At 45.0% G+C, this 144,179-nt stretch overlaps 1 pseudogene across 1 annotated transcript; it reads right to left on the bottom strand.

The window, feature by feature from the left end:
- Positions 1 to 93,976: 93,976 nt before the first annotated feature.
- On the bottom strand, positions 93,977 to 143,861 carry LOC148142190 (uncharacterized; annotated as a pseudogene). Its single transcript, XR_015752192.1, has 6 exons — positions 143,819 to 143,861; positions 141,447 to 141,636; positions 112,481 to 112,592; positions 109,391 to 109,480; positions 99,860 to 100,055; positions 93,977 to 95,307 (listed from the first exon to the last, which is right to left on the bottom strand). The product of XR_015752192.1 is annotated as an uncharacterized LOC148142190 (transcript).
- Between the last annotated feature and the right edge of the window lie 318 nt (positions 143,862 to 144,179).

Here is a 144,179-nt window from a genome sequence, read left to right as displayed (position 1 = left end):
AAAGCAGGGATGTACCTCTGAGGCTCTATAAGGCTCTGGTTAGACCACATTTGGAGTATTGTGCTCAGCTTTGGATGTACTGGCTGTGGACCGTGTTCAGAGGAGATTCATGACAATGGTCCCAAGAATGAAAAGCTTATCATGCGAGGAACGTTTGAGGACTCTGAGTTTATACTTGATGGAGTTTAGAAGGATGAGGGTAGATGTAATTGAAACATACAAAATACTGAATAGCTGGACAGAATAGATGTTGGGAAGATGTTTTCATTGGTAGGAGAGACTAGGACCCAAAGAAATAGCCTTAGAGTAAAGGGAAGACTTTTAAGAATGGAGATAAGGAGAAACTTTTCAGTCAGAGAGTGGGGAATCAATGGAATTCACTGACACGTAAGGCTGTGGAGACCAGATCATTGAATGTATTTAAGACTGAGATAGATAGGTTCTTGAGTATCAAGGAGATGAATAGTTAAGGGGAGAAAGTGGGAGAATGGGGTTGAGAAACTTACCAGCCATGATTGAATGGGGCAGCACACTCAATGGGCTGAATGGCTAAATTTCGGCTCCAATGTCTTACAGTCTTATGGTCTGGGATTTTTACCAGATATACCCCAGAGTGAGATCTGTTCTTATCTCAGCCATGACTAAGGCAGTCATGGTTACACTGGCACCACTTCCCACCTTTTCCTCCACTACATTGATGACTGCTTTGGCGCCACCTCGTGCTCCCTCGAAGTGGTTGAACAGTTCATCAACTTCACCAACACATTTCCCTCTGACCTTAAATTCACCTGGATTACCTCAGACACCTCCCTCCCCTTCCGGGACCTCTCAATCTCCATCAACGGTGACCAACTCAACACTGACATTTTTTACAGGCCCACCAACTCCCACAGCTACCTGGATTACACCTCCTCCCAACCTGCCTCCTGCAAAAATACTATCCCTTATTCCCAATTCCTCTGCCTCCGCCACATCTGCTCCCAGGAGGACCAGTTCCACCACAGAACACACCAGATGGCCTCCTTCTCCAAAGACTGCAATTTCCCCTCCCACATGGTTGATAATGCCCTCCAGGTTATCTCCTCCACTTCCCACACCTCCACCCTCCAATCCCACCCCTCCAACCACCACAGGAACAGAACCCACCTGGTTCTCACCTTCCACCCCACCTACCACCGTATACATCAGATCATCCTCTGCCATTTCTGCCACCTACAAACGGACCCCACCACCAGGGATATATTTCCCTCCCCAACCCTATCCGCTTTCCATCAAGATCATTCCCTCCATGATTACCTCATCAAGTCCACCCCCCCCAACAACCCACCGTCCCCTCCTGGCACCTTCCCCTGCCACTGCACGAATTGCAAAACCTGCGCCCACACCTCCTCCCTCACCTCCATCCAAAGCCCCAAAGGAGCCTTCCACATCCATCAAAGTTTCACCTGCACTTTCACACATGTCATGTGTTGTATCCGTTGCTCCCAATACGGTTTCCTCTACATTGGGAAGACTGGACGTCTCTTTGCACAGCGCTTTAGGGAACATCTCCGGGACACCCGCACCAATCAACCCCACCGCCCCGTGGCCGAACATTTCAACTCCCCCTCCCACTCTGCCGAGGACATGCAGGTCCTGGGCCTCCTCCACTGCCACTCCCTCACCACCCAACGCCTGGAGGAAGAACGCCTCATCATCCATTTCAGGATCCCCAAGCACACAGCATCAATGTGGATTTCACCAGTTTCCTCATTTCCCCTTCCCCCACCTTACCCCAGTTCCAACCTTCCAGCTCAGCACCGCCCTCATGACCTGTCCCACCTGTCCAACTTCTTTTTCACCTATCTGCACCACCCTCCTCTCTGACCTATCTCCATGACCCTGATCTCCATCCACCTATTGCACTCTGAGCTTCCTTCTCCCCAGCCCCAGCCCCAGCCCCACCTCCTCCCATTTATCTCTCCACTCCTGAGACTCCCAGTCTCATTCCTGATGAAGGGCTTCTGCCCAAAAGTCGGTTTTCCTACTTCCCAGATGCTGCCTGACCTGCTGTGCTTTTCCAGCACCACACTCTTGTCTCTGAGGAATTCCCCAGGAATTCTGCACCGTTCCAAATCCATCACAAACTGCAACACCCTCAAGCTCCAGGAGCAGAGCAAAACCCAAATCTCACTCCTCACGTACCCTCAGAGAACACAAAGCCTGGGCACAACCAATTTTGCAGCTGAACACATAGTAGGCTTTTTGGGTCAATGTAGATCTTGCTGTCATCTACAACACAGCTTTCTTCCCCATTTCTTACATCCATCTGAAAGAATCTTCGCCTCCTGTACAAGCCATGTGCTGGGCTCTCAAACATACACAGAAAAGCAGAGCTTGCATGTCCAACAGGCCATTCACACCTTCAGCACATCCTGAGGCTAATTTGTGTGGAGCAAGCACTCATTTACTATTGCATTAACCGTACTTGTTCAGGATGAAATGCTGACTCCTTCATGTTTACAAAATCAGATTTTCAGGCACAAGTCATTTTGTGATAGTTTAATTGCCAAGTTTTGATTTTGTTATAATTTAGTTCTCACTGAAACCTGAACTCCATTTTCAATGTGTTTTGGTATAATTCATTTTAAAAATGAAAATTTTCCCTGATTGCAGATTTTAAAATGTGCTGCACACAGCATGCGTGAATGAATTCAAAGTTACTTGATTATACCTAAAGGAGTGAGTTCATTGTTTTATTGAGTCCTGGTTGTTTACACAGATGGATGTTGTTTCTCTCACACATTATGAGCTCCGTATGTGCAATTGCTGAAGGATTACTTCATGAAGTAACGTGTCCTGAAAGAATCCTTCTCATCTCGATCTCAAAATGTGGATCTTAACATAGAACAGAATGACCAGTGTTTTTAATTGTTTTTTTAAATTTCCAGTAGTCTCATTGGGAATTTAGAATCGTGGGAGTGGAGGTTAGGGGCAGTTGAATCCCTCCTGCAGAATGTGGGAGATAAGGGTCACCACTGGTGTCCCTGCTGACTTCATCTGCAGGAAGTGCACCCAACTCCAGCTCCTCGGAAACCATGTTAGGGAACTGGAGGTGGAACAGAATGAATTTCGGATCATTTGGGAGACAGACGGGTTTATTGAGAGGGGTTACAGGGAGGTAGTCACACCTCAGGTACAAGAAAGAAGCAGATGGGCTACAGTGAGGGGACAGAAAAGGAACTGGCAGGCAGTGCAGGGATCCTCTGTGGCTGTTCCTCTCAACATCAAGTATACCCATTTTGATTATTGTTGGGGGGGACGACTTACCAGGGATAAGCAATGGGGCACAGCTCGCTGGCATAGAGTCTGTTCCTATTGCTCAAAAGGGAAGCGGGGGAGATGAGCAGAGCATTAGTCGTTGGGGTCTCCATAGTTAGGGGGACAGGTAGGAGGTTCTGTGGGAACGAAAGAGACTCACGGTTGGTGTGTTGCCTCCCAGGGTCCAGGGTTCGTGATGTCTCTGATCATTTCTTCAGGATCCTTGAGGGGGAGGGGGAGCAGCACCAAGTTGTGTTCCATATAGGCACCAACAACGTAGGTGGGAAGAGAGATGGAGATTTGAGGCAGAATTTCAGGGAGCTAGGGTGGAAGCTTAGAGCTAGAACAAATAGAGTTGTTATCTCTGGTGTGTTGCCCGTGCCACATGCTAGCAAGGCGAGGAATAGGGAGAGAGAGGAGTTGAACATGTGCCTACAGGCATGGTGCAGAAGGGAAGGTTTTGGATTTCTGGATAATTGGGGCTCTTTCTGGAGTAGGAAGGACCTCTATAAACAGGATAGTCTATACCTGAACCAGAGGGGTACCAATATCCTGGGGGGACGTATCTTAAAGCTCTTTAGGATGGTTTAAATTAATTCAACAGGAGGATGAGAACCTAAATTATAGTTCCAGTATACAGGAGGTTGAGAGTAGAGATGTCAGAAATAAGATTTCAAGATTGCAAAAGGGCACTGGCAAACAGCAAGTTGGTTTGAAATGTGTCTACTTCAATGCCAGAAGCATCCGGAATAAGGTGAGTGAAATTCCAGCATAGGTTGGTACCAGAGACTTTGATGGTGTGGCCATTTTGGAAACATGGATAGAGCAGGGGTAGGAATGGTTGTTGCAGCTTCCAGGAATTAGATGTTTTCAGTAAGAACAGAGAAGATGGTAAAAGAGGGGGAGGTGTGGCACTGTTAGTCAAGGACAGTATTACGGTGGCAGAAACGATATTTGAGGACTTGTGTACTGAGGTAGTATGAGGTTAGAAACAGAAAAGCAGAGATCACCCTGTTGGGAGTTTTCTGTAGGCCTCTGAATAATTCCAGTGACGTAGAGGAGAGGATAGCAAAGATGATTCTCGATAAGAGCGAGAGTGACAGGGTAGTTGTTATGGGGGCCTTTAACTTTCCAAATATTGGCTGAGAATACTATAGTGTGGTGCTGGAAAAACACAGCAGGCCAGGCAGCATCCGAGGAGCAGGAGAATCAATGTTTCGGGCATATGCCCGAAACGTCGATTCTTCTGCTCATCGGACGCTGCCTGGCCTACTGTGTTTTTCCAGCACCACATTTTTCAACTCTGGTCTCCAGCATCTGCAGTCCTCACTTTCTCCTCCCTGAGAATACTATAGTTCAAGTACTTTAGATAGGTCAGTTTTTGTCCAATGTGTGCAGGAGGGTTTCCTGACACAGTATGTAGACAGGCCAACAAGGGGTGAGGCCACATTGGAGTTGGTATTGGGTAATGAACCCAGCTAGGTGTTAGATTTGGAGGTAGGTTAGCACTTTGGTGATAGCGACCACAATTCAGTTATGTTTACTTTAGCAATGGAAAGAAACAGGTATATACTGCAGACCAAGAGTTATAGCTGGGGGGAAAGGCAATTATGATGTGATTCGGCAAGATATAGGGAAGGGGATGGGGAAGGAAATGGGCAGAATTGAAATGTGGAGCTTATTCAAGAAACAGCTATTGCGTGTCCGTGACAAGTATGCACCTGTCAGGCAGGGAGAGAGTGGTCGAGCAAGGGGGCGTGATTTACTAAAGAAGTTGAATCTCATGTCAAGTGGAAAAAGGCGGCTTATGTGAGGATGAGATGTGAAGGCTCAGTTAGGGCACTTGAGAGTTACAAGTTAGCCAGAAGAGACCTAAAGGGAGAGCTAAGAAGAACCAGGACGGGACAGGAGAAGTCATTGGCATATAGGATCAAGGAAAACTCTTAGGCATTCTTTCAGTATATCAGGAATAAAAAAATGTCTAGAGTAAAATTAGGGCCAATTAAGGATAATAATGGGAAGTTGCATGTGGAGTCCAAGAAGATAGGGGAAGTGCTAAAGGAATTTTTTTTTGTCAGCATTCACACTGGAAAAGACAATGTTGTTGAGAGTACTGAGATAGAGACTATTAGATGAGGTGGGATTGAAGTTCGCAAAGAGGAGGTGTTAGCAATTCTGGAAAGTGTAAAAATAGGTAAGTTCCCTTTGCCGGATGGGATTTATCCGAGGATTCTCTGAGAAGCCACGGATGAGATTGCAGAGCCTTTGGCTTTGATCTTTATGTTGTCATTGTCTGCAGGAACAGTGCTAGAAAACTGGAGGATAGCAAATGTTGTTCCCTTGTCCAAAAAGGGGAGTAGAGACAACCCTGGAAATTATAGACCTGTGTGCCTTACTTCGGTTGTGGGCAAAGTGTTGGGAAAGGTTATAAGAGATAGGATTTATAATCATCTAGAGAGGAATAAGTTGATTAGGGATAGTCAACACGGTTTTGTGAAGTGTAGGTTGTGCCTCACAAAACTTATTGAGTTCTTTGAGATGGTGACCAAACAGGTGGATGAGGGTAAAGCGGTTGATGTGGTGTTTATGGATTTCAGTAAGGCATTTGATAAGGTTCCCCATGGTAGGCTATTGTACAAAATACAGAGGCATGGGATTGAGGGTGATATAGTGGTTTGGATCAGAAATTGGCTAGTTGAAAGAAGACAGAGGGTGGAAGTTGATGGGAAATGTTCATCCTGGGGTTCAGTGACTAGTGGTCTACTGCACAGATCTGTTTTGGGTCCACTACTGTTTGACATTTTTATTAATGACCTGGATGAGGGCTTAGGAGGATGGGTTAATAAATTTTCAGATGATGCTAAGGTCGGTGGAGTTGTGGATAGTGATGAAGGATGTTGCAGGTTACAGAGAGACATAGATAAGCTGCAGAGCTGGGCTAAGAGGTGGCAAATGGAATTTAATGCAGAAAAGTGTGAGGTGATTCACTTTGGAAGGAGCAACTGGAATAAAGAGTTCTGGGCTAATGGTAAGATTCTTGGTAGTGTAGATGAGCAGAGAGATCTCAGTGTCCATGTACATAGATCCTTGAAAGTTGCCACCCAGGTTGATAGAGTTGTTAAGAAGGCATATGGTGAATTAGCTTTTATTGGTAGAGGGATTGAGTTTCGGAATCATGAGATCATGTTGCATCTGTACAGGACTCCGGTGCGACTGCACTTGGAGTATTGTGTACAGTTCTGGTCACTGCATTATAGGAAGAATGTGGAAGCTTTGGAAAGGGTTCAGAGGAGATTTACCAGGATGTTGCCTGGTAAGAGGAAAGGCTGAGGAACTTGATGCTGTTTTTGTTAGAGAGAAGAAGGTTGAGAGGTGACTTAATTGAGACAAGTAAGATAATCAGAGGGTTAGATAGAGTGGACAGTGAGTCTTTTTCCTTGGATGGTGATGGCTAGCACGGGGGGACATAGCTTTAAATTGAGGGGTGATAGATATAGGACAGATGTCAGAGGTAGTTTCTTTACTCAGAGAGTAGTAGGGGTATGGAACACACTGCCTGCAACAGTAGTAGACTGGCCAACTTTAAAGGTTTTTCAAATGGTCATTGGATAGACATGTGGATGAAAATGGAATAATGTAGGTTAGATGGGCTTCAGATTGGTTTTACAGGTCAGCGTAACATCGAGGGCCAAAGGGCCTGTACTGCACTGTGATGTTCTATGTTCCATGTCTAAAACCCCTACAGTGCAGAAAGTGAACATTCGGCCCATCAGGTCAACACAAACCCTCTGAAGGGCATCCTATCCTATCCCCATAAACCTGCATTTCTCTTGGTCAATCAACCTAACCTGCCTATCTCAGGCAGGAAACCAGACCACCCAGCACTAACCCACACAGACACCAGAGAATGTGCAAACTCCACACAGACAGTCAGCCAGGGCTGGAATGGAACCCATGCCACTGGTGCTGTGAGGCGGCAGTGCTAACCACTGAGCCACCGTGCCACCCTTTGCCATGGACCTTCTGCCAAAGTAATGGTGGATAATGCTGAAAACTTCACAGAAACATAACCCGTTTGAGTTTAACACTCAGGTGTGGGCTACAGATATTCCCTACTTAGGCTCAAAGGATCTCAAAGCAGGGTAACTATGTGCTGTGGTTTCTTCAGGCCAGGACTCCAGTGAAACATTAGACCAGAAACGGACCAACTTATACTTGATTTTAACTCATTCACAGGATGTGAGAGAGGATTTATTGCCCATCTCTAACTGCCCAGAGGACAGTTCAAAGTCAATCACATTGATGTGGTTCTGGATTCACATGTAGACCAGACCAGGTAAGGACATCAATTTCCATTGCGAAAGGATATTAATGAATCAGATGGTTTTGTCTGAGAGTCGACAGCTATCATCAAACTCTTAATTCCAGATTTTTATTGGAATTATTTAAATTGCAAAATTTGCCATTTGGCAGGATTTGGACACGGGTCCTCACAACGTTACCTGGGTCTCAGAATGAATACTCTTACAGTGAAGCACCAGGGCGCTTTCTCCACAACCCACACTGATTCTATCAGAGACTGTTGGGTCAAGAGAAGGTTACAGCTGAAACTTCATCTCAAGAGCCCATCATCGCTTGAAGGTTTGACTTGAAGCGAATGTTGCTGATTTCAAGGGACTAACAAATGGCATTAGTACCAAGACAGAATAACACACGTCACACTGCAAAAGCAAACTTTTCAAGGATGCAACTAACAAGAGTTGACAAGTGATAGCCAGTGAATGTGATTTATTTGGACTTCTAGATTTTCGATAAGGTCCCACACAAGAGATTAGTATGTAAAGCTAAGGGATTGAGGATACTGTGCTGACATGGATATGAAACTGGTTGACAGGCAGGAAACAAAGCTTAGCAAGTGGAAGGCAGTGACTAACAGGGGACCACAAAGATCATTATTAAGACCCCAGCTATTCACAACATACGTTCATGACTTAGATGAGGGAAGTAAATGGGATATCTCCAAGTTTCCAGACGACAGAAAGCTGGGTAGGAGGGTGAGCTGTGAGGAGGATGCAGAGATACTGCAGCATAATTTGGACAGGCTGAGTGAGTGGGCACTTACACAGTGGATGAGTATAACGTGTATAAATGTGAGGTTATCCACTTCAGCAACAAGAAGAGGAATACAAATTATTATCTAAATGATGATAGATTGGATAGGGGAAAGTGCAACAAGAACTGGGTGTCCTTGTAAACCAGTCGCTGAAAGTAAGCATTGTAGGTGCAGCAGATGGTGAAGAAGGCAAATGATATGTTGGTCTTCATAGTGAGAAGATTCAGGTAAAGGAGCAGGGTTATCTTGCTGCAGTTATACAGGGCCTTGGGGAGGCCACTCCTAGAGTTGCATGTGTAATCTTGGTCTCCTTATCTGAGCAAGGATGTTCTGGCTAGGGAGGAAGTGTAAGAAAAATTCCTGGGATGGTAGGATTGATGTAGGAAGCGAATCAGTTAGGATTATATTCACTGGGGTTTCGAGAATAAGGAGGGATTTCATAAAAGCCTGTAAAATCCTAACATACTAGAAAGGGTTAATACAGGAAGAACACTCCTAATATTCTGTGAGTCAAGACCCAGGGATCACAGTCCAAACATATATGGTAGGCCATTCAGGACTGAGATGAAGAGAAATTTCTTTACCTAGAGCACGGTGAGCCATGGAATTTGCTACCACAGAAAACAGTTGAGGCCAAACATTTGATGTTTCCAAGAAGAAGTTAAATACAGCTCTTTGAGGTAAAGGGATCAAAGGGAATGGGGAGAAAGCAAGAACCGCATACAGAGTTGGATGATCATGATCAGATTGAATAGTGGAGCCGGTTGGAAGGACTGAATGGCCTACTCCTGCTCAAATTTTCGATGTTTCTATCTTTCATCACCAATGTGAGGAAGGAACAACTTGAGCAATGACATTGATCCATGCTCTCCAATGATCATCAACCACTACTCACCTTACCCCTTTCACTTGCCACATCTCAATCTGCAAGTCGTTTGTCCAATCATTCAGCGTCATATTCAAGGGGCCATGGCTATTACCTCCAAGTCACTGAATTTCCCATTAGTCAACCAGCTTCCAAATTTACATTGGGTTAAGTAGGATACATATTATATTCAGGTTGGAAGATGGAATATTCACTGACAATTGCACAATGTTCAGTGTCATTTACGACTCCTCAGGTACTGAAGCAGTCCATGTTCAAAAACAGCAAGATTTGAACAATGTCCAGGCTTGACAGCTGAATGTAACATTCATGCCACACGAATACTAGCCATTGCTCCTTGACAGTCAATGATATCATCATCACTGAATCCTCCACTATCAACGTCCTGGTGGCCACCATTAGCCATAAACTGAACTGGCCTAGTCAGATAAATACAGTGGCTACAATGGTGCTGAAGACTGTGCAATCATCAGCGAATATTTCCACTTCTAACCTTATGATGGAGTCAAAGTCATTGATGAAGCAGCTGAAGATGGTTGGGTCCAGGACATTACCCTGAGGAACTCCTGCAGCGATGTCCTGGAGCTGAGATGACTGATCTCCCACAACCTCAATCATCTTCCTATGTGTCAGATATGACTCCAACCAGTGGAGAGATTGCCCCCTGGTTTCAGTTTTGATAGGACTCTTTGATGTTACACTCAGTCAAACGCAGCCTTAATGACAAGGGCTGTCACTCTCCCCTCCCCTCTGGAATTCAGCTCTTTTGTCCATGCTTGAACTAAGGCTGTAATGAGGTCAGGAGCTGCGTGGCCCTGGCAGAACCCGAACTGGGCGTCACTGAGCAGGTTATAGCTGAGCATGTGCTGCTTGATAGTACTTTTGATGACACCTTCCATCAGGAGAAAGTGAGGACTGCAGATGCTAGAAATCAGAGTCGAGAGTGCGGTGCTAGAAAAGCACAGCAGGTCAGGCAGCATCCGAGGAGCAGGGGAATCAACTTATCATGCAAAACTCCTGATGAAAAAGTGTGTCTTGCTTGAAACGTCAATTCTCCTGCTCCTTGGATTCTGCCTGACCTGCTTTGCTTTTCCAGCACCACACTCTCGACACCTCCCATCACTTTACTGATGATCGAGAGTCGATTGATGGGGCACTAATAAGCTGGTTTAGATTTGTCCAGCTTTTTTGTGTACAGGACATACCTGGGCAATTTTCCACGTTGTTGGGTAGATGCCAGTGTTGTAACTGTACTGGAACCGAGACTGTACTGTCTCAGGGAGTGGCAAGTTCTGAATAGCAATGAAGTCTTCATTACTATTGTTGGAATCTTGTCAGGACCCATTGACTCTGCAGTGTCCAATGCCTCCAACTATTTCTTGATATCACATGAAGTGAATTGAATTGGCTGGAGACTGGTATCTGTGTTGCTGGGGACCGCTGGAGCAGGCAGAGATGGATCATCTACTTGACCCTTCTGGCTGAAGATTGCTACAAGTGCTTTAGCCTTACCTCTTGCATTGATGTGCTGGGCTCTTCCATCATTGAGGTTGGGAGTATGTGTGGAGCCTCCTCTTCCAGTGAGTTGTTTAATTGTCCACCAACATTTTCAATTGGATGTGGCAGGTCTGCAGAGCTTAGATCTGATCTGTTAGCCGTGGGATCCCTCAGCTCTGTCGATCACTTGCTGCCATCACTGTTTGGTACGCACACAGTCCTGTTTGGTGGCTTCACCAGGTTGACAAATCATTTTCGGGTATGCCTGGTGCTACTCATGGCATGCCCCCTGCACTCTCCATTGAACCAGGTTGATCGTGTGGCTTGAAGGTAATGGTTGAGTGGGGGATATGCCGAGCCATGAGGTTACGGACTGTACCGGAGTACAGTTCTGTTGCTGTTGATGGCCCTCAGTGCTTCATGGATGCTCTGTGAAAAGTCTATCCCATTTAGCATGGTGACAGTGCCACACAACACGATGGAGGGCATTCTCAATGTGAAGACTGGACTTCATCTCCACAAAGGCTGTGCGACAGTTGCTCTTACCCATACAGTCATGGACAGATGCTTCTGCAGCCAGCAGATTGGTAAGAATCCCTCTTGCTGGTTCCGTCACCACCTGCCGCAGACCCACTCTAAAAGCTATGTCCTTTGAAATGCAGACAGCTCAATCTGAGTACTGCTGCTGAAATCCCCCACCCAGAGGACAGTTTGTGCCCTTGTCACCCTCAGTGCTTTCTCTAAGTATTGTTCAACGTAGAGGAGTACCGAGTCATCAGCTGAAGGAGGACAGTATGTGGCAAGAGACTTCATTGCTGTGAGACTTCATGGGGTCTGCAATCAATGTTGAAGACTCCCAGGGCACCTTCCTCCTGACTGTGTACTAGTGTGCTGTCACCTCTGCTTGGTCTGTCCTGCCAGTGGGACAGGACATATCCAGGGATGGTGATGGTGGTGTCTGGGACATTCTCTGTCAGGTATGATTCCATGAGTGTGACTATGTCTGGCTGTTGCTTGACCAGTCAGTGAGACAGCTCTCCCAATTTTGGCACTAACCCCAGATGTTAGTGAAGAGGACTTTGCAGGCTCAACAGGACTGTTTATGCCATCGTGTTTTCCAGAGCCGAGGTCAATGCTAGATGATCCATACAGTTTCATTTCCTTGAGACTTTGTAGCAGTTGATACTCTGAATAGCTTGCTAAGCCATTGCAGAGGACAGTTCAGAGTCAACCACATTGCTGCAGGCCTAGATTCATACGTAGGCCAGACCTGGTGAGGATGGCAGATTTCCTTTCCTGAAGGAAATGAGTGAACCAGGTGGGTTTTTACCAACAACCATCAGTCATCAGTACATTCCTAATGCTAGATCTTTTTTATTGAATTCAAATTCCACCACCTCCATGGTGGGATTTGAACCCAGGTGCCCAGAACATTACCTGGATCTCTTAATTAAGTGGTAACACCACAAGGTCATAGCCTCCCCCTCAGTTTTATAAATAAATTTCCTCCCAAAATGTATTTTGGAGCCACATGTTTTGCAGATGTGAGGAAAAGCTAGACAGCTTTTGTTCAGGTCTGACAAACCACATCTGTTCCAGATTTTGGTGGCTTGGTGCATTCAGCCGACTGTAGCAGTAGTGTTGGCTGTTCCTAATATAAGTAATTGTTGTTGCTAACCACAATGCTTCATGCTGGCATCCAGCTTCAAGAAATGTCTCAATGCTATGGTCCTTTTCCTCTTCCAAAAGATCTTTCCTGAAACCTTTAATCAGTGTAGATACAATATCAAACTTGATGAGCCTCTCTGAGAATTCTTCTTTCGGGAAATCACAGCAATACCTTGTGACAAACTCAGCAATACGCTCTTGAGGTCTCTATGTGTTTGACATGCTTTGGAATTAATCCTAATGTTAATTCCTACCTGGGGTTATTTTTTGAGTACCTTCCCACTCTTTTCTGAATCTTTCTGGTCTGCTTGATGATGACAAATAAGATTTTCAGAGATCTGTTTTTAGGATCATTTATCACGAGCAAATTAAACTTTTCACATGTTGCTTAAATAGCTGTAATTCAGTAAAGATATCATTAGCAGTCCAATCCAGAAATGTTTCTCTTCCACTCCTCATTGAATGTCTTTTTTTCTTCTATTTTATTCATGTAGCATGGAAGGCTTGCTTATTTCTTTCTTGAACTTATATTCCGTACTTTCTTTTTATTTGTTTCACTCATTTGCTTTTGTTTCACTTTATTTAACTCTGTCCTTTATTGGCTTTTCATGGATTGGGGTTGTGTCTTTAACAAACACAGATCTGTAGCACCAGGCTTCAGTCACTGAAATAAAACAAAGAACTGTGCATGCTGGGGATCTGAAACAAAAACAGAAAGTGCTGGAGAAACTCAGCAGATCTGACAGCATCAGATCTGATTAAGAGACACCAGACTCGAAACGTCAACTCTGCTTTCTTCCCTGCCTGTGTTACGGTTCAGCCACTAGATGGTTTTTGTTTCCAATAAGGAGTGACAAAGTCATTTGGGCTTTCTTGAGCTTCAACGCTGAATTGGAAACCAAATGTTAAAACCAACCAACCTCTGCACTTGTAAACAGACCTAGTTTAGAAATCTTACTTTGTGTGTTTTTGAAACTGTATGTTATAGGATCAAAGAGTCATACAGCATGGAAACAGACCCTTCAGTCCAACCAATCCATGCTGACCATAATCCCAAACTAAACTATTCCCACCTGCCTGCACTTGGCCCATACCCCTCTAAATATTTCTTGTTCATGTACTTACCTAAATGTCTTTTAAATGTTGCCAAATCCACCAGTTCACCTGGAAGTTCATTCCATACACAAGCCTTTCTCAGAGCAAAAATATTGCCCCTAATGTCTTTTTTAAATGTTTCTCCTCTGCTAGTCTTGAAATCCCCCACACTAGGGAAAGGACACCTACCACTCACCTTATATGTACCCCTCATTATTTTATAAACCTCTATAAGGTCAGCTTTCAACCTTCCATGTTGCAATGAAAGAAGTCCCAGTATTTCCAGCCTTTCCTTCAAACTCAAACCCTCCATTCCCAGCAACATCCTGGTAAATCTGTTCTGAACTCTCTCCAACTTAATAATATCCTTCCTAAAACATTGCCTGAACAGGCTGGTTTTAAAAAAAATATCTCAACCTGGTATTTGCTTAATCCCATTCCAATTGTGAAGTGCACAGGTGGAAGAGTGTGTCTGGTGTGCAAAGTTTCATCTGTACTCCTAACTAGATGAGGAAAAAAAATCAAATCCTCTGCAGGGTTTCCCTGAATGTCTTGAAATGAAAAGACTGAGTTTTTTGGGCGGCACGGTGGCACAGTGGTTAGCACTGCTGCCTCACAGCGCCTGAGACCCGGGTTCAATTCCCGCCTCAGGCGACTGACTGTGTGGAGTTTGCACGTTCTCCCCGTGTCTGTGTGGGTTTCCTCCGGGTGCTCCGGTTTCCTCCCATAGTCCAAAGATGTGCAGGTCAGGTGAATTGACCATGCTAGATTGCCCATAGTGTTAGGTAAAGGATAAATGTAGGGGTATGGGTGGGTTGCGCTTCGGCGGGTCAGTGTGGACTTGTTGGGCCGAAGGGCCTGTTTCCACACTGTAATGTAATCTAATCTAATCTAAGAACTGGACATAGTATTCCAGAAGAGGCCTCACCAATGTCCTGTACAACCTTAACATAACGTTCCAACTCCAACACTCAAAGGACTGAACAATGAAAGCAAGCATGCCACAAGCCTTCTTAACCACCCTGACCATATGTGATGGAAACTTCAAAGAATTATTTACCTGTTCCCCCCCCCCCCCCCCCCCGCCGGTCTCTCTGTTCTACAATACTGCTGTTGTCCAGGAGGGCTCTGCATTTAAGCTGAGAGTACCTTTTGACTGCCACTTTTTAACGTATGAGAAGCCTTTTGACAATTCTCTTATTTTTAAATAGAAAATCAAGTTGTTGATTTGATTTTGGTTTCCCCAAGAAGACAGGGCTCTGATAAAACTCAGTCTTGAAGCAGAACATAGGCAGGTCTGCCTCCTAATTCTTTAATCTGCAGATCCCCTCTCACTGAAAATGGTTCTGTTGGTTTACTGAATGCTTTGAAGTTCCGAGCTGTCATCGAGTTGATCTTGTGTGAGGTTGTTGCCAAATGTGTGCCCCAAAAATTTAAACTCAATTTTAAGCAGCCATTGCTACTTATCATAAAGTGTCATTGTGATATGGGCTTAGCCTCAGTTTGTACTTGATAAGGCAATACTTGTGTTAGATTCTGGATCATAAGAATCAGGCATAGGTAACTCCACTGAAATTTAAATGGTTCACATTTATTACAGATTCTAGTACATGCATATATGACAGTCACAATCGACTTCAGAGTCTGGGCTAATATCAGTAGCATGCTTCCAACAGCATGTTATGCTTCATGTGGTCCCTGTTGAGATGGAGTCTGAGACCTTCATACAGACAGGTCATATGCTATGATAAATATTTCCTAATCAACCTCTTCAAAGATGTCGTTACCCACCACTGGAGCAGGTGGGACTTGAACCTAGCTCAGAGGGAGGAACATTACCACTGCATCTCAAGCAGCTCTGTAAACAACGATATGGTGATGATATTATGCGCATGTCTCTTTAAGGTTTGCTGCTTATTAACTGTGAGGCATAACACAAGATTGTTTCTACATGTCTGTTACCCTGGTCCTCCTGGGTGCTGCCAGTGGAGTATTAGTCATACTGCAGTACCCCTACCAGATGGTACCCACGGCTGCCACTATGCTTCCATCTTGGATGGAGTGAATGTGGAAGACTTTGCATGGGGTGCTAATCAGGAAGGCTGCTTTGCCAGTGATGCGATTGGGGAGTTGTTGGCTGGTGTTGGAAGGATTGAGGAGCAAGCAAAGTAATTAATGGTAGGGAGGGTTTTGTAAGGTGGAAGTGGAGGGGATCTCAGGAAGAGTGTGTGGGGCTGTCGGTAGTAACAGGGAGAATGTGGATGCCAGTAGGTATCCATTCCCAATTCCTTTGGTCCTTCCATCAGGCACTACGTCTTTCAGGGACAGGAGCTTCCAGCTCATAGCCTGCACAGGTTTATGTTCCCCTAGCCTTATGGGAAAGGCATGTGGGTTAATGCTGGCTGAATGAAACCCTGATGTAGTCATTAAAAGCCCAGTGAAGGATCTCCATTATTGGGGATTGGGGTGGGGAGGGGGATGGGTTGGCGAAGTCTGACCATACGCTTTCCTGCCTCGGACCTAATCGAGGTGGTGGCAGGTAGAAGGCAATGGCTCCACCCTCGTGAATAAGTTCCCTTCCCATCTGAAAACTTGCCCACAGGTGGAAACTTGCTCTTCAGGTAGAATCTCTTCCACTTCCATATTACAGACAGGGACGGTATTTATTCAACCAATTTGGTGGGGTAGGGAGGGATGTGATATGCAGCTGGGATCCTGGCTCCATCCTACCTCTGTCCCAAATGGCTCAAGATGAGTATCCTTCCCGCCCCACTGTCAGTTGACACCGTAGAGTGTGCGGGCATTAATCGGCCAGTGGCTTCTCAGTTGTTAGACTGACTTTTCAAGTAGGAGGTAATAACGGTCCCTCACTGGCTCTCCAATGTGCGGGCCCCACCACCATCACTTCCTCAAGATACGGCCTCTCCAAACCCATTCAATCAAACCCTTCCATAGATTTTAAAGAACTTTATCTTGACGCCCCTTCAGCCTTCTCTTACAAGGGAAAAGAGATCCAGTCTGTTCATGCTCTCCTGATTGTTTTGCCCATGCTTTTTTGGCATTACCCCAGTAGATCATTTTTGCACCCACTCCAGTGCCTCCTACCTTTGTTTTAAAATATGATGGCCAAATGAGTTGGCATTTCTTTATTCATTCACAGATGGCGTAGGCATCGCTGACTGGCCAGCATTTTTGCCCATGCCTAATCAGTCTTGAGAAGGTGCTGGTGAGCTGCTCTCCTAAACCACTGCAGTCCCTCAGCTGTGCTTGACCTGCAATGTCCTCAGGAAGGGAATTCCAGAATCTTGACCCAGTGCCAGTTAAAGAACAGCAATATATTTCCAAGTCAGGACGGTGAGTGGCTTAGAGGGAAACATGAAAGTATTCCCAAGTTCCCAAGAGAGCTAACCACAATGCCATCACATGTAGTCAAGACGAGGTGAGTCCGATAGATTCCCTTCCCTGAACGACATCAGTGAACCAGATGAGTTTTTTTCCCCAACAATTATCAATAATCTCATGGTCATCAGTAGATTCGTAATTCCAATATACTTTCTATTGAATTCAATTTTAAAAATCCAACATGCTACGCAAACAAAAGTATTTGTTTCAATAGAGTATTTACAATTCAAGTATGGCCTTAGACCCAGTTAAGGAAAGAGGATGGTCATAGAATACCTACAGTGTGGAAGCAGGCCATTCGGCCCATAGAGTCCATAGCCACCCTCTGAAGACCATGCCACCCACGTCCATCCCATTCCTGTAACACCACATTTCCATGCCTAATCCACCAAACAAGCATGTTTTTGGCCTGTGGGAGAAAATCAGACCACCTGGAGGAAACTCACAAACTCACAGGAAGAATGTTCAAACTCCCCCAGGTCCTCACCTTCCACCCCACTAATCTCCAGATACAGCGCATTACCTGCTGCCACGTCCGCCACCTACAATCAGACCCCACTACCAGAGATATGTTTCCCTTCCCACCCCTATCTGCATTCTGCAGGGACCATTCCCTCCGTGACTCCCTCATCAGGTCCATGCCCGACACCAACCCACTCTCCACTCGCAACACCTTCTCTTGCCGCCAAAAGACGTGTAAAACCTGTGCCCACACCTCTCCCCTCAACTCCTTCCAAGGCCCCAAAAGATGTTTTCATGTCCAGCAGAGAGTTTCTTGCACATCCAAACACTTCGTCTACTGTGTCCGTTGCTCTCGATGTAGCCTCCTCTAAATTGGGGAACATCTCTGGGACACATGCACCAAACAATCCCAATGCTCCGTGGCCAAACACTTCAACTCCCCCTTCCACTCTGCCAAGGACATGCAGGTACTGGGCTTCCTCCGCCGCCAAACCCAAACCACCCAACAGTTGGATGGGGAACGCCTCATCTTCCACCTTGGGACCATCCAACCACACAGCATCAACATTGACTTCACTAGTTTCCAAATCTCCCCTCCCCCACTTCATTCCAGATCCAACCCTTCAACTTGGCACCACTCTTTTGACCTATCCTAACTGTCCATCTTTCTTCTCACCTATCCGCTCCACCATCCCATCATAATCACCCTCACCTGCATCTACCCATCACCTTCCCAGCTACCTACCACACCCACATTTATCTTTCAGCCCCCTTACCCCCCACCCACACATTCCTGATAAAGAGCTTATGCCCGAAATGTTAATACTCCTGCTCCTCGGATACCACCAGACCTGCTGTGCTTTTCCAGCGCCACCATTTTTGACTCCACACAGACGGTCACCCAAGGCTGGAATTGAACCCAGGTCTCTGGTGCTGTGAGGCAGCAGTGCTAACCACTGAGCCACCGTGCTGGCAAACTATTTCAACCACAAGCCATTGATGGTTAGCACACTTGTTGGTCACTGGATTGTGCTGGCTGGAAGCAGTTTGATCCAGGTCAGCTCAGAGGACAACAAAGGAAGTGACATAAGGTATAAATCCTTAACTGGTGGAAGAGTAATGAGGTAATACTGATGGTGTCCTTGGGCCGGAGCTTATAATGAAAAGACACAGGCTTGGCAGATGACCCAGAACCAACGGGAATTAAGTACCACAGTTCAAGATATAAGGAAAAAGGATAAAAATAAAGGATTTTGGGTGTGCCGGCAGCAAAATCTCTGGAGATCAACTTTCACCAATGTTGAGGACCCTACACTTGGAAATATAGAGACTACACTGAGGAACTGAGGGATTGCCTAGTCAGTGCAAACACCTATTCTTAAGTATTAACTTTTATTTTTTGTGACTGTTCAGGGGATGTTTGATAAACGGTGGTTAGCATTGCTGCCTCACAGCGCCAGGGGCTCGGGTTCAATTCCAGCCTCGGGCCAACTATCTGGGTGAAGTTTGCACTTTCTCCCCGTGTCTGTGTGGGTTTCCTCCGGGAGCTCCGGTTTCTTCCCATAGTCCAAAGATGTGCAGGTCAGGTGAACTGGGCATTCTAAATCGCCTATAGTGTTCAGGGATGTGTAGGTTAGCTGCATTAGTTAGAGGAAATGTAGGGTTGTAGGGTAAAGGAATTGGTCTGGGTGAGATACTCTTTGGTGTGGACTTGCTGGGCTGAATTGTCTGTTTCCACGCTGCAAGGATTCTATGGTAAGCCTGGTGGGTGTGATGCATAGATATTAGTTTTGTATGAATTGCATGCCTGCCTTTAACCCTTTCTTAATTGAATGGCATGAATTGCATGCTTGTTTTAATTAGACTAATAAAGTTGGTTGTTAATTGATACAGATTCAACTCTCTTTGTCTTTGTGCTGAGTCAATAGCTGTTGTGGTCGGTGGTAACTGGGCAACAACCTCGATACATCCAACATTGGGCAGCTTTGGTACAATACCAGTAGTTGCCTGGTGCATTTCCTGTACATATTCTATCATGGTGTTATACTGCTTCAGCTGTAAATGAAACCCCTGGCGATTGGAAGAGTCTCCTGTGAGTTCCTTTGTGCTCTGTAACCATACCAATGGCTTCTGGTCAGTTTCCATTGCAGGCTGAGTGAGTAATTCCATTTCAGTGACAGCACTCTGTTATCCCATACAGTGAATCCAATTGAGGTGACCTGGTGGTATCGTGCAGAATCTGGAATGACAACTCATAAACCTATGGATGGTCATCCACTGATACCCCAATGGTATATAATGCATGAGGACCTTGGATATGAAGACATGAACTTGTCTTTGATTTGGTCAAATGATGGTGGCTGATGAACTGTCCAACACCACACCTGACCTGGTTATAGAAGTTGCCTGATATGTTCACAGACTTAGCTGAATGAGGTAAAACTTTCCCCACTTGGTTGACCATTCCCATAACCCATTACAGTTCTGTAACATCCTCATAACACAAAGGATGGGAATTCAAGCAGGTGAAGCAGTGGTCACGTCCATACCTCTGGGTCAGGAAACCCAGGTTCAAGTAATACCCTCTCTGGAATTGGGCCACTAAAATCATGAAAAGATTTACTGTATATTGGTAATATTTGAGTAGGTGCTCAGAAGACTTGGAGCCAGGAAAGAACAGGGCCACCCAGCTGGTCAGTAATAGAGAGGTGTTGTGGGAAGATGATGTGGGTGAACATGTCACTGGCTACAAGTTGAGTGAGAAGGACAAGGGACAAGAGGATTACACAGAGGTTCACCCACTGAGAATTACAAACAGCCCAACGTTGTTTCTTAGCTCTTTTTAATGCCTTGCTGCTACACTGGGATGACAGTCAGTACTACAAGAATGACTACTGTCAGTGCTTTGTAAAGATTCATTGTTGCCATCTGATGTATGACGTGGCCCCCTCTGGACACCTATTCTAACTACTGGCTAGTTTCACTGCAAAGTCTTCTCCCCCGGGCTCCTGCATTATTTGAGGTTTCTGGCAATCTCTCTGAGAGGGTAAGTCTACATTGTCATGGCTAGATTGAAAACAGCAGTAATAGTAACGTGGCGAGGGAGTAGAAGATTCTCCTACAGATATTTAAATACTCGCAGTTAACATTATCACATGAATAACAATATCTAAAATTCATTCTCGAATTAAAAGGCAAATCAATGGGAATGTCTATAATGAAAACATTGACGTTTGAGCTTGCCTTCCTGTATAATATCTCGCTGACACCAAACTGACTGCTGGAATGATCAGAACAAGCAACAAACTGGCTGCAAGTCGAAGACACACAGATACTGCCCAAGTCAGTCATCATTTCCAAATACACACACAGGATAGGAAGATGGAAACCTTGTTCAAACGTCAGGGCCATCACAGCCTGAACTATGCACTATTTGCCAGACATTGCATAGAAGTTGCAAGAATTTTGTCAGGTTCAATTGCAGTAAGTGCCTGGATTCACATCTTCTGCATTGCTGACTGGCCGGAGCATGTTTGCAGTAAATCTATCCTGCTGCAATATTTTAAATAGCACGGTCACCTAGGAACATAGGAACAGGAGGAGGCCACTCAGCCCCTCGAGCCTGTTCCACCATTGAACGGAGATCATAGCTGATCTGTGGCCTAACTCCATATACCTGCCTTTGAACCATATTTGTTAAAAAATTTATTTAAGAGAAGTTTATCTCAGATTTAAAATTATCAACTGATCCAGAAACTGCTCTTTGTGGAAGAAAATTCCAAAATATCTACCACCCTTTGTGTGTAGAAGTGCTACTGAATCTCTCCTGAATGGTATGGTCCTAATTCTCAGACTATGCCCCTAGTTCTAGAATCCCTCAACCAGTGGAAATAGTTTATCTTCATCTACCCTGTCATTTTATGTTAATATCTTGAAGACATCAATCAGATCACTCCTTCCGTCTTTTAAATTCTAGAAAAAACAGGCGTAGTTTGTGTAAAATCTCCTCATAACTTAACCCCTGAAGTCCAGATCCCATTCTTGTAAACCTGCGTTATATTCCCTCCAAGGCCAATCTGTCCTTCCTGAAGAGTGGTGCCCGGATCTGCTCACAGTATTCCAGTGAGGTTCAACCAGAATTCTAAATAACTGCAGTATAACCTCTACATCCAGTCCCCCTGACAAAGACTAACATTCCGTTAGCTTTCTTGATTATTTTCTGCACCTGTCCTTGATATTTTAAAGATCTATGCACCTGCAGCCCCGGATTTCTTTAGACAGCCACTGTATTTAACTTCATACCATCTAAAAAGCATCCTGATCTATCCATTTTCAGTCCAAAATAGATAACATCACACTTACTTACATGGAACTCCATCTTCCAGTTTGGCCCATTCACTGAATCCATCAATATCCCATTCTAATGTTATACTGTCATCTACACTGTCTACAATGTCACCTAACTTTATGAGCTCAGCAAATCTGGCTATATAACTTTCCATACCATAACCACAGTATGATTGGTGAACTCTGAGTCAGTGATGACTGGCTGTGATGGTTGGGTCAATGACGTACTCATGGCCTGTCCATCTGGACATGCTCTAAAAGATTCACCAAGGGCAGTGGGATCTCCATATGTTTGCACTCATCAGTGAAGACGGCACTATAAGAATGCAACTCAGGGTCACTGATATCGCTGGCACAGTTCCTTCTGCCCTCTAGTGTTTGCACAGTGTAAGGCACCATCTGTTATGCCTGTATCAATTTGACCAGCGAGTGAGGGGAACCTCTGAGTCTGAGCCCTGATCAGGAGCTGCCAATAGTTTTCAGAGGTGACCCCTCCGAGGTTAGAATCACACATCACTGTCGTATCACTTTAACACTCATGTTAAATTCTACAAGCTTCAGGTTAGACTGGATTACTGGACAGTTAATCCCTACACTGGACAGTTCCCTTGTGTCCAGTTAATCCCTGCACAGGACAGTTCCTCATGTGTAGTTAATCCCTGCAGTAGACAGTTCCCTTGTGTCCAGTTAATCCCTGCACAGGATAGTTCCCTTGTGTCCAGTTAATCCCTGCACTGGACAGTTCCCTTATGTGTAGTTAATCCCTGCAGTGGACAGTTCCCTTGTTCCAGTTAATCCCTGCACTGGACAGTTCCTCATGTGTAGTTAATCCCTGCAGTGGACAGTTCCCTTGTGTCCAGTTAATCCCTGCACTGGACAGTTCCCTTGTTCCAGTTAATCCCTGCAGTGGACAGTTCCCTTGTGTCCAGTTAATCCCTGCAGTGGACAGTTCCCTTGTTCCAGTTAATCCCTGCAGTGGACAGTTCCTCATGTGTAGTTAATCCCTGCAGAAGACAGTTCCCTTGTGTCCAGTTAATCCTTCCATACAGATTTATCTGAACGAAAGTAGCCGTCAATGAACATAGACCACTTCGTTCAGTGAGACTAATGGGGACAGCTCCTGGCTTGTATATTCACTTGTACTGCAATGTCCCGTTAAGAAACCCATTTAGTACTGGGTCCCCACACCGAGGGATTTGGCTCATTACAGGCTCTCTTTCCACCCACAATGAGCAGGTTATGGATGAACTATTCCTCATCATCTATCTAATTGGATTTATATCTCACCCTTCATGACACAACACACTTTGCAGGAGCCACGTGGGAGATATTCATAAAATCAAACACAAAGCTGGTCCTCGAGAGAAGTTTTAAAGACTGTTTTAAAGAAAGAGATGTTAGAGAGATAGAGAGGCTCAGGCAGGAAACTCCAGAGTTTACTGAAGGCATGGTCACTGACTAACGTCAGAGTTGTTGAAGTGGCCCAAGTTGGGGGAGTGTAGCTAGCTCAGAATGCTGTGTGGGTGGAGGAGATATCAGAGGCAAGGAGTTAGAAACCAGCCAGGTTTGACCTTCACACGCAGTGGCTGATTCTGAGGCGATGAGGGGTGAAGGGTCACGAGATAATTTCCATTTTGGTAACTAAGAGGGGGCCAAAGAATTGGGCTGGACCCTTTAGAAAAGCACAGATGATTGATGACTTCATCCAGATTTATACAATGATAAAGGCAGTAGATTGTGCTTGAATTAATTTTGAGTAAATAGATGAGGATGACTACGAGGTCACAATTTTAAATTGCATGAGGCCAGATCCAGTTTAAAATCTTCTCCCAGAGAATAGTAGCTCACCAATCTGGCTGGCCTGTTAGAGAGGCTGGTGCTGATTGATTTGGGTCTGCTTTTAGGTGGAGTGGAGAGTACCTCTTACCTCCTGCACACACTTCATGACCAGAATAATCTGCACCCATTTTGATCAGCTATGGAAATTCTGAAGATCTTTTTCCATGAATTGTCCTGGCTTTTAATTCCGTCTCTCTCAGGAGATTTCCAGTGCGTCCGGGGAGGTTTTGTCCTTCTCTCTCTCTGTCACCTCCTCCAGCCCCGTGACCCTAACCCTATCAGACTCCGCCAAACCTCCAGCATTTGTGGGTCCCCAGTTTTCGGCATCTCACTGGTGCCAGTGCCTTCAGTTTCTGAAAATCTGAAACTCTGTGCCATTCACTCTCCCACTCTCACACATTCCTCCATTTAAGAGCTGGCCTCTTTGGTGAAGCTTTTGTTCATCTGGCCTAACATTTATATGCATTTTTTCTTATTCATTCACGGGATGAGGATGTCACCAGGCCAGCATTTATTTCCCATCCCTGATTGCCCAGAGGGCATTTAAGAGTCAAACACATTGCTGTGGGTCTGGAGTCACATGTAGGCCAGACCAGGTAAAGGTGGCATTTTTCTTCCCTAAAGGACATTAGTGAGTCAGATGGGATTGAAAATGGTTTCATGATCATCATTAGACTCTTAATTCCAGATTTTTATTGAATTTGAATTCACCTGGGTCCCCGAAACATTACCTAGATCCCTGGATTAATAGCCTACCAGTGATACCATTTGGTCATTGCCTGTCCTAATGTGAAGTGAATTATCTGATGATGGTAAAGGTGCTCTATGAATGCAAGTTATTGTTGTTGATGCACAAGGTAGTGAGTGTAGGTTGGCTGCACCAGTCTTTCTTCAAGGGGTTGATGTGTATCAGTACGTATAGTATGTGCATCGGTCAAGTGCAGTTCTGAGATGCACAGACTCGGGTGGTTCCAACTCTCAGCCCTGACATGCCAAGGGATACAAACATGCTGGGCTTCTGTGAGGGCAATTAGAGGTTATACTGATCAGTCAAAGTTCACAATATCCATGCAGCCGCCAACAAACCGGGTACGGGCATGGAATAAGGCAGGGCTGGTGTTGTTAGCCAATAGAACAAATGAGGGGGAGGGTAAGTGATGTTGAGAGTGAAAGCCCTCATAGAGGAATAGTCTACTGAGCCAGTGTTTTACTCCAAGAATTAGTTACTTTGGCATCAAGCAAGGACAGACATCTTCTGGAAAGGATTTAACTAGCCCAGGAAGGTCAACTTCTCCAAAAAATGTAATTAAAATGATACCGTGCCAAGCTATGTTCATGTAAATCTGACTTGTATTGTGACCAGTAAGTAACCTCGCAGTAATTGGTGCTGGACAGTGTCCACACTCTCACTGTGATAAATAGGATCATCAAGAGTGAAATGATGGTATGTTGACTCTCCCTGCTCAGTACAGACAAGCATCAATCACCCTGACAGCAGATTACAGTCAAAGCAGAATGAATGGCTGGAAAACAAACTGCTTCGCTGAATGGACACAAGGGATGTAGGTGTCGCACTGACCCACTGATTGGTCATGAATAAGCTCCAAACACAGGCCTGTACTCCCATCTACTGCTCACTGCATGTAACTGCAACAGAGGAGTCTGAAGCTGAGGATAGTGAGAGTCAAGATGCAGGAGTGGCTGTTAAACTTATGCATAATGTCTTTAATCTGACTCCACTGATTTTTGCTTTGAATTAGTGAGTATTTGACCACCTATATCCATCCTTCTCCAGAGCCGTTAGGTTAACAATCAGATTTTAACCAGCGTCTCATTTTATCAATATCCCCGTTGATAACCAGGGCTCCCTCAAGTTCATGAAGGAGCAGAGATTGGCATTTCATGTGACTCATTGAAATTCAGGTACATGCAGCACGAGTACAAACTGGGAGAAGTTAATTTCCTCACTATTGGCAGTGATGGAGGATAAACCTAAAAATTGGAAGTTTTCGGGTAATCTGAAGTTAAAATGTTAAATAGGATCAGAATTGCCTTGCTATAAAAAACTGTGACTCTATGTTGATGTTTTTTTTTGAAACTGTGGACTGAAATAAAAAATAACTGGTCTCGAACCTGGGGTTTTGTAAGGATGGCTATATGTTTTGAAGTTAAGGAATATGATTCTTATTGTGAACGGTGTTGGTGTTACTGTGGGTTCCAGTGACATGCAGACAAACTGCAGCCAAAGGGTTGTTTCGAAGTGAAGCTGATTGGTTTGTGCATCAGGGACCAATTATCAATGTCAAAGGTCCCCTGCTCGTTAACAAATAGTGATTAGATTAGATTCCATTCCCTACAGTGTGGAAACAGGCCTTTACCATTTCCCCAGAACACCAGATTGAATCTTACCAGAAATTAGTTCAGTGTTATTACTGTCATTTTGCACAGAGGTTTTCACTCTGTGGGGCCGAGCAAATTTTCAAGTGAAAACTTAAGGATAGGAGTGTCAGACATCTTGTTTGCTCTGAGCACTGTCGCTGAGAGAGCTGGATCAGTGTTAAGGATTTTCCACGTGTAAATAAAGGGTGTATTGGTGATGGGAAAAAACAAAGAAACAAAAATGGAAACAGGCCCTTCAGCCCAACAAGTCCACACCGGTCCTCTGAAGTGTAACCCACCCAGTCCCGTTTCCCTCTGACTAATGCACCTAACACTATGGGCAATGTAACATGGCCAATTTATCTAACTTGCACATCTTTGGATTGTGGGAGGAAACACGGGGAGAATGTGCAAACTCCACACAGACAGTCGCCTGAGGCTAGAATCAAACCTGGGACCCTGGTACTGTGAGGCAGCAGTGCTAACCACTGAGCCACCATGCCACCCCAGTGTAAATAGTATTACAATGCAGTGGTGAACCGCTCTGGTAATTAAAGGAAACACCCAGAAAAGCTGACCTTGTCTCATAATCTGCTAAAGTATGGGTGACAGAGAACCAACAAATTCCATTACTTAAAGAAAATAAGATCAATTTATCTTTTAACTCTAAAATGTGAACATTAAACAACAAAGATTCACAATTCTAAGCCCCCCCCCCTTCTCTTAACTGCTTGTTACCTGCCTCCAACTCTATAACCATATACTGTTCCAATAAAACATTTATTAAAATGGGCGGCACGGTGGCACAGTGGTTAGCACTGCTGCCTCACAGCGCCAGAGACCCGGGTTCAATTCCCGACTCAGGCGACTGACTGTGTGGAGTTTGCACGTTCTCCCCGTGTCTGCGTGGGTTTCCTCCGGGTGCTCCGGTTTCCTCCCACAATCCAAAAAATGTGCGGGTCAGGTGAATTGGCCATGCTAAATTGCCCGTAGTGTTAGGTTAAAGGGGTAAATGTAGGGGTATGGGTGGGTTGCGCTTCGGCGGGTCGGTGTGGACTTGTTGGGCCGAAGGGCCTGTTTCCACACTGTAAGTAATCTAATCTAATCTAAAAAATCACACCAATTTAATTTCAAAACCACACAGCCATTGTCATCTTCTGGATCTTTCTTCCTCCAGCTGAGGATCTCCCTGGGTTGTCTTCTTTCTTTTCACTGTGAGTATGTTTCATTTGAAAAGGTACCTTTGATGGACAGTGTGTCCTAATGTCTTGGAGAACAAGGTGTTAACTCTCCACGTGTTTCTGTCTCAACAGCAGTTGTTCTCTGACCAATTTCCAAAAGGTCTGCATTTAACACCCCACCTCACCCCCACCCCCAACATCGGATCAGTTCATTGGTTTAATGTTGGCAAAACAATAAATTCAAACTAGATTGGGTTTTAGTATCCTGGGGCATAATTTAAACTGATTGGTTAAATTCTAAATTGTCAGGAAAATAGCAACCAAAACTCAGGTATCCATTTCACAGCTAAATGTTACATATTTTCAATTATCCAGTATGCTCTGGCACTACCATCTAGTCATATACACAGGTGCTTATAAGCTCTCAGTTCAAAACAGCATTGTCTCTCTCTTAAAGGTACAGTACTGTCCTTCAACTTCATAACAATAGTGATTGGTTGAATAAAAACTGAAAGAATTGTGGATGCTATAAATCAGAAACAAAAACGGAAGTTGCTGGAAGAGCTCAGCAGGTCTAGCCACGTCTGTGGAGAGAAATCAAAGCTTAACATTAAAAGTGGCCCTTCATCACAACTGGGTTCTAAGGAAAAGTCACCAAGACCCAAAACATTGACTCTGATTTCTCTTCTCAGATGCTGGCAGATCTGCTGAGGTTTTCCAGCAACTTGTGTTTTCGATAGTGATTGGTTCGTGGTCAGACCGGGAAAGAAGCCTGATCAGCAACAGCCAAAAACTCTCTCTCTTCATTCTCTGCAGTAAGCCACTTCGAACTTTAAGAAAATCAGCTTGAACAGATACTGAAGACAATGACTTCGAATTAAATAAGTCACAGACTCTTCCAATGGACACATTTAGAAAAAGGCAAGTTAAAGAGAATCCTTCAGATCAACAAGAAAAAAACCCAACAGCCCAGGCAGCACTGCTATCTCACAGCCCCAGGTTTGATTCCAGCCTCGGGCTGTGTGGAGTTTGCACATTGTCCCCGTGTCTGCGTGGGTTTCCTCCTGGTGCTCGGGTTTCCTCCCACAGTCCAAAGATACGCAGATTAGGTGGATTGGACGTGCTAATGCAAGGATAGGGTCTGGATGGGGATGCTTTGCAGAGAGTTGATGGGCCAGATGCTCTGCTCCCACACTGTAGGGATCCTTGGAAACAAAGACATGGGAACCTTTTTTTTTCTGCTTTGGCTTTCCTGCTTATGTTCTTTAGTCTGTGTGAATGTGTGCGCATGGAAGGGGTAATCAAGTGTTAATTTAGAAAGATTACTTAATTTGGTGTCATGATCTTGCCTGCAGCTAGCATGTAATAAAGCGTAATATTAAATGATTTCTCATTAAGTACAAAGAAAAGAGTCTGTCCCAGCATGGACCATCCTCAGCACTGACCACTAGCACAGACCAACCCCATAAGTGACCATCTCATCGCTGACCATCTGACAAATACAGTTTGCAGTTTTGGCCACTTTATACAAATGAAGGTCTACAAACAGTGGACACAGTTCATAGAGGTTCACTGGGATTGATTCCAGCAATGAGCAAATTGCCTCGAGAAGGACACATTTGGGGAGAATGGGCTTGTTTCCATCAGGATGTAGAGCTGTTTAAGTAAATGACATCAAGAAAGGCATTGACAAGGTGAGCATGGAAAGGATGCTTCCCCTTGTGGGTCTGTCCAGACTAGGAGACAGAACGGAGGTTACTATATTGTTTTATCTCGGGGTTGTGTAAGTTTGGAACTCACAGTCTCAGAAGACAGTGGAGTCAGGGACATTTAATATTATTAGCACAGAGATAGGCAAACTGTGGTTAGGCAAACATTTATCCAGGGGAGATGGGAGTTGGGAAATTCAAAATGCAATGATCTCATTGAGGAGTGGAACAGGCTCAATGAGCTAAGGGGTCTTCTCCTCCAAATGATTTGCATGTTCCTAAGTTCCTATTTACCCATCACTGACCGTCCCCATCACTGACCATCCCCATTACCAACCACCCCTATCACTGACCATCCCCATCACTGTCCGTCCCCATCACTGACCATCCCCATCACTGTCCGTCCCCATCACTGACCGTCCCCATCAATGACCATCCCCTCATTGACCATCCCCAACACTGACCATCCCAATTACTGACCATCCCCATCACTGACCATCACCATCACTGTCCTTCCCCTTCACTGACCATCCCCACCATCCCAATCACTGACCGTCCCCATCAGGCCATCCCCATTACAGATTGTCCCCATCACTGACCATTCCGATCACTGTCCATCTCTGTCACTGACCAGCCCCATCACTGACATCCCCATTACTGACCGTCCCCATTACTGACTGTCCCCATTACTGACTGTCCCCATTACTGACCATCTCCCTCACTGACCGTGCCCATCACTGACCGTCTCCATCACTGACCATTACCCTCACAGCCCCATCATTGACCATCTCCATCACTGACCATCCCCATCAGTGACTGTCTCCGTCACTGACTGTCCCCCTCACTGACCATCTCCATCACTGACCATCCCCATCAGTGACTGTCTCCGTCACTGACTGTCCCCATCACTGACCGCCGCCATCACTGACCATCTCCATCACTGACCATCCCCTTCACTGACCATACACATCACTGACGGTCTCCATCACTGACCATCCCAAACACTGACTGTCTCCATCACTGACCATCCCCATCACTGGCCTTCCCAATCACCGACAGAACCCATCACTGACCATCCAAATCACTGACTGTCCACTTCACTGACCGGCCCCATCACTCACTAGCCCCATCACTGACTGTCCCCATCGCTTGCCACTCCAAGACTGACCGTTCACATCACTGACTGTCTCAATCACTGACCATCCCCATCTCTAACCATCTCCATCACTGATCGCCTCCATCATTGACCGTCTCCATCACTGACGGTCTCCATCACTGACCATCCCAAACACTGACCGTCCCCATCGCTGACCATTCCAATCACTGACTTCCACTTCACTGACAGGCCCTATCACTGACCGACCCCATCGCTGACTGTCCCCATCGCTTGCCACCCCAAGACGGACCGTCCACATCACTGACTGTCCCCATCACTGACCATGCCCATCATTGACCATCGCCATGACTGACCGTCTCCATCACTGATCATCCACATCACTGTCCACCTCCATCACCAAACATCCCCAACACTAACCATCCACATCACTGACCATCCCCATCACTGACCAACCCCATCACTGACCACCCCAATCACTGACCATACACATCACTGACCATCTCCATCACTGACCATCCCCATCACTGACCATCCCAATCACTGACCATACACATCACTGACCATCTCCATCACTGACTGTCCCCATCACTCACCGCCCCCATCACAGACCATCTCAATCACTGACCATCCAAATCACTGACCGTCTCCATCACTGACCGTCCCCATCACTGACCATCCAAATCACTGACTGTCCAGTTCACTGACCGGCCCCATCACTCACTAGCCCCATCATTGACTGTCCCCATCGCTTGCCACTCCAAGACTGACCGTTCACATCACTGACTGTCTCAATCACTGACCATCCCCATCTCTAACCATCTCCATCACTGATCGCCTCCATCATTGACCGTCTCCATCACTGACCATCCCCATCACTGACCATCTCTATCACTGACCGTCCCCATCACTGAATGTCCCCATAACTGACCATCCCCATCACTGACCATCTCAATCACTGACCATCGCCATCACTGACCATCTCCATCACTGACCGTCCCCATCACTGACCGTCTCCATCACTGACCATCCCCATCACTGACCATCCCCATCACCGACCATCCCCATCACTGACCATCACCATCACTGACCATCTCCATCACTGACCGTCCCCATCACTGAACGTCCCCATCACTGACCGTCTCCATCACTTACCATCCCAATCACAGACCGTCCCCATCACTGACCACCTTCATCACTGACCATCCCATTCACTGACCATCCCCATCACTGACCGTGCCCATCACTGACCATGCCCATCACTGACCGTCCCCATCACTGACCATTACCCTCACAGACTCTCTCCATCACTGATCAGCCCCATCACTGACCATCTCCATCACTGACCATCCCCATCAGTGATTGTCTCCGTCACTGACCGCCACCATCACTGACCACCTCCATCACTGACCATCCACTTCACTGACCATCCCCATCACTGACTGTCTCCATCACTGACGATCTCCATCACTGACCATCACCATCACTGACCATCCCCATCACATACTGTCCCCATCACTCACTGTCCCCATCATTGTCCTTCACCATCACTGACCAACCACAACACTGACCGTCCCCATCACTGACCTTCTCTATCACTGACCTTCTCTATCACTGACCGTCCCAATCACTGACCATCCCCATCACTGACCATCCCCATCATTGACCATCCCCATCACTGATTGTCCCCATCACTGACCGTCCCCATCACTGACCGTCCCCATCACTGATTGTCCCCATTACTGACCATCCCCATCACTGACTGTCCCCATCACTGACCGACCCATCACAGATCATCCCCATCACTGACCATCCCCATCACTGACTGTCTGCATCACTGACCATCCCCATCACTGACTGTCCCCACCACTGACCATCCCCATCACTGACCATCCCCATCACTGGCCATCCCCATCACTGACCATCCCCATCACTGACAGTCTGGATCACTGACCGTCCCCATCACTGACTGTCTCCATCACTGACCGTCCCGATCACTGACCGTCCCCATCACTGACTGTCTCCATCACTGACCGTCCCGATCACTGACCGTCCCCATCACTGGCCATCCCTATCACTGACCATCCCCATCACTGACAGTCTGGATCACTGACCGTCCCCATCACTGACCATCTCCATCACTGACCATCCCCATCAGTGACTGTCTCCATCACTGACTTTCCCCATCACTGACCGCCACCATCACTGACCATCTCCATCACTGACCATCCACTTCACTGAACATCCCCATCACTGACCGTCTCCATCACTGACGATCTCCATCACTGACCATCGCCATCACTGACCAACCCCATCACAGACTGTCCCCATCACTCACTGTCCCCATCATTGTCCTTCTCCATCACTGACCAACCCCAACACTGACCCGTCCCCATCACTGACCTTCTCTATCACTGACCTTCTCTATCACTGACTGTCCCAATCACTGACCATCCCCATCACTGACCATCCCCATCATTGACCATCCCCATCACTGACCGACCCCATCACTGATGGTCCCCATCACTGATTGTCCCCATTACTGACCATCCCCATCACTGACTGTCCCCATCACTGACCGACCCATCACAGATCATCCCCATCACTGACCATCCCCATCATTGACCATTACCCTTACTGACCGTCCCCATCACTCACCGGCCCCATCACTGACTATCTGCACCACTGACCATCCCCATCACTGACTGTCCCCACCACTGACCAGCCCCATCACTGACCGTCTCCATCACCGACCATCCCCATCACTGACCGTCTCCATCACTGACCATCCCCATCACTGACTGTCCCATCACTCAACGTCCACATCACTGACTGTCTCCATCACTGACCATCCCCATCACTGTCCTTTTCCATCACTGACCATCCCCAACACTAACCGTCCACATCACTGACCCTCTCTATCACTGACCGTCCCTATCACTGACCGTCCCTATCACTGACCGTCCCCAACACTCATTGTCCCCATTACTGACAATCCCCATCACTGACCATCCCCATCACTGACCGACCCATCACGGATCATCCCCATCACTGACCATTACCCTCACTGACAGTCCCAATCACTCACCGGCCCCATCACTGACCATCCCCATAACTGACCATCCCCATTCAGTGACCATCCCCATTACTGACCATCCCCATCAGTGACCATCCCCATTATTGACCGTCTCCATCACTGACCATCCCCATTACTGACAGTCTCCATCACTGACAGTCTCCATCACTGATCGTCTCCATCACTGATCGTCTCCATCACTGACCATCCCCATCACTCACCGTCTCCATCACTGACCGTCCCCATCACTGATCGTCTCCATCACTGACCATCCCCATCACTGGCCTTCCCAATCACCGACAGAACCCATCACTGACCATCCAAATCACTGACTGTCCACTTCACTGACCGGCCCCATCACTCACTAGCCCCATCACTGACTGTCCCCATCGCTTGCCACTCCAAGACTGACCGTTCACATCACTGACTGTCTCAATCACTGACCATCCCCATCTCTAACCATCTCCATCACTGATCGCCTCCATCATTGACCGTCTCCATCACTGACGGTCTCCATCACTGACCATCCCAAACACTGACCGTCCCCATCGCTGACCATTCCAATCACTGACTTCCACTTCACTGACAGGCCCTATCACTGACCGACCCCATCGCTGACTGTCCCCATCGCTTGCCACCCCAAGACGGACCGTCCACATCACTGACTGTCCCCATCACTGACCATGCCCATCATTGACCATCGCCATGACTGACCGTCTCCATCACTGATCATCCACATCACTGTCCACCTCCATCACCAAACATCCCCAACACTAACCATCCACATCACTGACCATCCCCATCACTGACCAACCCCATCACTGACCACCCCAATCACTGACCATACACATCACTGACCATCTCCATCACTGACCATCCCCATCACTGACCATCCCAATCACTGACCATACACATCACTGACCATCTCCATCACTGACTGTCCCCATCACTCACCGCCCCCATCACAGACCATCTCAATCACTGACCATCCAAATCACTGACCGTCTCCATCACTGACCGTCCCCATCACTGACCATCCAAATCACTGACTGTCCAGTTCACTGACCGGCCCCATCACTCACTAGCCCCATCATTGACTGTCCCCATCGCTTGCCACTCCAAGACTGACCGTTCACATCACTGACTGTCTCAATCACTGACCATCCCCATCTCTAACCATCTCCATCACTGATCGCCTCCATCATTGACCGTCTCCATCACTGACCATCCCCATCACTGACCATCTCTATCACTGACCGTCCCCATCACTGAATGTCCCCATAACTGACCATCCCCATCACTGACCATCTCAATCACTGACCATCGCCATCACTGACCATCTCCATCACTGACCGTCCCCATCACTGACCGTCTCCATCACTGACCATCCCCATCACTGACCATCCCCATCACCGACCATCCCCATCACTGACCATCACCATCACTGACCATCTCCATCACTGACCGTCCCCATCACTGAACGTCCCCATCACTGACCGTCTCCATCACTTACCATCCCAATCACAGACCGTCCCCATCACTGACCACCTTCATCACTGACCATCCCATTCACTGACCATCCCCATCACTGACCGTGCCCATCACTGACCATGCCCATCACTGACCGTCCCCATCACTGACCATTACCCTCACAGACTCTCTCCATCACTGATCAGCCCCATCACTGACCATCTCCATCACTGACCATCCCCATCAGTGATTGTCTCCGTCACTGACCGCCACCATCACTGACCACCTCCATCACTGACCATCCACTTCACTGACCATCCCCATCACTGACTGTCTCCATCACTGACGATCTCCATCACTGACCATCACCATCACTGACCATCCCCATCACATACTGTCCCCATCACTCACTGTCCCCATCATTGTCCTTCACCATCACTGACCAACCACAACACTGACCGTCCCCATCACTGACCTTCTCTATCACTGACCTTCTCTATCACTGACCGTCCCAATCACTGACCATCCCCATCACTGACCATCCCCATCATTGACCATCCCCATCACTGATTGTCCCCATCACTGACCGTCCCCATCACTGACCGTCCCCATCACTGATTGTCCCCATTACTGACCATCCCCATCACTGACTGTCCCCATCACTGACCGACCCATCACAGATCATCCCCATCACTGACCATCCCCATCACTGACTGTCTGCATCACTGACCATCCCCATCACTGACTGTCCCCACCACTGACCATCCCCATCACTGACCATCCCCATCACTGGCCATCCCCATCACTGACCATCCCCATCACTGACAGTCTGGATCACTGACCGTCCCCATCACTGACTGTCTCCATCACTGACCGTCCCGATCACTGACCGTCCCCATCACTGACTGTCTCCATCACTGACCGTCCCGATCACTGACCGTCCCCATCACTGGCCATCCCTATCACTGACCATCCCCATCACTGACAGTCTGGATCACTGACCGTCCCCATCACTGACCATCTCCATCACTGACCATCCCCATCAGTGACTGTCTCCATCACTGACTTTCCCCATCACTGACCGCCACCATCACTGACCATCTCCATCACTGACCATCCACTTCACTGAACATCCCCATCACTGACCGTCTCCATCACTGACGATCTCCATCACTGACCATCGCCATCACTGACCAACCCCATCACAGACTGTCCCCATCACTCACTGTCCCCATCATTGTCCTTCTCCATCACTGACCAACCCCAACACTGACCCGTCCCCATCACTGACCTTCTCTATCACTGACCTTCTCTATCACTGACTGTCCCAATCACTGACCATCCCCATCACTGACCATCCCCATCATTGACCATCCCCATCACTGACCGACCCCATCACTGATGGTCCCCATCACTGATTGTCCCCATTACTGACCATCCCCATCACTGACTGTCCCCATCACTGACCGACCCATCACAGATCATCCCCATCACTGACCATCCCCATCATTGACCATTACCCTTACTGACCGTCCCCATCACTCACCGGCCCCATCACTGACTATCTGCACCACTGACCATCCCCATCACTGACTGTCCCCACCACTGACCAGCCCCATCACTGACCGTCTCCATCACCGACCATCCCCATCACTGACCGTCTCCATCACTGACCATCCCCATCACTGACTGTCCCATCACTCAACGTCCACATCACTGACTGTCTCCATCACTGACCATCCCCATCACTGTCCTTTTCCATCACTGACCATCCCCAACACTAACCGTCCACATCACTGACCCTCTCTATCACTGACCGTCCCTATCACTGACCGTCCCTATCACTGACCGTCCCCAACACTCATTGTCCCCATTACTGACAATCCCCATCACTGACCATCCCCATCACTGACCGACCCATCACGGATCATCCCCATCACTGACCATTACCCTCACTGACAGTCCCAATCACTCACCGGCCCCATCACTGACCATCCCCATAACTGACCATCCCCATTCAGTGACCATCCCCATTACTGACCATCCCCATCAGTGACCATCCCCATTATTGACCGTCTCCATCACTGACCATCCCCATTACTGACAGTCTCCATCACTGACAGTCTCCATCACTGATCGTCTCCATCACTGATCGTCTCCATCACTGACCATCCCCATCACTCACCGTCTCCATCACTGACCGTCCCCATCACTGATCGTCTCCATCACTGACCGTCCCCATCACTGACCGTCCCCATCACAGACCGTCCCCATCACTGACCACCTTCACCTCTGACCATCCCATTCACTGACCATCCCCCTCACTGACTGTGCCCATCACTGACCGTGCCCATCACTGACCATTGATATCACTGACCGTTCTCCTCCTCACTGACCGTGCCAATCACTGACCATCCCCATCACTGACCATTACCCTCACTGACTCTCTCCATCACTGAACAGCCCCATCACTGACCATACACCTCACTGACCATTGCCCTCACTGACTCTCTCCATCACTGATCAGCCCCATCACTGACCATCTCCATCACTGACCGTCCCCATCAGTGACTGTCTCCGTCACTGACTTTCCCTATCACTGACCGCCGCCATCACTGACGATCTCCATCACTGACCATCCACTTCACTGACCATCCCCATCACTGACCGTCTCCATCACTGACCGTCTCCATCACTGACCAACCCAAACACTGACCGTCTCCATCATTGACCGTCCCCATCATTGACCATCCCCATCACTGACTATCTCCATTACTGACTGTCCCCATTGCTGACCATCCCAATCACTGACTATCCCCATCACTAACCATCTCCAACACTGACCATCCCCATCAGTGACTGTCTCCATCACTGACTTTCCCCATCACTGACCGCCGCCATTACTGACCATCTCCATCACTGACCAACCCAAACACTGACTGTCCCCATCACTGACCGTCCCCATCACTGACCATCTCCATCACTGACTGTCCCCATCGCTGACCATCCCAATCACTGACAGTCCCCATCACTGACCATCTCCATCAGTGACTGTCCCATCACTGACCATCGCCATCACTGACCATCCCCATCACTGACTGTCCCATCACTCACTTTCGCCATCACTGACTGTCTCCATCACTGACCATCCTCATCACTGTCTCCATCACTGACTATCCCCAACACTAACCGTCCACATCACTGACCTCTATCACTGACCGTCCCTATCACTGACCGTCCGCATCACTGATTGTCCCCATTGCTGACAATCCCCCATCACAGACCGTCCCCATTACTGACCGGCCCATCACGGATCATCCCCATCACTGACCATCCCCATCACTGACCATTACCCTCATTGACCGTCCCCATCACTGACCGTCCCCATCACAGACCGTCCCCATCACTGAGCGTCCCCATCGCTGACTGTCTCCATCACTGACTGTCCCCATCACTGACCATCCCCATCACTGACTGTCCCCATTACTCACCAGCCCCATCACTGACCATCTCCATCACCGACTGTCTCCATCACCGACCATCCCAATCACTGACCGTCCCCATCACTGAGTGTTCCCATCACTGACCATCTCCATCACTGACCGTCTCCATCACTGACCGTCTCCATCACTGACTGTTTCCATCAATGACGGGTCCCCATCATTGACCATCTCCATCAGTGACCATCCCCATTACTGACCGTCTCCATCACTGACCATCCCCATCAATGACGGTCTCCATCACTGACCATCTCCATCATTGACCATCTCCATCACTGACCATCCCTATCACTGACCATCCCCATCACTGACCATCCCCATCACTGACTGTCCCCATCACTGACTGCCCGTATCACTGACTATCTCCATCACTGACCATCCCCATCACTAACCATCCCCATCACTGACCATACCCATCACTGACCGTCCCCATCACTGACCGTCTCCATCACTGACTGTCCCATCACTGACTGTCCCCATCACGGACCGTCCCCATCATTGACCATCTCCATCACTGACCATGCCCATCACTGACCATTTCCATCACTGACCGGCCCATCACTGACAGTCCCCATCACTGATAGTCCCCATCACTGACCGTCACCATCACTGAGTGTTCCCATCACTGACTGTCTCCATTACTGACCTTGTCTATCACTGACTGTCTCCATCACTGACCATCCACATCACTGAGCGTCCCCATCACTGACCTTCCCCATCATCACCATCCCCATCACTGGTTGTCCACATTACTGACCATCCCTATCACTGAGCGTCACTATCACTGACCGTCCCCATCAGTGACCATCCCCATTACTAACCGTCTCCATCACTGACCGTCCCCATCACTGACTGTCCCCATCTCTGACTGCCCCCATCTCTGACCATCTCCATCACTGACCATCCCCATCACTAACCATCCCCATCACTGACCAGACCTATCACTAACCATACCCATCACAGTGATGGGGACTGATGGGGACGGTCAGTGATAGGGAGGCTCAGTGATGGGCCAGTCAGTGATGGGGACGGTCAATGATGTGGACAGTCAGTGATGGGGACAGTCAGTGATGGTGATGGTCAGTGATCGTCTCCATCACTGACCATGCCTATCACTGACCGTCCCCATCACTGACCGGCCCTATCACTGACCGTCTCCATCACTGACTGTCCCCATCACTGACCATCCCCATCACTCACCGTCCCCATTACTGACCATCTCCATCACTGACCGTCCCCATCACTGACCATCTCCATCACTGACCGGCACCATCACTGACCGTCCCCATCACTGACCGGCACCATCACTGACCGTCCCCATCACTGACTCTCCCCCATCTCTGACCGTCCCCATCACTGACCGTCTCCATTACTGACCTTCTCTATCACTGACCATCCCCATCACTCACTGTCCCCATCACTGACTGTCCCCATCACTGACCGTCCCCATCACTGACCATCCCCATCACTGTCCATCCCCATCACTGAACGTCCCCATCACTGACAGTCTCCATCACTGACCCTCCCCATCATGATCATCCCAACCACTGACTGTCCACTTTACTGACCGTCCACATCACTGACCCTCTCTATCACTGACCGTCCCTATCACTGACCGTCCCTATCACTGACCGTCCCCAACACTCATTGTCCCCATTACTGACAATCCCCATCACTGACCATCCCCATCACTGACCGACCCATCACGGATCATCCCCATCACTGACCATTACCCTCACTGACAGTCCCAATCACTCACCGGCCCCATCACTGACCATCCCCATAACTGACCATCCCCATTCAGTGACCATCCCCATTACTGACCGTCCCCATCAGTGACCATCCCCAATATTGACCGTCTCCATCACTGACCATCCCCATTACTGACAGTCTCCATCACTGACAGTCTCCATCACTGATCGTCTCCATCACTGATCGTCTCCATCACTGACCATCCCCATCACTCACCGTCTCCATCACTGACCGTCCCCATCACTCATCGTCCCCATCACTGACTGACTCCATCACTGACCCTCCCCATCATGATCATCCCAACCACTGACTGTCCACTTTACTGACCGTCCACATCACTGACCCTCTCTATCACTGACCGTCCCTATCACTGACCGTCCCTATCACTGACCGTCCCCAACACTCATTGTCCCCATTACTGACAATCCCCATCACTGACCATCCCCATCACTGACCGACCCATCACGGATCATCCCCATCACTGACCATTACCCTCACTGACAGTCCCAATCACTCACCGGCCCCATCACTGACCATCCCCATAACTGACCATCCCCATTCAGTGACCATCCCCATTACTGACCGTCCCCATCAGTGACCATCCCCAATATTGACCGTCTCCATCACTGACCATCCCCATTACTGACAGTCTCCATCACTGACAGTCTCCATCACTGATCGTCTCCATCACTGATCGTCTCCATCACTGATCGTCCCCATCACTCACCGTCTCCATCACTGACCGTCCCCATCACTCATCGTCCCCATCACTGACTGACTCCATCACTGACCCTCCCCATCATGATCATCCCAACCACTGACTGTCCACTTTACTGACCGTCCACATCACTGACCCTCTCTATCACTGACCGTCCCTATCACTGACCGTCCCTATCACTGACCGTCCCCAACACTCATTGTCCCCATTACTGACAATCCCCATCACTGACCATCCCCATCACTGACCGACCCATCACGGATCATCCCCATCACTGACCATTACCCTCACTGACAGTCCCAATCACTCACCGGCCCCATCACTGACCATCCCCATAACTGACCATCCCCATTCAGTGACCATCCCCATTACTGACCGTCCCCATCAGTGACCATCCCCAATATTGACCGTCTCCATCACTGACCATCCCCATTACTGACAGTCTCCATCACTGACAGTCTCCATCACTGATCGTCTCCATCACTGATCGTCTCCATCACTGACCATCCCCATCACTCACCGTCTCCATCACTGACCGTCCCCATCACTCATCGTCCCCATCACTGACTGACTCCATCACTGACCGTCCCCATCACAGACCGTCCCCATCACTGACCACCTTCACCTCTGACCATCCCATTCACTGACCATCCCCCTCACTGACTGTGCCCATCACTGACCGTGCCCATCACTGACAGTCTCCATCACTGACCCTCCCCATCATGATCATCCCAACCACTGACTGTCCACTTTACTGACCGTCCACATCACTGACCCTCTCTATCATTGACCGTCCCTATCACTGACCGTCCCTATCACTGACCGTCCCCAACACTCATTGTCCCCATTACTGACAATCCCCATCACTGACCATCCCCATCACTGACTGTCTCCATCACTGACCGTCCCGATTACTGACCGTCCTCATCACTGGCCAACCCTATCACTGACCATCCCCATCACTGACAGTCTGCATCACTGACCGTCCCCATCACTGTCCATCCCCATCACTGAACGTCCCCATCACTGACAGTCTCCATCACTGACCGTCCCCATCATGACCATCCCAACCACTGACTGTCCACTTTACTGACCGGCCGCATCACTCACCAGCCCCATCGCTGACTGTCCCCATCACTGACCGTTCCCATCACTGACCAACCCCATCACTCACCAGCCCCATCACTGACTGTCCCTATTACTGACCCTCCCCATCACTAACCGTTCCCATCACTGACTGTGTCCATTACTGACCATTTCTATCACTGACGATCTCCATCACTGACCATCCCCATTGCTGACCATCTCCATCACTGACCATCCCCAACACTGACCGTCCACATCACTGACCATCCCCATCACTGACAGTCCCCATCACTGACTGTCCCCTTCACTGACCGTCCCCATCACTGACAGTACCCATCACTGACCGTCCCCATCACTCACCGTCCCCATAACTGACAGTCTCCATCATTGACCGTCCCCATCACTCACTGTCCTCATCACTGACTGTACCCAAAACTGTCCATCCCTATCACTGATTGTCCACATTACTGACCATCCCCATCACTGACTGTCCCCATCACTGAGCGTCCCCATCACTCACCCGTCCCCATCACTAATTGTCCACATTACTGACCATGCCCATCACTGACCATCACCATCACTGACTGTCCCCATCACTGACTGTCCCCATCATTGATTGTCCCCATTACTGACCGTCCCCATCACTGACCATCCCCCATCACTGACCGCCCCATCACTGACTGTCCCCATCACTCACCGTCCCCATCACTCACCGTCCCCATCACTGATTGTCCCCTTTACTGACTGTCCTCATCACTGACCGTCCCCATCACTGACCGTCTCCATCACTGACTGTCCCCATCACTGACCATCTCCATCACTGACTGTCCCCATCACTGACCATACCCATCACTCACCGACCCAATCACAGACGATATCCAACACTGACCATCCCCATCACTCACCATCTCCAACACTGACCGTCCCCATCATTGACTGTCTCCATCACTGACCATCTCCATCACTGACCGTCTCCATCACTGACTGTCCCCATCACTGACTGTCCCCATCACTGACCATACCCATCACTACTGTCCCCATCACTGACCATCCCCATCACTCACCGTCCCCATCACTGACCATCTCCATCACTGACCATCCCCATCACTCACCGTCTCCATCACTGACCATCCCCAACACTGACCATCCCTATCACTGACCGTCCCCATCACTGAGTGTCCCCATCACTGACTGTCCCCATCACTGACCGTCACTATCACTGACTGTCCCCTTCACTGACTGTCCCCATCACTGACCGTCCCCATCACTGACCGTCCCCAACACTGATTGTCCCCATCACTGACCGTCACTATCACTGACTGTCCCCTTCACTGACTGTCCCCATCACTGACTGTCCCCATCACTGACCGTCCCCATCACTGACCGTCCCCAACACTGATTGTCCCCATCACTGACTGTTCCCATCACTGACCATCTCCATCACTGACTGTCCCCATCACTGACCGTCCCCATCACTCACCGTCCCCATCACTGACCATCTCCATCACTGACCATCCCCATCATTCACCGTCTCCATCACTGACCATCCCCATCACTGGCCGTCTCCATCACTGATCGTCTCCATCACTGACCATGCTTTTCACTGACCATCCACATCACTGACCATCCCCATCATTCACCGTCTCCATCACTGACCATCCCCATCACTGGCCGTCTCCATCACTGATCGTCTCCATCACTGACCATGCTTTTCACTGACCATCCACATCACTGACCATCCCCATCATTCACCGTCTCCATCACTGACCATCCCCATCACTGACTGTCCCCATCACTGATCGTCTCCATCACTGACCATGCCTATCACTGACCGTCCACATCACTGACTGTCCCTATCACTGACCGTCTCCATCACTGTTGTCCCCATCACTGACCATCTCCATCACTGACCATCCCCATCACTGACCATCTCCATCACTGACCGGCACCATCACTGACCGTCCCCATCACTGACCGTCCCCATCTCTCACTGTCCCCATCACTGACCGTCCCCATCACTGACTGTCCCCATCTCTGACTGCCCCCATCTCTGACCATCTCCATCACTGACCATCCCCATCACTAACCATCCCCATCACTGACCAGACCTATCACTAACCATACCCATCACAGTGATGGGGACTGATGGGGACGGTCAGTGATAGGGAGGCTCAGTGATGGGCCAGTCAGTGATGGGGACGGTCAATGATGGGGACAGTCAGTGATGGGGACAGTCAGTGATGGTGATGGTCAGTGATCGTCTCCATCACTGACCATGCCTATCACTGACCGTCCCCATCACTGACCGGCCCTATCACTGACCGTCTCCATCACTGACTGTCCCCAACACTGACCATCCCCATCACTCACCGTCCCCATTACTGACCATCTCCATCACTGACCGTCCCCATCACTGACCATCTCCATCACTGACCGGCACCATCACTGACCGTCCCTATCACTGACCGGCACCATCACTGACCGTCCCCATCACTGACTCTCCCCCATCACTGACCGTCCCCATCACTGACCGTCTCCATTACTGACCTTCTCTATCACTGACCATCCCCATCACTCACTGTCCCCATCACTGACTGTCCCCATCACTGACCGTCCCCATCACTGACCGTCCCCATCACTCAATGTCCCCATCACTGACTGTCCCCCTCACTGACCGTCCCCATCACTCACTGTCCCCATCAATGATCATCCCCATCCACTGATCGTCCCCATCAATGACCGTCCCCGTCACTGACCGTCCCCATCACTATTTGTCCCCTACACTGACCATCCCCATCACTGACCATCTCCATCACTGACCATCCCCATCACTGACCATCTCCATCACTGACCATCCCCAATACTGACTGTCCCCATCACTTACTGGCCCCATCACTGAGCGTCCCCATCACTGACTGTCTCCATCACTGACCGTCCAGATCACTGACCGTCCCCATCACTGGCCATCCCTATCACTGACCATCCCCATCACTGAATGTCCCCATCACTGACCATCCCCATCACTGTCCATCCCCATCACTGAACGTCCCCATCACTGACAGTCTCCATCACTGACCCTCCCCATCATGATCATCCCAAACACTGACTGTCCACTTTACTGACCGGCCGCATCACTCACCAGCCCCATCGCTGACTGTCCCCATCACTGACCGTTCCCATCACTGACCAACCCCATCACTCACCAGCCCCATCACTGACTGTCCCTATTACTGACCCTCCCCATCACTAACCGTTCCCATCACTGACTGTGTCCATTACTGACCATTTCTATCACTGACGATCTCCATCACTGACCATCCCCATCACTGACCATCTCCATCACTGACCATCCCCAACACTGACCGTCCACATCACTGACCATCCCCATCACTGACAGTCCCCATCACTGACTGTCCCCTTCACTGACCGTCCCCATCACTGACAGTACCCATCACTGACCGTCCCCATCACTCACCGTCCCCATAACTGACAGTCTCCATCATTGACCGTCCCCATCACTCACTGTCCTCATCACTGACTGTACCCAAAACTGTCCATCCCTATCACTGATTGTCCACATTACTGACCATCCCCATCACTGACTGTCCCCATCACTGAGCGTCCCCATCACTGACCGTCCCCATCACTCACCCGTCCCCATCACTAATTGTCCACATTACTGACCATGCCCATCACTGACCATCACCATCACTGACTGTCCCCATCACTGACTGTCCCCATCATTGATTGTCCCCATTACTGACCGTCCCCATCACTGACCATCCCCCATCACTGACCGCCCCATCACTGACTGTCCCCATCACTCACCGTCCCCATCACTCACCGTCCCCATCACTCACCGTCCCCATCACTGATTGTCCCCTTTACTGACTGTCCTCATCACTGACCGTCCCCATCACTGACCGTCTCCATCACTGACTGTCCCCATCACTGACCATCTCCATCACTGACTGTCCCCATCACTGACCATACCCATCACTCACCGACCCAATCACAGACGATATCCAACACTGACCATCCCCATCACTCACCATCTCCAACACTGACCGTCCCCATCATTGACTGTCTCCATCACTGACCATCTCCATCACTGACCGTCTCCATCACTGACTGTCCCCATCACTGACCATACCCATCACTACTGTCCCCATCACTGACCATCCCCATCACTCACCGTCCCCATCACTGACCATCTCCATCACTGACCATCCCCATCACTCACCGTCTCCATCACTGACCATCCCCAACACTGACCATCCCTATCACTGACCGTCCCCATCACTGAGTGTCCCCATCACTGACTGTCCCCATCACTGACCGTCAGTATCACTGACTGTCCCCTTCACTGACTGTCCCCATCACTGACCGTCCCCATCACTGACCGTCCCCATCACTGACTGTCCCCATCACTGACCGTCCCCACCACTGACCGTCCCCATCACTCACCGTCCCCATCACTCACTGTCCCCATCACTGACCATCTCCATCACTGACCATCCCCATCATTCACCGTCTCCATCACTGACCATCCCCATCACTGGCCGTCTCCATCACTGATCGTCTCCATCACTGACCATGCTTTTCACTGACCATCCACATCACTGACCATCCCCATCATTCACCGTCTCCATCACTGACCATCCCCATCACTGACTGTCCCCATCACTGATCGTCTCCATCACTGACCATGCCTATCACTGACCGTCCACATCACTGACTGTCCCTATCACTGACCGTCTCCATCACTGTTGTCCCCATCACTGACCATCTCCATCACTGACCATCCCCATCACTAACCATCTCCATCACTGACCGGCACCATCACTGACCGTCCCCATCACTGACCGTCCCCATCTCTGACTGTCCCCATCACTGACCGTCCCCATCACTGACTGTCCCCATCTCTGACTGCCCCCATCTCTGACCATCTCCATCACTGACCATCCCCATCACTAACCATCCCCATCACTGACCAGACCTATCACTAACCATACCCATCACAGTGATGGGGACTGATGGGGACGGTCAGTGATAGGGAGGCTCAGTGATGGGCCAGTCAGTGATGGGGACGGTCAATGATGGGGACAGTCAGTGATAGGGACAGTCAGTGATGGTGATGGTCAGTGATCGTCTCCATCACTGACCATGCCTATCACTGACCGTCCCCATCACTGACCGGCCCTATCACTGACCGTCTCCATCACTGACTGTCCCCATCACTGACCATCCCCATCACTCACCGTCCCCATTACTGACCATCTCCATCACTGACCGTCCCCATCACTGACCATCTCCATCACTGACCGGCACCATCACTGACCATCCCCATCACTGACCGGCACCATCACTGACCGTCCCCATCACTGACTCTCCCCCATCACTGACCGTCCCCATCACTGACCGTCTCCATTACTGACCTTCTCTATCACTGACCATCCCCATCACTCACTGTCCCCATCACTGACTATCCCCATCACTGACCGTCCCCATCACTGACCGTCCCCATCACTCAATGTCCCCATCACTGACTGTCCCCATCACTGACCGTCCCCATCACTCACTGTCCCCATCAATGATCATCCCCATCCACTGATCGTCCCCATCAATGACCGTCCCCGTCACTGACCATCCCCATCACTATTTGTCCCCTACACTGACCATCCCCATCACTGACCATCTCCATCACTGACCATCCCCATCACTGACCATCTCCATCACTGACCATCCCCAATACTGACTGTCCCCATCACTTACTGGCCCCATCACTGAGCGTCCCCATCACTGACTGTCTCCATGACTGACCGTCCAGATCACTGACCGTCCCCATCACTGGCCATCCCCATCACTGAACGTCCCCATCACTGACAGTCTCCATCACAGACCCTCCCCATCATGATCATCCCAACCACTGACTGTCCACTTTACTGACCGGCCGCATCACTCACCAGCCCCATCGCTGACTGTCCCCATCACTGACCGTTCCCATCACTGACCAACCCCATCACTCACCAGCCCCATCACTGACTGTCCCTATTACTGACCCTCCCCATCACTAACCGTTCCCATCACTGACTGTGTCCATTACTGACCATTTCTATCACTGACGATCTCCATCACTGACCATCCCCATCACTGACCATCTCCATCACTGACCATCCCCAACACTGACCGTCCACATCACTGACCATCCCCATCACTGACAGTCCTCATCACTGACTGTCCCCTTCACTGACCGTCCCCATCACGACAGTACCCATCACTGACCGTCCCCATCACTCACCGTCCCCATAACTGACAGTCTCCATCATTGACCGTCCCCATCACTCACTGTCCTCATCACTGACTGTACCCAAAACTGTCCATCCCTATCACTGATTGAGCACATTACTGACCATCCCCATCACTGACTGTCCCCATCACTGAGCGTCCCCATCACTGACCGTCCCCATCACTCACCCGTCCCCATCACTAATTGTCCACATTACTGACCATCACCATTATTGACCATCACCATCACTGACTGTCCCCATCACTGACTGACCCCATCATTGATTGTCCCCATTACTGACCGTCCCCATCACTGACCATCCCCCATCACTGACCGCCCCATCACTGACTGTCCCCATCACTCACCGTCCCCATCACTCACCGTCCCCATCACTCACCGTCCCCATCACTGATTGTCCCCTTTACTGACTGTCCTCATCACTGACCGTCCCCATCACTGACCGTCTCCATCACTGACCGTCCCCATCTCTGACTGTCCCCATCACTGACCGTCCCCATCACTCACCGTCCCCATAACTGACCGTCCCCATCACTGACCGTCCCCATCACTCACCGTCACCATAACTGACCGTCCCCATCACTGTCCATCCCCATCACTGATTGTGCCCATCACTGACTGTCTCCATTACTGACCATCCCCATCAATGATCATCCCCATCCACTGATCGTCTCCATCAATGACCGTCTCTGTCACTGACCGTCCCCATCACTATTTGTCCCCTACACTGACCGTCCCCATCACTGACCATCTCCATCACTGACCATCCCCAATACTGACTGTCCCCATCACTGACTGGCCCCATCACTGAGCGTCCCCATCACTGACTGTCCCCATCACTGACCGTCCCGATTACTGACCGTCCTCATCACTGGCCAACCCTATCACTGACCATCCCCATCACTGACAGTCTGCATCACTGACCGTCCCCATCACTGTCCATCCCCATCACTGAACGTCCCCATCACTGACAGTCTCCTCCTTTTGGGGGGAGGTTTGCTAGTGCTCTTGGGGGGGGTTTAAACTAACTCGGCAGGGGCATGGGAACCCAGATTGTAGCTTCAGGGTGCAGGGCCTGGAGTGTAGGGAGGTGAGGAACATGGCATCAATTTCCAAGGAGGGTGCCTGTAAACAGGGAAGTGGCTTGAAGTGTGTATACTTCAATGCAAGAAGTATACGAAATAAGGTAGGTGAACTTGCAGCGTTGGTTGGTACCTGGGACTTCGATGTTGTGGCTATTACGGAGACATGGCTAGAACAGGGACAGGATTGGCTGTTGCAGGTTCCGGGATTTAAATGTTTTAGTAGGGTCAGAGGTGGGGGTAAAAGAGGGGGAGGTGTGGCATTGCTTGTCAAAGATAGTATTACAGCGGTGGAAAGGACAATGGATGAGGACTTGCCATCTGAAGTAGTTTGGGCTGAGGTTAGGAATAGGAAAGGTGAGGTCACCCTGTTAGGAGTCTTTTACAGGCCTCCTAATAGTCCTAGAATCATTGAAGAAAGGATTGGGAAGGTGATTCAGGAGATGAGTGACAGTAATAGGGTGGTTGTTATGGGGGACTTTAACTTTCCTGATATTGATTGGGAAAGCTATAGCTCAAGTTCGTTAGATGGGTCAGTGTTTGTTCAATGTGTGCAGGAGAGTTTCCTGACACAATATGTAGACAGGCCAACAAGAGGTGAGGCCATACTGGATTTGGTTCTGGGTAACGAACCAGGCCAGGTGTTAGAATTAGAGGTAGGTGAGCACTTTGGGGATAGTGACCATAATTCGGTGATTTTTACACTCGTGATGGAGAGGGATAAGTGTGTACTACAGGGCAAGAATTATAGCTGGGGTAAGGGAAATTATGATGCGGTGAGGCATGACTTAGGATGTGTGGCTTGGAAAAGTAGACTCCAAGGCAAGAGTGTAAATGATATGTGGAACTTGTTCAAGGGGCAACTATTGAGTGTCCTTGATAATTATGTACCTGTCAGACAGGAAGGAAAGGGTCGTGCGAGGGAGCCGTGGTTTAATAAGGAATTGGAATCCCTTGTTAAATGGAAGAGGGCGGCCTATCTCAAGATGAGACGTGAAGGTTCAATTGGGGCGATTGAGAGTTATAGGGTAGCCAGGAAGGACCTGAAGAGAGAGCTAAAAGCAGCAAGGAGGGGACATGAAAGGTCCTTAGTCGATAGGATTAGGGAAAACCCTAAGGCTTTCTATAGGTATGTTAGGAATAAAAGAATGACTAGGGTAGGAATAGGTCCAGTCAAGGATAGTAGGGGGAAGTTGCGTGTGGAGGCGGAAGAGATTGGGGAGACACTGAATGAATACTTTTCTTCAGTATTTACTCAGGAACAGGGCATTGTTGTCGATGAGAATACTGAGTCACAAATAAGTAGAATGGATGGCTTTGAGGTATGTAGAGAAGAGGTGTTGGAAATCCTGGAAAAGGTGAAAATAGATAAGTCCCCTGGGCCTGATGGCATTTATCCTAGGATTCTCTGGGAAGCAAGGGAGGAGATTGCAGAGCCATTGGCCTTGATTTTTATGTCCTCTTTGTCTACAGGAGTAGTCCCAGAAGACTGGAGGATAGCAAATGTGGTTCCCTTGTTCAAAAAGGGGAGTAGGGATAGCCCTAGTAACTATAGGCCGGTGAGTCTCACTTCTGTTGTGGGCAAAGTCTTAGAGAGAATTGTAAGGGATAGGATTTATGCACATCTGGATAGGAATAATGTGATCAAGGATAGTCAGCATGGTTTTGTGAAGGGCAAGTCGTGCCTCACAAACCTTATTGAATTCTTTGAAAAGGTGACGAAGGAGGTTGATGAGGGGAAAGCGGTAGATGTGGTATATATGGATTTTAGTAAGGCGTTTGATAAGGTTCCCCATGGTAGGCTACTGCAGAAAATACGGAGATATGGCATTGAGGGTGAGTTGGAGGTTTGGATTAGGAATTGGCTGGATGGAAGAAGACAGAGGGTAGTAGTTGATGGCAAAGTTTCTTCATGGAGTGCCGTCACTAGCGGTGTTCCGCAAGGATCTGTTTTGGGACCATTGCTGTTTGTCATTTTTATAAATGACCTGGAAGAGGGGTTAGAAGGTTGGGTGAGCAAGTTTGCGGATGATACGAAAGTCGGAGGAGTTGTTGACAGTGAGGAAGCATGTGGCAGGTTACAGCAGGATATAGAGAAGCTGCAGAGCTGGGCAGAAAGGTGGCAGATGGAATTCAATGTAGCTAAGTGCGAGGTGATTCACTTTGGGAAGAATAACAAAAAGATGGGGTACTGGGCTAATGGTCGGATACTTGGTAGTGTGGATGAGCAGAGGGATCTTGGTGTCCATGTACACAGATCTCTGAAAGTTGCCACCCAGGTAAATAGTGCGGTGAGGAAGGCATATGGCGTACTGGCTTTTATTGGTAGAGGAATTGAGTTCCGGAGTCCTGAGGTCATGATGCAGTTGTATAAGACTCTGGTACGGCCGCATCTGGAATATTGTGTGCAGTTTTGGTCGCCATACTATAGGAAGGATGTGGAGGCATTGGAACGGGTGCAGAGGAGGTTTACCAGGATGTTGCCTGGTATGGAAGGAAAATCGTATGAGGAAAGACTGAGGCACTTGGGGCTGTTTTCACTAGAGAAAAGAAGGTTTAGGGGTGACTTGATTGAGGTGTACAAGATGATTAGGGGGTTAGATAGGGTCGACAGTATGAACCTTTTCCCGCGTATTGAGTCGGGTATTACAAGGGGGCATAGCTTTAAATTAAGGGGGGGTAGATATAGGACTGATGTTAGGGGTAGGTTCTTCACTCAGCGAGTCGTTAGTTCATGGAATGCCCTGCCAGTAACAGTGGTGGACTCTCCCTCTTTATGGGCATTTAAGAGGGCATTGGATAGGTATATGGAGGATAGTGGGTTAGTGTAGTTTAGGTGGGCTTGGATCGGCGCAACATCGAGGGCCCAAGGGCCTGTACTGCGCTGTATTCTTCTATGTTCTATGTTCTATGTTCTATCACTGACCGTCCCCATCATGACCATCCCAACCACTGACTGTCCACTTTACTGACCGGCCGCATCACTCACCAGCCCCATCGCTGACTGTCCCCATCACTGACCGTTCCCATCACTGACCAACCCCATCACTCACCAGCCCCATCACTGACTGTCCCTATTACTGACCCTCCCCATCACTAACCGTTCCCATCACTGACTGTGTCCATTACTGACCATTTCTATCACCAACGATCTCCATCACTGACCATCCCCATCACTGACCATCTCCATCACTGACCATCCCCATCACTGACCATCCCCATCACTGACAGTCCCCATCACTGACAGTCCCCATCACTGACTGTCCCCATTTCTGACTCTCCCCATCACTGACCGTCCCCATCACTCACCGTCCCCATAACTGACAGTCTCCATCATTGACCGTCCCCATCACTCACCGTCCTCATCACTGACGGTACCCAAAACTGTCCGTCCCCATCACTGATTGTCCACATTACTGACCATCCCCATCACTCACTGTCCCCATCACTGAGTGTCCCCATCACTGACCGTCCCCATCACTCACCGTCCCCATCACTGATTGTCCACATTACTGACCATGCCAATCACTGACCATCACCATCACTGACTGTACCCATCACTGACTGTCCCCATCATTGATTGTCCCCATTACTGACCATCCCCATCACTGACCATCCCCCATCACAGGAGAAAGTGAGGTCTGCAGATGCTGGAGATCAGAGCTGGAAATGTGTTGCTGGAAAAGCGCAGCAGGTCAGGCAGCATTCAGGGAACAGGAGAATCGACGTTTCGGGCATAAGCCCTGAAGAAGGTTCCTGAAGAAGGGCTTATGCCCGAAATGTCGATTCTCCTGTTCCCTGGATGCTGCCTGACCTGCTGCGCTTTTCCAGCAACACATTTCCAGCATCCCCCATCACACACCATCCCCATCACTGACTGTCCCCATCACTCACCGTCCCCATCACTCACCGTCCCCCTCACTGATTGTCCCCATTACTGACCATCCCCATCACTGACCATCTCCATCACTGACCTTCTCCATCACTGACTGTCCCCATCACTGACCATCTCCATCACTGACTGTCCCCATCACTGACCATACCCATCACTCACCGCCCCCATCACTGACGATCTCCAACACTGACCATCCCCATCACTCACCGTCTCCAACAATGACTGTCCCCATCATTGACCGTCTCCATCACTGATCATCCCTATCACTGACCGTCCCCATCACTGACTCTCCCCATCACTGATCGTCTCCATCACTGACCATGCCTATCACTGACCGTCCCTGTCACTGACCGGCCCTATCACTGTCCGTCTCCATCACTGACAGTCCCCATCACTGACCATCCCCATCACTCACCGTCCCATCACTGACCATCTACATCACTGACCGTCCCCATCACTGACCGTCCCCATCACTGACCATCTCCATCACTGACCGGCACCATCACTGACCATCTCCATCACTGACCGCCCCGTCACTGACCGGCCCCATCACTGACCGGCCCTATCACAGACTCTTCCCCATCACTGACCGGACCTATCACTGACCGGCCCTATCACTGACCGGCCCTTTCACTGACCGGCCCCATCACTGACCGGCCCCATCACTGTGTCTCCCCCTATCACTGACCGGCCTCATCACTGTCCGGCTCCATCACTGACCATCTCCATCACTGACCGGCCCTATCACTGTGTCTCCCCCCATCACTGACCAGCCCCATCACTGACCGGCCCTATCACTGACCGGCCCGATCACTGACTCTCCCCCATCACTGACCGGCCCAATCACTGACCGGTCCCATCGCTGACCGGCACCATCACTGACCGGCTCTATCACTGACCGGCCCCATCACTGACCGTCCCCATCACTGACCATCCCCCATCACTGACCGTCCACATCACTGACTGTCCCCATCACTGACCGTCCCCATCACTGACCGTCCCCATCACTGATTGTCCCCATTACTGACCGTCCCCATCACTGACCATCTCCATCACTGACCATCTCCATCACTGACCGTCTCCATCACTGACTGTCCCCATCACTGACCATCTCATCACTGACTGTCCCCATCACTGACCATACCCATCACTGACGATCTCCAACACTGACCATCCCCATCACTCACCGCCCCCATCACTGACGATCTCCAACACTGACCATCCCCATCATTCACCGTCTCCAACACTGACTGTCCCCATCACTGACTGTCCCCATCACTGACCATACCCATCACTGACTGTCCCCATCACTGACCATCTCCATCACTGACCGGCACCATCACTGACCGTCCCCATCACTGACCAGCACCATCACTGACCGTCCCCATCACTGACTCTCCCCCATCACTGACCATCCCCATCACTGACTGGCCCTATCACTGACCGGCCCTATCACTGACTCTCCCCCATCACTGACCATCTCCATCACTGACCGACCTTATCACTGTGTCTCCCCCTATCACTGATCCGCCCCATCACTGACCAGCCCCATCACTGACCATCTCCATCACTGACCGGCCCTATCACTGTGTCTCCCCCCATCACTGACCGGCCCCATCACTGACCGGCCCCATCACTGACCATCTCCATCACTGACCGGCCCTATCACTGTGTCTCCCCCTATCACTGACCGGCCCCATCACTGACCGGCTCCATCACTGACCATCTTCATCACTGACCGTCCCCATCACTCACCGTCCCCATAACTGACAGTCTCCATCATTGACCGTCCCCATCACTCACCGTCCTCATCACTGACGGTACCCAAAACTGTCCGTCCCCATCACTGATTGTCCACATTACTGACCATCCCCATCACTCACTGTCCCCATCACTGAGTGTCCCCATCACTGACCGTCCCCATCACTCACCGTCCCCATCACTGATTGTCCACATTACTGACCATGCCAATCACTGACCATCACCATCACTGACTGTACCCATCACTGACTGTCCCCATCATTGATTGTCCCCATTACTGACCATCCCCATCACTGACCATCCCCCATCACAGGAGAAAGTGAGGTCTGCAGATGCTGGAGATCAGAGCTGGAAATGTGTTGCTGGAAAAGCGCAGCAGGTCAGGCAGCATTCAGGGAACAGGAGAATCGACGTTTCGGGCATAAGCCCTGAAGAAGGTTCCTGAAGAAGGGCTTATGCCCGAAATGTCGATTCTCCTGTTCCCTGGATGCTGCCTGACCTGCTGCGCTTTTCCAGCAACACATTTCCAGCATCCCCCATCACACACCATCCCCATCACTGACTGTCCCCATCACTCACCGTCCCCATCACTCACCGTCCCCCTCACTGATTGTCCCCATTACTGACCATCCCCATCACTGACCATCTCCATCACTGACCTTCTCCATCACTGACTGTCCCCATCACTGACCATCTCCATCACTGACTGTCCCCATCACTGACCATACCCATCACTCACCGCCCCCATCACTGACGATCTCCAACACTGACCATCCCCATCACTCACCGTCTCCAACACTGACTGTCCCCATCATTGACCGTCTCCATCACTGATCATCCCTATCACTGACCGTCCCCATCACTGACTCTCCCCATCACTGATCGTCTCCATCACTGACCATGCCTATCACTGACCGTCCCTGTCACTGACCGGCCCTATCACTGTCCGTCTCCATCACTGACAGTCCCCATCACTGACCATCCCCATCACTCACCGTCCCATCACTGACCATCTACATCACTGACCATCCCCATCACTGACCGTCCCCATCACTGACCATCTCCATCACTGACCGGCACCATCACTGACCATCTCCATCACTGACCGTCCCCGTCACTGACCGGCCCCATCACTGACCGGCCCTATCACAGACTCTTCCCCATCACTGACCGGACCTATCACTGACCGGCCCTATCACTGACCGGCCCCATCACTGACCGGCCCCATCACTGACCATCTCCACCACTGACCGGCCCTATCACTGTGTCTCCCCCTATCACTGACCGGCCTCATCACTGACCGGCTCCATCACTGACCATCTCCATCACTGACCGGCCCTATCACTGTGTCTCCCCCCATCACTGACCAGCCCCATCACTGACCGGCCCTATCACTGACCGGCCCGATCACTGACTCTCCCCCATCACTGACCGGCCCAATCACTGACCGGTCCCATCGCTGACCGGCACCATCACTGACCGGCTCTATCACTGACCGGCCCCATCACTGACCGTCCCCATCACTGACCATCCCCCATCACTGACCGTCCACATCACTGACTGTCCCCATCACTGACCGTCCCCATCACTGACCGTCCCCATCACTGATTGTCCCCATTACTGACCGTCCCCATCACTGACCATCTCCATCACTGACCATCTCCATCACTGACCGTCTCCATCACTGACTGTCCCCATCACTGACTGTCCCCATCACTGACCATACCCATCACTGACGATCTCCAACACTGACCATCCCCATCACTCACCGCCCCCATCACTGACGATCTCCAACACTGACCATCCCCATCATTCACCGTCTCCAACACTGACTGTCCCCATCACTGACTGTCCCCATCACTTACCATACCCATCACTGACTGTCCCCATCACTGACCATCTCCATCACTGACCGGCACCATCACTGACCGTCCCCATCACTGACCGTCCCCATCACTGACCGTCCCCATCACTGACTCTCCCCCATCACTGACCATCCCCATCACTGACTGGCCCTATCACTGACCGGTCCTATCACTGACTCTCCCCCATCACTGACCATCTCCATCACTGACCGGCCTTATCACTGTGTCTCCCCCTATCACTGATCCGCCCCATCACTGACCAGCCCCATCACTGACCATCTCCATCACTGACCGGCCCTATCACTGTGTCTCCCCCCATCACTGACCGGCCCCATCACTGACCGGCCCCATCACTGACCATCTCCATCACTGACCGGCCCTATCACTGTGTCTCCCCCTATCACTGACCGGCCCCATCACTGACCGGCTCCATCACTGACCATCTTCATCACTGACCGGCCCTATCACTGTGTCTCCCCCTATCACTGACCAGCCCCATCACTGACCGGCCCTATCACTGACCGGCCCGATCATTGACTCTCCCCCATCACTGACCGGCCCAATCACTGACCGGTCCCATCACTGACCGGCACCATCACTGACCGGCCCTATCACTGACCGGCCCCATCACTGACCGTCCCCATCACTGACCATCCCCCATCACTGACCGTCCACATCACTGACTGTCCCCATCACTGACCGTCCCCATCACTAACCGTCCCCATCACTGACCGTCCCCATCACTGATTGTCCCCATTACTGACCGTCCCCATCACTGACCATCTCCAACACTGACCATCCCCATCACTCACCGTCTCCAACACTGACTGTCCCCATCACTGACTGTCCCCATCACTGACCATACCCATCACTGACTGTCCCCATCACTGACTGTCCACATCACTGACTGTCCCCATCACTGACCATACCCATCACTCACCGCCCCCATCACTGACGATCTCGAACACTGACCATCCCCATCGCCCATCATTTGTGGGCGGCACGGTGGCACAGTGGTTAGCACTGCAGCCTCACAGTGCCAGAGACCCGGGTTCAATTCCCGCCTCAGGCGACTGACTGTGTGGAGTTTGCACATTCTCCCCGTGACTGCGTGGGTTTCCTCCGGGTGCTCCGGTTTCCTCCCACAATCCAAAAATGTGCAGGTTAGGTGAATTGGCCATGCTAAATTGCCCGTAGTGTTAGGTAAGTGGTAAATGTAGGAGAATGGGTCTGGGTGGGTTACGCTTCGGCGGGTCGGTGTGGACTTGTTGGGCCGAAGGGCCTGTTTCCACACTGTAGGTAATCTAATTCAAAAACTCACCGTCTCCAACACTGACTGTCCCCATCACTGACCATCCCCCATCACTGACCGCCCCATCACTGACCGCCCCATCACTGACTGTCCCCATCACTCACCGTCCCCATCACTCACCGTCCCCATCACTCACCGTCCCCATCACTGATTGTCCCCTTTACTGACTGTCCTCATCACTGACCGTCCCCATCACTGACCGTCTCCATCACTGACCGTCCCCATCTCTGACTGTCCCCATCACTGACCGTCCCCATCACTCACCGTCCCCATAACTGACCGTCCCCATCACTGACCGTCCCCATCACTCACCGTCCCCATAACTGACCGTCCCCATCACTGTCCATCCCCATCACTGATTGTGCCCATCACTGACTGTCTCCATTACTGACCATCCCCATCAATGATCATCCCCATCCACTGATCGTCTCCATCAATGACCGTCTCCGTCACTGACCGTCCCCATCACTATTTGTCCCCTACACTGACCGTCCCCATCACTGACCATCTCCATCACTGACCATCCCCAATACTGACTGTCCCCATCACTGACTGGCCCCATCACTGAGCGTCCCCATCACTGACCATCTCCATCACTGACCGGCCCTATCACTGACTCTCCCCCATCACTGACCATCTCCATCACTGACCGGCCCTATCACTGTGTCTCCCCCTATCACTGATCGGCCCCATCACTGACCATCTCCATCACTGACCGGCCCTATCACTGTGTCTCCCCCCATCACTGACCGGCTCCATCAGTGACCGGCCCTATCACTGACCGGCCCGATCACTGACTCTCCCCCATCACTGACCGGCCCAATCACCGACTGGCCCCATCACTAACCCGCCCCATCACTGACCGGCACCATCACTGACCGGCCCTATCACTGACCGGCCCCATCACTGACCGGCCCCATCACTGACCATACCCATCACTCACCGCCCCCATCACTGACGATCTCCAACACTGACCATCCCCATCACTCACTGTCTCCAACACTGACTGTCCCCATTACTGACATTACCCATCACTGACTGTCCCCATCACTGACCATCCCCATCACTCACCATCCCCATCACTGACCGGCACCATCACTGACCGGCCCTATCACTGACCGGCCCCATCACTGACCATCCCCATCACTGACCGGCCCTAACACTGACCGGCCCCATCACTCACCTTCCCCATCACTGACCGACCCTATCACTGACCGGCCCCACCACTGACCGGCCCCATCACTGACCTTCTCCATCATTTACCCGTCCCATCACTGACCATCTCCATCACTGACCGGCCCCATCACTGACTGTCCCCATCACTGACCATACCCATCACTCACCGCCCCCATCACTGACGATCTCGAACACTGACCATCCCCATCGCCCATCATTTGTGGGCGGCACGGTGGCACAGTGGTTAGCACTGCAGCCTCACAGTGCCAGAGACCCGGGTTCAATTCCCGCTTCAGGCGACTGACTGTGTGGAGTTTGCACATTCTCCCCGTGACTGCGTGGGTTTCCTCCGGGTGCTCCGGTTTCCTCCCACAATCCAAAAATGTGCAGGTTAGGTGAATTGGCCATGCTAAATTGCCCGTAGTGTTAGGTAAGTGGTAAATGTAGGAGAATGGGTCTGGGTGGGTTACGCTTCGGCGGGTCGGTGTGGACTTGTTGGGCCGAAGGGCCTGTTTCCACACTGTAGGTAATCTAATTCAAAAACTCACCGTCTCCAACACTGACTGTCCCCATCACTGACTGTCCCCATCACTGACCATACCGATCACTGACTGTCCCCATCACTGACTATCTCCATCACTGACCGGCCCTATCACTGTGTCTCCCCCCATCACTGACCGGCTCCATCAGTGACCGGCCCTATCACTGACCGGCCCGATCACTGACTCTCCCCCATCACTGACTGGCCCCATCACTAACCCGCCCCATCACTGACCGGCACCATCACTGACCGGCCCTATCACTGACCGGCCCCATCACTGACCGGCCCCATCACTGACCATCCCCCATCACTGACCATACCCATCACTCACCGCCCCTATCACTGACGATCTCCAACACTGACCATCCCCATCACTCACTGTCTCCAACACTGACTGTCCCCATTACTGACATTACCCATCGCTGACTGTCCCCATCACTGACCATCCCCATCACTCACCATCCCCATCACTGACCGGCACCATCACTGACCGGCCCTATCACTGACCGGCCCCATCACTGACCATCCCCATCACTGACCGGCCCTATCACTGACCGGCCCCATCACTCACCTTCCCCATCCCTGACCATCCCCATCACTGACCGACCCTATCACTGACCGGCCCCACCACTGACCGGCCCCATCACTGACCTTCTCCATCATTTACCCGTCCCATCACTGACCATCTCCATCACTGACCGGCCCCATCACTGACCGGCCCCATCACTGACCTTCTCCATCACTGACCGGCCCTATCACTGACCGGCCCCATCACTGACCGGCCCCATCACTGACCGGCCCTATCTCTGACCGGCACCATCACTGACCGGCCCTATCACTGACCGGCCCCATCACTGACCATCCCCATTACTGACCGGCCCTATCACTGACCAGCCCCATCACTGACCGGCCCTATCACTGACCGGCCCCATCACTGACCGGCCCCATCACCGACTGGCCCCATCACTGACCAGCCCTATCACTGACTCTCCCCCATCACTGACCATCCCCATCACTGACCGGCCCTATCACTGACCAGCCCCATCACTGACCGGCCCTATCACTGACCGGCCCCATCACTGACCGGCCCGATCACCGACTGGCCCCATCACTGACCAGCCCTATCACTGACTCTCCCCCATCACTGACCGGCCCCATCACTGACCGGCCCGATCACCGACTGGCCCCATCACTGACCAGCCCTATCACTGACTCTCCCCCATCACTGACCATCTCCATCACTGACCGGGCCTATCACTGTGTCTCCCCCTATCACTGATCGGCCCCATCACTGACCATCTCCATCACTGACCGGCCCTATCACTGTGTCTCCCCCCATCACTGACCGGCTCCATCAGTGACCGGCCCTATCACTGACCGGCCCGATCACTGACTCTCCCCCATCACTGACCGGCCCAATCACCGATTGGCCCCATCACTAACCCGCCCCATCACTGACCGGCACCATCACTGACCGGCCCTATCACTGACCGGCCCCATCACTGACCGGCCCCATCACTGACCATACCCATCACTCACCGCCCCTATCACTGACGATCTCCAACACTGACCATCCCCATCACTCACTGTCTCCAACACTGACTGTCCCCATTACTGACATTACCCATCACTGACTGTCCCCATCACTGACCGGCACCATCACTGACCGGCCCTATCACTGACCGGCCCCATCACTGACCATCCCCATCACTGACCGGCCCTATCACTGACCGGCCCCATCACTCACCTTCCCCATCCCTGACCATCCCCATCACTGACCGACCCTATCACTGACCGGCCCCACCACTGACTGGCCCCATCACTGACCTTCTCCATCATTTACCCGTCCCATCACTGACCATCTCCATCACTGACCGGCCCCATCACTGACCGGCCCCATCACTGACCTTCTCCATCACTGACCGGCCCTATCACTGACCGGCACCATCACTGACCGGCCCCATCACTGACCGGCCCCATCACTGACCGGCCCTATCTCTGACCGGCACCATCACTGACCGGCCCTATCACTGACCGGCCCCATCACTGACCATCCCCATCACTGACCGACCCTATCACTGACCGGCCCCATCACTGACCGGCCCTATCACTGACCGGCCCCATCACTGACCGGCCCGATCACTGACTGGCCCCATCACTGACCAGCCCCATCACTGACCATCTCCATCACTGACCGTCCCCATCACTGACCAGCCCTATCACTGACCGGTCCCATCACTGACCTTCTCCATCACTGACCAGCCCTATCACTGACCGGCACCATCACTGACCGGCCCTATCACTGACCTGCCCTATCACTGACCAGTCCCATCACTGACCGGCCCTATCACTGACTCTCCCCCATCACTGACCGTCCCCATCACTGACCGGCCCTATCACTGACCGGCCCCATCACTGACCGGCCCTATCACTGACCGGCCCCATCACTGACCGGCAGCATCACTGACCGGCCCTATCACTAACCGGCCCCATCACTGACCGGCCCCATCACTGACTGGCCCTATCCCTGACCGGCCCCATCACTGACCGTCTCCATCACTGACCGGCCCTATCACTGACAGGCCCCATCACTGACCGGCCCCATCACTGACCAGCCCCATCACTGACCGGCCCCATCACTGACTGGCCTCATCACTGACCGGCCCCATCACTGATCGGCCCCATCACTGACCGGCCCCATCACTGACCGGCTCCATCACTGACCAGCCCCATCACTGAACATTCCCAAATGCAATTGTTGAATCCTATCTGATTTCTCCCTGATCACACTCCCCAATTTCCACCTCCCTTTCCATCACATCCACCCTCTCCTCTCACTATCTCAGTATTGCCCTGACTTCAGTGTTTGCTAATTCTTTAACCGCCCAATTCTGCCGCCAATTTCAGACAACCCTCCAAACCCAGGCTCAATTTGAACTTTGTCTTCTCCACGATCACCTCTGACCCTCCAAACTATGCTGTGGTTGAACTGGGTTTGACTGAGACTGCCTCAGAGCAGGGATTTTACATTGAGTTTTAACTAGATCCAGAAGGGTCCAGCACTAAACTTGTCAAAGACTGCCCAACACCTTAAAATGTCTTGTATTTGTGCAATGATCTTTCGTGATAACAATTATTATGTGACGCAAAGTAATTTTGCAATAAACTCTATTCATGTATGAAAATGTTTAATCCTGGGGAACACAATTATGCTTTTAAACCCAACTGTAACCATAATTCCCTTTCAGGTAACATAAAACACTGAGTACAAATTCGTTCATAAACCTTCTTCGAACCTCAATTTGGTAAAAAGGAGTAAGCTTTTCAATTTTGCATTTCTATTAAAACATCTTCAGTGAACTGCACTTTCACAGATCCAGCTCTATTCTATATGTATGTATACATTACAAACCACCAGCAACGAGTTTACTATAGAAAGAGGAACATGGAGATTTACGTCAGAGGGGGCCCACCATCAGCATCGGCAGCTTCCTCCTGCACATGCAATGACTGAACACCAGAGGATGCTGTAGTCACAGTTGGCCAGGGCCACACACTCGAAAGTCCTGTCAGCTCATTATTTAACAGGCTACTCCTTTCAGACCAACGGTTAAAATTATTAAAGCAGTAAAATGGAGTGGTTCCCAGGGTCTTCTCAATCTGTGAATTGTTCTGGAGAATCAGTCCATCTGCCTCGTCCCACAGTTAGTGACCTCAGGAAGGCAACAGAGGGGCTGCCTGAGATAGCAGAATCCAACAGAGAATGTGAGCACACTATCCTGTTCGTACCTTTACATATCTTAACCTTCAGTCATCAATACTGAGAAGATTGAAGCCATTGTTTTTGGTTGCTACTCCAAACTCTATTCCCTAGCTTTCATCTCCAGCCCTATCCCTGGCAACAGTCTGTTGGTGTTACATTTGATCCCAACCTGAGTTTTTGTACTTGCTATCACTAACACCACAGACTTGCATCTCGGTAACATCTCTCAGCTTCATCCCCTATCCCATCTCATCTTACTGCACGAATCCTCATTTACCTTCCAACTATTCCAGAGCACTCCTATCTGGTCAACTAGCCTCAATGCATTGTATTCCCTCCACAGATACTGCCAGATCTGCTGAGTTTCCCCAACCAATTTCCTGTTTTTGCTTCTATCAGATCTGCAATTCTTTGTTTTAATTAGCTATCCACTGTAAATTTAAAGTCACTGAAAACTCTGATCTCCGTGTCTTAAGTTGCCACAAGTCCTATTCCCGTATCGCCCCTGTGCTTGCTTGGCTCCCACACAAGAAATCCTCTTTACTTTACAATTCTCACCCTTGTGTTGAATCCTTCCAAGGGCTTGGGCCTCTGTATCTCTGTAATGTCTTCTCATCCTACCACCCTCCAAGATACCTGCACTCCTCTGATTCACATTTCCAACACTTGCCCTTCAGGTCTAGACAGAGGTCTATGGCCTGCTTACTGCGGCATGGTGGGGGAAAACAAGTTCCTCTTTGTGTTTAATCTGTCATGAACAATTGACCCATAAACTCTTCCAAGGTCTGGAATTCCCCGCCTCCAACTCTCTCCCTCGCATACCTCACTTTCTTCCTTTGGACATTCTTTCAAATATATTCCTTTGACTAAGCTTTTGGTCATCTGCTGTAAAGTCACCTTATGTATCTCACTGTCAGACTTTTTCCAAGTGTATCTGTGATGCAGCTTGGAACAATCCATCTCGTTGAATATCTTGGTAGACCCAAAGACCTGCCTCTCTTCTGTGGTTCCATCTGCATCTGGATAGCTCTGGAAAGAAGCACAGTGCCTACTGGTAAGACTGAGTCTCTCCACAACCAGAGAGCACCGCAGGGGCTGGAGTGTACGATCTTGGCCAATGGAAAGCATTCTAAATTGAAAGTTTGAAAGTTTTAATTTTTAATTTTCCTTCGACTTTTAATGTGGCTATTCCGTCTTACTGTTACTTTCAACAGAAGTGTAAGTGTAAGATTTTGTCACTGTTTCTCAATAAAGATATTAAAGTCAACAATCAGGAAAAGGTTTGAAACATTAAGAGAGCTGGCAACATCTGGGGAGCTGGATTTGGCCTCAGTGCCCTAAATGACCACCCTGGAATCTCAGCGTGTGTCTTTGTTTGGCTGTGCCAGCTCCTACAGCTAAGCTGCACAGACTGCCATTTGCTGGCACCATCCATGGTAAATGCAGGAAAATATATGACTTGCTTACTGCGGCATGGTGGAGCAAAACAAGTTCCTCTTTGTGTTTAATCTGTCATGAACAATTGACCCATAAACTCTTACAGTGCCCTCATGTGACCTCCTCTGCAGTATGAACAATACATGATCACTGCTGGCCTGCAGCTCCTTGGATAACTCTATAATTTCTGTTCCAATCCCTGATCTACTTCCTAATCTAACTAGTTATAGGTTACATCGAGATGGTCAACATTGTTACAGAGACTCTGAGGAGGACCAGATGTTAGGTCCCATTCAGAGAATCATAGAATCCCCACAGTGTGGATGCAGGCCATTCAGCCCATCAAGCGCATACCAGCCCTCTGAAGAACATCCCACCCAGACCCACCCCATCCTTCTAAACCTTCATTTCCCATGGCTATTCCACCCAGCCTGCACTTCCCTGGACACAAGGCCAATTTAGCGTGGCCAATTCACCTGACCTGCACACCCCTGGACTGTGGGAGGAAACCAGAGCACCCGAAGGAAACCCATGCAGACACGGGGAGAATGTGCAAACCCCACACAGACAGTCGCCTGACGATGGAATTGAAACCGGGTCCCTCCCGCTGTGAGGCAGCAGTGTTAACCACGGAGCCACTAATAGAGAAACATTTTGGAAATAGAGGCCATAACTCAGTTGGATTCAGGGTAGCTCTGGAAAAGGATAAGATTGAGTTGGGAATAAAAGTTCTAAACTGTGAAAAGGCTAATTTTACGAAGGTAAGATTTGGACCAAGTGAAGTAGGAGCACCTACATTCAGATAAAACGGTGTCTGAGCACTGCGAGGCAATCAAGGAGGAAGCAGTGAGAGGACAGGACAAATAAGTTCCTGTAAAGATATATAGTAGAACCAAGGTTGGAGGTCACTGGATGTCAAAAGATTAGGATTACGAAAAAAAAGGGAAGTTTAGAGCAGATACTGGGGGCTCAATATGACAAAAACTTACAAAGGAAATTAGGAAATGTAAGAGCGAGCAGGAGAAAGCATTGGTACATAGAATAAAGGAAAACGAAAAGAGGATTTTTTTAAAAACTGTAAGAAGAATAATTAGTTTAAGAGTAAGGCCCATTAGGGATCATAGATGTAATCGGTGTGTAGACTCAGTAAAACATGGGCACAGTCTTCAGTGAATACTTTGCATCAGTCTTCACAATGGAAAAGGAGGACAGAGCAGAGAACTGGGAAATATTTGAAGAAATTCACTTGGAGCGAGAGGAGGTACTAATGGATTTAACAACTTTAAAGTGGATAAATCCACAGGCCCAAAGGAGATGTATCCCAGGATGCTGAGGGAGGCGAACAAGGAGGTACCAAGGGCTCTGGCAGTAATTTTCAAACCCTCTGTGGCCACAGCTGAGGTGCTCGAGGCCTGGAGGACTGTTAATGTTGCCCCCTTATTCAAAAAATAGACAAGAGATAGACCAGGAGATCACAGGCCAAACAATCTGACCTCGGTGGTGTTGAAATTATTAGAAAGAATTCTGAAGGGCATAATATATCTATACTTGCAAAGACGCTGATCAATCAGAGCTAGTCAGCATGGATTTGTGGCAGGAAGAACGTGTTTGATAAATTTGATCACATTTTTTCAGGAGGTAACCAGGAGGATTGCTGAGGGTAGTGCATTCAAAGCGGTCAAAATGGACGTTCGCAAGACTTTTTACAAGGTCCCTCGTAGCAGGTTGGTCAAGAAAGTAAGTGCCTGCGGGATCCAAGATGAGGTGGCATATTGGATCCAAAATTGGCCTAAAGACAGGAAGCAGAGGGTGATGGGAGAGGGATGTCTTTGTGACTGGAAGTCAGTTTCCAGTGGGATTCCACACAGCTCAGTGCTGGGGCCTTTGGTGTTTACGGTGCACATTAATGATTAAGACTTAAATGTAGGGATATGATCAAGAAGATCACAGATGACATCAAAGCTATTAGGCTGTAAAGAGTAAATACAGGAGCAGGAAGGTTATACTGGAACTGAATAAAACACTGGTTAGATCACAACTGGAGTACTGTGTACATTTCTGATCACTGTGTTACAGGAAGGATGTGTTTGCCCTGGAGCAGGTACAGAGGAGATTCACCAAAATGCTGCCTGGCTAGAGGGTTTAACAGATAAGGAAAGATCGGATAAGCTGGGATTGTTTTCCATGGAGCAACAAAGATTGAGAAAGGGCCTGACTGAGGTGTATAAAATAATGACGATGGATAGGAAAGCACTTGTTTCATTAGGAGAGGGAACAATAACCACCGAACAGAGATTTACAACGTATTGGAAACTACCAGGAGAGTTGAGGAGAATATTTTTCACCCAGAGGATGATGGTAGACTGGAACTCACTGCTAAAAGACTGGTTGAGTCACAAACTATCGTAGCAATTAAGTAGTGTGTAGATATTCACTTGCATTCTCATAGCGTCTAGGGATATAGGCCAAGAGCGGGAAGATGGGCTGACTGTAACCAGACCATTATTGACTAGACCAGACCAACCATGATAAGTCTATGAGACACCCCTCAGCATTAACCCCTTTCAGTCCCATTACAAAGGGATTAATGTTGCATCATTTCCTGTTACCACCATGACTTACACTTCAGTAGTCTCTCAGTAACTATGAATCAATTTGAAAGACAGATATATTTGAATCGAAACTTTCACAATTTCAGAAAGGTCTGAGGAGCCATAGGGGCAAGGAAGGGTATTCAAAGTGCTCTCACTGCTGTCAGGTTGGAAACCTGGGCACACACCCTACCCCCTTCCCATTTATCTCTCTACCCCCAGAAGCTCCCTGCCTCATTCCTGATTAAGGGCTTTTGAACGAAACGTCGATTTTCCTGCTCCTCGGATGCTGCCTGACCTGCTGTGCTTTTCCAGCGCCACTCTAATCTAGACTCTCATCTCCAACATCTGCAGTACCCACTTCTGCCTAGCTGGACCACTTCGATCAGTACTGCATAGTAAATCAGAATAAAAACTATCGAGTTATTTCCAAGTTAGATGTGCTTGCTCCAATTCACAATCCACATGGGTATCCTCAAACTGGGATTTCTCTTGTAATTTTTCAGCTCTGAGAAACTAATGATTTTATGAGAAAAAAAAGCTCCCTATGGGCTGTGAACACCAGAGGGAGCAACACCACACTAATTCCACACGAGCTCAACTGTGTAAGAGCACTGTCATCCCAAAAGGCACTTCCAAACCTGATTTAGAAAGATTCAAGATGAGAACAGTCTTAAAATTAGAGCTAGACTGTCCAGCAGCAACATTTAGAAATTCAAAGCAAAGGGACATTAAGCATTGGAGACCGCAGCTGTCAAGACTGAGATAAGTCAGTGTTTGTGAGGGAGGAGCTTCTTTTATTCATTCACAGGGATGCGGGTGTCACCAGCCAAGCCAGCATTTATTACCCATAGGGCAGTGCAGAGTCATTGCTGTGAGTCTGGAGTCACATGTATGCCAGACCAGTTAAGGAATATTTGTTTCCTTCCCTATAGGACATTAGTGAACCAGATGGGTTTTTTTTCCAACAATCAGCAATGGACTCCGCGTCATCATTCGACTCTTAATTCCAAATTTTTATTGAATTCAAATTCCACTGATTTCTGAAGTCATACCAGAGCGAAAACATTAACACTCTGTTCCTCTCTCCATAGATGCTGCCAGACCTGCTGAGTTTCTCTCGCACTCTCAGTGTTTGTTTCAGATTTCCAGCATCTACAGTATTTTGTTTTTATTAGAAAGACTGGATTAAGAGAGAGGGAAAAGGCTGAAAGCAAAAGAAACATCTAAAGATTTAAAATTTGACTTTTATAAAATCTCAGACAATGATTAGCAGCCAGAAACCTATAATGTTCGCCATGTAATGAAAACTGTGAGTTTGTTTTGATGCCAGTTAACTTCCTTAAAACCCATCGCGTTTCACTAATCCTAATGTCTCTATCTGCACATCTTGTGTCTGACAATATCCATGTGTACATCCTTAAGATGTTCCACTGTTTAATAATTGCTTTATCAATGATAGAGGTTGTTATTGTTCTCGTCATTACGCAGATTTGCATAACATAGCGGCACGGTGGCTCAGTGGTTAGCATTGTTGCCTCACAGCACCAGGGTCCCAGGGCCACTGTCTGTGTGGAGTTTGCACATTCTCCCTGTGTCTGCTTGAGTTTCCTCTGGGTGCTCCGGTTTCCTCCCACAGTCCACAGATGTGCAGGTCAGGTGAATGGGCCATGTTAAATTGCCCGTAGTGTTAGGTGCATTAGTCAGAGGGAAATGGGTCTGGGTAGGTTACTCTTCGGAGGGTCGGTGTGGACTGGTTGGGCCAAAGGGCCTGTTTCCACACTGTAGGGAATCTAATCTAATCATAACCTTTGGGTAATTAAACCCTGAAACGAGTGCAGGGTTGGTTGCCTGAGCAGCTTTCACCGTGTATGAGAAACATCCGAGAGTGTTGGATTACTCTTAGCTGTCTGGAATACCATTTACAATAATCAGATATTGTGCTTCATTACTGAGCAATTATTTGAAAGATCACTGGGGTGAATTTACATGTGGTCATAGCAGGAGTTCACTACACCTTACTGCAGACATGTAGGTACCCAGTACTGGACTTATTATCCTCATGACTATTGCTGAATTGATCCTGTCAGCCAGTCAAGGGCTGACCGGAGTGTTTCTATGTCCTGTTGAAACTGGGTGCTTCGAGCACTTGGCCATCCTTGAATAGTTGCCAGTGTATCACATTAACCTTGAAAGCTGCAAATGTTAAGATAACCTGAAATAGTCTTTTTCAAACTCAGCCCTGTCAAATCGAAACCCAGTGTGACAGTAGACTTCTCGATCGTCAGTTAAAATGAATGACAGGAGTCCCTGTTTTTCCTGACAAAGCTGTAGCCACAGGGAAATATTGAGGAAATCATCAGTTCAGCTTGAATAGAGAGAAGGTGTTAACAACAACTTTACTGAGTGGAAGCCCAAGATGATTCAACAAATGATCAGATCTCTGCTTTAGGCGTGACTAAGACTCCTGGTCTTTTAGAAATGCACACACATGCCTCACAGGCTCCATAGCACAGCAGAGATGTTGGCACAAACCAACTGGCATTCACCTCTCCAAACAGACTGCACTGTAATGTCAATTGAAGAGTTAATGTACGTGATTCAAACTAACAAACCCTGACCAGAGTGACACCAGTTGGTCACCGGCAGGAGGAGAAGGTGGGAGTGTGAAGGGGTAAGCAGTTGGTAGTGGATCCCCCAGTAGCTTAGACAGCAAGAAGATCAGAGATTTTGCAAATTGTCTCATTCTATGGGCCCCAAGCCAAACATACAATCAGTATCAATATGTTCACCCTGAATTACTCTGATTACCACTCTTGGAACCTTGTAGTATCTATCATCTGTGCCATCAATCCTCCCTGGGCCGTATTGTGTCCAGGGGTTTTCTAATGATCTGTGGCAGTGGATACACCACTGTACAATCTTTACAGAAGAGACATTTCATTAACAAGATGGTTTAAACCATGATAGCAGTAAGTTATACTTCCACTACTAATCAGGTAGACTTACAAAGGACTCTCAGGAGCTATGCAGAATACATCTGTTCCCTGAGAAGACTACTGCATGTGATGGTATCAGATTGGATGGAGTCCATGAGACTTCAATATTAAATTTATCACAACCATTATCTTTTAGAACATCCCCACCACCTCCAAACTTTCTCCCATTGTTACTTACTGTGCTTTCATGTTTCCAGCTGTATTGCATTGCTCTGAGTTGGTGCAGACTCAGTGAGCTGAGTGGCCACCATTTGCAGTGTAACATTTCTGTGATTCTATGATTTACCACTTTCTAATCCCACCCCATGACCCTGACTTCACAAATGTAGGTGAGCTGGACATTGTGTAATTTTCCCAGAATACTCTCTCTTCAGACTTGGAGGCACTGTAGGTTGTCTGGTTCTGATCTGTGCATTAGTTCTCCACTGGAGGACCTTTTATTTTCTATATATCCTTCACTGAGCTTGCTATTCCTGGTAGACTTAGTTATTAGGCGCTGATGAGGTCTCCGAATCTCCTGAATTCCCTTTGCAGATGTACAGTTCTCTGCTAGCTTCTTCAGTTGGTCCATAGCATCAGACATGGCAGCTTTATTTTCACAAATGCCCATCATGGACGATGGCTACTCTGCCAAAAGAAGAGCTTTCTTCCTTGCAGTATCCTGGATTTCTGGACCAGGCAATATCTTTCTGATTCAAACAGGTACTCTCTCATTCTCTGTATCCTGGATGCTGAATAACAGCAATTTCTCCTCTTGATTATGTCGCATATCAATGGTCATTGGTCTGGCTCCCAAGAAGCCAATACCACACAGCGCCTTCAATGTCTTGATCAGATTGGACATTATCAGGAAGTTTCGCTGATTGTTTGAAGTTTCAAGTTCCCCTTCTCATGCTCTCTGTTATGTTACTGAAAGGTTGCTGCTTTGTTCAGCATTTTCTTCCTCATTGATATTAACAACCCTCTGGTATCAATGTGTTCACCAGACTGTTCTGCTGCCTGAACAACATCAGTTAATGATTCCTGAATGAGCTCAAAAGCAGAAATTGCTAAACAAAGCAGACTGCTGATGATGAGTCACAGGACTCGAAATGTTAATTCTGCTTTCTCTCCACAGATACTGTCAGATGAGTTGAGTTTCTGCAGCAATTTCTGTTTTTGTTTCAGATCTGTGGGATCCACAGCCCTTTGTTTTCTTTACCTGAATGAGCTCAAGTGGGTTGTACTGCTCTTTCTGGTTCTCAGTGTTTACTTCTTCTCAAAGTCTTCTCATGACTACACCTTCTCTTCGATGATGACAGAAGTATGCTCTAGACCTGTATAATCACAGGTTTCACAGTACGTCATGAGATCTTCAATCTCTTTCAAAATCTCTAGCCACAGCATCAGTGATTGTGCCCTGGCTGTTTGACATGGCAATGACTAAACCTTCCACAAGCATCCTTTCCAACACATCTTTCCAGAGGGGAGCTGAAATAACTAGGCTCCTGTCACACACTAATAAATCATCAATGATCTGGAAATGCTTTTGATGTTCAGAGTACGTGCTCTCAGCCTACCTGCTGGATTATTGGTCCCACCATCCTCCAACATAATACCTGAGCATGGGAACACCTCCTTCCTTCATCACTGTATTGTTCCCATTGAATTTGGGTGAGTCTTTCTTATTGCAGGCCATTGTTTCTGCTTAGATATTTCAGTCTTTCAAAATTCTGTCTTGTTGTAAAACTGTTTGAAATTCTGCAATAAAACTTTAACTTCCATGAACTGCCTGTTCTGTAGGAGTTTACTGCCTACGACTGCCTTTTTACAATTTGCCTTCTTTATACTAGTTTGCAATTCTGGTACAGTGTACTTGGTTTTCCTGCAGCCACTTCGCACTTCTGCCTGGGTACACAGACATTTCTCCATCTTTTGCAGTCTGGAGCACCCAGCACTTTCTTCCTCACAAACAATGGTTAGCACTGCTGCCTCACAGCACCATGGACCTGGGTTCGAATCCAGCCTCACGTGATTGTCTGTGTGGAGTTTGCACATTCTCCCCGTGTCTGCGTGGGTTTCCTCCGGGTGCTCCGGTTTCCTCCCACAATCCAAAGATGTGCCGGTCAGGTGAATTGGCCATGCTAAATTATCCAGAGTGTTAGGTGCATTAATCAGAGGGAAATGGAGATGGGTCTAGGTGGGTTATTCTTCAGAGGGTCGGTGTGGACTTATTGGGACGAAGGGTCTGTTTCCACACTGTATGGAAACTAACCTAATCTAATCAAAAAAACTTTTAAATAACACTCTCTGGTTGCTTCCTTCATAAATTTTTGTGCCAAAATCATAGTCTAATGACAGAATCCTGATCATTTTAATTTTTATTTTCTCTTGACGTTTCTTCTTCTGCTGGTCTCCTTCATGGAATCTCTTTAAATTGACCTTTTTGAGCTTAAGTTAAGTTCTGAGTCCTTTCTGATGCTCCAGCCATGGTCTAAATTTCTTTTCTGACCTCCTGACTATCTCTTTCAGCAGCACCTCATGCTCATCCAATCTATTCCTATTAGTAGCAATGCTCAGAGTGAGAGGTAAGAATACTCCTCCATCAGTGCTGTCGATTCCTTTTCTGGTTTTATCCTATATTTGTGAAGTTATCCCCTTTCCCTTTGGGAATCTCTAACAACTCCTGTAGTCTTTCCAGCTCCCTACAGAGCCACCTTCACTAAGTGACGTGTGGCTGGCATTCCCTCCTTCCCAGAGGGAAAAACCAGTAAAGAAACCTTGGAACTGAGTGTACTGGTTGTGCTGTTCTGAGTTATACGAAAGAAACTGGACCAGTTTGCAACATTCGCAAGTCGTAGTGATTTTTCCTTCTGACATTCTAGCCCACACCCTTTGTCCCTTTCACCAGCGTCTTGGTGAAAGATTGTGATGAAAGTTTCTCCCCCGAGTACAGAGCCTACCGTGTTGCAGTTTCTCTTGCTGCAGCAGCCTCACTCTCTCTGTCAGTAATCACGATTGGCTGACTGCCTGTGGCTTCTTAAAGTCAAAATGCTCTTGGACATAGACATAGAGATGCACAGCACGGAAACAGACTCTTCTGTCCAACTCGTCCATGCCGACCAGATGTTCTAATCTGGACCTATTTGGTCCCTATCCCTGTATAAGTGTTCCAAAAGGGGCATTGGTCAGGCTGTGATCATGGAGAAACCTGGAAAACAGGCCCTTCGAGTCTGCTCCTCCATTCAATAGGATCATTCAACTCCATGCCCTGTTCCCTGCTTTGATTCCTTTAGCCCTGAGATCTATATCCAACTACTTGAAAACATTCAATGTTCTGGTCCTGACTTCTTTCTGTGCTCGTGAATTCCACAGGTTTCACATTCTCTGGGTGAAGACATTTCTCCTCATCTCAGTCCACACCCCACCACATCCCTCCCAACCCAAGTCATTGGGAACATCCTTCCTTTGTTTTGCCTATCTAATCCTTTTAGAATTTTATAGGTTTCTATGAGATTCCCCTACTCATGCTTCTAAACTCCCAGTGAATATCATCCTAACCAATTCAGTTGCTCTCCATATGTCAGTCTTACAGTACAGAAACAGACCATTCAGCCCAACTCGTCCATGCCAACCAAGTTTCTCAAACTAAACTAGTCCCTCTCACCTGCATTTGGCCTATATCTCTCTGAACCTTTCCTATCCATATACCTGTCCAAAATTCTCCTGCTATTCCAGGATTCAATCTGGTGAAAGGCAGCAGATTCTTAAAGCAGATCACAAAGAGAGAGGAATTTGAAAAGAACATAAACCATAAGCAAGGACACAGCAGTAAAACACAGCTCCACAGCTCTGACAGCACAATATGTGGTCAGAACGTGAAGTCAAAATGTGACGGCAGAGGAGATTAAGGAGGTGATTAGCTGTTGGACATTTTCCATTTCACTTTTATCTGAATACAACATTATAATCAGAATAATTATTAACAGATTACACTGTTATAAAAGGTGATAGGTTAGTCGCTGGTGATTACTATCTTAGTTGTTTAGTTTGTTTAGTTTGTTAAGTATTAATGTACTTGGAATTTAGAAAAATTAGAAACCACAACCCAAGATTCAGTAAGGTGTTCAACAAGGTTCCTCATGATAGACTGGTTAGCAAGGTTAGATCTCATGGAATACAGGGAGAACTAGCTATTTGGATACAAAACTGACTCAAAGGTAGAAGACAGAGGGTGTTGGTGGAGAGTTGTTTTTCAGACTGGAGGCCTGTGACCAGTGGAGTGCCACAACGATCGGTGCTGGGTCCACTAGTTTTCATCATTTATATAAATGATTTGGATGCGAGTATAAGAGGTACAGTTAGTAAGTTTGCAGATGACACCAAAATTGGAGGTGTAGTGGACAGCGAAGAAGGTTACCTCAGATTACAATGGGATCTTGACCAGATGGGCCAAAGAGCCAAGGAGTGGCAGATGGAGTTTAAATTAGAAAAATGTGAGGTGCTGCATTTTGGAAAGGCAAATTAGGGCAAGACTTATACACTTAATGGTAAGGTCCTGGGGAGTGTTGTTGAACAAAGAGACCTTGGAGAGCAGGTTCATAGTTGATTGAAAGTGGAGTCACAGGTAGATAGGTTAGTGAAGAAGGCGTTTGGTATGCTAGCCTTTTTTGATCAGTGCATTGAGTATAGCGGTTGGGAGGTCATGTTGCGGCTGTACAGGACGCTGATTCGACCTCTATTGGAATACTGCATGGAGTTCTGGTCTTCCCGCTCTAGGAAAGATATTGTGAAACTTAAAAGGTTTCAGAAAAGATTTACAAGGATGTTGCAGGATTGTAGGATTTGAGCTATCGGGAGAGGTTGAATAGACTAGGGCTGTTTTCCCTGAAGTGTCGGAGGCTGAGGGGTGACCTTATGGGATTTATAAAATCATGAAAGACATGGATGGGATATATAGACAAAGTATTTTCGCCAGGGCCATGGAGTCAGGCCAGGAGGACATAGGTTTAAGGTGAGAGGGGAAAGATTTAGAAGGAACGTAAGGTGTAACATTTTCACATAGACAGTGATGCATGTACAAAATGAGCTGCCAGAGGAAGTGGTGGAGGCTGGTACAATTATAACATTTAAAAGGCATCTGGATGAGTATATGAATAGGAAGGGTTGAGAGTGATATGGGCCAAATGCTGGTAAATGGGATTAGATTAATTTAGGATATCTGGTCAGCATAGACAAGTTGGACTGAAGGGTCTGTTTCTGTACTGCATATCTCAATGATTCTGTCTTCCAGCCTGGTCTAAGATTGACAACTGGGTCAGTTCTGTCTCAATCATCTGAAGGAATTCACAGAAATACTGGAAGAAGATCAATGAACTTCTTCACTCAGCCAATGTCACTGCCACCATCTTCTCTCTGATACTGCACTTGCTTCATTTAAGGCTTGACCACTCATCGCAAGCCCCCAACACCACCTAATCTCTGTAGTGCCTACTCACTCACTCAGGACACCTCTGCACCTTTGTCACAACTAACAGCTGTACTTTGCACCTTCATCTGCCTTAATACCCACCCATCTCCCATTCCAGGGGGAAAACTGGCCCAGTAGGGCAGAAAGAGTCAAGCTGGGTGGTGGACTGCCCATCACTGTGCTCTTCATTAGTGAGAAGAGGATCCTGACTTTCCAGATTCACTCAGCCAACATCACTAAATCAGATCATCTGGCCATTTACCTTTGTGGGACCTGGCTATGGGAAAATGGCTGCTGTCTTTTCTACAATCAAACACTTCAAAAATACCTAAGGTGCTTGAAGGCATTCTAAATGGAAGATGCTATACAAATGCAGTCTTTCTTTCCTTTCCATGAGTGGCTCAGTGTGGGTGGCATGTGGTTAGCCCTGCTGCCTCACAGCTCCAGGGACCTGGGTTTGATTCCAGCCTTGGGTGACTATCTGTGTGGAGTTTGCACATTCTCCCTATGCCTGCGTAGGTTTCCTCCCACAGTCCAAAAGTGTGCAAGTTAGGTAGATTGGCCGTGGAAAATTAAGGGGTTTAGATTAGAGTGGTGCTGTAAAAGCACAGCAGTTCAGGCAGCATCCGAGGAGCAGTAAAATCGACGTTTCGGGCAAAAGCCCTTCAGCAGGAATTCCAGCATCTGCAGTCATTGTTTTTACCCCATGGAAAATTAAGGAATAGGATGGTGGGGTGGATCTGGGTGGGATGCTCTTTGGAGAATTGGTGTGGACTTGATGAACCAAATGACCAGCTTTCACACTGTAGGGAATCAATGATTTCTTTAATCTGTCAATGGCTCCCAGTATCGAGAGGGTCCAGGTCTATTAACCATCAGCCATACTCACACAATGTCATGGCACACAGTTATTGCCAAAGATACCATGATCTGTGGCATCTGGGTGAACACGTTCCCATCTCATGATATCAAAAGCACATGACTCTGTGTTCTTCCAACAAGAGTTTGTGAAAGTGTTGCAAAATTCATTCCACTTTGACTTTGAATTCTGCCTTGGGACACGGATCACAATCTCCCTTTGAAGCCACTCCAGCAAGCTTTCAGGAGCCAGGCTTATATGGAACAGCTGCCAATCATTAACCTCAAGCAGTTCTGCCAGAGTTTGCTCCAGCGTTATGGATGAATTTAAGCTTGTATTTAGGGAAGCGGTGCAAATTTATTCAACATTGGAATTTTAATTAGTTTTGCATTTGACATGTGAGCCTGCATGTTTCCAGCACATTGAAAATTAGGAAGCAAAGTAGTTGGTGGGATATAGCTGTCTGGTGACAAATATGTCTGCGCAAGCAGCAGCTTTAAAAGGCAATGATCCGGGCAGTGTTTCCAGTCCATCGCTCACCCTCTCATATTTAATAAACAGTGACGTTCCTGAGCAGTTTCTTACTTCCCTGCTCAGGCACTCGATGCCCATATACTTAAGGTGCATTAGTCACCATGGCAACTTTTGTCTGTTGTTTGGAATGGAACCTGGTGAGCACGTGCTAACAAAGAGGGTTTCAGTTCCTGTCCCATCCCCAACATGTCATCATTTCATTGTGGTTAATTGTAACCATCATCCTTTCCATGCCTGGATGACAACAAGTGTCCCTTAAGATTCTACTGGCACTGGAAGCTCCCAGGGTTGAGCCATGTTGATCTCTGCCAGGTTGAAATGTCGGCCAGGATTCTTGATCCCAATGACTATCCCTGGAATTCCATAGGGATATGTGGATGCTTGATGAAGGCCAGGATCAGGTTTCCCCATTTGTTCTGAGGATTTGTAGACACTACTTCCTCTACAAAGGTGGTCACAGGTCTTCTCTTTGAATCATTACCTATTTCAGTAAAGATGCTGATGATGCTTGTGCAATTATGCTGGATTGGAAATTCCACAGTAAGGATCCAGCCAAGACTTGGAGGAGAACTTGGCAGTGACAGTGCTTCCACAATGCTGCTACGTTTGATAGTAGGGATCACAGTGGGTGGTGGTGGCATTGAAATATCATAATGGTTTATTTTTGTAGATTAATGATGTGGTGACAGGAACACTGATCAATTGTTTTGCCAAGACTAATGTCAAGTTTCTTCACTCTTAGTGCAGTGGCACCTACCGAGGTGAAGGGGGGAGTTTTCCAGCGCAGTCCTGATTTGAACCTTGTAGATGATGGAGAGGTTCAAATAGCCACCCTCTACTTTACTCCTGAAGACACAGTGTTCCAAAGAGGTTTCTCACCCGTGGTCACCACCAAAGATGTTGAAAGTACGGGACTCAGCGATGATCATTTTGTTGAAGGATTAGAGGCAGAGGGCTGGACTTCATGGTATTTGTGGTCATACAGCACAGAAACAGACCCTTTGGTCCAACTCATCCACACTGACCAGGTATCCTAAACTGAGCTAGTTCTATTTGCCTGCATTTGGCTCATATCCTTCTAAACCTTTTCTATTAATGTATGTCCAATTGTCTTCTAAATGTAATTGTACACGCCTCTACCCCTTCCTTTGGCAGCTCATTCAATATTCGCACCACCCTTTGCGTGAAAAACTTGTCGCTTAGATCCCTTTTAAATCTTTTTGCTCTCACCTTAAATCCATGCCCTCTAATTTTGGACTCCCTTAACCTGGGAAAAAGACCTTGGCTGTTCACCACGTATCAGCCTAAACTTTTCACGTTCTTTAGGTCCTTCTGTAAGATTGAACATGCAACCTCATTATCAGAGGAGTGAATGGGGCTGAAGTCTGGAAGCAATTGCAAATGGACTCACATCTAACCTTACCACCTACTGGATCGATATCCTGGGGCCTTTGACAACTACAAGTATCTTGCTTTGCCTCCAGTCTGAAGGGTATTTCCACTTTGACGCCCATTGATTTTCCCTTGTGATATCTGTTCCCTTCTCCCAGCTGTGCTAGGTCCCAGGGTTACATACCACACAGTCACTCACTGTCCAACCTCTCAAATATACCTTTGACTCCACAATTTCACCAGAGCTAGCAAGAAGGGGGAATATCAGTGAACAAATAAAACATTGCCCAACAGAAAGCCTACCAACATTTCAATCATAATCATAGATTACATGCTCTTCATCACTATATTTAAATCATTATATTCTATTATATTTAATGAAAGAAGAACTTCACCTTTCTTTGGAGAGACAGACAACACCTTTAATGTCCTTCACTTTTACACTTAAGCTAATTACTCTTTCAATGGGCAGAAGGAAATCTGGTCTGACGTAAAAGTGAGTCCAGACCCACAGCAATATAGTTGACTCTTAATTGCCCTCTGAAATCCTATTGGCCACTCATTTCAAGGTCAAATGTGAACAGTCAACAAGAGTGACAATGATACTGGAGATAGAATATTGTCACATTGACTTACATCGCCTCAGTACCCCAATCTCCTTCCCACATTGAGGGAAAAAGCACATCAGCTAACAAGCTGGAATATATACAAAGTGCACTCTGTACTCACATTGGACACAACCAGCAGCCAGAAAGAATTGCTGCGTCAGTGCTCTCTCAAAGTGCGTCAAACTGATGTTTTGAAACTCAAAAAGGTACAACAAAATGACAGATCTTGACTAGAGATAAACATTCAAGTGGGTCAATTCTCCATGCATGGAGAAACTTGTTTCCAATGCTGAACAAATGTGCAGAAATTACAAAATTTATAATTAGTGTAAGAACATTATATAAACTCAAGTGTTAGTAAATCATCTCTGCCCAGAATTGAACCCTGAATTATCAGAATTCCATCAGCACTAGCACTGGAGTTGCAATGATTGCTGACATCAAATATAAGTATGTTTATAGAAAACAGCTGTGGAACATTGTGGAAGTGATGTTTCATTTCAACCAGAACCTGTATTTGCATTACATCCTTAAGACAGACTTGCAATTATATAGCATCTTTAACAATCTCAGGACATTCAAAGATGCTGTACACCTGTTAAGTACATTTGGTACATAGTTATAGAGTCTTACAGCATAGAAACAGACCCTTTGGCCCAACCAATCCATGTCGACCATAATCCCAAGTTAAACTAGTCCCAGCTGCCTGCGCTTGGCCTATATCCCTCCAAACATTTCGTATTCATGAACTTATCCAAATGTCTTTTAAATGTTGTAACTGTAACATGTTTTTACAAGTTTACAAAAGAAAACTAAAAAAAAATGCAAACATTGATATACAGTTAAATCTTAAATAAATAATACCCAAAATCTATCAAACAAGAAAACAGAAATACCAAGAGAGAAAAAAAGACAAAACTCAACTAACTACACGTCTAACTTACAACTAACCAGAGTGTATGATTAAAATTCTTACATTATTCAAGAGAAAAAAAACCCAACAGATAACACATAAATTGAGTAGTGATATACATGCTCGGATTGTGTTAACATCAGATCACAACAAAACCCGTATTCATGTGGGATTCCTCTCCCAGGGGGCCCTGGACCAGCCAAGTTCACCCTCTCAATTAAATAAAGGCTCTTGTAGGATGACCAAGATATCTGTATTTGTGCAATTCAAGAAGGGCTGCCATATTTTTATGGAGTAATTTGTTTTTTCTCCTGGTGCACCATATTTGTCAGGAACTCAGGGGGTGTATATTCCATAATTATTCTGTGCCAACTCGAAAGTCCATGAGGGCCCTCAGCCACCCAGTTTACCAAAATATTTTTCCCTGCACAGAAAGAGAGAACGGAAAATAATCTCTTCCCTGTTGTAATTTCAGGTGTTCCTTATCCAATAAGTGTGTCCCCTATAGGAGAGCTATATCGATCCTCTCTTTCTTGAGGTTTGATAGTATTCTCCTCCTTTTGATTGGTGAATTACTCCCCGTGACATTCCAGGTGCACCATTTAATCGACCGATCATCCATAATCACCGGGCAAGTCCGAGACCCCCCGGGAGAAGAAACCCTATCCAAGACATCCCGAGCATAGAGCACATAAAATTCACAAAAATAAAAGCTCTTTCATACATTCAGATCAATATAATAAAAAACTATTTCTAAATACTAAAAAAAGGTATAAAACGTATTTAAACTGAGATCTTCCCCCATATTCCCAGGGGGCATCACTTCCTTTCCAAAAAACCCATCATAACCTCTCCCAACCAGTGCCCCTCCCTTGACCCAGGCACCCTACGATAGGATAAAGAAAATTCAAGTATACTACTGAACTAGAACTAACAGTGAGTACCCTATCCCCCACCCACACCAATACCTGGATATATTTGGTAATGTTAATACCATATATGAACATATATGACCATAAAATTACAGTCTCAGCAAATAATAATTAAATATATTAATACAAAATAACAGGGGAAAACAACCTTGCTCCCAAGGACAAAGATAAAATAAGATAAGGTAGCCACCTTCCCTCCATCTACAGTAACTAGACCCCCTGGCCTATATATATATATATATATATATATATATAAAAAGCGGGGAAAGAAAATTGCTAAGTAAAGAATGAATAAATAAACCCTTCTTCCCACCCCCCGGAGATAATGTTAAACAGTAAGGTAATGAAAGGGAAAGAAAAGGGGGTAAACTGGGGTGGGGGTAGGGCAAAACAATGTCAATTAACTCTTATCTAAGAGAGTCCAAAAATTCCTTGGCCTTCTCCGGTAATTCGAAATTATACACGGACCCTTCATGGCTGAAGTGTAGTATAGCTGGGTAGCGCAAGGAGTACTGAATGTTTAAATCCCTTAAACGCTTCTTCGCTTCATCAAATGCCTTCCTCTTTCGGACCAATGATAAGGATAAGTCCTGAAATAACATAATCTTGGATCCTTTATAAATCATGGCTTGGGGATCTTTCCCAAGATTTCTGGAGGCTTCCAAGAGCATCTGCCTCACGTTATAGTTCTGCAGCCGGAACAGGACCGGGCAGGGGCGCTGGTTCAAGCCGGGCCCACGTATTGCAATCCGGTAGGCCCATTCCACCCTTACCAGGCCTGATCCAGCCTCCAGATTCAATAAACGCGGAAGTCACTGTTCAAGGAACCTTGTAAGCTGGCCTTCCTTTTCCCGTTCCAGAAGGCCTAGCAAATGAATACTTTTTTGACGACCTCGATTCTTGGCACTCAATTTCTTCGATGTCTCGGCCGTGCTTTTGTAGTGCGGCCAAGAATGAATTCCATCGACTTCGGGACTCTTCAATGAAAGCATTGATCTTCGCATCGAGTTTGGAGATTATTTCCGCGAGGCTCGCCACTGTAGGTAAGTCCCCCGGGGCGGCTGCGGACGCCTCTGCTGCAGCTGGGGAGGTGGGGGGAGGGGGTCCTGCCTGCTGAGAACTGCGGCTCCTTTCCCCCTAGTCATTTTTACAGGAGACTGAACTGTTTAAATATGGTACTGAACCACTAATTACATTAAGTAAAAACTATTTTAAATGATTTGGTGAGTGTGGTGGAGGAGGGTGGCCCACTTTGCCTAGGTCTTGGGAGCACTATAGACTCAGACTTGCTAAGTCGCCGCCATCTTGGATCTCTGAACCCACAGTTTTTTAAATAGGAGGCAATAGTGCTACCACTGAGCCATGGCTGACCTGTAAAATGATATCCCAAGGTATTTCACAAAGGATTTGAACAATGATAGTTTTTCCAGTATCCTGTAAGCATCTCCAGCAAGGCCAACATTATTTCCTATCCCCAAATAACCCTTGAACTGATTGGCTTGCAAAGCCATTTCAAAATACAGTTAATGCTCTGCCACATTGTGGACTAGGAGACACGTATGGATCAAACCTGATACGGATTACAGATCTTCCTTGCGTGACATCAGTGAACCAGATAGGTTTGTATGACAATCAATGATAGTTTAATGACACCATTATTGAGGCTAGCTTTCAGATCCAGGTTTTGAATTGAATTGAATTTAAATTTTCGTCATCTACCATTTGAACCCATGTCCACAGAACTTTAGGCTAAATCTCTGGCTTACTAGTTTAGACTCATTATAATTATATTATTAGATCATAAGACAGAAGATCAAAAGCATCCATATTAAAAACTAGTACTAACTAGTTTGCATCTTCACTGAATACATTTTGTTTTATAATAAATCAATAACGAACCCTAGTTGACGATCTTTTTATTTGAAGTTTAATGAAGAGAAAGTATACAATTAATCATATTCAGAACGAGGCAAAACATTTATGTTCTGAACCTTTGAGAAGTGGAACTAAAGACAGACAGTGCACTCCTCCCATCTTAACCATAGTAATTAAAGCAGAGACCGCACTTCAAAAACATCACTTTTGGATATGCTAAGATCATGCAAGTTTTTACATTTTCCTGACATGTAATGCAGATAAACGCATAAAAGGGACGACGAAGGGTCACTCTACCCTAAACTTTAACTTTGATTTTCTCTCTACAGATGCTGCCACGACCTGCTGAGTTTCTCCAGCAGTTTCTGTTTTGTTTCACATTTCCAGTGTCCACAGTTCTTTGTTTTATTACAAGGGATTAAGTTCAAAATGAAATGGGGAGTAAACAGTCCCCATTGAAACAGGTTTCCCAAGAAAATAACAGTTGTTAGTATTGATTCGTTCAGATACAAGTTAGGCAAATTTATTTCAGAAAATGACACAGAGATGAGTACAGAACCGTAAAATGTCATTTATGTATCATGATTAAGAAGAGCAGGTTTTTTTATTTTACTGAGAGTTCACAAATCTTTCTGCCACTGGGATTTCCCTCAGCTCACGTATGAGGTGGTTGTGGAATAATAGATAGCTTGAATGTTAGGATTAATCAGTCGCCTTATCCAACTAGAGCAGGTGAACAAGGAAGACTTTAGTCTCTTCCTCTGACAATTCTCATCTTCTCCCTAAGAGATTAAATTCATTGTATTTCCAGATGGAGAAATAGAATCAGAACCAGGAGCAATCTCAGCCTTCCCCCTCCAGTGTTACAACAAAGAAATACTTTGAGTAGATTTGGTTTCTGTTTCATCTGCCTAATGCAAAAGAGCTCTGCAAAAAGACAAACAAAATAACAATTGCATTAGGTACAGAGCATAAGTATGGAGCAGGTAACATATTGCCCATTGCTTCAGATATCTAGAACTTGCTTTATCAGAGGAAAGTCTGTTAAAACCAGACTGAGTTCATTCCCCTGTAACTATACACAGAGGTACACAGTGCTGGAACCAGGGGTAAGGTTTCTGCAGTTTAGTCGTTTATCACATGAAAGGTGTAAAGCTAATTCTAACAACCCTCCCTTTCAGGTCTCACCGGCACACATGAACAGCACATGAAATTGTTACCCTGTCACCATGACAACACTAACTAGTTTGAATTTGTTTGTCAGGTGACTGTACTCTGTGAACCTTCTCAGGATATTTCACCCAATCTTTCACTTCATTTACTTCTTCTAACAATCATTTACAAAATAAGTCAGGCACTATAAATTTCCAGCAGTTGGAGAGCAGTCCAATCCAGCACACTGCTCAGGAAATAATAGAACAGGCCAAAAAATGACTCAATAGAGTCCATCTTATTGCTTTTATTTGTCCATGAGATGGGGGTGTCAAAGGTAAATCTAACAGTTGTTGTCCATCAATAATTGCGATTGAGAAGGTAGTGGTGAGCTTCCTTTTTGAACTACTGTTGCTTTGTGGTCTAGGTACTCCCACAGTATACTTAGGGATGGAACGCAAGGATGTTGACCCAGAAACAATAAAGGAATAGTGGTATTTCTAACTCACAGTGTGTGATTCAGTGGGGAACCTTGAGGTGGTGGTTTCTCATGAACTTGCTGCCCTTCCTTTATTTTTCTTTGTGGAAAATGTGGGTTTAGAAGATGCTGTCAAAAGAGCCTTGAGACATTGCAGTCCTTCTTGTATATAGACTTCTTCATGAAGAGCTTACGCTCGAAACATCGATTCTCCTGCTCCTCAGATGCTGCCTGGCTGGCTGTGCTTTTCCATCACCACACTCTTCGACTTCTTGCATATAGTGTCCACTGCTGCCACTGGAGTGTGGAGAGATTGAATGTTTGAAGTAGCGGATAGGCACCTGAGCAAATTTATTGCTTTTGTCCTTGATGGTGTCAAGCTTCTTGAGTGTTGTTGGAGCTGCACCCATCCAGGCACGTAGGGAGTATTCCATCACACTCCTGACTTTTGCCTTGTAGATGATGGACAGGCTTTGGGGGAGTCAGAAGGTGAGTTATTCATTGCAGAATATCTAACTGCCAACCTATTCCTGTATACATTGTACTTATACAGAAAGTGAAACATTCTAAACTCTGGAAACCTAAAATAAAACAGAAAATGCCATAAATAATCAGGTTAGATAGCAAGTATGGAGAAAGAAACAGAGACAAGGCTGTGAATTTTCTGATTATGCTTTATGTGAACAGGATCTATATGGGCAATTTTGACTTTGTTGAGTAGTTGCCAGTGTTGCACTGGAAAGATCTGGTTAGAGGTGTGGCTAATTCTCCAGCACAGGTCTTCATTACTTTAGCTGGGATGTTGTCCTCCTCCAGTTAACTGCTTCATTACTAACAGCCATTCGTGACTAGATGTGCCAGGACATCAGGTCCAAGCACATGTCTGTAGAATTGCTTAGCTCTGTCAGTAGCACTCTGGCACCACTGTAAGGATGCATGTTATCCTGTACTGTAGTTTCAACAATAGGCTGGCATCTTGCTTCTGGGAGTGCCTGCTGCTGCTCCTGGCATAATCACCTACATTCCTTGTTGAACCATGGTTAATTCTTTGGCATGATATGAGGGACATGCTGAGATCTGATGCGACAAATTGTGGTTGAATGCAATTCTACTGCTGATTTTCCACAGTGTCTCATGGATGCCCAGCTTTTAATTGCTAGATTTATCCTGAATCTGTGCCACTGTTATAATCTCTGTAGAGTCCAATAACGATTTGAAAGCAAGTTGAATGTCTAGTTAACAGTTGAAAGAATGGCATGTTAAAATTTCATGTTTCAAAACTCTTACTGTAAAAAATGACAACATCCACTGACTGAATACTATTTGTTTTTAATGGGTGATTTTCTTTAAATCACACAAAATAAAATCCCCTTTTTGACATTTATCAGGACTGAAAGACACTCATTGTGATTATGCACTACACTTTTGGACAGTGTAACCTCCAGGAACGGGTCAAAGAATGATTCTCAACTCCCATTTGCTTGCTTGCTTCAATTTTACTTTCCCAGCTGAGTAACTTTTGATCCCAGAAAAGACCTTCACTGTTTACGTTTATGCTGCAAAGTCTTTCAATCCAGCCAGGCTAGGTGAATCTTCCTGACTCCTTCAAATCTTCATGAACTTAGTTACTTCAATCTGAGCACGAGCTCTCACCCATATTGTGTGTGTGTGTGTGTGTGTGTGTGTGTGCGCATGCTCGAAATGGATTTCTCTTGCTCAGGTGCAGGACCTGCTGCCTCTATCTGCTTTCTGCTTTGGTCTTGCCTGCAGCCCACACCATACCAATTACTGTCTGCCTCTCTATGATAGTAGTGGATTTGTAGGGGAGTCTGTAACTTCTGCCTTCTTCCATATCGCAACATGAAACACATTAGCCTGAATATCAGTAGAAATGTTAACTACCTTTGATCTCAACTCCATTTATCTTCGAAGCAAATGGATAGTTTATAGCAGAATTGTTAGCATGATCTCTGTAAACAAACTTCTGATACTTTGAGAGAATCAGGGTCATGGTTTACTCAGAGATGGTTGCCATTGTCTTCAAACATAAATCGCTTGCATTCCCTTCTCAGCAAAACAAACTAAGCTTTCCTTCAATCTGTAGATATGAAATCACCCAGGCTGACTGTCAGGCAGAATACCGAACAGGTCACATTTAGAATAAGTCGATAAAAAGTGGAGCTGGAAAAGCACAGCAGGTCAGGCAGCAGAGGAGCAGGAGAGTCAATGTTCTGGGCAGGACCCTTCATCAAGACTGGGGAGGGGGAAGGGAGATGAGAAATAAATAGAGGGAAGGGGTGGGGCTGGGGAAGGTAGGTGGGGTAGTGATAGATGGATACAGGTAGGAAGAGTTATTGTGATCGATCAGTGGGAAGGGTGGAGCAGAAAGGTGAAAAGGAGGATGGACAGGTTAGGTCTGGTCAAGGAGGCAGGGAGGAGAGGGAAAGCTGTAAGTGGAATAAGGTTTGGGGGGGGGGAGGCTGTTTTGAAGCTGGTGAGCTCTGTGTTAAGGCCATTGGGCTGTAAGCTCCCGAGGCGGAATGAGGTGCTATTCCTCCAGTTCCTGTTTGGCCTTATTTTGGCAGCAGAAGCGGCCCAGGATGAACTTGTTGCCAAGGGAATAGGAAGAGGCAATCAGAAGGTGGTGTTGATTGGAGGGTACAGAGTGCAGATGCTGTGTGAACCTGTCCCCAACTTACAGAGTGTTGCTCCCATATACTTGCTGACCTTGACCTTTGAAATAGAAGTAGTCATTGGAAGGTGCTGTCTGAGGAGCCATGGTAATTTCTGCAGTGCATTTGTAGGTAATAGCAGCAGTGTGTACTATGTGTCAGTTGTGGAGCGAGTCAATGCTTGTGGATATGATACCAATCAAGCAGACTGCTCTGTCCAACTTCTTGAGTGTTGTTGGAGCTGCAGTCATCCAGGCAAGTGGGGAGTATTCCATTACACTCATGACTTGTGGATGATGGGCAGGCTTTGTGGAGTCAGAAGTGAGTTACTTGCTGCAAGATTCCCAGCATTCAACCTGTTCTTGTAGCCACAATTCTTATATGACTAGTCTAGTTCAGCTTCTGGTCAATGGTAACCTCCAACTGATTGATGGTTGGATTCAGTAATGTCAAATATGCTTTTTCCCTATTGTTATTTCCTTGCTCCTCTTTTGCAGGACACAGTCCAACAGCTAACTCCTTCAGGATTCAACCAGCTCAGACAGTAGAGATGTTGCTGAGCCACTTTTGGTAATGGACATTGAAGTCCCCTATCTAAAATAGATTCTGCAACTTTACCACCTCAGTCCATTCTCCAAGTGGTGTTAAGAGAGTGGAATACTGATCATCAGCCAAGAGGGTGCGTTATGTCTAATCAGCAAGTGGTTCCTGTATCCACATTTGACCCAATGCAATTATACTTTGTGTGGTCCAGAGTCAACATAAAGGACTTCAAGAGTAACTCGCCACTTTTGCCGGGTCTGCCCTGTGGCAATAGTATTATCTCTATGAAGGATATAACTCTGACTAGGTCAGGCTATTGCTTCACAATGCTATGAGACGGCTCTCCCAATTTTAGCAGTAGCCCACAGATATTGGTAAGCAGGACTTGACAGGGTTGGTCAACAGGACTTAGTGAGGTGAAGGTCCTGTCTCACAACCTTGATTAAGCTTATTGAGAAATTGGCGAAGGTGATTGTTAAGGGCCGAGCAGTATATGTTATCTATATGGACCTCAGCAAAGCCTTTGACAAAGTCCTCCTTGATAGGATGACACAAAAGGTAAAACCACATGGGACCCGCAGTGATCTGGTAAGATGGATACGGAACTGGCTTAGTCATTTAAAAGAGAGTAGCGGTGAAAGGGTGTTTTTCTGACTGGAGATCTATGACCAAAGGGATCAGTGCTGAACACCTGTTGTTTGGAACATATTTAAATGAATGGAACGAGAATGTAAGTGGCCTAACTAATAGGTTTGAGGATGACACAAATACTGGGGAAGCCGTGTACAGTGAAGAGGATTGCCAAAGGATACAGCACGATATAGACAGCCTGGATACGTGGGTGGAGAAATGGCAGATGGAGTTTAATCCAAAGATACACGGGGTGATGCATTTTGGGAGATTTAATGCAGGAGCGAGGTACACAGGCGCCATAGACTCTATGACGCCAAATTATGAACAATTTTGTTTACTTCTAGGTGTTAAGTGGCTTTGCAACAAAAAATTTATTGTATATTTCACTTGGTAGACAAAGAGCAGAAGTATCTGAAACAGAGGTGAAATCAAATAAGTTATTCTTTATGTTTCATGTAAGGGAAATTTCAAAAAGCAGACAGAGCATCAGGTAAAAAGGAATTTGTATATGCTATGTTACACCTCATTTGTGTCTCATTGTCAGCTCCAGTAAGTATACAATACACAGAGTAAAACAATTCAGTTTATTCCTGAACAGCAAAATTCATTTACCCCTCATTGTTATCTCCCATAGATGTACAATTCAAACTGGGTAAAACTAAATCATTCACTTGTGTATTGCACTATATGTTCTGACCAAATTGGTCCCTTTTATCCACAGTGTATTGTCAAGAAACTGACACAGAGTCAATGCATTGGTCTCTGCTACCATCTCATTTGCTTGAACATTCAGTGACGTACATGCCCACACAAATGAGGACAAATTCAGCTCCATCCATCCAGCAAAAGTCATGTTTAAAGGAGCACAAACAATTGGAACTACAACTCTGGCACTGATAGGCTTTTGCATAGGTACCTGGGGGAAACAAGGTACTGTACTGAGGTCAAGTAAAGGTTGGTAGCATGTTCATATATTTCATGGTCCAGTTCAATCACTGACTCTGTGTGATTGAAGAAAATGATAGTGTCACATTTACAGGTATAAACAAATATTAAGTTTGGCATTTGGATTGAGATGGTTGTGAATTAGCTGCAAGGCATATTTTAATGTCTGCCACGGCTCATTTGGTAGCACTCTCCTGCCTAGGTCACAGGGTTCGCTGTTCAAATCATAATTTAGAATTTGAGCTCAAAAATCAAAGCTAATATTCCATTGCAGCACTAAAGAAGTGCCGCAGTGTCAGACGTGGGGCATTTGGATGAGATGTTAATTTGAGGCACTTACTGCTTTCTCAGGTGGGTATAAGAAACTCATGGAACTAATTCATATAAGAGCAGTGGAGTTATTTTACCTCATGTTTTTAGCCAAAATTTATCCCTCAATCAACATTACCAGAAAATATTGTCTGTTCATTATTAACATGATATTTGTGAGAGCTTGCTGGATGTAAATTGGCTGTTGAGTTTCCATCAATACAGCAATGATTGTACCAAAAGTACTTAACTGCTTGCAAAGCATTTGAAATGTCTGGCATTGTATAAATGCAACTCCTTTTCTGTGTCAAGATGTGCCTAACATTGTTGGTTTCTTCCAGGTCACAGAGGAGATCTGCCTTAAGTTCCCTCTGTATCGCTCAATTTAATTGTTCCGGGAGCTTTACAGATTGCCATCCAGAATTTGAAAATGCCATGTCACCCAGGACAATATCTGATAACCTGCATGTATTGGACATATAATTTTCAATATGCTGGTAAGATTTTGATTTTGTTGTTTTTAGATTTTGTGATCTGTAAGAGTGCCAGTTAGGGAGGTGCAGCATGATTGAATCTATATGGAATAAATATTGCATTTCATTACTGATGGTGCCATTTCTTCTATGGAGTACAGTTCAAGATGTAACCTTAATGAGGTAGTTGCTTCATGTCTCTGAGTATGTAATTTCTTGCTTTTCTTTCCAGCCTCTCTGAAGCTGCCAAACTTTGAAAAGCTTTGAAGCCTGCCACCCATTCAGTTGCACTTGCCAATATCAAAAATGACCTGAAGTGCAGTACTCCCTCTCTGATTAGCTCACTTCCCTCAGTCTCCTAATGCAATCCAACACAAATGGTTTCTTAGTGCTATTGAACAAAGCCTCGAGAAACAAAAAGCCTTTGTTCGAACGCTCCTGAATCTGTTACTTATCAGAGCAATCTTCAGGGCACTGTTAAATTGGGATAACTGCTCCACTACTGCACGCATTTTCAGCTTGTACTTTTACTGGAGAATGAGTCAGCTCTCACTTCACTTAACCAAAAGAATGAACTAGTTGCTGACGAGATGCTGGAACATCCTGCTATTGCTGAAACATGACTGGAGTTATCTCTTGTGTATTTACTTTCCTCTATTATCTGTCATTTGTTTTCAATCTTCATCTATTTTTCTTTACATTTACCAAGAAAATGAAAGCTCAGCACCATTTGAGTTGGGTACTTCTCAAATAACACATCAGCTGAAATGAGGTGAGTTCTGGTTCATATACAGTACAGCATACACATCAGCAAAGTCCTGATGACCTGTTTCTGTACTGCAAGTTCTATCTATTCATAAAAACAAGCAGAAATTAATGTGCAATGTGTTCTGCTTTTATTCCTAATCCAATTCCAAAATCACACATTAAAATTACAGGTTTTTATTCACATGTATGGAAATGCCATTAAAATATATTCTCTACCCGTGTACTGTACAGTTACATGTCAAATATATTCTCTATCTGTGTACTGTACAGTTACATGTCAAATATTCACAGTTTCATCAGAAAATAAATTTGAGCACCTGATAAGAAATGTGCTCAGGTGTCAGCAACTGGGGTACAAACAAGTGATAAATCAGCAAGTTTACGATTGGTTGCTTGACGATTAGTATGTGTTTTTCTATATATTAGTGGTCTCTCGCCTACAAATGTTTATCAGTGCCATTTTTGTATTCTTTACAAAACATGAAAGGCTTAACTATCTGCCCAAACTGTCATCAATTTGCCAAAATTAAAACAGGGAAAAAAAAGCTTAATGCTCTAAATTATTTCTCATTCAGAATAACAATGTTGTCCATCTACAACATTTTACTACAGACCTCAACCCAGAATCTGAGTTTAACTGATCCATCTCTAATGCAGAGATGGATCAGTTCTGCTAGAATTACAATTAAACTGCAGCAGCAAAAAAATTGTGTTTAATCATAAAGTTTTTGATGTTTTTCTGGTAAAGGAAATACCACTGGCAAGAACTAAACTTGTTGAAAGAAAGCACAATAGGAGGGGTATCTACAATCAGTCATTTCCATCACGCCAGTGAAATCTGTTTCTAAAGATAATCCATTTAATTCAACAGTAAAGAATTTGCTCACTGAGATAACACTCGCTAGTTTAAGAACTGGACATGCTGGAGGATGTTGCTCCTCCAAAATGTGAGCCTATCTTTCTTCTGGTACTGACAGATCCTACACTTGTAGCATTTTCAGATTCGCTTTCTATCTTAGAGTTTGAACAACTACCTTGTTTTCAGCTGTGATCTGATTTGGTGTCACTGTTCAACAAGTGGCTGCTTATAAGTAGTTACACATTTCTTTATAAAATAACGTTGGAAATGACATAATTAAAACAAAATATTTTGAAAACAGAAGAATGTTGGAGTCTGAGTTAGTCTAAATGACTTCCTAATATTTCCGCTTGTTAATTCTGACCACTGCATCACCAGGGTCATAGCTTTCAGGACTCCTACAAAAGTAAAAGGAATACTCAGTGGAGGATATATTGCCCTATTTAAACCAGATGGTCAATAAGGAAAAATGAAGGAAAAAACTTATTCTTACGAATGAGTGACAGCTGCTTAAAACAGCACAGGTTAAACAAAATATTAAATCTTTCTACTTTGTGATACGTTCCATTTAAAACTCTTTGCAAAGCATACCAACATTAAATAATAAAGAGCAATGTTTTAAAAATAATAGCATTAAACAAAACGTCCAGCAATTCTTGATCCACATCAAAATGTACTTGAAAACCACTGCGAAAAAAAGACATGGCCCGTTACACATTGATGAGCTCACTGCCACAGACAATATCTGTTGGTCACTCCCTTGGCAAGCACAGAGCCTCAAACACACACACACTCACACAGCCTCTCATTATTGCACAACGTCTCATACACACTGTCCTACATTCAAACACATGCACGTTCCCTAACTGTCAAACACACATACAGATATACTGTATCTGTATATACAGTATATACAGCTTACTGATATAAAAACATTTCCATAGTCATAAAAACAATTGCTCAGATAGACTCATGAGCATAGATGAGTAAATAATTAACTTCTTAATAATAAACTGTTTTTACATATGACTAAACTGAGATATGGGATATTTGCCTGTTAAACCTTGGAAGCCTGTTCTATTGGAGAAATGCAATCAGCAGTGATAGTCTGTTGAAAAGATGGGCTGAATTGCCTAGAAAAATAAGAAAATTTGCCAGTGGTCCTGGTCCCTGTATGGGTTTCAGTCATTAGTGGCAAATATCTCGATGCTACCAAGCAGTGACAGGTCTGTGTGCATATTTCACACACATTACACCAGCTCAGGTGTAAACAATGTTCAGTCTGAAGCCTATTTTCACAGTACAGATGAAATTACAAAACATAAATTAAGGACCAATAACAGAAGAGTGCTTAGGATTTTTGACACTTCTTGTATATGTTTAAAACAATTAAAATATCAAGCACAAAACACAAGTTTTTAAATATCTCTAACTATTTTAAAGAAAAAGAACCAACATTTTTCTTCAATGAGGAATTCAAATTAAAAAATACAGGAAAACCATCCAGGAAAACATTCTCAAAAGAAAATTCACAAATGCTGACTTGACATCTGTGACGTATCTGGATTTTAAATATATGTCTCTACACCAGCTGGGAGCATTCTCACACCCCCCGTCCATTTACTTTTCTTTCATTACTCCCAGAAGGATTTGACAACTGCAGCATGCCAAAAACTGAAATTTTACCCAGTATGTGCTTTCGACTGTCTCAATCTCTTTTGACATTATTTATATTAGCCAGGCAAGCTTTAAGCAATCAAAGTAACATTGTCTTTAATATAAAAGAAATCTGAAAACGATTGACAAGTTGAACCATTAAGGTGCTAGTACAACAATCAAAACTCCACTAATTAATATCTAAAACAGCACGGCTTCTTTTTTTTACGCAGTCCTGCCAATGAAACTCTCTTATTCTGTAGAGAATCTCTCCTTCTAAGATCAAATTTGAGTTTAATGGTAATAATAGGTCTTGAATTGGGACATTTTTAACAAACATGGTTTAAACTACTAAAATAAATTAACATTACAACAAGATAGATCAGTATATTAGTCTTAGTAAAAACGGCTTGTCATAAAGCTTTTAGCCAGTGATTTCCGTTGCCTACCTCATTATTGCAATCCCATTTAACACTTGATTTCTGCTGTGCATTTTTTATCTTATTCTTTCATATCACTAAAGGATTTTTATCAAACCTAACCAGTTGACTCATCCAACTACTTTATGATCCTATTTCCTGTCACTCCATTTGCTAAAATGCACTATTGGACCTTACGAGACTCTATCACTGCAGAATGAGAGAACGCCTGAGAACACTGTTGGACCTGACATGTGTCCATGTGTACATTTGTATAATGCTGATGATGGGTGGGACAATAGGGAGAGAACGAATGTGGTCTTGGAAGTTGATGCAATTCTGCATCTATTCCAGTTTCATCATAAGAATTAAACTTAAAGGGAAAAATAGAAGTTGATCTATTTTGAAACGGAGCCTCAACTTGTTCCATTGTCACTTCATCAGCCAGCAAGGCAGGAAGGGGAACTCTAGGTTCTATATTCAAGGTTCCACTGTGGCCAAGATGTTGAAAGTTATTGGGTATCTGAGGTGAGTGTAATGGAAGTGGACTAACAGATCGAGGAATATGTTCAGAACCTTCCTGACTTGCTGTGGTGTTATGTCGATCTTCATGTGGACCCATTTGGATCTGAAGCTCAGTGGCTAGACTGCTGTCACTAGTAGATAGAAGACAGTTCAAAACTTCAGCGCAGCAAGAGATTGTGGAGCGCAGTTGGTTACAATCTTCATGTTGTGAAAATACGCTCACTGGTACATTTTTGAATAATTTATCCAGTTCTTTAATGTAGGTTTGCATGTCTTGTGAGTACTGGGCATTCACAGCTCCATCAGCGTCTTGATCATTTATCGGTTCATTCCTTTCTATCTTTGACTCATCTTCTTGTTGAAGCGTTGAATTCAACTGGGTCTCACTGAATAGAAAGTTTTCAGGTAAGATGTCTGCTGGTTTAAAATGAGCTAACAGGTTTGTTTCAATGTTGAACATTTTACTTCTTGTCATGCTCTCACTTTCTTTCCCTGCAACATGATGTTCTTGCTCATTTGTGTCAAAGTCCTCATTTTGTCCATCATCCACCCAGTCATCCAGAAAATCAGAAGCTCCAAATATATTTCCTATCTCATCTGACTCCTGATCTTGTCCAGTCCAGCAGGAGGACTGACATATCTCAACAGCAAGGTTATCTGCTAAGTCAGTAGAGGAGGACTGTTCTTCAGTGGACAATAGGTTTCCAGACAGCAGATCTAGTGGCTTGTTTTGACATTCCCTTGGTTGTGTGAAGGGCAAGGTGGGTAATGTTGGCAGGGTGCATGGTTGGGCTCCCCGTTTAGCTGAAGAGTAGTCAGAAAGGTGCTCTTTGTTGATGTTTTCAATGCATTTTTGTCTACATTTGTTTTCTTGAAAGTACCTATCAGTCCTTCCTCTACATTCATAAAGCTTCCTGAAGATACTTGATGAGTGTTGCTTCTTGGGGAAAGTTAACGCCAGCAACAGATCTGAGTGTGATGATTCCAAACCTGTTAAAGACAATAACAGAGTTCGGTAAAATATTTTCTTCCACAAACTTTAAATCCACTTTTCCTACAGATTGAATATTTTTTTAAGAAGTCCACCATGAGTTACTCTATTTCATGTCCAATGAAGTTAAACTGACTCTCAATTGTGAAAGGTGCTAAAATAAACGGAGGTTTCCTATACTATATTCTCAAGTTTGCAGACATTTGGACATTCTTCTCAGGCATCAGACACTTAAACCAAAACCCAGTAAAGCTAGTATGACAGCGGATTCAGAGGTAAAAACAATGACTGCAGATTCTGGATTAGAGTGGTGGTGGAATTGCACAGTAGTTCAGGCAGCATCCGTGGAGCAGAAAAATCAACGTTTCGGGCAAAAGCCCTTCATCAGGAATAGAGGATTTAGAGGTGTGAAACCAACTTATAACCCCGCAAGCGTGGAAATCACACACTTGCAAAACTTGTTAAAATACTGAACCAAACGTTCACAGTTACAGTGGATGTTTCCACAAAATAAATAATTCATGGATGTGTTTTGTTTAAGGAACAGCAAGGAAAGCTTTGGAATAAAAATTAGTGAAAGCTAGAAAATGGCTGCCAATGATTGAATATACAGGCAAAAAAAGGAAAGCTGAGTGATCAGAAACTAGTATCAAAGGAGGTTGAGAAGGGACTGACTCTACGGTCTTGAAGATTCTGGGCAGTTGGCAGTCAGATTCAGAAGCAGTGACATATGACTGTTGGCACTAGTAATTGTTTTCTGGGAAGATTTCATCCATGGCGGCCATAGAAGAGGAAGTTGAAAAAATCTGGAGTGGGGCAAGATTTTACAGATGTAACGAGTGGTGGAAAGTTTTAAGCACAATGAAACAGTGGACAGAAATGGCACGTCAGTTCCCTGTTTTATTAGCTGGTGAGGCTATTCAATAAATTAAGTTTAATTGCAGGATCAGGTTACACAATTGGTGGAAATATATTCACAACATGGTACATGAAGGAAACAATGTAAGAAAAATATAATAACAGACCAAACACAGAGGTAGAGCTCACATCAAAACTACCTATTTTGTGGAGAGGCACAAAATAGAATAGTGCAGCCAGGCAGAATGCCATCAAAAAGGAGAAAGAGTTGTTGTCAGTGAACCAAGGTTTAGTCAAGGCTTGGATACTAATATTCAGAACCAAGATGAAGGAAAATGTTTTGTTCATTTTAATGGGTGAGGACATAGGTAGGAGAAACTGGTGTGGGGCCATCAGCGTGGAGAAATTAATTGGAGAGAATGAAAGATCAAGGGATGAAGAGGAAAATAGAAACAGAAGTAGAAAGGATCTTCCATGAAGTAGAAATGAGTGCAATGAGAGGTGGATGTAGATCCAGCTGAGGTAACCAAATTGAAGCAGAGGATGTCCATGAGGCTTACACAATGGAAGGGATTTAGTGGGATAGTCGAAAGAAAGTTAAGCGCTTGGTAAGACACATGGCTATTATAAACTGTTATAAGATTTATAATAAGTTTATGGCTATCACAAGGGGACATAGCTTTAAAGTGAGGGTTGATAGATATAGAACAGATGTCAGATGCAATTTCTTTACTCAGAGAGTAGTAGGGGCGTGGTACGCACTGCCTGCAACAGTAGTAGATTCGCTAACTTTAAGGGCATTTAAATGGTCACTGGATAGGCATATGGATGAGATTGGAATAGTTTAGGCTAGATAGGCTTCAGATTGGTTTCACAGGTCGGCACAACATCAAAGGCTGAAGGCCTGTACTGCGCTGTAATGTTCTATGTTCTGTTCTAAGATGGCATGAAGATGTGTGATCCAAATATCAATCTATAACATCACTGACTGAACCAACACACATCTATCTTGAACATTTGAAAATCATGTTTTCCAAAACAACGATACTGGATACAACAGTTGCATTCGTAAGGAAAGGGAGGTTTGGATGGAGAAAACCAGTCTACAATATTTTCGCAGAGTTTACATGAGCCAGTTTTGTATGATAAAGCCACTAAGTCCTGAATATAAAGGTTCTGAGATAACTTTCCAGAGGAGCAATTGCCTTTTGCCCTCTCTCTGAAGGCTCTCTAGTCAAAACTGTGCAAGTTGAAGACACTCAAAGGCACCATCACCTCTCATGAAGGGTTCCTAAAGATTTCAGAATCTATCTTACTGATTTCAGAAAAGGGACTTGAGTCAGTTTGATGCAGGAAGACATCCCAGTGTCAACAGTCTATGTATGCTGACAGTGTTCACTACAAATTATCATTTGGAACAATCCATCAATAATTACTTTTCTATTCATTCAAGGGTTTGGACCAGCACTTATTACCCATCCCTAGTTGCCCTTGAGAACATAGTGGCAACCTGTATCCTTGAACTGCTCTAATTCATTTGGTGTAAGTACACCAACAGTGCTGTTACGAAGGAGGTTCCAAGATTTTGACCCAGTGACAGTGAAGGAATGGTAATATATTTCCAAGTCAGGGTGGTGATTGGCATGGAGCAGAATTTTTAGACGATGGTGTTCCCATGTATCTGATGTTCTTGTATTCCTAGACAGTAGTGGTTGTGAATTTAGAAGGTACTTTCTACGGAGCCTTGGTGAATTTCTGCACCTTGCAATTGGAACATGCTCCTGCTATTGTGTATTGGCTGTGGGGAGGGTGAATATGAATGTGGTGCCAATCAAGTGGCTGTTTTGTCCTGAATGACGTCAAACCTCTTGAATATTGTTGGAGCTGCTCCCATCCAAGCAATATTCCATAGGTAATATTCCATCCCACCCCTAACTTGGGCCTTGCAGGTGGTGACCATGATTTGGGGAGGCAGGAAATGAGTTAATCACTGCAGCATTCCTTGCCCTTCACTTGCTCTTGTAACCATAATATTTTTATAGTTTGTCCAATTCTATTTCTGGTCAATATTAAGCGCTACCATTTTGTAGCTGAAGGATTCAGTGATGGAAATGCCATTCAATGTCAAGGGGTGATTATTAGATTTTCTTTTTTGGTAATGGTTACTACCTGCAACTTTTGTAGCATGAATGTTACTTGCCACTTGTCAGCTCAAATCTGGATACCGTCCAGGTCTTGCTGCATTTGGACATGGAATTACTTCAGTATCTGAGGAAGTCACAATTGGAATCCTGTAAAATCATCAGTAAACATCCCGACTTCTGATCTTACGATGTAGGGAAGGTCATTGATGACATAGCTTAGACACTTCAGCCTTGGATGGTACCCTAAGGAATTAAGGGGATCTTATGGTGATAGTGGCCCTACCTCTGAGGCAGGAGGCTCAAGTTCAAGTCCCACCTGCTCCAAAGGTAATAACATTGCTACACAGGTTGACTGGAAAATATTAACCCTGAGAAATTTCTGCAGTGATGTCCAGGAGTTGATATGACTGACTTTCAAAAACCACTACCATCATGCTTTGTGCTATGTATGGTCCCAACCAGTGGAGAGTTTGCACTGTTGTGATGGGTATCCTTTCCACACTGTAATTAATCTAATCTAATCTAATTACAGATGGGGATATTTGTGGAGGCTTCTCCTCCTCCTCCTGAGTTGTACTATCAATTTTCCCATATTTGGGGTATGTTTTGAGTGGATGTGTGTTAGATTGTATGTGGATTGATTTATCTGGCGCAGCCTTCTTCTGCACTGTAACAATTCAATGAAACTTAGTTTTTTTATATGTGTATACATTTGCACAGTCTGAACTGTTTTGTTGATAAATTTTGCATCTTTGCTTCTTTATCTTATTTGAAATAAATGAATGATTTATTAACTTGGTTTAACTAAAAAAAATCTGGTCGACTTGTTTCTGATACTGAATTAAATAGTTTAATATCTATACATCACCATCAATTTTAAATTCACACATTTTATGACCATTGTAGCAACAGAAGTAGGAAAGGAATCAATTCACCCCATTAACCTCAGTTATAATAAAGGTTAAAATGAGTTTGGAAAAGATAATGCAACTGAGTTTTTCAAACATGAGAACAGTGTAAGTGAACCTTAACAGCTACAACATTACAAAAACAAAAATCAAAGATTAACAACTATCAAAAAGTGAGTGGGTGACAGTCCTGCCTCTGAATCAAATGGTCATGTGTTTAAATCTCAAACCAGAAACTTGAGCATATAATCTAGGCTGACCCCTCAATGTAGTGCTGCTCTGTTGGAGGATGTGTTTCAGATGAAATGTTAATGACTTATCCTATTTCATCTCTGAGGTGAATGGTAAAGCTCATATGGCATTATTTTCAAGAAGAACAGATAGGTTCTCTCCAGTGGCCAGCTCAATATTTATCCCTCAGTCTCCATCAATGAAACAGGTGATCTGGTCAGTTATCTCTTTGCCGGTTGTCAGCCAGTTGCTGTGCACAAAATGGCTGCCACAAATGGGTAGTCCAATGGAAACAGCTACATAAATGCAAGTTTGTTTCTCTTCATGAAAAATGTGAGAAATATCTAGTTCTACTTCTCAGGCATGTTACATTTAGTGATACCCATGTTGTAAATAATATCCTTTCTTACCTGGACCACTGAGAGGCGGCAGCCTGGATGGAATTTTCTGTAACGCAGGAAGAGGTATGAGATACATGCTATTAGGTGACTTGCGCTCAAGTACCACAGCACCATACTTCTGCCGGCTGTTTAAATATGAGTAATATAAGGAGTAAGGGCAGACATCTCCTCTAGTAGCAGGTTTAAAACGTACAAGGCACATTTCCTAGAGGAAAATAAACATTAGAAAAATATCATTAAATCACTGACAGCGCATTTTATAGAATATAGAACATAGAACAGTACAGCACATTTCAGGCCCTTCGGCCCTCGATGTTGTGCTAGCCGTTTATCCTAATCTAAGATCAGACTAACCTGCATACCGTTCATTGTACTATCTTCCATATGCCTATCCAAGTGTTGCTTAAATGTCCCTAATGTATCCAGCTCTACTAGCACTGCTAGCAGTGCATTCCACGTACCCACCACTCTCTGAGTAAAGAATCTACCTCTGATATCTCCCCTAAACCTTCCTCCAATTACCTTAAAATTGTGCCCCCTCATGATAGACATTTTCGCCATGGGAAAGAGTCTCGGGCTATCCACTCTATCTATGCCTCTCAACATCTTATACAGTTCTATCAAGTCAACTCTCATCCTTCTTCGTACCAATGAGAAAAGCCCTCAACTTTTCTTCATAAGACATGCCCTCCAGTCCAGGCAGCATCCTGGTAAATCTCCTCTGCACCCTCTCTAAAGCTTCCACATCTTCCCTATAATGAGGCGACCAGAACTGAACACAATATTCCAAGTATGGTCTAACCAAAACTTTATAGAGCTGCAGCAATCCTCATGGCTCTTAAAGTAGAATGTGTGGTGCTGGAAAAGCACAGCAGATCAGGCAGCATCTGAAGAGCAGGAGCATCAATATTTTGGGCAAAAGTCGTTCATCAGGAATTTTGCCTGAAATGTTGGTTCTCCTGCTCCTCGGATGCTGCCTGACCTGCTGTGCTTTTCCAAAACCACACTCTCAACTCTGATCTCCAGCATCTGCATCCTCAATTTCTCCTCATGGCTCTTAAACTCAATCCGCCGGCTAATGAAAACCAACACACCATATGCCTTTTTAACAACCCTATCAATCTGGGTGGCAACTTTGAGGGATACATGGACGCAGACCCCAAGATCCCTCTGTTCCTCCACACTGTGAAGAATCCTGCCTTTAACCATGTATCCTGCATTCAAATTCGACCTTCCAAAGTTAATCACTTCACACTTTTCCAGGCTGAACTCCATCTGCCACTTCTCAGCCCAGTTCTACATCCTGCCAATGTTGCAACCTACAACAGCCCTCCACACTATCCACAACTCCAGCAACCTTTGTTTCATCGGCAAAATTACTAACCAACCCTTCCACATCCTCATCCAAGTCATTTATAAACAATCACAAAGAACAGAGGTTCCAGAACTGATCCCTGCGGCTAATATAATTACCTTCAAAAGGAACACAGGAAGATAAGGAGGAGGAGTAGGTCATTCAACCTCTCTAATTTTCTGTCATTCAATTAGGCCATGGATGAGTTGCACTTCAACTTAATTTGCCTATCTTTATTATAGAGCAATACAGATGTACAACATAGAAACAAACCCTTTGGTCCAACACGTCAATGCTCACCACATATCCTAAATAAACCTAGTCCCATTTGCCAGCATTTAGCCCATTTCCCTATAAACCCTTCCTGTTCATTTACCCATCCAGATGCCTTTTAAATGTTGTAATTGTACCAGCCTCCACCACTTCCTCTGGCAGCTCATTCCATACTCGCATCACACTCTGCATGAAAAGGTTGTCCCTCGGCTCCCTTTTAAATCTTTCCCCTCTCACCTTAAAACTATGCCCTCTTGTTTTGAACTGCCCCATCCCGGGGAAAAAAACTTAGTTATTTACCCTATCCATGCCCTTCATGACTTTATAAACCTCTATAAGGTCACCCCTCAGTTTCCAACGCTCCAGGGAAAACAGCCCCACCCTTTTCAGCATCTCCCTATAGCTCAAACCCTCCAACCCTGGCAGCATCCTTGTAAATCTTTTCTGAACCCTTTCACGTTTCACAACATCCTTTCTATAGCAAGAGGACCAAAATTTAATGCAGTATTCCAAAATGTTGGTTCTTTAAAATTAAATCATGAAATGAGTTGTTTTTAGTGTGCGATTTTTATATAGTGGAAGGTCACAGAAGAATATAACTATTGCAATAAACAAGAAATAATTGTATGAGCATTTGTATTTTACTTGTTCTTACATCTTGAAACCTCTGTAAAGTCACTGGACAGTAATCCAGAGAGTCAAGCTAACACTCTAAAGATACAGGGTCAAACTGCACAACAGCAAATGGAATTTACATTCAATTAATAAGATCTGAAATTAAAAAGCTAGTCTCAGTAATGATGATCACAAAACCCATAAAAATCTGTCTGGTTTATTAATGTCCTTTAGAGAAGGAAATCTGCCATGCTTACTTAGTCTGGCCTACATGTGACACCAGATTCCAGAAAAGTGACTTACTTCTAACTGCTCTCTGAACCAGCCTGGCAAGCCAATCAGTTCAAGGACAATTAGGGAATGAGCAACAAATGCTGGCTTTGCAAGTGATGCCCACATTCCAATAAAGAACAAAAATAAGGAACAAAGAGCAACTTAATCACAGCAGGCATATTTAGCCAACTGATTAAAGTAGAGAAACAGAATTATTTGTACGATTACATGAAGTACATCTTGTAAGAGCACCTTGTATGATTTTAAATTGGGTTTAGTTGCTGGTCAGATCTAGTATCACACTATCTTTGGTAAACAGTCAGAAGAAAATACATTTACTACAAAATCAGTGCCTTTTCTTCCAAATTCTGAATTTAAAACTGGGTTGAAATTTCATTAATGCAATAATATTTTATTGAATAAAGGAACAGTTTCATCTAAAATCACTTAGAACTAAACAACTAAATGAACTTACATTCATTTGAGCTTTTCACTTCAGAAATCTGAAAACACATCATATTCAATGATGTACCATCAAATTGTAATTACTACTCTTGTTTGGAAGTGCGGGTACAATTAGTACACAAGGTCACATGATCAGCAATGTGATAGATGACCAGTAACGTACTTTAATTATTCCCTTGGTTGGGGTGGAGAGGAAAATGTCTATAAAGACAGCATTGCCAAAAGCACGGCACTCCCACAGTTAACAGACTGCATACGGCAGGGCACTGAAGGGGGACTTGAACTCACAACCTCATGACTCAAAGCGAGAATGACACCACTGAGCCAAGGATAACACCTCACACCCCACTGGGCTGAGGAGAAAATAAATTGCTTACCCTTGTAATTGGGAGTGTAAAATGTTGTCACAAAAAACAGCAATTCAAAATCATGACTTAAAGAGAAGACATTTTGAATTTGCATTCAAATGAGCAGTTGGAATTTACCAATTCTCCTCCTTCTGAGCTTGGAATGCCCTCAGGAATGATTGAACCACAAATGTATCCTTTCATACTCAAACAAAAGATGTTTTAAACCCAGTCTGGAGAACTTCAATGTACTCAGTACCTAAATTTCTTTTGGGACAGAACTCTAGATTTCCACAACCTTTTGTAATTGTGGACGTTATATAAGTCAATGAGTTTGAGTTTGTTTTTGATTGTTGCAACATTTTTTTATTAGATTAGATTAGATTAGATTCCCTACAGTGTGGAAACAGGCCCTTCGGCCCAACCAGTCCACACCGACCTTCCGAAGAGCAACCCACCCAGACCCATTTCCCCTTGACTCATGCAGTATGGGCAATTTAGCATGGCCAATTCACCTAACCTGCACATCTTTGGACTGTGGGAGGAAACCAGAGCACCCAGAGGAAACCCATGCAGACACGGGGAGAATGTGCAAACTCCACACAGTCACCCGAGGGTGGAATCGAACATGGGACCCTGGTGCTGTGAGGCTGCAGTGCTAACCACTGAGCCACCGTGCCACCCATGAGAATAAGCTTGGGCTTTGACGAAGATTCTCTCCTTCCATATGTGCCCACTCCAATCACAAGCCGCAATTACTATTCCAAAGTGGAATGAGTGGTCTTAAAGACAAAACAATATGCTTTAAAATTAGCTTGGAGCCCCTGGGCAGGATGGGGTCAGGCTCAGATTGTGAGATGCAACTTTAGCTCAGATACTAAAGTAAATTACTAAGAAAGAAAATAATTAATATCAGGGTCATGCTGCTAGAAACATTGATGGAGACTAGAATCTAGACTCATTTAAAGAAAAGCTTCATGCTATAGTGGGACTTTGATAGTGTTGCCATTCTGGAACAATGAGGCCAAATGGATCAAAGCCCAAAGAACCTGCCTCATTTAAACTCATCTTGAGAATGCATTCCAATTTTACTGAGCATTTATTCATTTATTGTGAGGATATCACAATTCACATGGAAAACGCTGTACGTTTTTTAGATTAGATTAGATTACTTACAGCGTGGAAACAGGCCCTTCGGCCCAACAAGTCCACACTGCCCCGCCGAAGCGCAACCCACCTATACCCCTACATTTACCCCTTACCCAACACTACGGGCAATTTAGCATGGCCAATTCACCTGACCTGCACATCTTTGGACTGTGGGAGGAAACCGGAGCACCCGGAGAAAACCCACGCAGACACGGGAAGAACGTGCAAACTCCACACAGTCAGAGGCGGGAATTGAACCCGGGTCTCTGGCGCTGTGAGGCAGCAGTGCTAACCACTGTGCCACCATTTTGATGCCCATTGCTTTGCTCCTTGTGATTCTAAGTTGTCAGTCCGAGATATTTTTGCAAAGCTAACAGTTCTGCTGTTTTCTTCTCAATTAATTAAAAAAAAGTTAAGACATTCAGGTCATAGAACAGAATAAATGGCTTTTTAAACCTTTTTGACCTCAAACTGGGCATGAAAAAGCTGCACCTGATTAAATTCCGAACAAAATCAGTTTTCTCCTCAAGTTCAATCTGATCCATCTCTCCATTTCTAAGTAGCTATAGGAAATGCAGGATTGAACACTTCATGCTACTTTACAAAACAATCCTACTCCTCCAACACTGATTTTTGCTAAAAGCAACTCCAAAGAGGTATCCAAGAATCCAGAGTTTGAGCAGGTTAGGTATGGATGTATCAGATGTGACATTGCAGAGTCTCTCTCTGTCTAGGAAGCTAACAAATTTATATCTGCAGTCAACTTTTGGTTATATGTCCTTATTTTAAAAAAAATGTAAAGTTCAATATGTCCATAGCTAATCTGGAGTTTTATAATCTGTGGCCATAACAATATCCAGCATATCTCTCCAGCCTTCAGGGCTACTCTAATCCTACCACAGGAATCTCTTTGTCTTCGGTCTGAATGTTCATTGAGAATCTTTGAACCTCCTTGCCACACAGAGTTGTGCAACAAGAGCCTTTGTGCATATTTAAGGCTAAGATATATTGTTGGTCAATAGGGGAATCAAGGGTTGTGGGTAAACAGCAGGAAAGTGGACATGAAGAATGTTGGATCAACCATGATCCTATGATTGGTGGAGAAGACTCAAGCGGCTGAATGGCTTACTCCTTACTCTGTTAATTTTTATGGATTTACTGATTGTGTGATATTGAAACAATGTTTCTTCTTATGGGAAAGCCTAGAACTAGGGATCATAGTTTTAAAATAAGGGTTCACTCATTTAAAACAGATCAGAAAACATTTTCTTCACTCAGAGGGTTCAGAATCTTTAGAATTCCCTTCCTCAAAGGGCAGCAGATGCAGAATCTTTCATATTTTTAAGGCACAATTAGATTATTCTCTTGAGAATCAAGAATCTAAATATTGGTGTGGATATGCAGGAGTGTAAAGTTGAGGTTAAAATCAGATCAGGCCTGAATGGCAGAGCAGGCCCAAAGAACTGAGTGGCTTAGTCTCAATCTTCATCTGTCTGTTTGAAATTCTCTCATCAAAGGAAGTAGTTTCTCCATATCTATCCTACCCAATCCTTTTAACATTTTAAGCACCTCAGTCAGATTACCCCTCAATGTTCCATATACAAGGGAATACATATCAGGTTATCTCATCTCTTTTCATGATTAATCTAATCCCAGTATCATTTGGGTGAATTTGTACTGCACCAACTCCAATATCTTTCCTGAATAGTTCCAGGGATGAGAAACTTCATGGAAATGTGATGAAGGCAGGTTCAACGGAGGCACTTAAGAGGTCACTGGACAATTATTTTGATGAAAATAACATGCAAGAGTATGGGGGAAAAGCAGGGAATTGGTACTAGTTAATAATGCACATTTGAATAGCCAACATAGTCCAGAAGGGCTGAATGGCTTTGTTCTGGCCCAAATGAACTCAGTACTCTGAATCAGCCAAGGCTGATGTACAGGTAAAGCACAACTTGGACAATTTAAGGTCTCCCCTAAGAGGAAGCAATGGCCTAGTGGTGTTATCACTGGACTGTTAATCCGGACACTTAGGTAATGTTCTGCAGACCCAGGTTTAAATCCCATCACAGCAAATGGTGGAATTTGAATTCAACAAAAATCTGGAATTAAGGGTCTGATGATGAAAAACCCACCTGGTTCACTAACGTCCTTCAGGGAAGGAAGTCTGCCATCCTTACCTGGTCTGGCCTACATGTGACTCCAGACCCACAGTAATGTGGTTGACTCTTAACTGCCCTCTGGGCAATTAGGGATGGGCAATAAATGCTGGCAACGTCCGCGTCCCATGAATGAATTTTTAAAAATTCAATTTCAGCTCCCTGCAGTTAAAGCCCAACATTCAATTTGCATCTTTGGGGTTTTTATTTACACCTGTGTACTCATTTAATGATTTGCATGCATGAAATCAAATTCTTTGCTCTTCTAGCATTTCTAGTTCCTCACCATTTGGAAAATATCATGATTTATCTTTCTTACACGTAAGTTGGAGGTTGAGTGGTGACCTTAAAGAAGTTTATAAATTCATGACAGGCATGGTCTGCTTTCCAGGGAAGGGGAGTCCAAACCTAGAGGGCATAGATTTAAAAAAAACAACTTTATCATGCAGATGCCTTTTAAATGTGATAATAGTACAAGCGTATATAGAATGAACTGCCAGAGGAAGTGGTGAAGGCTGGTACAGTTACAATATTTAAAAGGCATCTGGATGTGTAAACGAACAGAAAGAGTTTAGAGGGAAATGGGCCAAATGCTGGCAAATGGGACTAATTTAGGATATCCGATTAGCATGGACGAGTTGGACCAAAAAGTCTGTTCCATGCTGTACATCTCTATGACTATGATTCTAAGTTGATGATCTCACACTTGCCTGCTTAAACTCTATTTATAGAATCCCTAGTGTGGAAACAGGCCATTCTGCCCAATGGATCCATACCAAGCCTCCAAAGAGCATCCCACCCAAACCCATCCCCCTATCTTATCCCTGCACTTCCCATGGCTAACACATCTAACCTACATACCGTTGAACAGTATGGGTAATTTACATGGCCAATCCAACAAACTTGCACATTTTTGGATTGTGGAAGGGAGCCGAAGCACCTGGCGGAAACCCACGCAGACATAAGGAGAATGTGCAAACTCCACATAGACTGTTACCCGAGGGTGGAATTGAACCCGGGTCCCTGACATTGTGAGGTAGCAGTGCTAACCACTAAGCCAACAAAAGCACTTGCGTGGACCTGTTGCGATTCATTTCCAGCGCATGGACACTAGACCTTCTGACAGTAGGGACACTGTCAATACACCACTGCATATATATCTTGTCCATTCATTTTTCAAGCCCAAGGTCATTATAGAATCAAATGTTTTCTTCAAAGATTCATTAATTTAACAACACAAAGTACGTACCAACTGAGAAGATTCAGATTGGTGATAATTGAAACTCTCAAAATACAGAAAGCTGTAAACCTGTGTCAAACATGAAAGCTTAGACTCAATATCCACAATATTCAATAGTTAATGATTGGGTGACACACATCTGGATTGTAGGCAAGTCTCCAATACTAAGAAAAAGCTACAAGCAATTGGTCACAAAAATCTGAAGGTAAGTATAGTCAGTCAATCCTGTTTAATCCGAAACTCTGCAGAACTCTTTAGAATTCTCAACCATCCAAATGTTTATCAAGGACTGATTTACAGCAGTGCAATCTCCATTCGTTAAACAAGAAGGCTTATGCTATAACTTTGATACTTAAGCAAGGGAACAGAGCAGTTTTGTAATGTTCTTGTTTTCTTGAAAACTGACAACACTTCTTTTGTCAAGGAAGAAACACTTTCCAAAATGATCAACTAAAGGTCACAGCTTCCTCAGTTGCCTCACTCCTTCAATATTTCCTGTTATTAACATAACCTAGAATTAGATCCCCTCTGTTAGTAGCTACTTGACTTTCTCAGTCTATCTCACTTATACTGGTTGCTGTTGTAAGGCATCCCCATAATTCAATGTGTTGACCCAAATTTCATTGCAATCTCTTAAGTCTACTTTCCCTCAGTGAAAAGAAGTTTAAAGGGTCACTTTATACAATCAGAGTCTAAACACAATAGAATAAGGCCATTCAATCCTTCATCTGTGATAACTCTTTAGATGTGTTATTCAATTAGTGCTACTTCTGGCTCTTTCCCAATAGCAATGCAATTTTCTTCCCTCAACATATTTATCCAAATCCCCTTTTCATGTCACCACTGAATCTGCTTCCACCAGAAGCAGATATTGAAATCCAGACAATAACCCAAATAAAAGTCTCCTCACGTGACCATTTGTTATTTTTCTAATTACCTCAAATCTGTTCCCTCTGGTAACACTTCACTCTGAGCATTCACCTATGTCAGTCCCAGCTCCTGCAGATGTACATATTACAACAGCAATTCCTTTCCGATTAGTTTTTCATGATTCCCAAGTGTCGCAGTGCAGTTTACATGTTTACACAGTAAAAACATCACCCTAGTCCCAGAGGATCTTAGGGCTTCTCTCTCATTCGAGATAGACAACTGGTTTAGCCTGAGGATCACAATTCAGGCAAGGGCTGAGCTTGAGAAGCAGGACTTTCATGGGGACCTCAGCCAGTACACGAATTGAACCCATGCAGTTGGCACCACTCTGCATTGCAAACCAGCTATCCAGACAGCTAACCAAACCAACCCTTTCACATAGTACACATTTATTAAAGAGAATAATTCCTCCCTTCTGAAACAGTACAGTGGTGTGTTCCTCAGAACAAGTCCCTGTACATGTATAATGTATAAATGAATGGAAGCAATTCAACCATGACTGGTACTGCACAGCTTGTGCGTCAGCATATCCTGTATCTATGTAGTACACACTGGGATAAAAGAGATAAAAGTATATCACTTGTACGTTTCTGAGCATGAATTCCTGTGTGAATACACTACACATCAGGTAAAAAGAAACAATTCACTCTTTCTTGGTACTGGGACATACAGATTATGCAGAATCATTGACACTTGCAATCACAACACTGAGTTTTACAGGTCAAAAATTACCTTTTTCCCAGAACAGCGCAACCTGTCCACAGAATCCCAAATTAGTTCAGGCAGAACACACTTTCCTACAGTGATGGTAGTGGATAAAGCCTAGTGAAAAGAGAGCAGCAATAATTAAGGAGAGGATTGTAACCACTGCAGATGCAGTAAATGGGCCAGAAATAGAAGGCTGCCACTTAGGGAGTAATGTTAGCTCCCTTACCCAGTAAGATTAGTGCATACAACAGGTTAAAATCAGGCCAAATTCATTTACAAGCTTGAGACCTCACCATCCCCACTTGGTGAAACTGTACTGACATTGCATTTGGCCAAGCTTCCCATTGCAACCAAGTGAGGTCTGCATTCAACTGCAACGGTTTAACATATTATTGGGAAATCCTGGCAAATGTCAATGACACCAATCACAGCACAGCAGCTAAAAGTCAGGATAAGTAAAACATTCTGTTATTTGGAGAGGAAAAAAATCATTTTCTCTCTTTCCTCCCCCAGCATTTAACTTACATCTGAAACCATTCCATCAGGTCTCTTGTGCTACCAGCTATCCCTTCAACTCTACCGCTCTAAGAAGTGGATCGAAAGCCAAACTTAGATAAGAACTCAAGAAGTGCCATTCAAATGAGATGTAGCCTCAATATGTCCAAACTTCCCAGGTACGTCTCCATAAAAAGTCAAAATCAAAATCACAGGCTGGAGAATTCTGCAGCCATTGGCCATGTCATCTGGTTTAAAGATTGGGCTTGAACCTGCCTGCACATGGCCAGGTCATCCCGAGCTAATTTTATGTGTGTCAACTCTTTAATTCCAACAGCACAGTGCGGCATGGTGACTCAGCGGTTAGCACTGCTGCCTCACTGAGCCAGGGACCCAAGTTCAATTCCAGCCTCAGACGACTGTCTGTGTGGAGTTTGCACATTCTCCCCATGTCTGTGTGGGTTTCCTCCGGTTTCCTCCCACAGTCCAAAAATGTGCAGGTTAGGTGAATTGGCCAAGTTAAATTGCCCATACTGTTCAGGGATGTGTAGATTAGATGCGTTAGTAAGGGAAAAAATGTAGGGTAATGGGTCTGGATGGGATACTTTCAGATGGTCAGTGTGGACTTGTTGGGCCAAAGCGCCCGTTTCCACACTGTAGGGATTCTAAATTATAATTCTTAAAAAAAATGCTTAGCATGAAAGGGAGTGGTGGCTCCTCTTGGGATTGCAGACTTGTTCCCCCAAAAGCATTATTACTAGAGTTTAGAAGGTGAGGGAGAGGTGGTTTCATCAGGCAGAGCCTGGGCTGGTAGATGTGGGCTGCTATTGAGAGGGCAAGGGAGTAAGTGACAGCAGTTGTTACCGCATGGAGAAAAAGTAGGTTTCCAATGGAATAGAAGGGACCCCATTCCAGGTCCAAGCAAGGCTGACAGGGATCACCTTCACATATGCCCTCTGCAACTCCTGCCTGTCATAAAACACCTGCGGCAGCTAGAGAGATAACTTAAGTGGCTATTAATGGTCAATAAATTGACCAAAACAGCAAGTAGGCTACACAATGGCCCTTCTGTCACTAATGAAATACTAGCAGAGGCTGGTGAGCAGTGGATTCAATGTACCTGCTATTACAATCAAATTCCCCCCAACCACCCCACTTCCATTTCCACTAATTCCACTCATACAAGAACCGGCAAGGAGTCAAGGATCAATGAAGTCAAATGAAGACTGAATGGAATTTGCTATGGCTGAGGATTCAGCATACAGGGCAAAACAAGTGCTGCTTTTAATATCCTTTATCAGCATCCTGAAATCGATGTTTTCTTCTTTTGTCTCCTAGCCAGGAGAACTGCGATTAATGTAGCTGTTTTCATGAATTAAATAAGTAGGTTGACATGGCAGAAGTATAAGAGTGTATCTGAGTGTCAGGTCAATGGTCCAACATGTTCCTGAGATCAGTCATCACCAGAGAGTCAATTTAACTATTAACTGCTTATTTTTGGGCTGCATGAGGGCACTGCCAGGATCTGCCCAGTGGTGAATGGTTTGCTTACTGAGGACACCATCTAGCAGGTGCTTGGAGACAACTTCTTGGTCGGGGAATACACCCCTCCATGAGGCCTCCTGTTCTCAGCCCACTGGCAACACCCTTACAAATGAAATGGCATGGAACAATGGGCCTTAGCTGTATCTACAGACAATTCTGTGACTTGGAAGCTGTGGCAAGAGTTTATTTTCTAAAATTGTAAACCTCTTCAGAGGGAACTTCAAGATGGAAGTGCCTCCACCTTTAGCTGCCAGGCTGCCATCCACTATAGGTTCCAGGTCTCTATTACGGTCTGCAAGCTCAGAAATGCCATTGTTAATTTGACAGTGATTTCAGATGTGCCAATTAGGAAGTCATCTTTCAGGTGATCACATTCACAGTAAGTTCAGTGTGTGGGACTGGAAATGCTTTTCAGACAAAATGCAAACCTCAATTAATTTTGAAAGTCATAGGGTTTCATCAGGGATGGGCAGAGTGTTATACAAAAGTGGAGGGTTGGAGTTGGGTTGGGTTTGGGATCGAGATGATTGAAATTGTATAAGGCATACAAAGCACTACGCTAATGAAAGATATGCAAGGAAACAAATACTTCCCGTTTGCAAAACTCACCCAGCGCTCCATACATTTCAGATTATGAGATTAGATTCCCTACAGTGTGGAAACAAGCCCTTCGGGCCAACAAGTCCACACCGACCCTCTGAAGAGTAACCCACCACCCCCTTGACTAACGCACCTAACAACTATGGACAATTCAGCATAGCCAATTCACCTGGCCTGCATATCTTTGGAATGTGGGAGTACCCAGAGTAAACCCATGCAGACATGGGCAGAATATGCAAACTCTTCACAGACAGTCGCCCAAGGCTGGAATCGAACCTGGGACCCTGGTGCTGTGAGGCAGCAGTGCTAACCACTGAGTCACCATGCCACCCTGGATGATATCAGCTTGTTGAACCTTTTCAACTCTCCCATAATTTGCAATTGTCAACATAACAAGTCCAAACTCTCAAGTCTTCAAGTGTAAGGCAGTACAACATGTAAACTCTATCACCTTGTAATTGTAATGGTTTGTACCTTTGTGAGATGATCCGTGAGACCAAGCACAGGATATGCTTTCACCAAAAACTGTTTCATATTTGACATCTGGATAAATCCCTTCCAAACAGCATGGGTTTGAGGATGAAATCTATAGTAATAATACACATTTTTAAAATAAATATAAATAGTTTGCCCTACAGGTATTATGTCAAGGCAAGTGATGTTAATTGTTTTGAAGATTTACAAGTATGTTTGGTACTAAACCACAATTGCTTGCCCCAAATTTTTTAATGTTTCGATATAAAGGTTCTGAAAAACTCTTGTACTTACCATGAACGTTTTTGTATCTAAACTGTTTGTGTTATTGCAGCATCAGCAATGGTTAAATTGGTCTGATACATACTGATGGATGCCCTAGACTGGAGGTGCTCCATCACCTCATCCATAGAAACACTGAAGTGCTGGGGCATTTTTCGCGAGAAAGACTAAGATAATGGCCTGAGAGAGGATTACTATTGTAAAAATATTTGATAGGGTAGGTATACAAAGGACATTTCTATCAGGAGACCAGAACTGAAGGTGATAAATATAAGCTCATGGCAGAGAATTCATGAGAAAATTTCTTTACTCAGAAATTAGTTAAAAATGTAGAAATTGCTATCACAACGTGTTATAAGGCTGTTTAGATGCACCAACTAGAAGATAGGTAAACACGAGTGAAGACGTAGAAGAACACATTGATCAGTTTAAATGAAGATGGGGAGGCTTGTGTGAAGTATGAACATCAGTATGGATCTGTTGAAGTAAATGACTTGACTCTGTACTGCAAATATTATTCAAAACTATTCAATTTTGTAAGTTGAATCTGTGTACTAGGTACTAAGGTAAAGAGCAAACTCCTAAGACATGCAGAATGTTTCTGATTAAATAAAAACATTGGCTTTATAAATGGATGTAGCAGTTTAGAGTACACTGAGAACAACTATACTAAACATTAGATACTGTGCAAATTTCCCGTCATTTATATGCTTTGATCCTAATTTGAGGAATGCAGCCATCGCTGCACTTGACACCAGCAACCCAGACCCACAGCACAACACATTATTGCAAGATGGAAAGAGTAAGTATCAGGTGACTGTGGCAGGAATTCAGCTTCTCCGCAGGCAGGAATAGGAGGAGAGTTGCGCACAACAAAATTTGTGGCCTACCTAGCAGTCTTTTGAGTGGCTATCAATGCCGACTGCCACTAAAAAAAATGATAAAAATCGCACAACACCAGGTTTTCGTCCAACAGTTGGACTATAACCTGGTGTTGTGCGATTTATAACTTTGTCCATCCCAGTCAACATCGGTACCTCGAAATCATAAAAAAAATTGGTAAGAGTGGAAGGACAGAGTGAGATCAGGGCTGGCTGCAATGAGGAACAAGTGCAAACCTTTCCATAACTTTGCAATACATTCAATCTCCCATTCATATTTCCACATGGTCAGAATTATTCAGATGGACAAACCAGAATCATTATCCGATTCCCTCCTGTCTAACACCTCCTTATTTCGAAGCTGAAACAGATGGGTCTGTCTCTGATGAATAACATCACAAAATCTACTCACTGCATTAGTTTCTAATTCTCTTTTCTACATGGAACAAATACAAATAAGGCTAGAATTTTTCAGTCACCTATTTCTTCAATTCATATCTAGGCTGTAAGTACACATCTAATCACTGATCTATAGCTGTCGTATGAGGTTCTTGATGAGAAAGTTTCCCTCCATGTATGTATCTGTTAGTTTAATTTCTAATTAAACGTTTATATACAATTACAGGGTTTCAAATTTAAATAAGGTGGGTCAAATGTTATCTCCAGAACCCAACAGCAGAGACGTGACAAAAACAATATTGCACAGTTTTAACTTGGTAGAGGTGCCTTTAATTGAGTCGCAGTTTCAACTTAGGCTGGGACCTAAGTTATGTCCCAGCCTAATTCGATACAAGTGATACAAAGATGATTATTTAACAATTTCTAGCCAGTTAGCCTAAGGGAGCAGCCAAGTCAGGCAAAATAAATATGTGGTATAGTTAGCTCAGATGTGTTCATGACTTTTTTTGAATTTAACAGAATCATGGAGTGTTTAATAAATTTTTATCAGTACATATCTAAACATTTATCAGATAAAGACTGGAGGACACCTCACGTAAATTCTATATTTGAAATGACAGACAGAAGAAACCCTGAGAATTAATTATAGACCAGTCAGCTTAACCAAAGTAGGAAAATAATGGAATCACTTGGAAAGAACAGAATATATGATTTAGAAATGAATAGTACACAAATGAATCATCAAGATGGATTGCAGAAGGAACATTCTTGCTTAACCAGCTTTAGCATAGTCTTGAGATGACAGATCTTAATACTGCAGATGTAATCTAACTGAATTTACAAGAGGACTTCAATAATATAACAAGGTCAGAGAATGTAGAGTTAGGAACAAGTGATAGAATGCGTTGCTGGCTGCCTTCATGACAGCAAACAGAGAATGGGAGCAAAGTACAGTTAATCAGAGTGGCAGTAGGATTAACAGGTAACAATGCTGGGATCACTGTTAACATTTACATAAGTAACTTGGACTTTGGAATCAGAGACCACAATTTCTGAAGTTATAGATTTTGCAAAAGTGAAGGGAACAGTTAATACTGACGAAGACTACAAGAAATTACAGGAAGGCATTAATAAACCTGCAGAATAGGCAAATAATGTTGTGGTTCTGTTCGCCGAGCTGGGAATTTGTGTTGCAGACGTTTCGTCCCCTGTCTAGGTGACATCCTCAGTGCTTGGGAGCCTCCTGTGAAGCGCTTCTGTGATGTTTCCACCGGCATTTATTATATTATATTATAAATTATAATTATATAATATAATATAATAATTATAATTATATAATATAAATTATATTATATATTATAAACGCTGGAGGAAACATCACAGAAGCGCTTCACAGGAGGCTCCCAAGCACTGAGGATGTCACCTAGACAGGGGACGAAACGTCTGCAACACAAATTCCCAGCTCGGCGAACAGAACCACAACAATGAGCACCCGAGCTACAAATCTTCTCACAAACTTTAGGCAAATAATATCCAGCACAGATAAATGTGAGGTTCTATGTTATCATAGGAAGAATAGGAAGATCACTTGTAATATGGAAGTTGCAAGTCGAGGTGAGGTATGGAACAAAAGGATCTAGTATAAACTTCCAAAATAGTCAGTTCATGAAAGAAGGAACCAGAGGCAATGAGTATATGCAAAGTGAACCAGTACAAGTATATACAATCTAACTCTTATACTGACACAAAACATGGATTTTTTTTAACCATGGATTTGTTTGGATATGATATAAAATGCCTCTATGGCCATCACAACCTCAGGAAAAACTTGAACTCTGGTTCAGTGATTGGGACATTTGGGAATCTGGGGTGGGGGGAAATAAAAATGAAGGACTAAGGTCATATACTGAATTTGTGGAACTCAATATTGAGTCCTAGAGATTGTAAAGTGGCTAAGTGGCAAAAGAGAAGTTACCCTTTTGTCCTTAATGTATTTACAAAACCCCTTTGGATTTGCCTTAACCCTATTTGTCAAAGCTATCTCATGCCCCCTTTTTGCCCTTCTGATTTCCTTCTTAAGTATATTCATTAGAAGAGTATAAAGACAGTAGGAGTATACTTAAGAGGTAATTCAGGACAGCAAAAGGGCGACATGAGATAGCTTTGGCAAATTAGATTAAGGAGAATCCAAAAGGATTTTATAAATATATTAAGGACAAAATGGTAACTAGGGAGAGAATAGGACCCCTCAAAGATCAGGAAGACAGCCTATGTGTGGAACCGCAGAAGTTTGGGGAGATACTAAACGAGCATTTTGCATCAGAGGTTACTGTGGAGAAAGACATGGAAGATATAGAATGTGGGGAAATAGATGGTGACATCTTGAAAAATGTCCATATTACAGAGGTGGTGCTGGATGTCTTAAAAAGCATAAAGGTGGATAAATCCCCGGAACCTGATCAGGTGTACCCTATAACTCTGTGAGAAGCTAGGGAAGTGATTGCTGAGCCCCTTGCTCAGATATTTGGATCAATGATAGTCACAGGTAAGGTGCTAGAAGACTGGAGGTTGTCTAATGTTGTGCCGCTATTTAAGAAAGGTGGCAAGGAAATGCCAGGGAACTATAAACCGGTGAGCCTGAGTTAGTGGTGGGCAAGTTGTTGGAGGAAATCCTGAAGGACATATATTTGGATAGGCAAGGACTAATTACAGATAATCAACATTAACTTGATTAAGTTTTTTGAACAAGTAACGAGGAGGATTGATGAGGGCAGACTGTTCAACAAGGTTCCTCATGGTAGGCTGGTTAGCAAGGTAGATCACATGGAATACAGGGAGAATTAGTCATTTGGATACAGAACTGGCTTGAAGGTAGAAGACAGAGGGTGGTGCTGGAGGGTTGCTTTTCAGACTGGAGGCCTGTGACCAGTGGGGTGCCACAAGGACCGGTGCTGGGTCTACTGCTTTTCATCATTTATACAAATGATTTGGAAGTGAACATAGGAGGTATAGTCAGTAACTTTGCAGAGGACACCAAAATTGGAGGTGTAGTGGACAGCAAAGGTCACATCAGAGCACAATGGGATCTTGATCAGATGGACCAATAGGCCAAGGAGTGGCATGTGGAGTTTAATTTAGATAAAGGTGAGGTGCTGCAAATCTGGGTAGGACTTACATACTTAATGGTAAGATCCTGGAGAGTGTTGCTGAACAAAGAGATCCAGGAGTGCAGGTTCATAGTCTGTTAAAGTGGAGTTACAGGTCGATAGGATAGTGAAGAAGAGGTTTGGTATGCTTGTCTTATTGGTCAGTGCATTGACTTTAGGAGTTGGAAGGCCATGTTGCGGCTGTACAGGACATTGATTAGGCCACTTTGGAATATTGTGTGCAATTCTGGTCTCTCTCCTATAGGAAGGATGTTGTGAAACTTGAAAGGGTTCAAAAAAGATTTATAAGGATGTTGCTAGGGTTGGAGGGTTTGAGTTATAGGGTGAGGCTGAATAGGCTGGGGCTGTTTTCCCTGGAATGTTGGAGGCTGAGAGGTGACCTTATAGAGGTTTATAAAATCATGAAAGGCATTGATAGGGTGAATAGCCAAGGTCTTTCCCTGAAGTGGGGGAGTTCAAAACTAGAGGGTACAAGTTTTGGGTGAGAGAGGAAAGGTTTAAAAGGGACTGCAAGGGCAACCTTTTCATGCAAAGGGTGGTGTGTGTATGGAATGAGCTGCCAGAGCAAGTGATGGAGGCTGGAACAATTACAACGTTTAAAAGGCATCTGAGTGGGTATATGAATAGGACGGGTTTAGAGGGGTATAGGCCAAGTGCTGTCAAATGGGACTAGATTAATTTAGGATCGGCACGGACAAGTAGGACAAAAGGGTCTGTTTCCGTGTGGTATGTGAATGACCTAGGTGTTGTTTCTTCAGCTTGTGTTCAGTTTTTGCAACACTGTAATAGGTCCAGGATAGAAATGTTACTCAGGAGCAAGGTGGTTTATTGAAACTAGACGAAAGTGAGGACTGCAGATGCTGGAGATCAGAGTCGAGACTGTGGTGCTGGAAAAGCACAGCAGGTCAGGCAGCATCTGAGGAGCAGGAGAATCAACGTTTCAGGCAAAAGCCCTTCATCAGGAAGGGTTATTGAAATAGCAAGTAACTGGGAGTTTGGGGTCATTCCTACTGACAACCATTGTTTGGTATTGACAATAGAAAGAAGACTACATTGTGAGCAGCAAAGACAGTAGACTAGATTAAAACAAGTAAAATAAAATGTTGCTTCCCCTGGAAAGTGTGTGGAGCCTTGGACAGTGAGGAGCAATTGAGGTGAAAGGGGAATCTTACACTTTTTGCGATTGCAATGGGAAGGAGCAAGAAGGGGTTGTGATGAACAAGTACTAGAATTGACAGAGGAGTGGACCAGGGTGTCTCAGAGGGATTATCTCCTGTGGAATGCTAACCCAGGAGGGGAAGGAGAGATGTTTTTGGTGATGGCATCTTACAGGCGGTAGTGGAAATAGTAGAGGATGATCCTTTGAATGTTGCGACTTGTGGAGTGAAAAATGAAGATGAGAGGAACCCTACTGTTATTCTGTGAGGGACAGGAAAGATGACGGCAGAAGTGTGGAAGTTGGATCATGCACAGCTGAGAGTCCTGTCAACCACAGTGTGAGAAATCCTCAGGTGAGGAAAAAGGAAATAACAGAAATACCCCAGAAGAAGGTGGCAGCATTGGAACAGTTGTGATGGAGATGGAGGAACTGGGAGACTGGACAGAGGGCAAAGAAACCACCTGTTGATTATCCCCACCGACTAAACTGATGAATCAGTTCTTCTGCATGTTGAACACCATGTCATAGGGTCACAGAATTGTGCAGCACAGAACCAGCGTCTTCGATCCAACTTGCTCTTGCTGACCAGATATCTTAAATTAATCTAGTCTCATTTGCCAGCATTTGGCCCATATCCCTCTAAACCCTTCCTATTGATATACCCATCCAGATACCTTATAAATGTTGTAATTGTACCAGCCACCACAACTTCCTCTCATTCTATACATGCACCACCCTCTGCATGAAAAAGTTTCCCCATTGGGTCTTTTTAAATCTTTCAAATCTCACCTTAAACGTATGCCCTCTAGTTTCAAACTCCTCTACTTTTGGGTAGGGGTATCTAAAACTTGGAGGATGCAATAAGAGTGGCAAAAGCACAGAATGTACTGTGGGTAGAGGCCAGCAACCTTCATCACCAAGAGCAATGTGGCAGTGACTGAGGTGGTCAAGTCCCAAGTGGTATACTCGCTGGACTAGGCCTGTGGCAGGTGATGAGGAACAAACAAGGGAGGATAATGTACCTGATCTCATCCTGTATCTACCTGTAGTAGATCCATCTGTGGTTGGTAATATCAGAAAGTGTGTGTACACAGTTATTATGGGTACAAAGGGTCTTGTTCACATTGAGGATGTTCACCATGTTATGTGCCATTATTACCAAACTAAATGAGGTACAGTGGACCATCACTAGTAGCCAAATTGTACTTCAACACGATCTGCAATCTCATGGACATATTAGGCATAATACCTGCTCTGTCTTTGTAACTTAATCAGAGGATTAACCTTGGTTCAATGAAGACAGCAGAAAGGCTCAACAGGAGCAGTACCAGGTATACCTAAAAATGGGGTAACAACAGGAACTACTTGCTAAACAGCATAAGCATAAAGTGACAGATAAAATTAACAATCCCACAACAAATGGTTCAGATCGTCCTGCCATATTCAATCAAGAATGGTGATGGACAATTAAACAACGTGTGGAGGAGGCAGTTTCACAAACATCCCAATCCTCAATGAGGAGCAAGCCTCATTATGCAAGTGACAAGATTGAAACAGATGCAACAATCTTCAGCCAGACATGCCAAGCAGATGATCCATCTCAGCCCGCTCCTTTTGTACCCAGCATCATTAATGCCAGCCTTTGGCCAAGTTGAATCATTCCACATTATACCAAAAACCAGCTGAAGGCACTGGCTGCAGCAAAGGATATGGGGCCTGATAACATTTTGGCAATAGTACCAAAGACTAGTGCTCCAGAACTTCTGATGCCCTTAGCCAAGCTGTTCCAGTACAGTCACAACACAAACATGTATCCGAAAATATGGAAAATTGCCCCATGTTTGTCCTGTACACAAAATGCTGGACAAATCCAACCCAGTCCAATTACCCAGTCCTATCATAATATAGGAGCAAATTACTGCAGATGCTGGAATGTACTGAAAACAACAAATGCTGGAGATCACAGTGGGTCAGAAAGCATTCTGGAGAGACAGCAAGCTAATGTTTCAAGTCGAGATGACTCTTCATCAGATGTTGACCGACTGTGATTGTTGTTTTCAATGCTGTCCTATCAACTTACTCTCAATTATCAGTAAAGTGATGGAGAGGGTCATCAACAGTGCCATCAAACAGCACTTTCTCAACACCCACCTTTTCACTTATGCTCAGTTTGGATATGACCAGGTCCACTCAGCTCCTGACTTTATTCCATCCTAACATAAAAGAGCTGAACACATCTCAGGAAGGGAAAAGGACTGTCCTTGATATCAAGGATGCATTTGACTGAGTGTGACATCATAGATAGAATGATAGCATGACACGAAGTTAGAATGCTAAAATTCCAAATTCAGTTTGAGGTAAACCAACTTGGGTCTCAAACCAATGTTCTCAACTTAAATAAGGACAATTATGGAGGCATTAAGGAAGAGCTGTCTAAAGTAGACTGGGAAAATAGATTAAGGAGAAGGTCAGTGGATGAGCAGTGGCACACACTTCAGCAGATATTTCATAATGCTCAGCAACGTTTATTTCTGTCAAAAAGTACTCGATAAGAAGGTATGAATCACCAGTGGCTATTACGGGTGACAATGAGAGTATCAAAATCTAAGGCATTCAAAAGAACAAAGTTGTGATAGGCTAGAGAATTGAGAATCTTTTATAAACCTGAAGACTAAAAAGATAGTAACAGTGGAGAAAACTGATTATGAAAGTAAACTGGTAAGAAATATAGAAACAAACAGTATGAGTTTCTACAGATACGAAAAGAATAGCTAAAGTAAATGTTGATACTTGGAAGATGCAACTAGGGAATTCATAATGAGGAACAGGTAAATGGTAGACAATTTCGACCAATATTTTCAATTGGTCTTCACTATGAATGACTGAGAAAATATCCCAATGATAACTGATAAGCAAGATACTAATCGGAAAAAACATCTTGTAACAGTCTTTATCACAGGGACAAAGTATCTGACAAACTAACTGGAGTAAAGACAGACAAGTTGCTATAACATGACTGCCTGCATCCAATGGTTTTAACGTAAATGGCTGCAGAAATATTGGAGGCTTGGTCAAAATATTCCAGGTGTCACTCAACTCCAGGAGGCTTCTAGCAGACTGGAAAATCACTAATCTTACTCTCCTGTTGAAGAAGGGAGAGAGACAGAAAGCAGGAAACTATAGGCCAGTTAGCTTAAAATTGTCTTGGGAAATGTTAGAATCCATTATCACAGGTGAAATAAAAACGCATTTAGAAAAACTTAATGTAATCAGAGTCAACATGGTTTTATGAAAAGGAAATCACGTTTGACAAATTTGCTGGAATTCTTTGAGGATACAAGGGAATAAAGGTTGATAAAGGGGATCAGTAGGGAGATCCAAGATGGCGGCGACCCAGCAAGTCTGAGTCTGTAGTGCTCTGCCCAAGACTCAGGCAAAGTGGGCTGCCCGCCTCCACCACACCTGCCAAACCATTCAAAATAACTTTTATTCAATACAGTTAGTCATTTTGCATCAAACTTGAGTAGTTTGGTGCTTTGTTAAAATGACTAAAGGAAAGAATGCCTGCAGCTCGCAGCAGGCAGGAACCCCTCCCCACTCTCAGCGGAGACGTCGCAGCCGCCCCGGGGGACTTACCTACAGTAGCGAGCCTTGTTGCTGTAATTACCAAGCTGGAAGAGAAGATTGACGTCTTCATAGAGGAGTCCAGAAGCAGGTGGGAGTTGCTCTCGGTCACACTGCAAAACCCCACCGGGTTGCATTACACGGGTCCGGGTTGGACCAGCACCCCCGCCCGGTCCTGTTCCAGCTTCAGTGTTACAGAGAGAAGCAAATGCTCCTGGAAGCCTCCAGAACCCTTGGGAAAGACCCCACGCCATGACATATAAGGGATCTAGGATTATGCTGTTTCAGGATTTTTCCCCAGCTTTGGTCCGCAAGAGGAGGGCATTTGATGAAACGAAGAAGCGTCTAAGGGACGTAAACATTCAGTACTCCTTGCGCTACCCAGCAACGCTGCGTTTTAACCACGAAGGATCCGTCTGTAACTTCTGATCACTGGAGAAGGCCAAGGAATTTTTGGACTCTCTTAAATAGATTCTAAGAATTAATCCATGTGGTTAATGATGCTATTCTGCACCCCCCTCCCCCGGTTTACCCTTTTTTTCCCCCTTATTTCCTTTATTGTTTAATATCATCTCCGGGAGGTAGGGAGGGGGACTTATTTGTTCTCCACAATGTGATTTCCTTTTTTTTATATAGGCCAGGCGGTTTAGTTGATTCAGGTGAAGGGGGGGGGGGGGGGGGGCGGGGGGGCGTGTGCTTTGTCCTACCTTATTTCTTTCTTTTAGAGCGGGGTTTTCTCCCCTTTTTTTATTTTTATGTTATTATACGTAGTTATTACCTGCTGAGACTGTAACTTTATAGTTTTATATGTTTATACGTGGTATTATCATTACTAAATGTATCTAGGTGCTAGTATGGGTGGGGGGGGCGTAGGGTACTCACTGTTAACTTTAGCTTTATAGTACACTTGAATTTTTCTATTTTATTATGGGGTCCCTGGGTTGAGGGTGGGGCACTGTTTGGGAGAGGATACGATAGGTTTTCAGATAGGAAGTGATGCCCCCTGGAAGCAAGGGGGAAAATCTCCTTTTACATATTTTTTTTTTATTTAGAAATAGTTTTTTTACTATACTGGCATGAGTGTATTAAAGAATCTCTATTTTTGTGAATTTTCTATGGTCTATGCTCGGGGTGTTTTGGATGGGGTTCTTCCTCCAACCCGGACCCGTGTAATGCAACCCGGTGGGGTTTTGCAGTGTGACCGAGAGCAACTCCCACCTTCTTCTGGACTCCTCTATGATGACGTCAATATTCTCTTCCAGCTTGGTAATTACAGCAACAAGGCTCGCTACTGTAGGTAAGTCCCCCGGGGCGGCTGCGACGTCTCCGCTGAGGGCGGGGAGGGGTTCCTGCCTGCTGCGAGCTGCGGGCGTTCTTTCCTTTAGTCATTTTAACAAAGCACCAAACTACTCAAGTTTGATGCAAACTTGATGGGGACTTGCCTGGACGATTATGGTTGGTCATTCGATTAAATGGTGCACCTGGAATGTCAAGGGGAGTAATTTGCCAATCAAAAGGAAGAAAATACTATCAAACCTCAAAAAAGAAAGGGTTGATATAGCTCTCTTACAGGAGACACATTTACTGGGTAAAGAGCACTTGAAATTACAACAGGGTGGATTTGATCAGGCCTTCTTTTCATCCTTCAGTTCATAAAGTAGGGGAGTAGTTATTCTCATTCGGAAGAATCTCTCTTTCAAAATCTTAAGTCAGATAAAAGATGAATCTGGACGGTACATACTGATTAAAGCCCTTATAAATGAAGAGGAATATGGGATTTTGAATCTTCATTGTCCCCCAGCACATCCTTTCAAATTTATAATGGAAGCATTCTCCAAACTGATGGCTCTCGGGGCTTGTTACACAATTATACGAGAAGATTTTAATTACATTATGGACCCTGAGATAGACAGGATACCCAAGAGTACTGCGGGTAAATCCCCCAGATCCAGGCAATTAGCAGATTTGAATAAAGAGCTAGGATTAGTAGATGTGTGGAGGTGCCTCCACCTGCAAGGCAGAGATTTCTCTTTTTATTCTAATCACGTAAGTGTCACATTAGAATTGATATGTTTTTTGCCCCTTCGACCTTTCTGAATTCCATGTTATCCTGCAAAATAGGTAATATAATAATTTCTGATCAAACTACAGTGTATATGGAAATCAAGACTAGGAACAATGAAACGGCGCCCCCGACATTGGCGTATGGATTCTTTCTTAATGAAGGATAGTAAATTTGTAAAATATTTCTCTCAAGAATTCAAAACTTTTTTGGAAATTAATTCTGGTATGGCTAGTAACCTGTCGATGATGTGGGAGACCACTAAGGCTTATGTGCGGAGTCTGCTCATTTCATACACGGCGACCCAGAAAAAATAAAAGCGAGAACAACAGCGTCTACTCGAGGCTCGCTTAAAGGCAGCTGAGACAGCGTACGTTGGTAGGCCCTCTGTTGCTAAATTACAAAGGATTACGGCCCTTAGGACAGCCCTGAATACCCCGCTTACCCAAATGGCAAAGAGGGAAATATTATTTGCAAAGCAAAGATTATATGAATATGGCGATAAGCCTGGCAGATAGCTAGCGTTTCTCGCAAGGAACAAAAAGGCCCCTCAAGCTATCACGTCCATCAGGGAAAGTGCTGGTACTCTGACTCACGATCATAAAAGGATCAACACAATCTTCAGAAAGTTTTACTTTGATTTGTATAAATCGCAGGATTATGAAGATAGGGCCAGGAAGATGGAGTCCTTTTCTAAAAGCCTGGCCTTTCCGGACCTAACCCCAGAACAGGTGTCGATTCTGAATGCGCCCCTAACAATCCAGGAAGTACTTGATGCAATCAGGCAGCTTCAGAGCGGTAAAGCACCTGGCCCATATGGATTCCAGGGGGGGATCCAAGATGGCGGCGACCCAGCAAGTCCGGGTCTACAGTGTTCCTCCCAAGACTTGGGCAAAGTGGGTCACCCACCTCCACCACACTCACCAAATCATTCAAAATAGTTTTTACTTAATGTAATTAGTTGCTTAGTACTGAATTTAAACAATTTAATCTCCAGTAAAAATGACTAAAGGGAGGGGGGCCCACAGTTCTTAGCAGGCAGGAACCCCTCCCCCACCCTCTCCAGCTGCAGTAGAGGCATCTGCAGCTGCCCCGGGGGACTTACCTATGGTGGCGAGCCTCGCGGAAATAATCTCTAAACTCGATGTGAAGATCGCGCCTTCATTGAAGAGTCCCAGAGCCGATGGGACTCACTCTCGGCCGCGCTACAAAAGCACAACCGAGACATCAAGGAAATTGAGCACCGAGTCGGAGGGGTGGAGCTAAAGGCCGCGACCTCCGAGACTACAGCAGAATCAGCCGTGGATCGGGTCCGGACTCTCGAGCAGCAAGTCCGGACCTTAGAGAATCACATTGACGACCTCGAACAGTGGCTTCCACAGCTTTTAAATCTGGAGGCTGGATCAGGTCAGGTAAGGGTGGAATGGGCCTACCGGGTTGCAATACGTGGGCCCGGCTCGAACCAGCACCCCCGCCCAGTCCTGTTCTGGCTGCAGAGCTATAAGGAGAGGCAGATGCTCTTAGAAGCTTCCAGAATCTTGGGAAAGTTCCCCAAACCATGATTTATAAAGGATCCAAGATTATGTTATTCCAGGACTTTTCCTCAGTTCTGGTCCAAAAGAGAAAGGCATTTGATGAAGCGAAGAAGTGTTTAAGGGACGTAAATATTCAGTACTCCTTGCGCTACCCAGCGACGCTACGCTTTAACTATGAAGGGTCCGTGTATAACTTCGGATCGCTGGAAAAGGCCAAGGAATTTTTGGACTCTCTTAGATAAATTGTAAGAGTTAATTGATGTTGTTTTGCTCTCCCCCCACTCCGGTTTACATCCCCCGTTTTTTATACTAATTCCTTTTTTTACCTTACTGTTTAATATTTTCTTCGGGGGTGGGGAGAGGGATTTATTTATTTGTTCTCTGCTTAGTGATTTTCTCCCCTTTTTTTATATAAATATCGGCTAGGGGATCTAGTTAATGTTGGTAGGGGTGGTTACCTTATCCTGTTTATTTCTGTCTTTAGGAGCGAGGTTGTTTTCCCCTGTTATTTTGTATTATTATATTAATTATTACTTGTTGAGGCTGTAATTTTATAGTAATATATGTTTATACATGGTATTAATATTACCATATATCCAGGTGTTGGTGTGGGGGGGGGGGGGCGGGGTAGGGTGCTCACTGTTAACTCTACCGCTGTAGTATATTTGAATTTTCTTCATCCTACTGAGAAGCGCCTGGGTCAAGGGTGGGGCACTGGATGGGACAGGATACGACGGACTTTTGGAAAGGAAGTGATACGCTCTGGAAACAAGGGGAAAATCTCCATTTAAATACATTTAGAAATATATTTAGAAATAGTTTTTTATTATTTTGATGTGAGTGTATTAAAAAGCCTTTATTTTTGTGAATTTTATATGCTCTATGCTCGGGATGTTCTGGATAGAGTTTCCCCTCCCGAAAGGTCTCGGATTTGCCTGGACGATTATGGTTGATCAGTTGGTTAAGTGGTGCACCTGGAATGTCAAGGGGAGTAATTCACCAGTCAAAAGGAAGAAAATATTATCAAACCCCAAGAAAGAAAGGGTTGATATCGCTCTCCTACAGGAGACACACTTATTGGATAAAGAACACTTGAAATTATGACAGGGTGGATTTGATCAGGCCTTTTTTTCTTCTTTCAGCTCAAAAAGCAGGGGAGTTGTTATTCTTATTCGGAAGAATTTCCCTTTCAAAATCCTAAATCAGATAAAAGACGAATCTGGACGATATATTCTGATTAAAGCCCTTATAAATGGAGAGGAATATGGGATCTTAAATTTGTATTGCCTTTTAAATTTATAATGGAACCTTTCTCAAAATTGATGGCTCTCGATGCTCGACATACAATTATAGGGGGAGATTTTAATTGTATTATGGATCCGGAAATAGATAGGATTCCCAAGAGTACTGCAGGAGTATCTCCCAGATCTAGACAATTGATGGATTTGAATAACAAATTAGGACTAGTAAATGTATGGAGATGTCTTCATCCACAGGGCAGAGATTTTTCTTTTTACTCCAATCCACATAAATGTCATACCAGAATCGATATGTTTTTTGCCCCCTCGATTTTTTAAAATTCCATATCATCCTGTAAAATAGGCAGTAGAGCAATTTCCGATCACGCTGCTGTGTATATGGAAATCAAGGTGAGGAACAATGAGACATCCCCCTGGCATTGGCCTAAGGACCCCTTTCTGACGAAAGATAGTAAATTTATAAAGTACTTCTCTCAAGAATTTAAAACTTTTTTAGAAATTAATTCAGGTACGGCTAGCAACCCATCAATGATGTGGAGACCATCAAAGTTTACGCGCAAGGTTTGATCATCTCATACTCAGCGACCCAGAAAAATTAAAGGGAGAACAACAGCGTCTGCTTGAAGCTCGCTTAATAGCAACTGAAACAGCATACGCTGACAGACCTTCTATTATCAAATTACAAAGGATTACGGCCCTTAGGACAGCTCTAAACACCACGCTTACCCAAAGAGGGAAATATTATTTGCAAAACAAAGGTTATATGAATTTGGCGATAAACCAGGTAGATACTTAGCATTTCTTGCAAAGAAAAAGAAGGCCCCTCAAACTATCACGTCTATCAAGGAAAGTACGGGTATTCTGACTCATGATCATAAAAGGATTAATGCAATCTTTAGAAAATTTTATTCTGATTTATATAAATCGCAGGATTGCAAAGACAGGACTAGGAGGATGCAGTCATTTTTTAAAAACCTGACCTTTCCGGACCTAACTCCGGAACAGGTATCGGTCCAGAATGTTCCCTTAACAAGCCAAGAAATACTTGACACAATCAGACAACTTCAGAGCGGTAAGGCACCTGGCCCAGATGGTTTTCAAGCTGAATTCTATAAAGAATTTACAGGAATATTGGCTAGTCCACTTATGGACATGTGTAACTATTCATACAGTCAGGGTTGTCTCCCGCCTTCGCTGAAAGAAGCGAATATCTCTCTTATCCTCAAAAAAGGAAAGGACTCAGAAGATTGCGCGTCATACAGACCAATATCCTTGCTAAATGTAGATTTTAAAATCCTCTCTAAAACGTTAGCATTGAGGCTAGAAAGGGTATTGCCACATATCATAAAGGAGGATCAGACGGGGTTTATTAAGGACCGTAGATCATCCAATAATGTTAGAAGGGTTTTGAATGTGATTCAAGCCTGCCATCAGGGAAAAATACCAGGAGTAGTAGTCTCATTAGACGCGGAAAAGGCATTCGACAGGGTTGAATGGTCATATTTGTTTTACACATTGGAAAGGTTTGGCATTGGAAAGGTGTTTACCAAATGGGTCTCAACACTGTATAGTGATCCCAAAGCAGTTGTGATTACCAATGGATTAGGATCGGATAGCTTCAGTGTGGATAGGGGCTGCCGTCAGGGATGTCCTCTTTCGCCATTGCTATTTACGCTAATAATTGAGTCACTAGCAGAAGCTATACGGGCTGATCCTAATATAACGGCCCCGAGGATTGGTACAGGTAAACATATGCAGATGTGTTCTTCTATTTCTCCTTTGATGTCGGTGCCTCGCTTAATCCAAGTTATTAATACATTTAGTGCATTTTCAGGCTATAAAATTAATTTCTCAAAATCGGAGGCTATGCCAATGGGCGGCCTTGCTAGTATATCCCACCTATCGGACGGATCCCACTTTCCCTTTCAGTGGCCCCTGGAGAGTTTCTTGTATTTAGGCATTTTATCAACCCAGTATTTGGTCATTATACAAGGTTAACTTTGTGCATTTACTGGAGAGGATAAGGCAGGACCTCCAGCGATGGGGAGACCTTCCAATTTCCTGGCTAGGTGGCACATTGGGCGGCAGGTGGCACATTGGTTAGCACTGCTGCCTCACAGCGCCAGAGACCTGGGTTCAATTCCCGCCTCAGGCGACTGACTGTGTGGAGTTTGCACATTCTCCCCGTGTCTGCGTGGGTTTCCTCCGGGTGCTCCGGTTTCCTCCCACAGTCCAAAAATGTGCAGGTTAGGTGAATTGGCCATGTTAAATTGCTCTTGGCGTTAGGTGTAGGGGAATTGGTCTGGGTGGGTGCGCTTCGGCGGGTCAATGTGGACTTGTTGGGCCGAAGGGCCTGTTTCCACACTGTAAGTAATCTAATCTGTAAGTAATCTAATAGCACTAATTAAAATGAATGTCGTGCCTCTTCTCCAATACCCTATGAGAATGCTTCCGGTGAGGCTGCCGAAGCTGGCACTACGTAAATTATATGGCTGGTTGGGTTCCTTCATCTGGAATCACAGACGGCCCCTCATTAAGCTGAAGAAGCTACAGCTTCCACAGGCAAGGGGAGGATTGGATTTCCCAGATTTTAGGAAATATCAGTTAAGTTCCCTATTAAGTTACATAGCTGATTGGGTCTTGTCTGACCCACAATCAATCTGGCTGGATATTGAGGCTTCTCAAGTAAAATGCCCACTTATTAACCTTTTATTTTCAGACAAGAGGAAAATCATTACGGATCAATGTAAAAACCCTATACTAAACACAATTAAAGCGGCAAAATGAGGGCAACTCACATAAAACATCCCCGTATGCTCCGATAGTGGGAGCATGGGGATTTCAACCGGGGCTTACAGATGTCACTTTCAAACTCTGGAGATCCAGGGGTATCTCATGTTTAGGGGATCTGTTTAAAGAAGGGGCCCTGATGTCTTTTGAACAGCTGCGTCAGAAATTTGGATTACCTAATGGAGACCTCTTTCGATACTTCCAAATTCGAGACTGCATACAGAAGAAGACTACGTTATTTGATAGTCTTTATAAATCAGATAGAGAACGTAGAGTGCTATGGCCAATGGGGGTATCTTCCGTCAGCACTATTTATCATTTACTACATGATGAAGTATCGGGGGATATGATAATCTGCTTAAAACATGGGATCAGGATTTGGGACTGGAAATCTCTATAGAAACGTGGAATGACATTTGGGAAAATGCCAGAAGAATCACCATCTGCAACAGAACACAGGCCATTCAGATACTTCATAGGACCCATATAGCACCAGACCGATTGGCAAAATTTAAGGCAGGAGCATCTCCAATGTGTGAGGAGAAAGTGAGGTCTGAAGATGCTGGAGATCAGAGCTGAAAATGTGTTGCTGGAACAGTGCAGCAGGTCAGGCAGCATCCAGGGAACAGGAGAATCGACGTTTCGGGCATAAGCCCTTCTTCAGGAAGCCCTTCCAGAAGCCCTTCCTGAAGAAGGGCTTATGCCCGAAACGTCGATTCTCCTGTTCCCTGGATGCTGCCTGACCTGCTGCGCTGTTCCAGCAACACATTTTCAGCAGCATCTCCAATGTGTCCCAAATATAAAATAGAGGTGGGCACTCTTGTACATTGCTTATAGACCTGTCATAAGATCTGTAGATATTGGACTAAAGTAGCAAGTGCTCTGACAGAAATCTTAGAAATGGAAATTAGAGTGGACCCTGTATCTCTCCTTTTGGGCTTTTCGAACTTACCCTCCCTGGATATGCACGGGAAGAGATTATTTTCTATTCTCTCTTCCTGTGCAAGGAAAAATATTTTGGTAAACTGGGTGGCTGACGGCCTCCCTGGACTTTCAAATTGGCACAGATTAATCATGGGCTGTATTCCCCTTGACTTCCTTACAAATATGGTACACCAAAAGACCGCATTATTCCATAAAATATGGCAGCCCTTCTTGAATTACATAAATACAGATATTTCGGCCATCCTAACAAGGGCTTTTATTTAATTGAGATGGCGAACCTGGCTGGTCCGGGGCCCCTTGGGAGAGGAATCCCGCACGAATACGGGTTTTGTTACAATTTGATGTTAATACATTCCAAGCATGTAACTCACTACCCAATTTCTGTATTATCTGTTGTTTTTTTTTCTCTTCTTTGAATAATGTAAGAGACTTAATTATACACTCTGGTTAGTTAAAGGTTAGATTAGTAGTTTACAGTTGGGTTTTTTTTTATTTGTAAACTCGTAAAGATATCTATTTTTAAAAAAATGGATTTCAGGTTGAATTCTACAAAGAGTTTACAGGAGTATTAGCTGGTCCACTTATGGACATGTACAACTACTCATATAGTCAGGGTTGCCTCCCGCCTTCGTTGAGAGAAGCGAATGTTTCTCTCATTCTCAAAAAAGGAAAGGACCCAGACGATTGTGCATCATACAGACCAATATCTTTGCTAAATGTAGATTTTAAAATTCTTTCTAAAACATTAGCATTGAGGCTGGAGAGGGTATTGCCATATATCATAAAAGAGGGCCAGATGGGATTTATCAAGGGCCGTAGATCATCTAATAATATTAGAAGGGTTTTGAAGTCTGTCATCAGGAAAGAATACCAGGAATAGTAGTCTCGTTGGATGCGGAGAAGGCATTTGACAGGGTTGAATGGTCATACCTGTTCTACACACTGGAAAGGTTTGGCGTTGGAAAGGTATTTGCTCAATGGGTCTCAACGTTGTATAATAACCCCAAAGCAACCGTGATCACCAATGGTTTCGGCTCGGATAGCTTCAGTGTGGGTAGGGGCTGCTGTCAGGGATTTCCTCTCTCACCGTTACTATTCACGCTAAACTGGATGGACTTTAAGAGTTCTAGAAGGCAGCTCACCACCATTTTCTCAAGAGCAATTCGTGTTGTGCAAAAATGCTGGCCTAACCTTTCCTATGAATGAATAAAAAAATTCTTAAACTACCTTATTAAAGTTCATAACATGCATCAAGAAAGGGTCTGAAAGTTTCCCATTTCAATACCAAAAAAAAATGTGGAATCTATTTTTTAGTTCAGTATATATTTTCAGTAAAACATCTCTCATTGAAAAATACTAGGCTTTGATGCATCATTAATTTGTCTCTTTTCTATCTTCTTGTTCTGCCTCCTTGGGCAATTTCAGAAATACCTCTCTCTGAAAGTCATCTCCATGCAGAAGTGCCATTTTTTACATCAATTGATTTACATTCTCTTGAATATTTGACCTAAAGATCTACAAAGATTTTCAGGATTATTTTTCTTGCTGTGAAAGAGTCCATTCTGACATCGCTTTTACCCAGTCATTTTCAAAACTTTATTCAGAGAGTGGTAAGGTGAGAGTGGAATCCCTACCTGCTAATGTAGTTAACTCAGCCACATTTGGGAGATTTAAATAATCCTTAGATAAGCACATGGATAATGATGGGATAGTGTAGGGGGACGAGCTGAGAATAGTTCACAGGTCGGTGCAACACATTGAGGGCCGAAGGGCATGTTCTGCACTGTATTGTTCTGTGTTCTAAAACCCTAAGCTATTTATCATGCCCATCAGTAAGAATGTTTTCTACACAAATCCATCTGTGCCACAGAACTGGCTGTCTCCTAACTGGTACTTCAGAATGAACACCAAATTATTTCCAAATACCACTCTTGTTGTTTTGCCCCACTTATCCGTTTTCCTCCTGTTCACCTGCAGCCACCAAAACTTCATGAGAAGTTGTTTTTAGTCCCATTTTCTGAATGTTCCATGGGCCTCATTTGATCATGTAATGTATTGAAACTAAAGTCTCTTTCTTGCACAAACATGAGAACTGCTTGAGAAACTCAGTAGGTCTGGCGGCAATTGTGAAGACAGAAACAAAGTTAACATTTTGAGTCCAGTTTGACATCTTCAGAATTGTTCTGAAGAGGTCATATCAGACTCAAAATGACCCATGTCCCCAGGACATTAGTATGGGTCTGTATTAATGGGCTAGTGGCAATACTAATATGCTGTCACATCCACTTAAGTACCAGTACAATTCATTCTAATTGATCATAATCATAATCTTCAACCTTAGAATTATGTGTTATTTGTTGTTTTGAAGATCCTGCTTTTCTGCAGTGGGCAGTTCATCATGAATGATAATTTAAGTCACATCTGGAATACTTGTTACCTGTTCACTGAGCATTCCTGGGGTTCAATTCCATAATCTGCTGTTCCAATCCTACCCTCTGCTGTGGTATCCAAATCTACTAAAGATGCTTTCATTCACATTCATTCTGGCTGTAATGCTTCCACTGCACTAATGCTTGCACCCAAAATCTGAACTATCTTGAAAAGTGAAATCAAGAAGTCCTCAATTTTTTATGAGGCTGCAAAATTCACTCATTGTTCCATTTAGGCTGCCAGAAATAACTGCATCCCCAAGGATATTTATTAAAGCAGCACACATCTGATCCAACAGGAACTCTTGCTCTGAGAACCATATCGCAGTTACAACCAGAAGCCTGTCCATATGTGACAACCGAACATAATCCAGCAAACTAAGTGAATTTAAATGAACCAGAGTTTCTCTAATTTTATTTTTTTCAACTCTTTATTATCTGTTAAGGTGCAGATGATATATTCTTCCACAAAACAATTTGATAGATTCTTTTGAATCTATCAAAGTCTGACCATGCTTCATATACATCCAATAAATAGTTTTCTTGTAAACTTAATCCATGAATTTGATATAACCCAAACATTTATTAGTTAAAGCCTAAACTTTCATGTAGTGTTGTGAAGTCCTGCTGCTTCTTGAAAATGTGAAGAGATACACGTTAAACTCAGTAGCTAAATAAATCAGAACAAAAATTGGTTTTTATTTCTCCAGGCATGTTATTGGGAAAGTGTGAACTCTTGCAGAGGCCAGGTTCATTTTCAATGGCAGTCTGAGGCACAGAGGTCAAAGTTTGTCAGAATGAAAGAGTTAAAGATGCTAAAAGTGGGAATGTGCACAAAGAACACACTTTTCAAAATGAGATATATATTTATTGAACACACCACTCTCCCAAAATAGAATACCCCACCTGAGATGCATCTCCCAAAATAGAGTACCTTTCCGAAAGCAGAACTATTCTCCTAAATACATCACTCCAACAGGCAACTACTGAAATGAAAGCAGCTATCCAAAGGATTTCTTGCCCAATAAACAGCAGCACCTAGGCAACAAAAAGTAACTTTTCTAAAAGCAACCATCTACCCTAAACCCAGACACCTGCTGCCCTACGAAACAGAATAACTTGCCACAGATTCAGGAAATCTCCTAAAATATGAGACCTCTCCTAAAACAGGACGTGTCTACAGAATCAGAACATCTCCCAGAATAGAACTAATCTGCAAAAAACAGGACACAGCTACAGTAATAGAACACAGTTCCAGAAATAGAACATAGCTGCCAAAATGAAACACCTCACCAAAAATGAGGTACAATCTGCAGAACATTTCTACAGAAACAGAATACAGTTCTAAAAATAGAACACTGTGCCAGAAATAGAATGGCTTCAAAATGGAAGTTGTCTTCAGAAATGGAAATTAGTTCCAGACTCAATGCATTTGCAGAGATTTTGGGAATGAATCACATTTATGTACCACCTTTCATGTCCTCGGGATGTCCCAGAGCACTTCACAGCTGCAGAAGGGAAGAACATGTATTTACACGGTGCTTTTCGTTACCTCAGGACATCCTTAGCACTCTGTAGCGAATCAATTAAAATGAGTGAATGTTAATGCAGCGATACATATTTTCGGCACTTTTCTGCTGGGTGCCAGACATCCTGGCGACTGTATAGGGTATTCTAAACTTCAAAACTTCCTTCAACAATTAATCTCAATCAAAAGAGTTTGTCAAGGCAATGTTAAATGACTGACAACCATTTAAGATCAGTGTGAAACAGTGACCCATCCTGCACTTTAAATACTTCTCACCTGCTTGAACATTGATCACTCATCACAAGACTATCCCAAAAACCTAGGAGAAAGTGAGGACTTCAGATGCTGGAGATCAGAGTTTAAAATTGTGTTGCTGGAAAAGCGCAGCAGGTCAGGCAGCATCAAAGGAGCAGGAGAATCGACGTTTTGGGCATAAGCCCTTCTTCAGGAATGAAGAAGGGCTTATTCTTCGGGCATAAGCCCTTTCCTGAAGAAGGGCTTATGCCTGAAATGTCGATTCTCCTGCTCCTTTGATACTGCCTGACCTGCTGCGCTTTTCCAGCAACACATTTCATATCCCAAAAACCTAACCACTATTAGGCAAAGTATTCTCAGAGTTTATACAGTATTTTTTAAAAAGTCTTATTTTCTCACTGGAAGTATGGCTGGGGTTCCTGGCTCATGACAAAGGACATATAATTGATCATTGATCTATATCTATTCGGCAAGGAAAAGAATACTTAGTTCCCAGGAGATAATCAAAAAGCACTGATTACGGTAATTAAAAAATTACTACTGAAATAATCCATTTCTTACAAAACTGATTTTACTTTCCCATTGAAATCAAAGAAAAATCAGATTACTTCTATAGTAACACCTTACATGCAGCTTTACACTTCAAAAGCACAAAGTTAAAAGGAGGAGCAGCACTCCAAAAGCTAGCGTTTCCACATAAACCTGTTGGACTATAACCTAGTATTGTGTGATTGTTAACTTTGTCTCTAAGAAGATCTTGTACAAATGCTTTCCAAATCCTTTTACTGAACATGTCCATCCAGCCATTTAGCTCTCTCCTCTTGCACTCTATAGCATCTGACTCTTGTCAAAGCAACACCACAAGAGAGCCAGTCTACATATGTCTCAAGAAAGTACCTAATGTAAATAGTTGCAACAGTTGCATTTGCTTTATTGTGAACTCTTATTAAAGTTAATATTATTGTGTAAACTCTGGAAGGGGTGGGCAAATATTTAAATATGGAACGAAGTTCTGAAAAGAGCCTTTTATGAAGTGGAAACGTTTTGCTACCATTAAATAATGTGCTAAAATTATTTGGTAGTGATGGAGAGATGCAAATTAGTCTAAGCTTTATGGATTTTAGTCTCAACTCTTTAAAAAAAAGCCTAAATAAACAGCACAATTTTCTTTTTAGAAGAATTTTTTAAAAATTTCTAAAAAAAAACAAATGTGTTGACAACGTTTAAGGAAATAAATTACTAAAGTGTAAAGGTTTCAGTTGTGAAAATTTCTAGACTAGGAGTTTTGGTTCAAAATCCGTTATTCAAAACAGAAGCAACTAAGGTCTCAGTTATGAGAGTCAAATAAAAAGGTTCTGTAGAACACAAGACCAGAACTAAAAATAAGTAGTTATTTATGTGAGTTTTAATTATATGTAACCTGATGGTGTTGGAGACTAGATGGGATTTTGTTTTGCCAAGTATTTGAAGACTTTTAAACTTTCCTACATAAAAGTCGTTTGGTTCTTTTTGTGTAATAAACTTGTATTATTGTTAAAACAGGAATGAAAAGCTTAACATATGAAAAACTTTTGAGTACTCTGGGTCTATGCTCAATGGAGTTTCGAAGGATATGAAGGGATCTATTTGAAACTTACAGAATACTCAATGGCCTGGACAGAGTAGATGGTGGGAAGATGTTTCCATTGGCAGGACAGACTAGGACGCAAGGGCATAACCTTAGAGTAAATGGAAGACCTTTTAGAAGGGAAATAAGGAGAAACTTCTTCAGTCAGAGCGTGGTGAATCTATGAAATTCACTGCCACAGAAGACTATGGAGGCCAGGTCATTGAGTATATTTAAGATTGAGATATATAGTTTCTTGAGTATCAAAGGGATCAAGGATTACGGGGAGAAAGTGGAAGAATAGGGTTGAGAAACTTACCAGCCATGATTGAATGGCAAAGAGACTCAAGGGCTGAATGGCCTACTTTCTGCTCCTATATCTTATGGTCTGATAAAACCACATCTGCAGCCTTGTGTATAATACTTCAGTGAAAGACCACCATGGCAAATTCAAAGAAAAGAACAAATTATGATTCATCAAGCCAGGTTTCTTTCTAGGGTTTGCTCTTTCCCATATTAACATCAGCTGAGATCACATCTAGTCTCCAACACCATCAGGTTACATATAATTAAAATTTACATAAATAACTATTTATTATTAGTTCTGGTCTTGTGTTCTACAGAACCTTTTTATTTGACTCCCATAACTCTAAAGAAAGCTCCAGTGATAACTCTGGCTACTCATGTAGAAGGCCAAAAGACCAGTTTTGATATGCAGATCAAAAGTGCCCTCAATCCTCCATGGCAACCAGTCAATAAACACTCACCGTCCTTTCTCAGGATATACCTTTCACTATGCTTTTCCCTGATCCTTCATATATAATCCAACATGGATTAGGATATCCACTTTTCTGAATTAGCTACAAGAGTCTTGTTGAGTCAACATTATGAAGTCTATTGGATTATGGCAACTATTTATAAGACCCATCAATACTACATAGCTCACTATAGAGACTGTTAGGAGCACAGTAATCTCAGGTCTATATTCTACACACTCCTTCTTTACACTAACCAAGTCCTTTTGGCATGATTACAGTGGTAATGCTGTCTCCACTCCATCAATTATTAACTCTATCAGATACATATACAATATCCAACCCTCCCCAAGTTCCTCAATTATTATAAAGTTCTACTTTTGTTTATATCTTTACATTTACTCATCTTTGTTAAAAATGTTAACTTTACAAATTTAGATTATCTGGAGGTATTTCTGTTCTCTCCAAATGTGTTCCCTTCGGAATAGGAAGAATAACCATTTGTTAGGTAGAAGGTAATTGATTTGAAACAAAAACAGAAGTTGCAGGAAAAGCTCAGCAGTCTAGCAGCATCTGTGAAAAGAAATCAAAGATAACATTCCGGGTCCAGTGATCCTTCCTCAAAACTACCTCAGGTAGTTGATTTGGGCCGTCTTCTGGAAGATCTGAGGTCTGTAGTTCTCTCTTCAACCGAAGGGTGTTTAACTTCTGGTATTTCTTTTGGAGAGCACTTCAATGTTAGATATCTATTCTTTATTGCTGTCAGTGTAATAGATGCTACAGCAACTGACAGTTTTCTCTGTAGTCTCCGGCATCTTAGCACATTGTTTGTCTTAGTCGCATCTTGCGTTGGGTTATGTGCTGTCAGTGGAATTTCTGTTTCATTCAGACATTACTTTGGGTTGAAATAGATAAACATGTTACTTCCACTTCTTAAATATTTTGGACATTCTCTTTCGCTCTCAGAAATTGAATTATTGTTGAACCCAGCTTGTTCATGCTCTCAATTTTGTTCCCTGGAGGTTCATTATTGCTTTATCTGATAACCTTTATTGTTATTGCTAATCAACGTAACTAACCTGAGGAGGTCCTGCTTTTTGTTGAGGTTCCACCATAAACTTACAGAGACCAGCAAAATCTTCTTCTGGCATTCCTTTTGACATCATGGAGCAGATTTTCCAAGGAGTAACAATCTCATACAGATTGCCACTCCACTCCTTCTTTCTCACTGTAAGGATGACCTCTGAATTTCTGCCAGGCGATTCCAATCAGAGCTTCTTCAGAAATGTGAATCTGTACAACAAATCTTAGAGGTCCCTTGTAATGCAGGATAGTTGAGGGAAGGCAAACTTCCCATTTTTCAGTTGTCTGTGGTCATATTCTGTAACTTAAAGACTCAGCATCACTGTCAGCTACTTTAACAGATCCTGTGAAAGGGTAATGTGAGGTTAAGGTACCATGTGGGTAGCCCTTCTACATGCCCTTCCACCCAGGTCAAAGACTTCTCGGTTGTGAGGTACATAAAGATTTTTTAACATTTTATGCCCAGAAGAAAGAAAGTTGAAAGTTGCATCTGTGGAGAGAAGCATGTTGCCATTTCTTTTCTTTTCATGATGGCTTCCAAGGGTCTATTTGGTTTACAGTGCTAGATAAACCAGCCATTAGGGAGCCATAACAAAAAGAGGCTCTTGTCTTAATAAAATGTAATTTATTACATGACATCAATTATGTAGAAATTACATTAACTAATTAAATATCATTACAAAGGCTTTTGAGATTATTGGGAACACAACAGCCCAGGTCTGGGTCCTATAAGCTCCTTCTTTACTTGACTAAATCCCCATAATGTCATAGAACAGAGGGAAGTACACCACAGGACAGGCTGTTCGGCCTTCGATGGTGTGCTAGCCTTTTGTCCTACTCTAAGATCAGACTGCCGAGTGTTGGCAGGTGGGATTAGATTGGATTGGGATATCTGGTTGGCATGGACGAGTTGGACCGAAGGGTCTGTATCCATGCTGTACATCTCTATGTCTCTATACCTTTCTTTGTACTTCCTTCTGGATGCCTATCCAAGAGTCGCTTAAACATCCCTAAGGTATCTGACTCGACTAGCACTGCTGTCAGTGCATTCCACGCACCCACCACTCTCTCTGTAAAGAACTTACCTCTGACATCTCCCGTATATTTTCCTCCAATTTATGCCCCCTCATCACAGACATTTCCACCACGGGAAAAGGTCTCTGGCTATTGATGCCTCTCAACATCATGTTCACCCCTATCAAGTCACCTCTCATCCTCCATTGCTCCAATGAGAAAAGCCCTAGCTCCCTCAACCTTTCTTCATAAGACATGCCCTCCAGTTGAGTTAGCATCCTGGTAAATCTCCTCTGCACCCTCGCTAAAGCTTCCACACATTTCCTATAATGAGGCAACTAGAATTGAATACAATATTCCAAGTGTGGTCTAACCAGGGTCGCTATACAGCTGCAGCATAACCTCACATCTCTTAAACTCAATCCCATTGCTACTGAAAGCCATCACACCATATGCCTTCTTAACAACAGTATCAACTTGGCTGGCAACTTTGAGGCATCGATGGACATGGACCCTAAGATCCCTCTGTTCTTCCACAATGCCAAGAACCCTGCCTTGAACCCCGTATTCTGCATTCAAATTCGACCTTTCACAGTGAATCACTTCACACTTTTCCAGATTGAACTCCATCTGCCACTTCTCAGTCCAATCTTGCATCCTGTCAATGTCCCGTTACAACCTACAACAGCCCTCCACACTATCTACAACTCCACCAACCTTCATGTATCAGCAAACTTGCTGACCCACTCTTCCACTTTCTCATCCAAGTCATTTATAAAAATCACAAAGAGCACAGGTCCCAGAATAAATCCCTGCAGAACACCACTGGCCACCAAGCTCCAGGCTGAATACTTTCCATCTGTGATGTTTGAGAAGATTTGTAGCTCTGGTTGAGGTTCAGGTTGTAAGTTTGCTCGCTGAGCTGCAAAGTTTGATTTCAGACATTTTGTCACCATGCTAGGTGACATCATCAGTGAGCCTCTGGTGAAGCTCTGGTGTTATATACCACTTTCTATTTATGTGTTTTGGTCTCTTAAGATTGGTGATATCATTTCCGGTTCTTTTTCTCAGAGGTTGGTAAATGGGGTCCAAGTCGATGTGTTTATTGATGGAGTTCCGGTTTGAATGCCAAGCCTCTAGGAATTCCTGTGGATGTTTTGATTTAGCCTGTCCTTGGATGGGTGTGTTGTCCCAGTTGAAGTGGTGACCTTCTTCGTTTGTATGGAAGGATACCTGTGACAATGGGTCATGACTTCTGGTGGCTAGTTGGTGTTCATGTATCCTGGTGGCTCATTTTCTGCCTGTCAGTCCAATGTAGTATTTATTACAGCCCTTACATAGTATTTTGTAAATCACATTCGTTTTATTGGTTGTTTGTATAGACTTTTCATTTACTGCCACCCTCTGTCTGCTATGGGCCAGCTAATTCTGTATCCAGATAGCCAACTATCCCATGCCTCCTTCCTTTCTGAATGAGCCTACCACTGGGGACACTTATCAAATGCCTTGCTAAAACCCATATACACCACATCCACTGCTCTTCCTTCATCAACATGTTTTGTCACATCTTCAAAGAATTTAATAAGGTTTGTGAAGCATGACCTGCCCTTCACAAAGCCATGCTTACCAAGTAATCAAATTATGCTTTTCCAAATAATCGGAAATCATGCCTCTCAATATCCTCTCCAATAATTTGCTCACCACAGACGTAAGACTAATTAGTCTGTAATTCCCAGGGTTATCCCTATTCTCTTTCCTGAACAAGAGAATAACATTTGCCATGCTCCAATCATCTGACGCTCATACATAGAGAGAAATTGTTTATGCTCATAAATGAACTGAGAACCAGATGGCACAGTTTTCAAGTATTTTGCAAAAGAAAGAAGTATGAGGTTTGAAAGAACTTCTTCACTCAGCAAGTAGTTAAGGTATGGAATGCACTGCCTGAAAAGGTGTTGGAACAGGTTCAACTGAGGCATGCAAGAAGGCATTGGATGATTATTTCAATAGAAACGATGTGCAGGATTACAGGGAAAAGACAAAAGATTGGCACTTAGTTAAAATGCTCATAAAGCCAGTGCCTACATAGTGAACCAAATGGCCTCTATCTACACCATGACAATACTGTGAATTTATGACACCTATAAATAGTGTTTGTTCTGTTCTCACAAGAAAACATGTACAAACCGATACCTCTTGAACGCTGCAGGATACTTGGTGGGGTTCGGTAATCCAGCCGTATTTTCCATTTGTGAGACACATTTTGATTCTAACAAAGTACGCTCATCAACTGAAATGTCTGGAGCCAAATTCAAAAGATTGGAAGCCATGCAAGATTCTTTTGTTCTTCTTAATCTACTCTTCACAGGTGCAGCCAGTGGAGCTAAAAAGGAAAAGCAATTTTAAAAAAATTCTTAACTTGCTTCCGATTTCACAAATGCTTCATTCTTATCTGTCCTATCTGACGAGACAGTCCCATGAAATGTCCTTGGCAAACAGGATTCAAGAAAATCCCAAGGTGTTTTACATATATATGTGAAGCAAGAGGGTGGCTAAGAAAGTGTACATCTACTCAAGGACAAAGGAGGAGATTAATGCATGGGCTAGAAGAAATGGATGAGGTACTTAGCGAGTATTTGCACCAGTATTCACAAAGGAGAAAGACATGGTGGATAGCAAGTCTAGGGGGATACATTGATCTTCTGGGGTATGCAGTTAAAAAACTGCAGGTGGTTGCTGTTTTGAAATACATTAAGGTAGACAAGTCCTCAGAACCCTGATGGTAATCATCCCAGAATACTGAAGCAGGCTAGGGAGGAAATCGTTGGGGCCTTGTACAAAATCTTTATATGCTCTTTAGTCACTGGAGAGATCCCAGAGGATTAGACAATAGACAATGTTGTTCCCTTGTTCAAGAAGGGCACAGAGATAATCTGGGAAATTACAAACTGGTAAACCTTATGTAAGTGGTAGGGAAATTATACAAGAGGTTCCTAGGGTCAAGATTTTATCACATTTGGAAAAATATGGACTTATTAGCAACATGGCTTTGTGTAGCAAAGGTCGTGTCTCACAATATTGATCAAGTTTTTTTGAGAAAATGACAAAGATGATTGATGAGGGCAGGGTGATGGGTGCCTACATAGACTTTAGCAAGGCCTCTGACCAGGTCCCTTATAGCAGGCTGATCCAGAAGGTAAAGTCACATAGGATTCAGTGAGTTGGTAAGATGGATGCAGAACTGGCTTGGTCACAGAAGACAGAGAATAGCAATGGAAACGTGTTTCTCTGACTGGAGATCTGTGATTAGTAGCACTGGAATCAGTGCTGGAATCAGTGTTGTTTGTAATATGCATAATTGATTTGGAAGAGAGTAGGTGGCCCGATTAGTAAGTTTATAGGAGACACAAAGATTGGGGGAACTGCAGACACTGAGGAGGATTGCCAGAGGACACAGCAGGATACAGACAGGCTAGAGACTTGTGCGGAGAAATGGCAGGTGGAAATTAATCTGGACAAATGCAAGATTATGCATTTTGGAAGGTCTAATGCAGGAGGGATATATACAATAAATGGCAGCATTGGAAGCATTAACATACAGAGAGATTTAGGCGTACATGTCCACAGTTTCCTGAAAGTGGCAACACAAGAGGGTGAAGTGGTCAAGAAGGCATATGGCACACTGGTCTTCATCGGTCAGGGCAGAAAGAATAAACATTGGCAAGTCATGTACACCTGGAATACTGTGTACAGTTCTGATCACCACACAATGGGATGGATGAAGACAGGATACAGAAAAGCATTACCAGGATGTTGCCTAGTTTGGAGGGTATTAGCTTTGAGGAAAGATTGGACAAACTTTGATTGTTTTTACTTGAACATCAGACGCTGAGGGGCGATCTGACAGAAGTGCACAAAATTATAAAAGTTATGAACAGAATGGATAGTTGGACACTTTTTTTTCCAATGGATAGAAATATTAATTATTAGGGGACATAGGTTTAAGGTAAAAGGGGAAAGGAGATGTGACAGGCAAGTTTTTTTTTTACACAGAAGGTCATAAGTGCTTGGAATATGCTGCCAGAGGAGATGGTAGGAGCAGATACAATACCACCATCTAAGAGGCATTTTAACAAGATAACATGAATAGGCAGGGAATAGAGGGACCATGCAGAGGCAAAAGGTTTTTAAGTTTTGAAAGGTGTCATGTGTCGCTGCAGGCCTGATGGGCCAAACGTCCTGTTCTTTGTTCTTTGCATTCCCTGCTTTCTGTTATTTGTCTGTGATTCTGCATACTGCACCGGCTGTCAATCTGGTGTTAGCATATGGACAGGAGGTTGTAGCATGTTTTTTTAAAAGAGACAGGGCTTCTACTCCCTTAGCCACCAAGATTTCGACATGGATCTGTGCTGTCAGTGCCATGTCCACAGCCCCACACCCTTCCTGCCTCTCGTTTATACTGGAGCCATATAGTTCATAGTTAATTTGACCATAACTATGGATATGCATTCAATGCATGAGGTTCACCCAGTCAATCAGAGTTAAGTCACAATTTGACTACATACTCTCCAAACCACAATTCTATATGCTGGAACAAAAGAATACCATTCAGCCTTTCAAGCACTCTGCACCATTTAGTTAGGTCACACTCCATATCTTAACTCTACCCAACTCAGCTCCATATTTTTTACAATCCATTGCCAGTTCTCAATCTTAAAAGCTCCAACTGACTCTCAATATCTCAATCTTTCTGGGGAGATATTTCTAGATTCTACTAAGATGCGAGAGAAACTATGCTTCCAAATTTGTTGGTTAGCTCAGTTGGTTAGATGATGGGAGTGTGATGCCAAACGGTGCCAATGGTGTAGACCCACACACCAGCCATCAGGCAGTTATAAACTAAGACTGTGACTCTGAAGTCTATTA

The sequence above is a fragment of the Chiloscyllium plagiosum genome, unplaced genomic scaffold, assembly GCF_037043375.1.
Source record: "Chiloscyllium plagiosum isolate Xiang-an unplaced genomic scaffold, Cpla_swu_hap1 HiC_scaffold_30, whole genome shotgun sequence".
Lineage (NCBI taxonomy): Eukaryota > Metazoa > Chordata > Chondrichthyes > Orectolobiformes > Hemiscylliidae > Chiloscyllium > Chiloscyllium plagiosum.
This window is presented reverse-complemented; position numbering and strand designations above follow the sequence as displayed.